Here is a 144179-nt window from a genome sequence, read left to right on the forward strand (position 1 = left end):
AATTCAGCTGGCTTTCCTTGGCAGGGTGCTCGCTGGGGTGTGTGGGGCTCTGCCTGTCCCAAGGCTTCACCCACCAGCTGAGGAGGCTCCTCTCACCCAAATTGTGACAGCTCTGAGATATAGGAGGGGTAGAACTTTTTTTAAATAAAAATGGGGATTTTTTCAGACAAGATAAGGCCAGGCAGGATGGAGCTCTGAGCAATCAGGTCAGGTTAAAGATGTCCCTTTCCGTGGCAGGGTTGTAGGAACAAGATGATTTTTAAGGTCCTGTCCAACCAAAACCACTCCATGATTCTGTGATTCTGCACTTAGCTACCTGAAGAAGAGAAAATTGAAGAAAATGGGGGGAAATGGTGGGGGGGGCAGGAATGATAGTAAAGAAAATACAGACCAGGGACATCCTGGGAGAGTCAAAACAGCAAAACAACACCAGTAATATCTGCAAAGGAGAGGCAATGCATAGGAGCCTCAGAGACAGATGTAGCCTGGAGAAAAAGAGCTCACAGGGAAGCTGCAGATATTGCAATGAACAGGTGGGCAATGATAAAATATTGCAAGGTGTGCAATGATGAGGTTTCTGCAATTGGGGTCTCGGATTAAAGGAATCTCTTCTGTCTGTAATATCAAATAAACCACATGCAGTAACCCCCAAGAGATCTGTACCTATCAGCACCTCATGTCCATTTAAAAGGTGGCAGCCAGCTGATTGTCCACGTTACAAGAAAGAAATATGATTTGAATTTTTGTAGCACTCACATCCAGATGATGAGGCTTGCTAGTACCTCACCTAGTGAATTAAAACTCCATAAAATTGAAGAAGTATCTTCCTTTCCTTTACAGTCCAATCATCTCATAATATTTCCCTGGTTCATGACCAAAGCAGAGTGGGAGATTTAGGGTCTCATTATACTTCTGTGACAAAAATGGGGGAATTCAAAGGAAGAGCCTCAGGATTTACATACCCTTTTTGGCCACCAAAGTTACAATATAAGGCAGAGCAGGGCCATTTTACATGATGAAATGTGCAGCCACAGCTACACACACATGGATTTGGGTGTAAAGAAGGTCTCACTTGTCTGGCTGGGAAGGTTTCAGCCACAGCAAAATGTAATTTAACTTTAAAAATCACAATTGGCACTGAAGGCCAGAGCTGCCAGTGATGTGGTAAGTCCTGTAGCACTGGTCAGACCCTTTCTGGGAAATATCCAAACAAACTCTTCTTCCCCAGCCTTGGCCCACCAAAAGCTTTACCCTCACAGAGGTGATTTAGTGCTTCAAATAGATTTCTAGTCTCACTCTTCCTCTCTCCCTCTCCCTCTGGAGGCAGAGCTACATTCCTAATTCAGTGGGTAAGCTAGGTGTCCACTGAGTTACTGCTGCCTATTGTGTAAGACAATGGGTTCGTAAAGCAAAGTAGATTTTATTGATAGAAACAGCCTTGGCAATCAGTCTTCTGAGGATAAAAATCACGGATTCATCTCACAATGAGTATGTCTTCACTCATGAGATGCCAGCATCCAAAATTATTAACTGGTGCAAATACTCTATCTTAATTACTTGCACATTTTGTTCATTGCTTTGGCTGCATTGGTTCTCTTAAGTCCCAAATCCATGCTACAAAGAGCCTAGCTAATTCACTTTAAAGGAGTTCAGAAGCAAACGCTTCTTTTTTAAAGTTCAGCTGTAGAATTCCCCCACAAACGGATGGTGTTCCGCCTGCCATTAAAAAAAAAAAAAAAAAAAAAAAAAAAAGAAAAAGAAATTGTGAAAAAATCAACGTTGCAAAACCAGGCACACAACATTTGTGTGCTAACAAACTGGATGTGCCAGAACTGCAGTTGCCCATGCCGCCGTCTCTTGGCCCCTCTCCCTCACTGCAGGATCACAAGCTCCTTCACAGAGCAGCTCTGCTCTGTCGCCCATGGATTGCTCAAGGAAGGTGCTGCTGGGTGTCAGACACATTCATCCCTGCACTGAATTCCACCTGGGGCTTCCCATTGCCTCGGCATCCCCCAAGGCCCAGCGCCTGCCAGTAGGAAGCACTTGGCACAAGGACTTAGGTGGAATTCAGACTGGCTGAATCTGGAGCCTAATGAGCAGCTATTCCTTATTTTGTTTCTTCCTCATTGTGCAGAGCGTGGCCCCGGGCCTCAATTACTGCGTGCTATTCAAACCCTGCTCAGAATGCACCACTATTAATTTCCCCATGTCTTCTCATTACTGATTTCCTATGGCACTTCTTGTCCCCTTCCCTGTGAGCACAATCTGCCTGAAGTGAGCAGTGAATCTCACACTCAGCAAGGATGGGCAGCTTAAACTCTTCAGCTGGCGCAGGGCATCTGTGGTGAGGTGTCCCCCAGGGCAGGGACTGTTCTGTGCCACCAACTGCCCGTGGCAAAGCATCTGTGGAAGAAATGGAGCCACCAAAACTCCATTTCTGTGCAGTGCCTATGTCAAAAATCTGAGAGCAGTTGCCATATTGCTCTCATTAAAAGAGCAAAGGACTGTTATCATAGAGTAATGGGCTCCTGCTGGTCCATTAACATTGGAGCAAAGCTGAAGGAATTTATGGAAACAATGTGGAAAGCCTGGTATTTATTCTCAGAGCAAGGCAGCGCTGGTCCTTTCTCTCAGTGTTCTCCTATAATGTCTTTATTCCTGCTCAAATGAGGGGAATATTTATCTAATCGTTTCCTCTGCTGGATGCAGGTGCAGGGAAACAACAGATGTTCATGAATTCAGCACAGCAAATAGTTTAGAAAGACATCTTGGGTGAATCAGCTGTCCAGGTCAATTTATCCACAATGCTGAGTGGGAGGAACCATTGAAAGATGGCAGAGGTGTTGTTTACTGTCCTGTGATTGCCTAGCTCATTAGCACAAATCTAATTGCAAATACTCCTGGTTAAACTCAGGAGTACTTTGCTGCTAAGCTCTCTTACGCACATTCAAATGTATTACACATAAGAAGCAGCTCTCTCCTGTATTTTCTATTTTTCTCCTACCCAGCACCTTAATTCTTTGTAAGGAAGCATGTTACCAATTCAAATTACATACCTTAGAAGCACCACTTTTACTCAAACAAAAAAAAAAACCCTCAGAGCTCAATCAGGGAGAAAGGTTTGAAAAATCCACAAGGAGTGACAGCCAACTTTTCCTTGGTGGGTATTGAAACCTGAATCTCTGCAGTATCAGAACTTCCCTAGCAGCAAAATGCCAGTTTTTCTACGTGGAAAAGAAACACTGAACGCCAGAGCAGGTCTCTCTGCTCCCATCAGCTTCAGCAACCACAAGAAAAGTTAAATTAGTGAGGGCATTGGTCCATTAATGACATTGCTCCATTTCAGAATTACAGGAGAGGGGTGAACTTATTTTAAACTGCCACTGCTTAGGAATGTTCTGGGAAGCCAAATCTGTAGTAAGGTGCTTCATTTTTATTAACAGAGATAGATAATTAGTTAAAGATTACTATTTAAAAGATGAGGAGCACTGAGTGAGAAGGGCCTGGGACAGGGAGGATGGGGAAGATCTCTTCTGCATAGTTTTTCTACAGAAAATCATCAAAGAGTAAATCTCCTTCTTGCAGCAAAAAGAGTATTCTTCCAGAGACACAGATAAATTACAAGTTTCAGAGACAGCAATGCCTTAAAATTTGCCACACAGATAATAATGAGACAATCTGGTCTCAAAAAAGGATGCAGAAAGGTGAATTAATAGTAATACAAGTTCTTGGCCTCTTCAGAGACAGCTCCACAAAGCAACTTGGCCTTCTCACAGATACATTTCCCTGCATCTTCTAGCATATACCAAACCTATCACCCACCAGTGGGGACCATCTGGTTATCCAGCAGCCGGTGATTTCTCAAATCTTCTCTATTTTTCTGTGACTCCTCCATTGGGTCTGGAAAAATACAATGCCATCAGCCTCATGCATGCAGAAAAAGAAAATCACAAACAAATAAATAAGCAAGAATTCATCCTCTTCGCTGTGTATGAGTGTCCCCACATTACATGCAGGACTTTGAAAAGGATGCTCATTGTGGAGTTTTTGTCTGCACCAGTCCCACTGCGGGAGCCAGTCATTTAAGTCATTGTTAGAGTTTGGGGAACATCTAAATTCAAAGATGGGGAAAACTCATTAAAAACAATGACAGATGGGGCTAACCCATCAAAGCAAGGATGCTTATGGTCAATCAAAAAAAAAATTTACAAAAAAGAAAAGCTCTTTGTTTTCCATAAGCAACTCAAGGTAATTTTAGAGGAATTCAACAACCCTTGGATTGTTTGAAAGCAGAAGGTTGCTGCATGCAAGTGATCCTGGGTGGTGCTAAATTGTGTGAGGGCAGTGTTTGCCTCTGCCAGGGCAGAGGTGAGGTGGAGTGGATGGTACTGGATGGGGGAATCAGCACCTCTGGAATCTCAAACAGGAGTTGTCACCCTGAGGGAAATTCGGTGGGAATCACAACCTGACCTCTCAGCTCATCACTGCCAAGCCCACCACTAAACCACGTCCCACACCCATGTGTCTTTTAAACACCTCCTAGAAAAGTAACACAGCCATCAACAAGATATGTCCAGGCTTTCAAAAGGCAGGTGAGAACAAGTCTGACCACGGGCACTGCTGACATTCTCAGCAGGAACATTTATAACCCCCGGTGTGCATGTGCCATCTGTGTATGGACGCACTTGGTACTGCTTGAAACCTGCCTGGAACTGCTCACAATCTTCAGAGGTGTGCCCTTTGCTCTATACTGATAATCCACTAGTATAACTGCCAGATGAGCAGGGGTTTATTTCTGTTTAACAAAAACAAAGCAACCCGCGCAGGAACGGATAAATAAAGCTTGAGCTCGGTGGTGCTTGGTGAGGAATATACAATACACGGCAAAAGAAAACGGATTCCCAAGGACAGCTGTCCCTGAAGGAGAGCCCAGGAGGGCAGTTTGGTGGCCATGGATGGCTCTGGGCTGTCTCATCCTCCCCGGTGAGCAGAGATGCTGTGGGAGGACGGTGAATCCTCAGCACTGCCCCTCTCCAGAGCACGCCTTGCACAGCAGGTGTTTGTGTGAGCTCTCACACCTTCCCTCTCTTCTCTTGGCTGCAGTGCAGCTGATTTGGGTGGCATGAGACACAAGAAACCCTCCAGATGCTGCATCTCCTCGAATTTCACCTGCTCTCCAGAAGCCTTGTCAAGGTAAAACACGGCACAGCACCAAGGATTATGGAATCACTGCTTTTGATGAATCCGCAACAGGGATTTTATTGGATGCAACCCAGCACCATGGGTTTGTTCCCAGTTCTGCTTTCATTATGTTGGGCCAAGAATGGAGCAGGGGCCCTGGCAGCTCCTGGCCTTGAAGCTGCAGGGACAACACACTGCAATCCCAAAAAATGTCAGGAAAGCCATCTTTTTATCTGACCCCCACCAGAGCAACACTGTGACACAACCTTTCCCAAAACCTGCAGTCCCTGATGCCATCAGCTGCTCCCACAGACAACCAAATCAAAGGGGGTAAGCTGCACACCGAGAGGCAGTTTGTTGAAAATCGAGTTCCAAACTTAAGCTTTAAAATAAACATATCAAGATAAACAGATTGGTCTTTGTTTCAGGCACAATCGGCTTGACTGTTTTTTTCTTCTTGTTGATGTTCTTAATGTTTTTCAATGTGTGATGCCATTTCCTGAGGACTGTCTCTGCTCCAGAAACCTGTGTTCTTCCTTGGCTCCTCTCTCTGCCTTTTGTGGTTTATACACACAGGTGACCAGTTTTTTAGAGGAATTCTGACTCAGGCTGCACACTAAGGCCTTTCACTCGGTCATTTCTACCCTGCTCTACGCTTGGGCCACCAATGCGAGTTGTTTGCACCAGGCAATAATTCCTCTGCCAAAATGGGTGAGCAGCAGCAGTGGCAAGTCTAGGGGAACCCCACTCGCACAGTGAGATGTGGTAAATGTGGAAGAAACCTCCTCCTTCCACCTGGGGAGGGAGAGAAACACACAGAGGCCACAGCAGTCTGGCACAGCGAGGGCTGCAGCAGATTCCCTTCTGTCCCAGCACAGCATCATCTGGAAAAATGTCATTGCACATCCCAAGGCAAGAGGGGACACAAATTCTGTGCAATTCTCTGTCTGAGTTAGGCAATCCCCAAAGCCAGCTTTGAACAGCAGAGAAACATGCTGTGTTCTGAGTTAGTAGAAGGAAAGTTTTAGAGAAAATTGGGAAATTTGGAGCAAACTGAGACTTGGGAGAAACAGTCAGCTGGTGACAGAAGGCATGTTAAAATAAATCTGTCCTAAGAAAACAGCATTTAAGTCACTGTGTAGGCTGGGAAAGCATTAGTTGGGAGCAGTTGCAAACTTCATGCATTTAATTTCCACTCTTGGGACCATTAAATCTCAGTCCTTATCATTTAAGGGAGGAAATCACTATTGTGATTCATTAGTGAGAAAAACAATGTGTTGATCTTTATGTGGGATGTTCAAGTGCAGGTGTCACTGGACTTAACAATTCCGGCAAACATCCATTTTTTTAAGCACCCTGCCAACATTTACACAATTAAAAACCAAGACTCAGATGAAAGTGGGCCACATCTTTTTAACATGAAATTTACACATACCTCACACGTGTCTGCCTGAATTATCCAGAAACATGGCAATCAAATCTATTTTAATGAAAGATTGTGAAAGCAAACCTGTTTTATTTCAGTCCACAGTATTCAAAACTTCTCTTCCTGGAACCCATGAAGTTCTGGCATTTATTTCAAAGATATCAGATCACTTATCTGCTTCTGAAGCATTCTTGTTCTCCTATTTCTAATAAGGGATGTGATTTTAATTTTGATGTTGGCCTCAAGTGATCCCGAGTTTGAAATCTGGACCAGGAAAATGCTGCATTGCTTGGGAGATCTGTAAATTAACAAACTTACAGTGAGAGGAAACAAACGAAAAATAACTGATGGGGAAAAAATGTTCAGAGAGCTGAGAACCTCCACATCAGGGGCTTTCTTCTGAGACTAAGCTAGAAGGGAGGTTTGGAGGTTTGCATTCAGTTTGGATACTTCGAATGGTTCTCAGAGAGTCTCAAGAGCACAAGCCCTGCCTGGGAGTCACAGCTGGGACCTGCTCCGAGGGGCTGAGCAGACCCCCAGCCTCGCACCTCTGGACAGGGACTGTGCCTCCCTTCCCGTCCTGTATTTGACCAGCCTTCATCTCCCCACACTAATCCTTTTTGTACCTGTGGTTCCTGGCACATCCTTTGCCAGGACACGGACTTTGAGCAGAAGAGAAAAAAAAAAAAAAAAAAAAAACCAAACCCAACAAAAATCCAACAAAAAACCCAAAAATACAACGCTCTGCTTTTTAGTGCCAGAGTTATTAATAATTAACATTCACAACACAAAACCGGTAAAACCGGTCCGGCAAAATAAAGCCCGGCATTTTATTATTATTTTAGGGTTTAATTTAGTCATCGTAAGTTACTCGGGCTCATGTTTGCAAATCACGCAGAGCTGGGACTTCACCCCTCCGGCCTGACCAGTTCTGGAGAGAGGCCGGGGGGCAGCGGGGGGACCGGGACAGCGCCGGGGGAGCCGGGACACGGCCCGTCCCCGCCGCTCGGAGCCCATCGGGCAGCACCGGGACACGGCCCGTCCCCGCCGCCCAGAGCCCATCGGGCAGCACCGGGACACGGCCCGTCCCCGCCGCTCGGAGCCCATCGGGCAGCACCGGGACACGGCCCGTCCCCGCCGCTCGGAGCCCATCGGGCAGCACCGGGACACGGCCCGTCGGGGATGCGCGGCGCCGGGGCGCGGCGCCGGCTCGCCATTGCCCTCTGGAGGAGCCCGGGCCGTTCTCTGCGGTTCCCCTCGGGGCTGTGCTAAATTTGGAGATTGTTTTGTAGTTTTAATTTCTATCTCTGTTTCTTTTTTATTTTTTTTTTATTTTACTTTTACTTTATTTTACGGGCTATTCCCAGCCTCGCATCCACTGCCGGGAGTGGGGGCTGCCCGACCGCGGCTCCCCGGTCCCGGTGATGGAGGAGTCGAGAATAGCCCAGGGCTGGCACGGGCCGTGTTAAGGACCGCGCCGTCGGGGCGGTTCGGAAAATGAACAAAAAGGGGAAAGAAAAAAGAATAAAGAAACAAAACAAAACAAAAAACTTAAAAAAAAAGAGAACAGAAAGAAGAAATAAAAAAGAAAAAAGGGGAAAAAAAAGTAGAGAAGAAATAAAAAAAATAAAAAATAAAGTTAAAGAAAAACTAAAGAAAACGAAAAACAGTAATAAGATGCAAGGCTGGGCGGAAGGCGGACAGGCAGAGCGCCCCGGCGGCCGCTCGGGATGCTCCGTCCCACCTCCCTCCCTCCCTTCCTCCCTCCCTTCCTCCCTCCCTTCCCGACGATTCCCGACGGGAGTTCCCTCCCCGCCGCCGGTGCGGGAGCCCCCGCGGCGCGCGGGCATCCCCGGCGCGTGTGTCCCCGCGTCCCGCCCCGCCGCTCCCGCGTCACCGCCGCGCCCGCGTCACGGGGCGCTCGGGGCGGAGCCGCCGCTCGATCCGTGCGCTCCCCGGAGCCGTCCCGTCCCGCCCCGTCCCCCCCTTTCTCCTCACATGTCCGTTTGTTGTCGCCGTCGCCATGGCGGCGGGGGCGGCGCGCCCGCGAAGTGAGGTGATAAGAGGGAGCGGCGGCGACAGGACCGCGCAGTGCCGAGCGGGGCGCGGCGGCGGCGGAGCGCGCCCGGCGTATCCCTCCTTCCATCCAGCCCTCCTTTCCCCACTGGCACCACCGCGCCCCGTCCGTCCTGCCCGGCTCCCCACATGGCCGCGGCTCCTCGGGAAACGCCTCGCGCCGCCGCCCTGCCGGTGCCGGAGCCGCGTTGCCGGGCGGCGGCCGCCGCCTCCTCCTCCTCCTCCTCCTCCTCTTCCTCGTCCCCGCGGCGCCGCTAGCGCCCCGCGCCCCGCTCCGCGCAGCGCCGAGCTAGAAGAAGAAGAAGAAGAAGAAGCAGCGGCAGGAGCAGCAGCCGGGCGCTCCCGCGGCACCGCCCCGGCGGCGGCGCTGCGCCGGCTCCGCGCGGCTGGACGGCGCGTCCGTGCCGCCTCCCCTCCCTCTGCTCCGCGCCGGCGCTCGGGACCACGGCGGCGGCGGCGGCTCGGCGGGACGCCCCGGCACGGATGCGGTGCGTGCCGGCTGCGGCTGCCGCCTTCCCTCCCTCCTTCCCTCCGTGCCCGGCCGCTGGCTGACTCCGCTGTGTCTCCCCACCGCAGGCAGCCCCCCGGCGAGTGCGAGATGGCGCTCAGCGGCACGCTCCTTCCCTCCATCGCCACCTTCGCGGCGGGCGCCGCGGGCCGCGAGAAGGCGGCGCGGCCCGCGGGCCCCGGCAACGTGAGTATCGGCGCCGCGGCGCCGCGACACGGACGGGGCCGGGCGGGACGGGACGGGGCCGGGCGGGGCGGGGGCCGTCGGGGCGGGCGCGGCGCCGTGCGGCCGGCGCTGAGCCGTGCGAATGTCCCCGCAGCGCTGGCGGGAGGAGCTGTCGCAGCTGAAGCGGCCGCCGCCGGCGCTGTCGGCGCGGCCGGTGGAGACGCCGCCGTCGGAGCTGGAAGGCGCCGCCGCTCTCGGGCCCCGCCGTGACGCCGAGGAGTTCAATGAGCTGCTGGACTTCGACTTCATCCTCTCTAACTCGCTCATGCACCAGGAGCCCGCCGCCGCCGCCATAGTGGTGGCCCCCGCCGCCACCCCGGCCCCCACCGCCAGCCCCTGCCCCGCCGGGCCCTTCGCCTACCCGCTGCCCCGGCCCGAGCCCGCCGGTCTCCTCTACGGCGGCGGCGGCGGCTGCGACGGGGCTCCCGCCGCCGGCTCCGCCGCGCCCTTCAACCTGGCCGACATCACCGACGTGTCCCCCTCGGGAGGCTTCGTGGCCGAGCTGATGCGGCCAGACCTGGACGCGGTGTACCTGCCAGCGCCGGCCGCGCTGCCGCCCCTGGGCAGCTTGCAGGGCAAGTTCGTGGTGAAGGCGGTGGGCGACTACAGCCACCCGGGGCTCAGCCCCAAGAGCGGCCCCGCCGCCCCGCCGCCCGGCGCCGACGGCCCTGGCGCGCCCTACACCTCCCTGCCGCGGATGTGCCCCAAAATCAAGCAGGAGGCCGCGCCGCCGTGCACGCTGGCCCCGCCGCCGCCGCACGGGAGCAGCCCCCGAGGAGCGCCCCAGCACGACTTCGCCCTGGGCAGCCGCCCGCTGCCCGCCCGGAGTACGCCGTCGCTGGGGCCCGAGGAGATGCTGGGCGGCAGAGACTGTCTCCCCGCCACGCCGGGGCTGGGCCACCCGCCGCTGCCGCCAGGGTACCCCCCGGCTCCGGGTTACCCCACCTTCCTGCCCGAGCAGCTCTCTCCCGGAGCGCTGCAGTACCAAGGTGAGTCCCCGCGGTGCTGCTGGGGCGGCGGATTGTCCCGGCTTGGGCGCTGGCCGTGCTCATTCCTCCCTGTCCGCCCCTAGAGCTGATGCCGCCGGGGAGCTGCCTGCCTGAGGAGACCAAGCCCAAGAGGGGACGGCGGTCATGGCCTAGGAAAAGGACGGCCACACACACCTGTGACTATGCGGGCTGCGGCAAAACCTATACCAAGAGCTCTCATCTCAAGGCGCATCTGAGAACTCACACAGGTTAGTCCCAGCGCCGGGGTCAGGGGGATGTCCTGGCCTGAGGGGCACGGGATGTGGTCCCCTCACATAGTGGAAGGGTTAAAAGCAACAAGGCTTTTCCTTGCTGGGTTTCCGGGCTTTTTTTTCCTCTCCCCTTGGCTACGTGAAGTCCTGAGCAGTCTTCACTTACTGGCTTGACATTTTGCTTAATGGTTCAGTGACTCAGATGTGGGAGCGGGTGGGTTTCTTGCCAAGTCAGAGTTTGTTCTTTCTCTCTTGCTATGTGGCTAGCTAATTAGCAGGTAGCTGGAAGCCAGCAGGGATTTGTTGCTCCGGATTGTGTTGGCCCACTTCTGAGAAGGCAGCAGCCCTCTCTCGAAGATAACTGCTTTCTTTGCTGGTGGTGAAGTGCTTCACACACACACCCCTCTCTTGGCTGGCTGTAGGGCAAGAGGTTGTGCACCTCTGCAAGCTGTTTGCTCCCTTTTTGGGAAAACAGATAGATTCCCCGAAGAGCAGAGGCTTTCAGCTGAGCTGGCAGCACTGATGGGGTGCCTCGCCCACCTGTAGGACATCTCCCCCTGCACCAGCAGACTTTAACTGTCGATTGTCCACTGCTAGAATTGGGATAAAATCTGCCCAAAGTGTGTGTGTGTGAGCCCGGTCTCTAACTTTGCAGCTGAGTGCAGAGTTGCAGTAACTGAGCTTGTGAAAGCAGGTACAGCGCATGGGTTTCGCCAGCGTGGGCATTCCGTAACAGTGACTAAATAACCTGGGAATTTGCATAATTTGAATCCCTGGGTTGTGAACCTGATTCAAAACTTTCTCCTGAAGGGGAGACGGGATAGGGAAAATACACTGGCATGGCAGTAGTTAGGCTATGTCTTCAGGTAGTGGCAGAAAGGGGGAAAAAATTGGCAAGTGATCAGTGAACATCTGCCCCAAGCCAGTCAGCACCATCCCCAGGATGTGTAGGACAGGGAGTTTGTAATTGTTGGGGAAGCTCATTTTGCTATCGACAGTAGTTTTTGTATAATGAAGACACTAGTAAGACTGAGTCCTTAATCAGGCCGAGCTAATGAAAACAGTTTCCGGCTGTTTTTTCATTCTTGAGACCTACAATTATCTAAATACGTTGTCTGCTGAGCTATTTCTGGTTGCTATTTGATTGTGTAACACCACCAGCAAAAATACACGCTCAGGTGCTCTGAAGCCTGGTGTGCAAGGCAGTGAAAAGGAGCATTTTAGGGAAGATTTAAGTGACACTAGCATTTCATAGCACCTGTACATCTTGAAAAGACAGCCTTGCTCTTTTAGTCTTTGTAGTTTGTTTGCAACTGCTTCATGAAGTTCATTGCATTTGACCACCCTTTGTTTTATCTAGGACAACTGCTTGAAAGAAGGTGCTACAAGTGGTAGCTGCAAAAAAAAAAAAAAAACCAAAAATCCTAACTCGTGTGTTTCACCGCTTGTTTTTTTGGTTTTTTTTGGTTTGTTTTTTTTTTTTTGTTTTTTTTTTTTACAGGTGAGAAGCCTTATCACTGTGACTGGGAAGGCTGCGGGTGGAAGTTTGCCCGATCCGATGAACTCACTCGTCACTACAGAAAACACACGGGCCACCGCCCTTTCCAGTGCCAGCGCTGTGACAGAGCCTTCTCCAGGTCGGACCACCTCGCCTTACACATGAAGAGGCACTTCTGATTTGGGAAAGCAGTGGATCTTTCCCCCGACTGCCGCAGAGATTCAGTATTTACAGCACAAGGACTGTCTTCCACAAGACGGGGAGAACTCATTTTAAGCACTACAGATAATCAAGGTGAAGTCTTCCAAAGAGTGGAAAAGAGGGATAACTGCATATGGACATTGCAACTTTCTTTTTTTTTTATAGTTATACACTTAAGAGAACCAAAGACGTTGGGGGTCAATGACTGGATCTTCTATCATTCCATTTGTAAATCCAACTTGAATTATTTCTGGACTACAGAATGCCAAGGAGTGACTGGAAGTCACGGATATCAGGGTTAAACAGACTGTATGTAGTTCGGAGGGTGGGGATATTACACAGGGAAATTACATTCCCTTAATTTCCTTTCAATGCAATATTAGATGTACATGTCATCTTGTACTTTCTTTTTTTTTTTTCTTTTTCCTTCTAAAAGCCATTACAACGTTAAAAGAGGAGGAAAAATTCAGGTAGAGAATTATATTTTAAAAGCCTATTTCATGGTGCTTAGTGACTGTTGGTTCTAGAGGTACCAAAAACAGGAAGCCAAAGTTCTCAAACTGCTGCATATCTGACAAGGAACTATTTTTTATCTTCCGATTGCCAATTATGACCTAAATCAGGTGAATAACCCTGGTTTATCTTTTTTGTTAAGAAAATAACTTTATGCAGACAGTCTGTAATGCACTGTGGTTTCGATGTGCAATAGTTTGTACAATGGTTTATTCCCAAATATGCCTTAAGCAGAACAAATGTTTTCTATATAGTTCTTTACATAATAAATATGTAATATAAATTTAAGCAAACTTCTATTTTGTATATTTGTAAACTACGAAGTAATAATGAGCATTTTGTTGAAATTTGTATTTTGCATATTCAAGGTGAAAATAAGTTTTAAATAAACCTATAATATTTTATCTGAACGGTTGCTCTAGTTTTTTTCTGTGTATGGACATGGCCACAGGAAGTTTGTTAGGTATTTGTTGGTGGTTGAGTTTACCAAGGCAAGGAGGGGGTGGTGGCAAAATGCTTGTAGTCTCAAGACTCTGAAAGACAGGATTGTGTAAGTGCAGTGCTGATGTAACATCTCTTTTTAGGGAAAAAGGTGTATGGAAAGTTTTTGGTCTGGATGTTGAGTTGCTGCTTATCTCACCTGCGTGGGTAAAGCTGTAATTTACCATTTTTAAAGTAACTCAGTTTAAATGATTTTTTTGGAGGATGTAGTTCTGTTGAGGACATACGACTTTGTGCATCTGATGATAACAAATCCTAGAATTATTTTCATTTTTTTAGCAGTCTTTTCAACATTTAGGATTCCCATCTTCATTGCCTTGGATTTCATAGGCAAGCTGGTGTAGCCACCTCAGTGTGAGCAAAGGAAAACCCACTCAGTAATGTCGAGCAAAGAATTAAACCTAGCTCGGAGAATAAAGGACGTGTGCACAAAACTCCACTTTAACCATCGCCCGCGCGGAGTTCTCTCTTGAAACCTGCTCTGTCCTGGGAGCCCAGTCACTCCACGAAGACCCAGGATTCCTGCAGGAATGCACACGTAGCCGGGGAAGGCTGACCATGCAGGGACCGAGGACGTGTTGCTGCGAGGTCAGCGGCGCGTGCCGTGCCGCAGCTCTGGGGGCGGTGAGCCTGCCCCGGGTCATCCCCAGCCCCGTGGTGCTTCTCCTTTGGGACCTCATTGTTCCAGCTGCCTTGCAGAAACGTGCAGCGAGCAGATGATTTCCACATTAGTGCCTGGGTGAATGGGATCTGGTTTTCCCACTGCTCTTCGGTTAAAAGGGAAGAAGCGATTCCTCTTCAGCTGATTCGTAATGTTTGTCAGATAGGAATTTGGGTGTATGAGGTGCACAATAAAGCTGAGGAAAAAAAAACCCAAAAAACCAGCAGGCAAGAGGCATTTGTATCTTTGTAGTAGTTAAAGCAAAAGTGGCAATATCAATTTTTTATGTCCGAATGTGCCTTTGGAATGCTACTAAAGTTCGCATTTCAATGTGGTGTTTGTGTGGGGACCGTTGCCATTTCTCCCTCAGTTCGTGTAAGTAGTATAATGATGCAGAAAATATTTCTCACCCCTTATCGCCTAGGCATGCTTTGTTCAACTGAAAGCTATCTTTGTTGATTTGGTTTATAGGTAACACAGGGAGTAGGGAATGTCTTGTTTGGTTTGCAAATAGCAAGCGTTTAAAGCTAAATTAAAGTCATGAGTCATCCTTTATCTGAAGCTTTTTCCATGTGAAAACTTTTTTACAATTAAACCAGGCATTTTTTTACCTCCTCTGTTGCTCTGCCTGTGAATTCTGGATGAGAGATCCAAGGTCAGCATTGAAGCTGGTGTGCGCTGAGGGCCTGAAATGTCATTGTCCCATCCAATAATGCTGGAGCATACTTGGTAGGTGTAGGATCTCCTTTGTATGGCTGCCACTCAAAACCTCTTACATAGGTGCAAGATCTACATTCTAGCACATCTGTAAGTACTGAAATCTGAATATTTCATCTGGGAAACTGGTTTCTTTTGCTTTTCAAGCATTCTGTCATTATGCACCCTTAAGAATTTTGTAAGGCACTGTAGCACTTAGTAAGGCATTATCTGCTTCAGCCAGCTTCAGTTTTTGCTTGATGTTTTTATGGACCCTAGGTTTCTAGTTGCATGAACAATGGCATTCTTGAAACAGAGCATTGTTCCCTATTCCACTTGATTTTTTTTTTAAATTCCCTTCTTTTTTTCCCTGATTCTAGCCAAGCTGTCTTCATGTATGAATTTCCAGACTGAAAGAGGCAGGACTGTAACTTTGTATTTAAAAGGAAATGCTGCTGTGTCTTTAAGCATTTCCAAATTGCTACTCCTATACTTTTTTGGGAGGACAGGAGCCAACTGCTCACTTTTTGCCATACATCATTCAACCTATGAGAGGCAGTCCTTACTCTTAAGGAGGTCTCTGGGGGAAATGCTGAAATGAGCAGTGCTCTGGTAAGTAGAGCTGGAAACAGCACGTTGTGTTTGCCACCTGTTTCGTCGTGTCTGCAATCCTGCAGTTGCACTTAGGTGCAGGATTGCACATGGATGCAGTGAAACAACACATGTATCAAAAAGCGTATCTCATAAAAACATATGTAAAACACCGAGAAGTCTTGTAAGTATGTCTTGAAAAACAAGATTTGTTTAGCGTTGCTAAAGCTGTACGTGTGCCACTTTGCTGGGGCATTTAGAAGTCAGGGTTTGAGGTTATTACGGGTGGCCTCTGTGACATGGGGTGAGCACCTCCAGAGCTGCCCCAGAGCACTATTTCAGCTACTGAAGGCAAAATCTCTTGCAGCAGAGAGTTATCTCTGCAGTCAAACTACAGCCGTCCTTAATCCTGCTCACCCCTAGCCCAAATCTCTCTCTGGAGCGCGCTTAGCATGTAGAGATGGAGCTGCTTAAAACAAGATGGCACATGCCTGCCTGCCGAGTGCCAAGTATTCAAAAGTGGCACCAGAGTAAAAATCTTCTCAGAGCCGCAGCTGCCATGCACTTGTCTGCTGCACACCCATGGCCTGGGAGCCTGGGTTTGACTGTGACCCAGCACCCTGTCACCCAGGGCTTCAGCCACCCCTGTCACACGGAGGGCTACTTGCAAAGGAGTTTTCTCAACCCTCGTGGTGGCTACCAGATCCTGCTGCAGCTGAACTCAACGGTGAATCTCAGAAGGATTTATATTAAGCTGATATGAATCAGTGAATTTCATTCTCCTTCTCTTTAATAAGGGAAGATCAGAGAGTGCTGCGGTTAATCACCCCGAGTGCTAACGGTTCGACAGAATTAGTTTACACAGGTTTCCTATGGGAGTGTGCTGGATCTTGGAGCTAGCCTGCTTTCACTGGAGTCCCTGGCAGGCACTTTTAACAGCATTTTGAGTGCAAGAATTTCCAAATTAACCTGTGTCTGTCCCTGGGCTTTCCTCCCCTCAGTGCAATTGGGTCGTGTGCTCAAGGGCAGCAGGAGAATAGGAATGGTTTGCAAGCTGGGGACAGACAGAGCAGTGGTTACACCACTTGAGTAGGACTCGGGCAGGGATCTGGATGTTGTAGAAGAGCTGGTAGGAGGAAGTAAACTCAAGGTATGGTGAGCTAAACTGATAATGGAGAGGAAGAGGAACACCACCAGAACCACCAGCAGCACCACCACGTGTTGACTCAGGCTTGCCAGGAGAGCACCCCAGATTAAATAGCTGCATTTAGGCTCAGTGGATGTATCTCTGGACACGGAGTTGAGTGTGTACTTAAAAGAGGGGGAAGGCCCATCATTCACCGAAATTTAATTGAGGTCACATTGGCTTGGAGCCACAGGGGAACACACCCACATTCCCCTGTCTGCCGTACACCTGGATGACTCACGTTTTGTCTGCCCTTCGCTCTTGCCGTGACTTTACCAGGGGAACATTTTCATTACTGCTGAAGGCATTGCCACTGAGCGCAGAAATTGTCTCTGCGGCGTGGAAGTGGGCGGTGGTGGTGGATCTGCAGCCTTGTTCTCCACCCTGGATGCATATAGGTATCTGCTAGTCTCTTTTTCACCTTTGGATGCATTGCCTGTGAGCCCTCGAGGCTTGAACCTTAATGGTGTGAAAGACAGGAGGGGAAAAAGTGGCTTGTGCTTTATTAATGTTTATTCTATATTTAGAGTGTGCGTTCCCAGAGATTTACAGGAGACAGGCGGCCCTAATAGCTGCTCACAAGAGGCATTAGACAGCTGCACCTTTTCCCTTCAGTAATGTTTTCCGTACTCTTGGAGCTGTGACTTCTTTTGTAACCAAGATGGTGATTTTCACACAGACCTGGCTAGCTTGGGGTCAGCCTCATGACTTGCTAATTAAGAAGAAGTTTTAGGGAACACGGAACACGCTAAGCTGCTTTCACTGTGAAACCTAGGTGAGCAGAAGGGTAATCATGTGCTGCTATCACCGCAGCCATCTTGCTGCAACCCTGGAAAGTTTTGCATGGTTTTGCTTTGGGTACAGCATGCTTGTTTATCAAGCACAAGCTAAGGCTTGCTTAAATCTTGCCATTCAAGTTCTCCACTGTTAAACTTTCAGGCTTTATTCAACAAAATAATCCAGCTTCCCTGTGTTATTTGGTTTAAGGCCTTTAATTTTAAGAAGAGATATCCCACAGTTATCCAGAATGATTTACCCCACTACCGCCACAGCAGTTAGGAAAGATCTGACAGGAAATCCATGCCACCAGCACAAAGGGGTTCCTTTACTGGGAGCCTCCTCGATGGTGCTCAGAGTCTGTTTGTGCACGTCCCAGTGTCACTGAATCACAGAGTTGCAGAATCACAGAATAAGTTGAGTTGAAAGAGACCCTCAAGGACCATCAAGTCCAACTGCTGACCCCGCACAGAACCATCCCTGAGTCTCACCATGTGCCCAAAAGCATTGTCCAAATGCTCCTTGAACTCTGTCAGGCTTGGTGCCATGCCCATTCCCTGGGGAGCCTGTTCCAGTGGCCAAACACCCTCTGGGGGAAGAACCTTCTCCTAATATCCAACCTAAACCTTTCCTGACACACCTTCAGGCCATTCCCTGGTCACCACAGAGCACAGATCAGTGCCTGCCCCTCCTGTTCCCCTCATGAGGAAGCTGCAGAGCTGCAGTGAGGCCTCCCCTCGCTCTCCTCCATCTCAACAGACCCAGCGCCCTCAGCTGCTCCTCACGGAGCTTCCCCTCAAGGCCCTGCACCATCCCCATGGCCTCCTCTGCACACTCCCTGACAGTTCAATGCCTTTTTTGTGTTGTGATGCCAGAACTGCACCCAATATTCCAGGTGAGGCCTCCCCGGCCCAGCGCAGAGCTGGACAATCCCTGCCTGGCCTGGCCGGCCATGCTGGGCCTGGTGTCCCCAGGACAGGGATGTCCCTGCTGGCTCGTGTCCAGCTGACCATTGACCAGGAACCCCAGGACCATGCCAGGTGCAGAATCTGTCACTTTCACCCATTAAACTCCATATAGCTGTTGATTGCCAAGGCCTCTCATTTGTCGAGGTCTCTCTGCAGGGCCTCCCTACCCTCAAAGGACTCAGCTGCTCCTCTCAGTTTCGTATCATCTGTGAACTTGCTCATTGTCCCTTCCAGTCCTGTGCCCAGGTCATTTACAAAGATGTTGAAGAGCACAGGGCTGAGGATGGAGCCCTGTGGAACCCTGGCAGAAGTAGAATCTTTGCTGTGCTTTGCCCTTCCAGCTCTGGAAAGACATGGGAGGCTCTCTGAATCAGCTGGCCTGAGGAACCAGACCTGCATTTTCCCCGTGGAAAAACCCAACTCCATGGGCTTTTGCCCCTGAGTCCACCCTGTGCTTCCTGCCTGTGTAGAAATTCTGCAGAGAGGGCTTTTCTCACATGAGGAAAACAGCTCCTTGAGGTTCCTGCATGAGTTTGATTTCACACACCAGGCCTCTGGGAGGGTGCCATGGTGTCAGCACTCTTCAGTGTCCAAATCTCATCCAGGGTCTTCTTTCTTGGGGGATCTCCTGGGGGCTTAGCACCTGTTGTTGTATTCCTCTTTTCTGATAAAAATTAATATTGTGAATTAGTATGTTGATAAAGTACTAGAGGCAACACTGATGGCAATTACTGAACCATGTTGGAATTTACTTTTTGAGCTCTGGAGGAGATTTTGTCCTGTGTTTAGACTCAAAACTGATTCAATACTGATTCAATAATGCTGTTGGCAACGTAAGGGGGCTGCCCAAAGGGATGCATTTGTCTTTGCACTGGGATGTACAAGGCTTGGCTGTCCATTCTTAGTTCCCACATCACACTGTTTCAGCAACAGACTCCCCTGGCTGACGAGGGGTGGCTGAATTTGTTGGCTGTGCAGCAGGTTATTATCCCACATTTCAAAATATCAAAATGCTTTCCAGTGGAAAGCAAAACAACTTCGCTACTTTCAGCCTTCCTGCCTCCCCAGTAACTGTCTGTGCTCTCTGCAGCTTTAGAGGATATTACAAAGCTGCTGTCACGTGTACAAGATGTTTAATTCCCTTCCTTCTGCAAACACCTTCTGACCAGCATTTGTTTTGTTCACAGTGTAAAACTCACTCCTATGCAAAGATACCCACTTGTAACTGTGGTGCAGAGGAGGAGCAGAGGAGCAGGGCACTTCTGTCTGGCCGTGGGTGTTCTGTCCCAGCTGCTGGCCAGAAATGGGGCTGAAAGGCACAAGTGGCCCTGTGATGGTCATCTCTAAGGTGATCCCACGTTGCTTTCCCTGGAAAACTCCCTTCCAGGGAGCCCTGATGATTACAGGTTTGTTCAAGCTCAGGAGCCTGAGAAGCACGGATGCCTTTCCAACCTGTGTTTATTTTGTGCCGGAGCTCTGCAGATTCCACTTACTTAATAAATATTTGATCCTCTTTGGTGCCTTCCTGAGCTTCTGGCTTCTGAGGGACCTTGTGGCAAGGAGTTCCGTGATTAATTAGGAACTGGCCTAAAAATATAGGTGGTAGGGAAGGGAGAAGAAAAATATATTTATTTTCTGTAGTCTCTGAGGCTGCTGCCTTTCAGATTCCCACTGTTTCCCCTTTTCTACACACTGCAGAGAAGCAAAGGATCTAACCTCTAGCTCTAACTCAGCCTTGAATTTGTTGTGTACTACCAAAGGCTAGAAGGATTTGACTTTGGTTGTGTTTTTTAATGAATTTGTGAAGAGAAAGTAAATATGAGATTTTTACATATGGATGAGTTAATCTACTCTACTGTAGACTGGAAGAATGCCAGCATATTTAGCATAATATGATATTTCAGTCAGTATTTACATGATGTTTTGGTTTACTGGTTTGGTTTTTTTTTTATTTCCAGGACATCTGAGAAGCCCCTACCCATCAATCTCCCCCCCCCCCCCTTTTTTTTTTTTAAGGACAGGTGTTTCTCCAAATTTTATTCAAAACAGAAAAAAAAATACTTTTCAGGATTTTCTTTGTTACACTTTGCAAAGTGTCACCTGTACAAGACAAAGTTTCATGAGTACACTGTTTGTCAAAGTGTTTTCCTGCTCTTGTACCTAAACATCCACACAGGTTGGAATAACTCATCCTTTATTTGTACAGCTTTATTACTGAGGCATTATTAATAATTGCAGGGTTTGTGTATTTGCTGCTGTTATGTTTACTGTTACATGGAGAGGGAAACTGACCACAGCAATGTTTAGTGGCTCAAATCTAACTTCAGGTTTTTTCTCTTTGATTACACTTTCAAAACACTGTTTCTTTATGCCTTTCCCTGTTGTTGTTCTCCTAAGTCTTGAGCAGCAAGTGTCAAAAATGCAGTGTCCTTTTGTACTGGGTACTGAAATTCATTCCAGGCGAGAGAAATCTCTTTCTAAGAAGTGATCAAGGTCTATCAGGGCTGTCTGGGAATCTGACTACTTCATTAACAAACCAAATTCGTTTGGTTGCAGGTAAATCCCCTTGGTGAGATGAGGTTATGCTTTATGCTGATTTGGGGCTATGCAAATGAACTGCATAAACAAATCCAAAGCATTATATATAAATAGGTAGCACTTTGAAAAAGTTTAAGATCCGAATCTGCAGGGTCCAGCACTGGAAGCTGTGTGTGAACAAGGCAAAGGAGGGGGGAAGGGAGGCAGGGGGAAGGGAGGTATGGGAGAATATAGAGGAAAGGAATGATTTAAACATTGGCCAAACCACTGTGTTAAGTCAGAGGTTTTCTCTGACTGGCTTCTCCCAGCATTTTGTTTTGTGCTAAACATAAGGTGCCACAGTTTACATTTAATAACTCTGTCCAAGTCAGTAATTGACATAAATACTGACTGTCCATGAACAACATCCCACTAGGCAGCACAGAAGCACTAGACAGAAATCTCTTCCTCTGCAGATGTATATCATATATAAACCTTGGTGCATGAATTTCCTCAGGGAAGGAAGCACAGGGAAGTCACTCAGCAGATATTTTTCAGTCTTTCCTTGCCTGTAGCTTTGCGCTGCCTGGCTACTGGGAGCAAGGTGACAGCAGACAGACAAGCTCCCAGGATAAATGCTGTGACTCTCTTTTCCCAGGCAGGACTAACAGCCAGCACCTGGAAGCACACAGAGTCCACTCTGCCACTGCCTGTATGGCTCCCGAGACAGGGATGGGAAAAAAGGAGAGAAATTGGTAGGAAGAAAATTTACAGGCACCCAAAACGGCTCAGCAGCGCCCGATGGAGTAACAGCTGCTCTGATTCCCTCCCTTCATATACAAATGTCTCAAACATAGAGCTGTTTCGGGCAACAGCAGATGATACTTCTTTGAAGTATGGTAGGTCTGCTGTTATTTTCTTTCTTTCTTTCTTTTCTTTCTTTCTTTCTTTCTTTCTTTCTTTCTTTCTTTCTTTCTTTCTTTCTTTCTTTCTTTCTCTTTTCTTTTCTTTTCTTTTCTTTTCTTTTCTTTTCTTTTCTTTTCTTTTCTTTTCTTTTCTTTTCTTTTCTTTTCTTTTCTTTTCTTTTCTTTTCTTTTCTTTTCTTTTCTTTTCTTTTCTTTTCTTTTCTTTTCTTTTCTTTTCTTTTCTTTTTTTCTTTTCTTTTCTTTTCTTTTCTTTTTTATTTTCCTCTCCTCTCCTCTCCTCTCCTCTCCTCTCCTCTCCTCTCCTCTCCTCTCCTCTCCTCTCCTCTCCTCTCCTCTCCTCTCCTCTCCTCTCCTCTCCTCTCCTCTCCTCTCCTCTCCTCTCCTCTCCTCTCCTCTCCTCTCCTCTCCTCTCCTCTCCTCTCCTCTCCTCTTTTTCCTTTTTCCTTTTTCTCTTTTTCTTTTTCTTTTTCTTTTTCTTTTTCTTTTTCTTTTTCTTTTTCTTTTTCTTTTTCTTTTTCTTTTTCTTTTTCTTTTTCTTTTTCTTTTTCTTTTTCTTTTCCTTTTTCTTTTTCTTTCCCTTTTCCTTTTTCTTTTCTTCTTCTTTCCCTTTTTCACAGAATCACAGAATCATTATTGTAGAAGAGCAGAAGACCTCTGAGTTCTCTGAGTCCAACCCTGCCCCCTCTTTTTCTCTTCCTCTGTCTCCCACACTGAGATTGCAGTGACACAATTTAAGATTACCAGTTCATTGCAAGGGAATTTGCAATTTTGCTGTGGAGGCAGGCTGATAATTTTGTTTGGGAGATGGGGCTCTCACTTTACACCTGGGTGCTCTTCATAAAGATCCAGTCCTTGGAGCCCCATGGTGGGAACGAAATGACAAAACACTTTGTGAATGAACAGAGAAATTGAGATGAAAGACTGAAAAACACAAAAGGAATCAGAAACCAAGAGACAAGGGGGCCTCGATCAGCAGCTTGGCAAGTGCTTTTCATGTCTGTGGGGTGCAATGAAAAAGCAAGCCACACATCACCATTCAGGCTCCCGTAGGGCCTCATCTTGTTTCCTTTATTACAATGAAGAAAATGTATAACGTGGTCAGGGTTTTCAACCTGGGAGGTGTGTGAAAGCTCAATTTTTTTAATTTCTTTTTTTCTCTGAATTCAAATGACACAGAAGTTCACGAGGTTCCCAGCAATGCTCATTATTTAGTATGCACAAATATGTTCTCAGGTGATGAACAGGTGATGAGAAGCAGCAGGAAGGAGACAGTGGGAATGCAAATAAAGATGTGCCCACCTTGTGACTTTTGACTTGAGTGAGCCCAAAGGAGCACTGGGTCCTGTGTCAAAAAGAGGTGGTGGTGTTCTCTTCTTTCTTTAAAATGAGAGAATATGTAGTGAGTGCCAAGCAGAGCTTTTTTTATTCTTTGGATGTGTTTGGCTTTTTTTGGGGGGGGAAGGTTCCCCCTCAAACTCTGTTGAAGATGTCTGGGTTCACTCTGTGTTTTTATTTATTTATAGGCATTTCTGTGGCACTCATCACCATAGTTATCTGTGCAAATCTTTCCTTTCCTATATCATATAATTAAATCTATACTAAATACATGTGTTCTTGGCGGGGAAGTTAAACTCTGCTTTTGGAAGGGATTTGTGCCTTGCAATTAAACACTGCTTTTGCAATGCTGTTACAAATTTCCATGTACGTGTGAGTGAGAAAAGAGAGTCCTGGTAAGGCTGCACCCTCACACACCTGCTGCCCTGGGGTGTGGGGTCATTGCAGTCCAGTGCCTCTTTTGGGATCTTATTTGCCACCTTTCTGGGGTGTTCGAAGCATTCCTCACTATTCCAGGCACCACCTGGGCTGAAAGGGCACTAACACACACACACACACACACTGACCCTAAATGGGGAAATACAAAGTCCTCTTAGAAATATTTTTGCTATTTTTATTACATCTGTGTGGAAGGGGCTCCTGGGAAGGTCAGCTCCCCCCTTTCAGCCTAAGGTTTGCAGGATGAGAAGCAGCAAGTGCTGGGAGAGGCTGGATCTTTCTGAGGAGCCAGCAGCAGCATGAGCTGGAACTGGTCACCTCCCCTCTGTGTCTGGCTTGTGCCCCTTCCTCTGAAGTCTAGAATTTGACTTTAACCTTCACTTGTTTGGAGTATTTCACAGTGAAATGTCCTTCTGGTGTCTGGTGCAGCAGTCATGGGTGTCCTGCAGGGCTGTCTGTGAGGACAAGCTGACAATGTCTCAAGGACAGTTTTGCACGGGAAGCTGGATCAAAAGTTGGCCTGAGAAGGGTCAGTTCTGTGTGGATTCAACAAGTGGCAGGCCAGCATAGGTGGCCTTCCACAGCACAGGGTGGGGGGAAACTCTGCTTTCTTATAAAAACACAAACCCTGCACCAGCCCTGGTGATGGTCCTGCATGTGTTCCCTGGCTCAGGTGGGTGACCAGCCAGTGGTGCCTGGCATGGCAGCACTTGGTGGGCCATATTCACACTCAGATGAACAGGGGATAATGCTTAAAAATAAGAGTTGACTCTCAAAGATTGCCTGCCTCCAGGGCTGACTGACTGCCACTGATTCACCTCTTAGGTCGGAATTTGTAAGATGCCTGGTGGTCTGGGCCCCATGGTGGTGACAACATGAACATCTTGGAGGAAATTCATCTGTCCCTTCCCCTCTTTGACAGCAGTTTGTTTCACCCATTTCAGAACAAAAAAAAAAAAAAAAAAAAAAAAAAAACAAAAAAAAAACCAAACCAAAAAAAACCCCAAAACACTACCAAAAAGGGATAGCTGGATAGCTGCACTGATTTATTGCTTGAGGATCACCTTCTAGAGAGCCTTAGTTCTCAGAGGCAGAGTAACCATCTGTCCCCATAGCTGCACATACCTTGTTGCATCCTCAGCCACTCGTGAAAACCTCTGGCTCTCATTCTGATTTTGGCAGGCACACACCTAGCAGAGGTTTGCTCATCCCCTCTCAGGCACTACTCATGTGTTTTATGGCCTGGCTGAATCAGACCTTACAGAGACACAGTTGTCCCTGGTTTGTCAAGGCCTCTTGATCAGAGTTTTGCTTATCTGAGTCTCCAGCAAAATAAGGAAGGGTTATTGCCTTTTTTCTAGATGGGAAAACCCATATGCTGATCTTCAGGAACAAAGAACCCCAATACTAACTGAATGCAGAGAATAATCATGTTTCAAGATTTTTGTGTCATTAGGCTGCACCTTGTTGAGTTTTTTTTTTCCTTACCTTTTATTTCTACTATTTTTTAGGAGGCAAACAAAGCGAGGTATTGCTGCTGGAACATGAAAGGAGGAACCTGCTGCTGGTGCTTGGAGGCTGGATGAAAAATCTTTTGCCAAGCATTTACAGACCAGTCAACACTCACATCTGTCTAGATGACAAATGCTGAGGGTACTCCAGAGGAGTTAACTGCGCTTTGGAGTAGATTCAGGCTTCACCCTTAAAGTCTCCTGCCGCGGACCAAGGAAGCGGAGCGCACACCAGGAGCTCTCTGGGCTGCACCAGCGGCAGCAGATGGTCCTGTGGAGCCGCGATTAATTGTTTTCTAGTGCCACCGTGAGGACTGCACATCCCGGGCTCTTTCCCGGTGAGACGAGAGCTCCGGTCCAGCCCGAGCGCCCGGAGGGAGCTGCGCTGCCCGTGCCAAAATGCTCAGCGAGCATCGTCTCAGCCCTGCTGAGCCCTGCCTGCTTGTGCAGGGGCAGATTTGCCGGGAGTTTAGGCTGGCAGCCTGGGTAAAGGAATCGATGCACGGAGCTGGCTGCATGGAGCCGCTGGTGCTGCAGGAAATTTCGGAGCCATCCCGGCTGGATGCATTGCAGCTTTGGAAACCTAGGAAAGCAACTCGGTGCAGCATCAGACTTCCTAAATAAACCAGGATCTTGTCTTTTAGCTGCTTGGCTCACTGATACAGCAGCACAGTGGCTCTGCAGGGGTGTACATCACACACAGCAGTTCCCCATGAGCGTGCACCCAGCTCGGTTGGTTTGTTTGTTTGTTTGTTTGTGTCATATTCAAACATCGCTCAGAAGATGAAATGAAAGCTGCGTATTTCATCTCACCCTCCAAAGCTGGCCAAAACGAGCGGCAGGCTTACAGTCGTGCCAGGATATCTGGTGTATCTAAGAATGCCCAATGATGTTTTGGGAGGAAGCGTGCAGTAAGTTAAAAACAGGTTAAGGCACTCGTTTGGGACTCCAGAGAGCTGGCGTCAATTCCCAGGTCTGCCACAGACTCCCGGTGTGACCTGAGGCAAGCTATTTCCCTCCTGAAACACTTTCATAGTCAGAGAAGGCAAAATCCCACTTCATGTGAGTTTTGCCTTTGACTTGGTGGAGCCAGCTCCCACCCACGCATTTCAGAGCTTAAAAATTAAATGCAGGCTTAAGCACCTTGCTGAAATAGTGCCAGAACTTACCTGCATTTCAGCTTCCTACACCTTGAAGAGGAACAAAGATCACTTCCCTATTCCCACTCACTTTGCATGCCACGGCTGAAAGTCTGTTTGTCGTAGCACTGAGTGTAATTACGGGGCCATGCTGACCTGTTCCCCTGATAAACTGCAGCTCAAGCAAGAACCAGACTTGCTGGAGGCCTTGTGTTTGTCTGCTTTTGCTTGCTCTCCAATATTTTCATACCTTACCAGCCCCTCTGCACTTTAACTGGGAATAAACCATTCAGAGCCCATGCTGTTGGAGAAAAAAATCAGTGTTTCTGCCTAGGTTCCCAGTGAGGGTCTCCTGCCTCTCCATTTTTTTTCCAGGGAATGGCCTGCTGTGGCAGCATACAGCTAAGTTTATATAACTGGCTCCTCGGAGTGCTGCCCTGAACAGGATATTCCTGTTGGCTGTGCATTTGCTTAAACCAACAATTGTAGGTCCCAGCAGCCCTTGACAGGTACAAACAAGGAACCACAGCGAGGGCTGAGGGCAGGAGGGGATTACAGTGCTTAGCAAGAAATGGGCTCTGGAGTTTACATATATATCGCGGATGCGCTCCACAGGGTAAACAAATAGGGCATAAAAGCATATTTGGCTATTCAAATGGCCCCGATTGTTCCCATTATGATGATGTCTCCCAGCATGTATTTAGTAACCCGCTAATTGACTTTGCATGCATCAGGAAGAAAACTTTTCACTATCTGTTTCAGGATGGTTTTTCTGATGGTGTTTTCTTTTTAAGTTTTATTTATTTATCTCCGGGCACTGTTTGAAATTAAAATAGATCCTGGCTCCTGCTGGCATGCCTGTGCCAGGGCTGATGCTGGCCTGCTGTGAGCAGGGATGGATGGAAAAGTGTCTGCAGGTGCCTCCTCCAGCTCCAGGTCCTCCTCTTGCCCGCACAGTGGATCAGTGGATGTGCCAGTGGTGGTTTGGCTCGACCAGGCTCCTGAGCTGCCTCCACTTAGAGCCTGAATATGCAAAGCAGTAGCCAAAGACAGCCTCGGTGAGATCTGGGTTATTTAAACCTCAGGTACATTTGCACGGCTCCAGCCTGACGGTCACAGACAGCGAGCACAACCGAGGCCCTCCAGGACATTTATCAAACTAGTCACCCTCCACACTGGGTTTTTGATTTCAGCCTTAAATGCTTCAAGTAGTTTGTTTAGCTCTTCTGAAGGGGAAGCTGAAAAGCCCATGGGGGAAGCAGAAAGCTAACAGAGCAATAAGTTGAGCAGCCCTCCATACTGGAGATGTGCATTAGAACAGCAAACATGATTTTTAGACACCTGACTGATAAAATGGTGCTTAATGCTTCTCTAGTTGTGAGGGTAAATTTGTTCTGGTCATACAGCAACAGTTGGCGAGCTGAATCATAACCAGCAAGATAAACACTTGTGGCAAAGTAACCTTTGCCCCCACATTCGAGTGGATAAAGAGAATATAATCAGTCATTTTATTTTAGCCTTGTTTCATCTACAAAACTCTTGGGATCTGACACAAAATTTCACTTTCCCTGTGCTAGTTTAATGTGGTTTGAGCATTAACTTCATGGGGTGTCAGGCAGGTGGGTGGTGTGTGAGGGCTCAGAAAGCTCTGAGTTCTTTGGCTGTGGGGTGACAGAGATGCCAGGGCCAGGCTCCTGCTCCTGCACTGCCATACCCTGCCAGCTGTGAAGGGGAGGGGGAGCAGCAAACAGCCTTCCCTGCTGCACAGAGCTGCCTGACAGAGGGGCACAGCCTGGAATTCCATCAGCTGCTGCTCCTTCCCCCACAGACAACAGCGTTTTGTTGGTGATCGTGCCAGCAAAGCCTGGCAGTTCACAGGCACCCCACAACAAGCAGATGTCAGAGCCACATGAACTGAAAACTGGACAGTAGTTAGTGATAAACTCATATTTCAGCCCCACACTCTGAGGAGCACAGAAAAAATTCAGGCCTGGTTTGCAGGAGTTGGGGATGTGGCGATACCCTGCGTTTTGTGAACAGACCAGAGGTCTTGCAGCCTCTGGAGAAATTTCCCATCTTTATCCATGACCAGGGCTGCCCCTGAGAACCCACACTGTCCATTTGGGTTACAACAGTGCCACAACTACAGCAGAACAAAAATTTAGGACCTGACACTGCTCCTCTCCTCCTGCTCCATCACAGGCCTGGGAGTGTGATCATGGAAAATACGCTTAAAAAGAAATTGTTGGGGGGTAGGAAAAGGAAGAAAGGTATGGAGAAGGAGTCTGTCGGTGCACCAGAAGCCCTCTCATGTCACTGCAGCCCAGTTTTAAAACATGGACCAAGCTGGGATTTTTGGAAGCACAACCCTGACTGTTTCAGTGGCAAAAGCTCTGCATGGTCAGTGGGTCCTCGATTTTTGTCTAGGCTTGAAGGCATGGCCACCATATAAATAACCACCAAACATTTCAAAGCCTTTGAAAACATTTCATTTAATTTAACATTTTAATGCTAGGAATGGGCCAGGGTTTAGGTGTGGTGGTTTCACATATTTTTGGAACCTGTTTATCCGTCTTTTATTAAGACTTTAAGAAGGCAGCTCAAAATACCTCAGTGACTCCAGTGATGCTGTAATTTCTGCTTCTTTGTTTTCTGCATGTGATTAAGGTAAATTTGTGTCTCCATCTCAAGCTGCTTCCTGGAGAGACACTCAGAGGCCAGCATCACAAGGTTTTGTTTCGTTTCGATTGCTTTCAGATCAATGGATGAGCTGGTGAGCAAAGGCATGAAAACTTGTTTTGCACCTGGCATTGTCTTAAACCTACCTTAACTTACTTCCAGCTAAATTTCTTGCTTTGTCCTGTTTTAATAAAGACAACAAGTGAGTAATTGCTAATAAAGTGTATCCTGTCCTCGCAATGTTTGCTGTCCTTTCACAGACTGATATCTTTCAGCAGTGGAAAATTAGGAGTGGAAGCATCACCCCAGACAGAAAACTCTCAGCTCACATCTCATTGCAAGGACAGGGCTTTCCCAAGTGTCTCTGGTGAAGCACTTTAGCATTGAGATACTTGGGGGTTTTACCCCAAGTTTTTACCCCTGCCCTGCTGCTTCTTCCAAATCAAAAGGTTAAGTGACCTCAGCCCAGCCTTATTTGCCATCTCAGCATCCACAGAACTGTGTGATTGAAGGGATAGTGCTGCCACACCACATCTCTGACCAGCTGCTGTATGCTCAGGCTTGCTCCTGAAGCATCAGGGGTGACTTCATGTGCTGCACAACACAGGGAAGGGTTTAAAAAAAATCTGTGCACATGAAGAATTCCAGTCTGGAGAAGTCTATCTCTGCTAAGCAAGGGGTTTTTTTTCTGCAAATATTAGCATAAAACACGAGTATCCAGACATCCCCCAACCACAGAGGCTCCTGCCCACATCAGAGGCCTGGTCCTGTTTGTCCTGGTCCCAGACACCAACCACCACATGGGAATTCAGGAGTTTCAGCTGTCCTGTGCCTCACTGTTTTACAGGAAGTTACCTCAGATCTTGGATGTGGTCCTTCCTGCCATGCACACCACAGACTGGTTTCCATAACATTGGAAATGTCCTTCAAAGTGTTTTTTAATAAAATACTGAACATGGGTTATCACCAAATCACAGAAACTTTTCCTACTGTCTGAGGATGGATATGCACAAAACTGAGATGCTCAGAAGCCAAGTTTATGTACTGTCCTGCTATGCTCTGAATTTGGACCTTTGATTCCCTCATTCCTTTGATTCCTTGCCTCTCTAAAGGTTTGTCAGTAGAGTCTTCTTCTTTTTCTTTTTTTCCCCCTTTTTAAGCAATTTGCATCCATTATGCTAAATGGAGAAGGCAGCTTGCAGAACCCCTATCAGCAGCTTTGTGCCTCTGAGCTGGAGGGATACTACAGGATCCAGCAGAGATTATTCTGAACAACACCTGTCATTTACAACTGCTGAATGAAGCAGAATGCGTTTCCAATTCCCTCCACAAAACACAGTGTTTTCCTCCCTACAACATGCATCACCATAATGAAAATTAGTGCAGATGGTCTAAACAGGTTTGTACTGCATCTTTATTTTTCATTTTGCCCTGCCTGGGACATGGCAGACAAGCAGAAGGATTTTCTCTTCTGAACCACTCCTTGGACCAACAGCAAATTCAGTTCTGTGTGTCTTTGTGTCTCTCCCTCACTTTGCTCCAAAAAGTGACAATTGAGTGAATACCCTGGGAGATCCTCTCCTCTGGCACGAACAGGACATTTTTCAGCTCACCAGCACAGCACAGAGTGTGTTCTGCAAGGGCTGTTGATTTTCTGTTGATTATTTCCTGCCCTCTGTTGGTTTTCTTTCCTCCCACCTGCTCGTCTCTTCCTGGTCCCTGCAGCAAGAAGGAATTTAAACTTTCTCACGTGGAGCTGCAAGCTTGGAGAAGGGAACACTACCACCTTCAGAGGGCTGGTGGAAGAGCAGCTGGAAGTGCACAAGGGCTGTCTCCAAGCCTGGCTGCGAGAAACATTTACATTTACATTTTCTCCTCATTATTCTGCTCCTGGGGGACTTTATCTGCTCCCCACACCAGCTGCACCACATCTCTCCTGATCTCTATGTTCAAATGCACTACCAGATACAATCTAGGGATTTTTTTAAAATATCCTCTTGGCTCGTTGGTTTTTTTGGGTTTTTTTTTAGTTTTCTGACCTCCAAATGCACACAATCAATTTGAGGAGCCTGGGCTTTCCAACGAATATTGGAACCAGCCATGAAAAAAAATGTAAGATAAAGTAGTGCAGCAGCAGTCTTATGAAAATCGGATTCCTCTTTCCAGAAATTGGTTTTCAAGGTGAAATTTCATGTTTCAGTCCAGCCACTTGTTTGCTCCTGCCTGCACAGCAGTGCCTTTGCACCAGGAGGTGCTGGTCCATCACATTTCTTCTGAGCAGGGCGCTGACTTGGTCGAGTGCTGTTTTACATGGTTTTTATTAGAGGTAAAGCTGTAAAGAGAGAGGACTGCAGACCGTGTTGCATCCCTTCAGATGCTGACAGCCCTGGCCTGTGCGGCACCCCCTGTTCCAGCATCTGGGGTTATCCCACTCTGGATCACAGAAGCTTCTCACAGGCTTTCAACCTGTGGGAACCCAGGAAATTCCTCTGGGTGCCCTGGAGGACTCCAGACCCTGGCAGGGGGCTCAGAGACCTTGGCACGGAGTCAAAGACACCTGGGCCTTCCATTTCAGCCCATGGAAACAATTACCAACTTTGTGTGAGGAGTTACAAGCCACAAGAGTTTGGATAGAATGATGGTGAATTTATCACAGGGTGAAAAAGTAGAATTTTGGGGTTTTTAGAATGGGGGTTCAAGAGGCAAGATGGAGCAATCTGGGCATATTCTGTCTTTCTCCTTCTTCTTCTTCTTAGCCTCCATCTTCTGCTGTGATGGTGGCACTTCTGGATTGGTTTAGGGTAGAGACAGACTCTCTAACATAGGTGATGGGTATTGGAAAATTATTGTAAATTAAGTACACAGAGTTTTTAGTACAAAAAGATAACACTGTCCTGAGGGTGGTCTGTGTGCCTCAACCCGACCTGCTGGACAGACCTCAGCAGGTCTGAAAAAGAATGTAATAGATAAGAGTAAATAAACAACCTTGAGAATGGGAGCTGAGGAATCCTGACTTCTTCTTCAGTCTTGTGGCTGGGAAAAAGACTCTTTAATACCTTAGAAGCCATTTCAGCAACAACAATCTTGAGATCATCCCTCCTCATCATTCCTCTGTCAAACAAAGATGATGTTCTGAGACCTTCTTGCAGCACTTTTAGCCAAAGGCAAGACCATGGTGGGGCTGTGGTTCTGGCAGAGAATGGGAGCTCCTTGCCCCCGCACAGGGGTTGCCCCAGGATGCTCAGGGATGCCTGCACAGCCTGATGGAGAGGTAGCACCAAAATCTCCTTGTGCACTGAGGTTTCTGAGAAGCCTCAGCTACTGCCTGTCGCAATTACACACAGGAGGATTAATGAGGAGAAAGAGTCCAAATTTGGTTTTCTCTTGCTGGCTCAGCTAAAACACAGACTCAGTGGCAAGAAGGCTGCTAAGTCTGCTCTGGAGAAAACAAGGGTCATGGGTGGGTCACCTCACACCCTGCTTTGGGAACTCCTCCATGTCTTAGAGGCAAAATCACCAGTGTGATAACCTGTGGAAGAGGTTCCAAGGGCTGCAAAAAGGCAAGAATGGCATGGTCAGCCCACAGCTGGCCCCAGAGCACAATGCAGCTGGAAATGTGGCTGTCCCAGGCCACCCCATGCTATTTCAACAACACAGACCTGCCAGCCAAGAAGGGATGAGCTTTTTTATGTAGGAACTGTCCAGAGATCCAATATCACCTCCAGAAAAGAGCTGTTAGGCTAATGCACAATATGCCCTGGAGCAAACTGCCTCACTTCTGCTGCAGCAGGGATTTCTGTAGGAAAACCTCATCAGGGCTGTAAATCGGGGAAAATCAGTGCCAGCCTGGCTACAGTGGAGCAGTCCCAGTGTGATGTCAGTGCCCCAGAGACCCATCCCAGGAGGGGTGGCCTGTTTTGGGTGCTGCTGTGTGCGATTTGGACATGCCCGATCCGGGCAGGCTGGCCAGAACTCTGGTGAGACCTGCAAATGCCTTTGGCAAAAAGTGTGCCAGGAGGAGCTGCTGAGCCTAAACACCCTGGAAGTTTCACCTCTTCTTGGAAATCCTTCTCTGGGGTGTGAAGCAGCCTCCTGAGTCAGAGGGCAGTGGGTGGCAAAGGTCAGCAAACCTTACATTTGCTTCTTAAGAGGTGCTTCTGGAGGATCAAGCAAACAAAATTCCTGAATCCAGAGCCATTTGAATCAACAGCTTCTTTGTGTCAGTGCAAGGAATAAATCACCATCGACCTAGAGAAAATTTTAGGTGCAGAAAGATGGCTTCAGCCCCTCAGCTCCTGGACAAGAGAGCCTGATATTTCTCATTACAGTCATGACCAAATGATGACTAGACATCCAGGAGAGAGACAACTAAAAATGCATTGCCTCCCAGCTTCTGACCCCTGCTGTTCTTAGAAAGGCAAAAAACAGCTGTGCAGCAGTGACTCAGCCTGGCCATTGCTCCCTTTAAGGGTCAGCTGGTTGTTGTTATCACTTTGCTTCAAATGCTGAGGAGGTTTGCACTTTCTAAGAATGAAGAATGTCATTACAGCTTCCTGTTGCCAACAGGAGTCTCTGCTTTTGTGCAATTCTCCTTGTTGATACCAGCCAGGCACACCCCAAGCACAAACCTCTTTATTTAAACAACCAAAATGCTTTATAGTCCTCCCTTGGAAATGTGCAAGCCACCCCAGAGCTGAAACTTTTCTCTCCAGACCATAGCCAAATCAAAACCAAAAGCTGTCAGTGTGGAAGCCCTGCTTGACATCTGAATGTCCAGGAGGTTTTGTCTCACCTTATGTAGGTTTTTAAAGCCAGCTATAAACCTTTTGGTTCTAGATTTCACCCTTAAGGTTCTGCATCCTGGAATTTGATTCAACCAAGGTCCACCTTCAGCTGTGAAAGTGAATATCTCCTTTTTGCTTGTGCTCAAGCATGTTTCAGCATGTTGTTTAGCATATGGGGAAGGCACAACAAAACAAAGCAGGCCCACTGTTTCATCAGAGGTATCTGAAACCAGAAAAAAGCTGAGTGTTTCACAGCAAAATGTGGCAGCTTGGGCTGCTGGTTCTGCCCTCATGGAAGGGCTGGCAGGTGGGTGTTAGACCAGCACGAGCAGCAGAGCTGATGTGCTCTGAGGCTCAGCAATGCACAATGTGTGACTACAGATAAAAACACAAATAAAAATCTAGCAGTGAGCAAAGAGCCCTGCTGTCCTGCTGTTCTTTGTCACTGTCCTGCTGTTATTTATATGCTGAATTTGTGAATTTATTCTATTATGAAATTCATCAAAATTATGTTCACTGCTTTTAGTCTTCATAGTGGTGGAATGCCATACTCTGCTTCTGATCTGTCTTCTAAAACGGGTGTGGAAGGGGAGAAGGACCCATTTATTGTTTGTTTGTTTGTTTTTAACAACCATTTATATTTATTTAGGAATAACTCTTGAGTTTCCAAGGCTGGGAGAACCCACCCCTCCAGCCTGTGGGCTGTAGTGGGAGCTCAGAGCAAGTTGTGCACCAGGGTCGTCCCCTCCATCCTCCTGGATGTCAGGACCATGCTGCCACCAGCTCTGAGGAAGGATGCTCAGACAGCAGGGCTGATTAAATAATTGAATAATTTCCTATTCCTCCCCTGGCCCAGCAGAGATTCAGCACATTGCCTGTATCTTGTTTTTCTTCAAACTCTCCCAGGGCATTTGGAGAGCACCTGTGGCCTAAAGCAGAGCTCCTGTAAAGGCATCAGCCCTTGCCATGGCCAGAATTAACACAGAGGTGGTGCCTAAATCTTCTCTGGAGTGAGGATGTGCTCATGACACGCCAGTACAGCAGAACAAAATGGCCCAAGCTGGTTTTCCCAAGCCTCAGCCCACTGGGAGATATTTGAGTTCCTTTTTGTATGCAAACCACTGGAAGACACAATTCCACAATTCCAGGAGCTCCCTAGAGAAATTGGACCCATCCAATGATTGGAAAGGGTGGGAAGTCTTCAAGAGGAAACAACCACCAAAATACTCAGTAGGGATGAGGAAAACCACAGGGAAAAAAATAGGAAACCGCAAAGAGACAGCAGGGCATGGTCCAACAGAAATGCAACAGCCAAACATGCCTCAGCTTTCTTAGGAAGAGTTCAGGTTGGGTTTTTTGCAGTGGAAAAATGACACAAAGATGGAGAGACACTGTCATGGACTGCACTTTCCTAGGAGGCCAGACAGAAACCAGGCTCATTCTCCAAGTGTCCAACACAAGCTCCATGGTGCTGATGGAGCCACAGCAGCTCCATCCAACAGGATTCCACATGATGGGGCAGGCAGGGCCACAGAAATATGAGGAAAGCCAAGCCAGGTATTCCACACTGCACAATTACCATTTAAAGGGAAGGCAACAAAGTCTTTCAGGGTTCTTGCTGCTGATATGGCTATCCACAGCATTTTATATTACATTTTTGGGAATATGGAGAAAAAGGGACAAAGGATGTCACTTAATGGTAGGATCCTCACTTGACATTCAAGGATGTCACTGAAAAGTCACAGATTTCCTGTGTATTGAGACAAAACCACTGAGTCCAGTTCTACAGCCAGGATGCCAAGACAGAGAAAAGTACTAATTAATTGCATAGTAAGGCAGTGATTGGGAAAAAAAACCAACCCAGCACACAAAGATAAATCAGCCCAAAAGCACATGTCATTCCCCATGTGCTTTCTTCCTCTGTGACCAGCACCATCTGCTTCAAAACAAAAAGGAATATGCTGCTATATTGAGACTTCTCTGAAGCCCAAATTTGCTCATTTAGAGTCTTTGGGTATCTGCAGTGGAGCACAATGCAGAAAGAATCCATTTTAAAGAGAAGGGCGTGCTGCAGTGTCTCACACCTAGCAGAACAGGACTCAGGAGGAGCTAACAGCAGCTGAGAGCTGGAAGTGGACACTGAAACTGGGATTGAGGGCTGCCTTTTAAAGGGATGGGCAGCGAGCCTGTCACCAACAGCAGAGGGAAGCACAGAGTCACCGTTCCCGGGAAGAGCCAGAGCACATTCTAAAGCTGCTTATTGATCCCAGCACAGCAGTAGCTGCAAAACAGCTGGTTATGAAGGGCAGAGCCAGAAGAAATGCTGGTCCTCGGTGGAAGGGTGATCTGTATTGCGAAATACAAAGCTGTGCTTCATGTCAGGTGCATACAAGCAACATGTGTATTTGTGATTGTAATATGTGTGGAAACTGACCATGGGACAGTTATAAAGATGAATTCTAATAATAACTGAGGAAAGTAAAGCATGGAAGAAAGCCTTTGAACCTATCTTTTGTTCATAATTAACCTTTATAAGTCTTTAGTTGATTTAGGAGCATTTTAATTAAAGCTTTAAGGATGTTGCTTTTTGACAGGAACTTTCTGCTTGTAGCTAAGCCTTAAAGAGTTCTGCAATAATAACCTTTTGAAGTATAATTTTAGAATATTGCTTGTAGTAAGGATCTTTGAAACTGTAGCTGTAGAATATATTAAAAAGGAAACATGCTTATCTCACGCCTTGACAAAACATGAAAAGCAGCTTGAGAAAGGAAGATGAACATCACCTCAAGGATTTATAGTTTTGACCAAGGGAAGCTGGACATCACTGTTATGAGATTTATAGTCCTTGCAATTAAAAGGTGGACCCACATCTGGGGAGCTGGACCTCGGCAGATGGGATTCATCTTCCTTCTTTCAGAAACCAGACCACCACCATCTGGGATCCTCCTTTCTGGGATACATCCTGAGAAAAACTAAATCACAGTAGTGTACAGAATTGTGACATAAAAATTGGGACTAGAAACTGCTGATGAGTAAAAATAGGGAATAGAAACTGCTGAGAAAGCTGATGAGTACTCCTATAAATACCTGTAAGCCTCAACTATCGGTGTGCAGTGGGAGGGAATACTTCCCCCACTGTACCCAGCGCTGTATTGCTCACGCTTTACCATATTAATTAATGAATTGATTGCTGCTTGAATATTGGCCTAGTCAAGCTTCTCATTTTTAACAGTATTCACAGCACATCCTCTCTCTTGCCTTATTTTTTAAGTTTACCTTCCAGATGTGTCAGAACCCAGGAAATTCCTCTGGGTGCCCTGGAGGACTCCAGACCCTGGCAGGGGGCTCAGAGACCTTGGCACGGAGTCAAAGACACCTGGGCCTTCCATTTCAGCCCATGGAAACAATTACCAACTTTGTGTGAGGAGTTACAAGCCACAAGAGTTTGGATAGAATGATGGTGAATTTATCACAGGGTGAAAAAGCAAAATTTGGGGGTTTTTAGAATGGGGCTTCAAGAGGCAAGTGGAGGATTCTGGGTGTGTCCTCTCCTCCTCCTCCTCCTCCTCCTCCTCCTCCTCCTTCTTCTTCTTCTTCTCCTTCTCCTTCTCCTTCTCCTTCTCCTTCTCCTTCTTCTCCTTCTCCTCCATCTTCTGCTGTGACGGTGGCACTTTTGGATTGGTTTAGAGTAGAAACTCACTGTCTAACATAGGTGATGGGTATTGGAAAATTATTGTAAATTAAGTACACATAGTTTTTAGTATAAAAGGATAACACTGTCCTGAGGGTGGTCTGTGTGCCTCAACCTGACCTGCTGGACAGATCTCAGCAGGTCAGAAAGACAATGTATTAGATAAAAGTAAACAACCTTGAGAACCAGAGCCAAGGAATCCTGTCCTCTTCTTTGGTCTCGGGGCTGGGAAAAAAGAGACTTTCCAACACTTCAGGGTCATCTTGACACCAGAGACCTCGTCACAGCTGGACCTCCACCATGTATAATGTGTTTTTTGTTGCAGATGTACTCCAGGAGAGGGAGGCTGGCTTGCCTTTGGACTGTCACACAGCCCTGGCTGGAGCTGGACCCTGTCCCTTCAAGGAAGGCTCAGGAGGAGCTCTGCCCTCAGGATTGCTGCGTTCCCTTCCCACCAGGATCCTCATCACAGGCTTTTTGAGTTTAATTTCCCTTTTGTGCCACGAGTGAAGGGTGCTGAAAGGTACAGGGGGCCTCCATGGCAGCCCGAGGTGATTCCCCAGAGCTTCAGAGCTGCATGTGGCGGCTGAGGCTGGCACACAGGGGAAAGCTGGAAGGTCCCAAGATGCTGATGGTGCTGTCACCTCACTCATGAAGCAGACAGTGAGAATTGTTCTCTAGTTTTGTGCCTCATCACTGCCTCTGATGGCACGGCTGAGCAGAGAGTGGAAAAGGCCTCTGAGATCATCGGGCCCACGAGCTGTGACTGTCACCACCTTGTCCCCAGAGCACTGAGTGCCACGTCCAGGCATCCCTTGGACACCTCCAGGGGTGGGGACTCCCTGGGCAGCCCCTTCCAAGGTTTCACAACCCTTTCCATGGAGAAATTCCTGCTGATGTCCACCCTGAGGCCCCCCTGGCCCAGCCTGAGGCCGTTCCCTCTGCTCCTGTCCCTGTTCCCCCCGGCTGTCCCCTCCTGGCAGGAGCTGTGCAGAGCCACAAGGGCCCCCTGAGCCTCCTTTTCTGCAGGTTCTCCCCAGTGCTCACACCCTTTACAATCAGATTGTACAGATTGTACAATCAGATTACAATCAGAGTGCTCCTCCTGAGCACCCTGGCCTGGGGCATGCCTTCTTTAAATGACCCAAGTGCATGAAGCTCATCTGAAGCTGAATTTTTTTTTGGTTGGCATTGTAAAAAAACAGGATTAATTCACCATTCTTCTGTGGGAGGGCTTTTGCCTGTCACACATGCAGGAAGGAAAGGGATTCAGGTCCCTCACCAGCACCAAGCTCCTGGGTTATGCTCCAGCTGTTACAACCATGCAAGCACACAGCTGCCATTTCATTTTCATTTATTCATGTCTCACACAGGATATCAGCCCTTTGGTTATGAGAAGACCTCTTGCAATGTTTGGGATTTCATCAAGGACACCAATAAAGGCAACCTTACCATTCTGTTACCATTTATCACACATTCCAGGGAAAAACATAACTTACAAGCTGGGTGCAGAGGGAGAGGATTTGTGAGAAATAGAATTTCAATCCAAATCCAAACAGGATTTGGTAGAAATATAAGGCTGAGATATGTTCTTTTATGGCAAAATATGTAGAACAATGCTATTTTTATTGCATTTATTACAGCAAGACCTTCCTGGGGGATTACCACACACTTTACCATCAAACACATCAAAAGCCACATGAATACCAGAACCCTGAACTCTTCTTCAGATTCATCTTTTGGATAGTCCAAGGTGGGGGGGAAAAAAGTTTAATTTGTATTTTTGCAGCTTTGGCCAAATTCTTGCTTTCTGTAAGAAAGGTATGGGACCAAGTGTATTCAGCTTAAAATATATCCTTTAATCACACATTTGCCCAGTGAAACTTGAGGACAGGAATTCATGGAAGGGAGCAGGACCTGGGAGAAGTGTGACCCATGCCATGCAGTCCCTCATGCTCCTCCCAGTGCAGATTATGCTCCAGTGTCACAGCACAAGTGTCCACATTTAAAATAAAATAAAAATTAAAAAATACCAAAAAAACACCCTAATTTTGATCACAGTTTTTTTAAAAGGGGTCACTGATGTACAACCAAAACTTAAACTCACAGGAAATACAAATACTCCTCTATGAGTTCCTCAGTGGCCCCTCAAAAAAACCAAAAATAACAAAAACAACCACCTACAACAAACACAAAAATTAATCAAAAAACTATTAAATCTAAAAAATATAATTCCTTCTACTAACCTAGAAAACACCCCAGTAGTTATGATTTTAAAAAAAACTAACAGATAAAAACTTTTACAAAATCTAAAAACTATCAATACAATAATGACCTTCATGAATGCACAACAACCCAAAATTCGTAATCCCACAATGATCCCTAAAAATTGAAAATTGTTAATTATTAACTTAAAAGATTGGGTTTTTACAATTACATTACACCCTGATGACGCACCTCATTTTAATTTTTTTATGAGTGTCCGCATCTTATTTTATGGAAGATGTAAAGGTCTCACAGACTCCCTTTATCCTTTTGGGCTGTTTTATTTAGAATCTCCTCACCTCTGAGGGTGGTAAAGGAGGTGGTAAAGCCTTGGACCACAGATCAGGGGTGTGGGCTGAGCTGACCTGAATGATTCCTTCCCTGCCTCCTGTGATGATGCCTTAGGATTTTAGCTTTTCTATTTTTCATGTATTTGTTATCCTGCAATTCTTTAGTGTATAACTCTAAGTTCCATGTAGAGTGTTGGATGCTGATTTCACATTTCGGGCAGACACAAAAATTCCTCTCCAGGCCGGGGAATTAAGGACACCTTGCTGCCTCAGGCCTGAGAGATGGAAACAAAAATGATTTATTTGGGGAGGGGCAAACTTTTGGGGGTAAATGACTACATTACCTTAATGTCTTGTGAAGGCTGAGCTAGAACACAGACTAGATGGAGTTAAAGAATAAAGCAGGGATTTAATAAAAGTATCTCTTCCATGGATCCACCTGATCCATGGAAGCACAAAAGCCCAGCCAGGGCTGCACCCAAGATGAACCAAAATGGTCACAAAATGCACAACTGGTCACAGGGTTTCTCACTTTTATAAGTTCTGCTCCACTTGCACATTGCAGTTCATTGTCCCATTCCAGCTTTAGCCCATGCAGTCCCACCCTGCTTGTTTTTCTCTCTTCAGTCCATGTTGTTTGTGCTCTTGGGCCTGAGATTTGGATCATTTGTCCTTGGTCCCCAGCTGGAGCAGGAATTGTTTTGTCTCCCTGCTCTGTGCACAGAGCTCACCATCCCCTCATATGAAGCCCAGACCCACACACTAAAGCAGCACTGAATCTGAAAAATAGAAAAGCCAAAACCTGGGGCATTGACCTGAAGCTGTAATTGGAAGATTAACTCCCAAAATGCAAATGGACCAAACTTATAAAAGTATAAAAACCCATTGTCCATTTTGGGTGCAGCCCTTGGAGGGGCTGTGTCTGCCCAAAGTGTACCTGAAGGCCCTTTAATTAATATAACCAGGTTTTATTATCTTAACTTTGTCTGGCCTCTGTTTTTAGGTAGCACAGAAAGGCATCAGTGACAGCAACCCCTTCTTCACACTCCCTGACCCCTGGCGTTGAACAAACAGAAGCTGATTCACACCAGGAGTGCTGATTCCCTCCAGTGGTTAAGGGACAGTTTTACCAGCCCTTCCACCTCGCTGTGTGAAAATCCATTTACCCTGCAGAGCTCTCACACTGCATGGCTCTTTGCTGCTGGGTCACCCCTGGGTAGCAAAATGGACTCAGGAGTTTTCCAGGGGTGAGCCCTGAGGGATAGAGACAGCCAGAGAACGACTGCCTGGTCCCTGATTTCCTCTGGGAACCAGTTTCAAAGCAACTCAGCACCTAAATCAGTGCTTTGGTTTCCCAAAGATGTCCTGGGAGAATCTGGCCCCAGGTGCTGCCAGATGCTGATCACAAAGAATGCTTTGTGCTGTGTTGTTTTCCTGCTTCCTCCCAGTGTAATTCTCTCTTTCCAGCTCCACTGTAGGGGAAAAAAAATGCTGAAATGTCATTCATAGCTAAAGCTTAGTGAACTGTCACCGTGATATTGTCTGAAAAGTCCCTTCGCCAGGATTTCTTCTCCTGAGAAGCTGGGAAGCTGCAGCTTCTCCATGTTTTGCTGCTCTGGAATGTGATTTGGAGAATTGTTTACCCAGCATGAGAATTGTTTTTAATTAATGGCCAATCACAGCCAGCTCTGGTGTCAGGGCTCTGGTCTGTCATGAGTTTTTATTATTCATTCTTGTTTTAGCCTTCTGATGTCTCCTTTCTCTTTCATTAGTATAGTAATATAATATAATGTAATGTAATTAACATAATATAATATAATATAATATAATATAATATAATATAATATAATATAATATAATATAATATAATATAATATAATATAATATAATATAATATAATATAATATAATATAATATAATATAATTAATATAATTAATATAATATAATATAATGTGATATAATATAATGTGATATAATATAATGTGATATAATATAATGTGATATAATATAATGTGATATAATATAATGTGATATAATATAATATGATATAATATAATATAATATAATATAATATAATATAATATAATATAATATAATATAATATAATATAATATAATATAATATAATATAATATAATATAATATAATATAATATAATAATTTCCAAATTCCAAAGACTGGAAGTCCTTGGGTATCACCACCTACCTCTCTCTGGCCTTGATTACGTGGTTTACATCACCTGCTCCTTGATGCAGGGTCATTATGAGTTAAAGGAAGGCTGCAAAAAGGGCTCATTTACATTGTACAGACTTCTTTCTCTGCAGTTTGGCTAATTGATGTGTGTCATGAGTAGATATCTCACAGGACTGCAAAAGAGGTTCACTGTTGTGGGTCCCAGGACGAGGTGAGAGATGAGAATCTGACTCAAAGTTCTCAGAAGGCTGATTATATTATATTATATTATATTATATTATATTATATTATATTATATTATATTATATTATATTATATTATATTATATTATATTATATTATATTATATTATATTATATTATATTATATTATATTATATTATATTATATTATATTATATTATATTATATTATATTATATTATATTATACTAAAACTGTACTAAAGAAAGAGAAAGAATACATCAGAAGGCTAAAACAAGAATGCTAATAAAAACCTGTCACAGACCAGAGTCCTGACACAGCTGGCTGTGATTGGCCATTAATTAAAAACAATTCTCATGCTGGGTAAACAATTCTCCAAATCACATTCCAGAGCAGCAAAACAGGGAGAAGCTGAGGCTTCCCGGCTTCCCTGGAGAAGAAATCCTGGGGAAGGGATTTTTCATAAAATATCACGGTGACAGTTCACTAAGCTTTAGCTATGAATGACATTTCAGCTCTTTTTTTTTCCCCCTACAGTGGGGCTGGAAAGAGAGAATTACACTTGGAGGAAGCAGGAAAACAACGCAGCACAAAAAAAGAAGCAGAGGAGCCCAGAGTCTGTTTGCTGGGTGAATTTCAGATGTGGCAGCACTGATGGAATTAAGCAGGGTTTAGCACCTCCTGTGACCCTGCACACACACACACACACAGAGGCAGACACAGCCGAGCCCTGCAGACAGACAGGCTGGGGAATGCCTCCAGGAGCCGGTCCCTGGCAATCCCACACATTCCACAGGGACAGTTTGGGACTGGCAAGGCCCTTTCTGACACTGGGACAGTGCTGGCATCAGTGACTGCCAGCCTAGGAGGGTGGATGAATGTCGGGATCTCTCGCTGCTCAGAGTGACTCTGAGGAAAGTTCCAAAGTCTCTTTTCCCAGCCCGGCGCTTGAAGAAGGAGTCAGGGCTCTTCATTTCTTGGTCTCAAGGTTGTTTATTGTTTCTTATCTATACAATTCTTTCTCCTGCCCTGCCGAGGTCCACTCAGCAGGACAGTCCAAGGCACTCTGCCTGCCCCTAGGCCGGTGTTACATCTTTATACTAAAAACTATGTATACAACGTTTACAATTACCAATACCCATCACCTATGTTAGACAGTGAGCTTCTACTCTAAACCAATCTGTAAGTGCCAACATCACAGCAGAAGATGGAGGCCAAGAAGAAGAAGGAGAAAGGCTGGACACACCCAGTTCCCTCCATCTTGCCTCCTGAACTCCCATTCTAGAAACCCCAAAATCTACTTTTTCACCCCGAGATAACTTCACTATTATTCTACCTAAACTGTTGTGGCTTGCTGATCTTCATATAAGGTTGGTAATTTGCTCCACGGGTCATAATCAAACCCACAGGTGTTTTGGGCTCTGTGCCAGGGTCTCTGAGCCCCCTGACAGGGCTCTTGGCTGCTCCGGACAGACAGAGGGATATCCTGGGTCTTGACAGAGGAACACCAGGATGTCATCTGTAGCTGATCCAGGGGCATTTGCAGCAGAAGGGAAGTGCCTGGTGTGGGGATATTTGTGCCTAAAGGAGCTACAAACCTGGCCTAACTCTGTAAGAATCTGCAGAATTCCTCCCTGGAATGCTTCAGAGTGGTGCCTCCCTCAGGCAGCGGAGCCACAGTGGTGTCTGAGACACACTGGCAAGGGCCTAAACTGATGAAATTAAAACCAGCCAGCACACCTGATGAAACCAACACTTCATTTCAATAAGGGTGCTGCTCTGCCTTGGTGCACTCGGATTTTCCAGGGTGGTTTTCACCCCACGGCCTGTTGTAAGGCCTCGCATGACGTAACTTTCAGAGGGGGAAGACGTGGAGTGAATAAACACAATAAACACTCTCCGCTGGAGGTGGCAGGTCCTCCAGGTTCTGCAGCTGCTGATGAGATCATGAGAAACGTGTGGGTCTGTGCTACCAACACCCCCAGATGAAATCCTTGTTGCAATCTTGTTTTGTTTGACTGCTCTGTTTGACTGCCCCGCTATCTAGACAAGGACATCAGAGCTCCACAGGGCATGACTCACAGGCTGTCAGGGCAGGAAAACCTGAGGAAGATGGGTCATCTTTAGGGGGATGAGCTGAAGAAACCAGTTAAACAAAAATGCATCTTTGTAGAGCTGGAAAATGGGAACCGTCCCTGGGCAGAGAGTCCAAGTCAGCGGGAGATGCTGCCTGATGCCTCCTCACAGCTCACTCACACCCCAAGGAGCTCAGGAGACAAATGAGCAAGGAGGGCTTGGGAATTACAGGAAAGCTGTGGGAAAAGGGGCAGAGGGAGAACAGGAGCCAGTGTGGCTGAGGCACAGCTCAGGACAGACACTGGCACACGAAGGAGGCATCAGATGCCATAAAACACCAATTTTTTGCTGTGCCTGCCAACAGGAACAGCTGCTAGCAAAGCAAAACTGGCTAATTCATATGATTTGCCTGTTGTCATCTAAAGACAGTGGCTTATTTTACCCCAGAATTCTGAATAAACAACACAGATTTATTTTCTTCCCATTTATGCCTTCCAATTCTTTAACGAGCATTCAGTGCTTGAGTTCAGATAAACACAGGTGAAATTAACACCAGCCAGGACTTGGTGCTTGAGAAGAAATATGCTGTCATATACAGCATACAGCTGAAATATACTGTGAGAAGTCAAAAAAGCTCCACAGACTACTTATACATATGAAGAGGAAGAAATTACCTGCCTACAGCAGGTCAGGTTGGCATGGACACAGTAAATGGGATGTTTGACTCCTGCAATAAATTGCATGGATTGCCTGCAAGGATCCCACGTCTAAATCTCAGAAATCAAGTACCTTCATATGTGGTACCTGCCATAATTTATCTTCTTGAGAAGGGTGATACCTTTACTCAGCCTAAAATTCTTGTCAGGAGAGCAGAAAGTCTGTTGTTGCAATGCTGATCAGTTCCTCTGATTCCCAGTTCTGTGTGGGCCTGGGGATTCTGAACAACCAAGAAGCCCTAATCCTGCATTTTCAAAAGTGATACATGACTTTCAGGAAGTTACATACTTGTGGCTTAAGATTTTTCCAGAAGCGTGTGTCTGGTACCTTCTGGTAAAGTCCATCCAAACAATTTTTTGAATTTCTGCTCCATAGTGAAAATAGTAAATTTCTAAATTTAATGGATTTAAATTCTTACTTACAGACTTCACCCTGTCATGCAAAATGCTGTACAGTTTTCTTTCTTGTGTCCTAAACTGTAACCCCAGCTACAAACTGCAAATTAATGCCCTTAGGATGTCTCTTTTCTGGGAAAAAAAAATCCAAAAACTCAGATTTTCATAGGAAGCTCAATTTTCCCAAAAACCTCTCCCCAGCAAACAGGCCACAGAAATTTGGGTGTCTGCGGTCAGAGAAACTTCATGGAGCCATGAAGTCCAACCCCCTGTGCTGCACAGGGAATGCACAGGGGAAAATAAAATTAATGTTTCACTGGCTCAGCTCTGGTAACACCTCACAGATTTCATTTTTTATTCAGCACCACCTGGCTTTGCAATTAATTGGAGACCTTAATGGCCATTGGGCAGTAAGCACAGGACTGCTCATTCTTCTGAGGATTATATCTCACCCGCACAACAAAATTAAAGCAGGGCAGCTTTCCACTTAAAAGGAATTTCACCCCAGGCTCAGAAACACAACAACATCAATCCTTGTTCTGGAAAGGCAAAAGGCTTACCCCAAAATACACAGGAAACAAGTGGTGGAGGTAAGCACTGATATCACCCAGCTTCTGTGCCTGAAGCATGAGTGACTCGTGGAATGGTTTGGGTTGGAAGAGACCTTAAACATTATTCCATTCCATCCCTACCATGGCAGGGACACTTTCCACTATTCCAGGCTGCTCCAAGCTCCATCCAACCTGTCCTTGGACACTTCCAGGGATCCAGGGGCAGCCTCAGCCTCTCTGGGCACCGTCACAGAGAAGAATTTTTTCCTAATATCTGATCTAACCCTTTCCCTCTCCCAGTTTAAAGCCATTCCCCCCTTGTCCTGTCCCTCCAGGCCCTTGTAAAACAATTCCTTTCCTGCTCTCCTGGAGCCTGTTTGAGCACTGGAAGGGCCTCTGAGGTCCCCCCGGTACATTTTTTTTCCCAGGTGAAATTTCCCACCTCTCTCAGCCTGTGTCCACAGCAGAGCTGCTCCAGCCTGGGGCATCTGCGTGGTTTTGCACACAGGAGAGAGCAGCCAGACCACGTTCGTGCTTTGTTCCATCTGCTTCTGAGCTCTCACAGGGGAAAATTCAACAAGAACCTTTCTGGATCAAAGCCCTTTTCTGCTCCTGACTCTTGTCCTGAAAAGAGTGGATTATCTAGCATTAAGACCCGACTCCCCTGCTCCCCTGTCCATCAAAGTCAACAAACAGGGAGCACATGGAAAGGAGATCACACCACAGCTGCTTGCCACAGGTCATTAAGCATCATTTTGGTCTCAGCTCTGTATAAAAACCTCGTTTTCCCCATCTTGGAGTGCTGTAAAAGCAGTAAATTTGCCAGCTATCAGAACTTGTGGGTGTCTGACTGGCAGCCTCCAAGTGTTCCTTTTGGGAAGACTCAAAGCTTCACTTTTCAACAGTATAATTTGGCAAAGGGCATAACACCTTCTGCAGATGGCTTTGTTAAAGGCTCAGCAATAATTAATTGTCTGCTGTCAACTGGAAAAGATCTTCAGGATGGCAGTGTTCCTATTTATATATAAATATATCTATTTATTTATGTATTTATTTTATGTATATCATTTATTTTGTATATTTATATTTATTTTATTTTATATTATATATTATAATACATATATAATATAATATAATATAATGTAATGTAATATAATATAATATAATATAATATAAATGTATCTATTATATATAATAAATATAATATAGTGCTTTATATAATATAATACAAAATAAATATTATATTATATATAATATTTTATATAATATATTAGTATATTATGTATTATATTATGTGATGGTATATCTATATTTATATAAATATTTTTATATATATATCTATTTATATATTGTGTTTGCTCCAAATGTCCTTTGCTTTATGAGCCACGAACTCTCTTTGAACAATGGAAGCTCCTGGGATGTTTGGTTTTTTTTTTAAATTTCAGCCTCTTCCCTAATACAGCAGTTTGTGGAGCCAAGCCTGATCATTGCCATACTGCAGAGATTATTTTAATGATCTCTTCCTCCCTGTCAGCCAAGGTGCAAGGATATAATTTCGTGAGCCTTTCAAGCAATCATTCAGCAACACTTTAGTACAAAAGGTATTATTAAATGACCAGTCACATGCCCAGCCCAGGGAACACCAGTCCTGCTCTGTAATCTGAGTGACTCAATCACTCTCCCAAGTGCCAGAAATGTGCACCAGAGTAACTGGGGGGGGAAATTAAAAAATTCGGTCAAAGAGACGCAATTTCTATGAAAAGAATGATGTTTGTTACAAAGATGTGCAGCCAGAATCTTCAGACTTTTGTCGTGCTACTTCTTGCAGCCTCACCAACATGCTTCATTCTGCCCTTCATGTGGTTGTGACATCCTAGGGAAGCGTTCATGTGTTTACACATTATTACTGCTAGACTTTCAACATTCAGAGACTTCAAAGATTCCAGGTGAACTGCTGGCTTCTGACATCCCGGGCCAGGCCTTAATGAAGGGCTCCATTTTTTGGAGGCACAAATAACTGCTGGCACAGCTAATTGCTGTAGTGTGCATATCTGGGCGCCCCAGAGCAGCCAGAAAAGCAGAAAATATTCTGGGTTGAAATGGGGCTATGTTGTGTCAACAAGGCAGCAGTTTGCAGACGTGTTGTGGTTTGGTTTGTTGTGTTTTGTTTGCCTCTGTCACATCCCTGTGCCAAAGGAACAAGTCCCTGGGTTGCTCTTTGCCTCTGAAACCTTAAGTCAAAGTCACACAGTGGCCATTCTGTAATTTTTTGGGCCTTGCAAACATTACTCTGTTTGGATCTCCTCAGCTCATGGACTCTAAAATCATGAAAAATGGTAACTGAGGAAAAGCAGGGAAGCCTTTGAGGGCTGAAATCAGCCCACACCCAGTGCCAGGTGCTTCAGGAGAGTGGCTTTTCCAGGTGGGATCCTTCTCTGGTGGCATTCACTACAGTGTGGTGGAGCCCAAGGTTTGGAGGTGTCCAGGTTTCAGAAGAGGGAACATTCAGAGGCAGATTTGGAACTGGTGCTTCTCCAGCCCCCTCTGCAGCAGATCTCCCCCGTGACCTCCTTCAACCTATTTAATGCTGGGCCCTCTCAGGACAGTTACAGGGTTTAAAGGAGCAGGAACAAAGTGGTGGTTTCTGAAGCTTCTAAACACCTTGAAAAAACCACAGCAGACTCTCATCCACATCTTGAAAACCTGTCCTTTCATCTCTGCCACTTAGCCTCGGTTAAAGATGGGGACATGCAGAACACTCTGGACATCATTATTGCCCAAAAGAGAATAGGAGCACCAGAACAAGGCAGAGCAATCCACTGCTGACTGAAGTGCTCAGAGACTGAGGGGGACAATGGCCAGCACAACGAGAACAAAAAGAGACCTCGACCAACCAGTTCCTGAGAAGGAAAGATGAAAGACTCTCTCCAGCTGCCACTGAAGTGAAAGATTCTCATTAACCTAAATGGGAGTCAGATGAAGGACTTGTTTGCTGTGTACCTCTGTGAAGCAGGAGGCAGGGATGCAAACCTGCAGGGAGGCCTGGGGAGTGTCAGAGCCAGACAGAAGGGAGCAGCCCACAGCAGATGGAAGGGGCAAGAGCAGGGTTTCTAATCTGGTTTAGGAAGCAAAACGCTGCTCCCCCAGCAAGGCCCACAAAGGCACACAACAAAACTTCAGTGGGAAGCAGGGGAGGCAACTCCCCTCTCACAGCAGCCTTGCTGGAATCTGCTGCTTTTGACATTCAGGGCTAATTGGGCTGGATCAGCCAAGCTGTAATGTGCCTTGGCTGGGTCACACGAAGCTACCCTCAGAGCAGTGCTGGTGCTTCTGAATACAAAGCACAGCAGTGAGTAAAGCTGTGCAAACAGCCCTGGCTCGGACAGGTTTGGTCAGCTGCCAGCCCAGGGCACAATTCCAGGGACCCCTCCTCCCTCCATTCCCCCTGCCCAGCCCCACAGAGCTGGGCTGGAGCACCAGTGAGAGGAAAATAGCAGAGAAAAAGGGAGGTTTCCATCCAGCCCAGCTGTGGGGAGACACACTGCCCTGGTGCCCCAGGTTTTGGATTTTATACTTTTCAGATTCTGTGCTGCTTTAGTGTGTGGGTCTGGGCTTCACATGAGGGGATGGTGAGCTCTGTGCACAGAGCAGGGAGACAAAACAATTCCTTCTCTAGCTGGGGACCAGGGACAAATGATCCAAATCTCAGGCCCAAGAGCACAAACACTGTGAGAGAAAAACAAGAAGGATGGGACTGCATGGGCTAAAGCTGTAATTGGACAATGAACTCCAATTTGCAAATGGAGCAGAACTTATAAAAGTGAGAGACCCTGTGACCAGTTGTGCATTTTGTGACCATTTTGGTTCATCTTGGGTGCAGCCGTGACTGGACTCTTGTGCTGCCCAAGGCGGATCCATGGAGGAGATCCTTTTAATAAACCCCTACTTTATTCTTTAACTCCATCCAGCTTCTGTTCTAGGTCAGCCTTCCCAGGGGATCAGCCCCTTTCAGCCTTTGATATTTCCTGCCCAGCACCAGGAATGTCCCCTGCACCTGCTTGGGAATGACATGGCTTCCCTAATTAATTTTTCTGTCATTAACGGTTTAAATTAATTATTGCACTTAATCATAAGCAGTGTATTTTATCCACAAGTAGTTAAGCAGTGTAATTTTCCACTTTAGGCAGAACATAGCTTTTTTCACAGACTGGTATTTTTAGAGTGAGTTTATGAGATCACCAAAACTCTTTGAGTTTTGTTAAACTCTGATAAGCTTCAGTGAAGAAAGCCTGGGGGAGCAAAACCCTGGACACCTGGAATCCAGAATTTACAGCCCTCCAAAGAGATGGTGGAGTGACCAGAAGATAAAGAAAAGACTATCAAAGGCAATTCAACATATGCTGGCAACTCCCTGCCTGTGAAAGAAAGATAATGAAAAGACACAAGAAAAATGTGGATAAGTTAGCAAGAGAAACGAGAAAACAATAACCAGCAGAAGAGAAAACACTAATTAACAAAGAGAATATGTAATTCAGAGCCCATGAATGGTGATTTGTTTGCCTGAAGTGCATGAATAAGTTCTGAAAGCCGTGTGCACCTAGGTGGAGCTATTCCCTCACGCTCCCCAGCCAGGGAAAAAGGGAATGCCAGCTCCCGAAAAAACAGCGTTAGGGAGTTTCACTTACCCCCACGTTTTGGGTGACACACCCAGGAGGAGATGAGCAACATTCCTGGCACCTCTGTGACCTGGTGCCCGACCAGGCTGCTTGTCACCTGGGCAGAAGGTAACTTCAGCCTTTCACAAACACTCAGGGGGGAAAGAAAAGAAAGGAAAAGGAAAAGAGAAAGGAAAAGAAAAAGGAAAACAGAAAGGAAAAGAAAAAGAAAAAGGACAAGGAAAAAGAAAAAGAAAAAGAAAAAGAAAAAGAAAAAGAAAAAGAAAAAGAAAAAGAAAAAGAAAAAGAAAAAGAAAAAGAAAAAGAAAAAGAAAAAGAAAAAGAGAAAAGGAAAACAGAAAGGAAAAGAAAAAGAAAAAGGACAAGAAAAAAGAAAAGAAAAAGAAAAAGAAAAAGAAAAAGAAAAAGAAAAAGAAAAAGAAAAAGAAAAAGAAAAAGAAAAAGAAAAAGAAAAAGAAAAAGAAAAAGAAAAAAGAAAAAGAAAAAAAGAAAAAGAAAAAGAGAAAAGGAAAACAGAAAGGAAAAGATAAAGAAAAAGGACAAGAAAAAGGAAAAGAAAAAGAAAAAAACAAGGAAAAGAAAAAGAAAAAGAAAAAGAAAGAAAAAGAAAAAGAAAAAGAAAAAGAAAAAGAAAAAGAAAAAGAAAAAGAAAAAGAAAAAGAAAAAGAAAAAGAAAAGGAAAAAGAAAAGGAAAAAGAAAAAGAAAAAGAAAAAGAAAAAGAAAAAGAAAAAGAAAAAGAAAAAGAAAAAGAAAAAGAAAAAAAAAGGAAAAAGAAAAAGAAAAAGAGAAAAGAAAAAGGAAAAGAAAAAAAGAAAAACAAAAACAAAAACAAAAAGAGAAAAGAAAAAGAAAAAGAGAAAAGAAAAAGAAGAAAAAAGGAAAACGAAAAAGAAGAAAAAAAGAAAAAGAAAAAGAAAAAGAAAAAGAAAAAGAAAAAGAAAAAGAAAAAGAAAAAGAAAAAGAAAAAGAAAAAGAAAGAAAAAGAAAGGAAAAAGAAAAAGAAAAAGAAAAAGAAAAAGAAAAAGAAAAAGAAAAAGAAAAAGAAAAAGAAAAAGAAAAAAGAAAAAGGAAAAGGAAAAGAAAAAAAGAAAAACAAAAACAAAAACAAAAAGAGAAAAGAAAAAGAAGAAAAAAGGAAAACGAAAAAGAAGAAAAAAAGAAAAAGGAGAAGAAAAAGGAAAAGGAGAAGGAAAAGAAAAAGAGAAAAAAGAAAAAAAGAAAAAGCAAAAGGAGAAGGGAAAGGGAAATGGAAAGGAAAATGTTCCAGGAAAGTTAAGGAGAAAGAAAAGGAGAAAGGAAAGGAAAGGAAAGGAAAGGAAAGGAAAGGAAAGGAAAGGAAAGGAAAGGAAAGGAAAGGAAAGGAAAGGAAAGGAAAGGAAAGGAAAGGAAAGGAAAGGAAAGGAAAGGAAAGGAAAGGAAAGGAAAGGAAAGGAAAGGAAAGGAAAGGAAAGGAAAGGAAAGGAAAGGAAAGGAAAGGAAAGGGAAAAATTAAAAAAGCAAAGAAATCTACTGTGTGGAGGGAAGGAGGGAGGGGAATGGGAAGGTGGGGGAGAAAAGAGTAAAAAAAAAGCTGTTTATTAGCAGGTAATTAGATTACCCTAGGAATTTCCAGATGTGCTTGGTCTGGTTTCCAAAACAAAGCACCCCAAGTTCCACCAGGAGAAAACAACTCAGGAAAACAGAGAATTAAAACACATAAATTCTGCATTTCAGATTGCTCATATAAGGACCTTAGACCCCTTTGAACTCTGAGGTCCTGCTTACAAGAACACTTGAGCATTTGCAGGAGCAAGGCTCCAGTCCATCCTATTTTTAACTTTATTTCATCTGTAAAGCCAGTAATTACAAACAAAAAGCCTCAGATTCAAAAAGGCCACCTGACCATAAAGTCACACTACTAGAAACCCATTTCCAAACCAGCAACAAAGTAAAAGCTTCTTCTATTTTTTTTATTTTTTTTTTAATGTAGGCCTTTAATGCCCCACCTATCGACCTAAGCATATTGCTTTTTTAATGTTGCTTTTTCATCTGCCTCCATGTTGATGGTGTAAATCATTAAACTATCTCCCAGGGACACATTCCCAGCTGGGTTAATGGGATATGAACCCCATGGCCAGTAAAACTCTGGTAATTTACGTCAGCAGATGCTCTGGCCCTCGCAATATCCTCTGTTTTTCTACTGCAAAAGGAAAATTAGTGGATTCTTTTGCCACACTGAACAGTGATTTAATCTTATTTACTCTCAGCCATCCTTACAGGGCTCTGGCTTTGGAAAGAGGTGCCCAAGAGAAGTGGAATTTCCAAGGCTCACTGTCTTTGTTCAGCCTCCTGAACCTGCCCTCCTTCTCCATAAAGCCATTCCTCCTTCTCCTGTCCCTCCGTGCCCTTGAGGAAAGTCCCTTTCCAGTCCTTCCTTTAAGGGAAACCTGAATTTTTTTTTTTTTTTAAATTACAAATCTTAAAAATCTGAAATGTAATTATGTAACATTAAAAAAAAATGTAACGTAATTATATAATGTGAAAATGTAATGTAATTCAGTACAAATTATTCCCTGCTTTGGCATGAAGGTCACACTGTCTTTAAAACTTAAAAAAATAATAAAGGCCTGCTTGGAAAGGCACTTGGGAAAACAACAGCAGCTGAGATATCCATCAGCAAATAAAAGAACTGTTCAGTAATGTCTATTAATCTAAATGTTGGATGGGCTCAGGCCCATCAGTGTGGAGGAAGGTGTCCAAAATAACACACAGGGAACAGATCCCACTGAGGATTTAGTGCTTAGTCCCAAGGGTTTGAGGTTTTCCATCAGGTTTTTGAAGAGAACCTTGTTTCCTAGGAAGTTGCACCAATGGAGCTGATAAATTGAGGTTTGTTGTGGTCCCACAGATCTCTTCAGCCACCTCCACTCCCTCCTCAAGGAATAAAACAGGGGTTTATTAAAAGCATCTCCTCCATGGACCCACCTTGGGCAGCACAAGAGCCCAGCCAGGGCTGCACCCAAGATGGACCAAAATGGCCCCAAAATGCAAAACTGCTCCTGGGGGTCTCTGCCTTGGATCAGTTCTGCTCCATTTGCACCTTGCAGTTCATTGTCCCATTCCAGCTTTAGCCCCTGCAGTCCCACCCTGCTTGTTTTTCTCTCTCCAGCCCACAGTGTTTGTGCTCTTGGGGCTGAGATTTGGATCATTTGTCCTTGGTCCCCTGCTACAGAAGGAATTTTTCAACAGATTTGACTGGAACAGAGGTTTGGCACCCCTAGGATGTTAAGCAGCCTAAGACAGATTGGTCATGCTGAGGAGAAGCAAACTATCCTGCAAACTCCTCCAAATACAGGTAGAAATGAAATAAAAAAATTCACATGAGGAGGAATAAAAATGTTTTATAAGCATCTCAACATAGGGAAAAGTTGTGTGCGGGCTCAATGAGAGCCACAAACCCACATGTAAATCGGGTTTTTATTATTTCTGTCACTCAAGGGACTTCCTGGCAGGTACTGTCAGTCAAAACTCCCATAAAGCCAATTCCTACCTGCATTTTTTCCTACATTTTGCCATAAACAACTAAAACCACCAGTGCTGAGCCAGTGACAAATGACCCAGCTGTCAAAAATTCAGTTTGAGCATCCCACTATCAAAAAAGGTTTCCCAGAGAACTGAAAACTTTCTGAAGGCACCAAACCCTCACCAAGATCCCCACGAAGGCTCTGCTATCACTTGGGCATGGAAAACCCTCCAGCTTTGTATGAAACGTGATGCTCAAAACCTCCATTTAAGCTGAGAAGTCTCACAAAAAGCCCTGTGGTGGTGTTCACAGGGGTCCCAGGACAAGGGAAGAGACACGAATCTTGACTCCATGTTTCAGAAGGCTGATTTATTATTTTCTAATATATATTGTATTAAAAGAAAATGATATATTAATATTATATTAAAAGAATAGAAGAAAGGATTTCATCAGAAGGCTTGAAAGGAATAGAAAGGAATGGGATGATAATAAAATCTTGTGACTGAACAGACAGTCCGAGCCAGCTGGACTCTGATTGGACATTAATTAAAAACAACGACATGAGACCAATCAAAGATGCACCTGTTGCACTCCACAGCAGCAGATAATCATTGTTTTTCTTTTCCTCTGAGGCCTCTCGGCTTCTCAGGAGAAAAAGAAATATCCTAGCAAAAGGATTTTTCATAAAATGTGTCCGTGACAAAGCCCCACTTTGGCCAAGGTCGCCCAAGTGATGGTTCCTCTTTCAGGGGCAAGAACATATTGCTCCTCATGTGAGGAAGATTTGCATTATGATCACAGGAGACTTGCAGGGATGAGAGGACAACATAACAATGTCCTTTACACTGCCCTGGACCAGCTGATGTGAATCACACCCCCATTTTTACTCTCTTTTTCTTTTCACAAGGCTAGACCACGGTGAGGTGATCTGGGGGGGGCACCTGGGTTATTTTGAGCTGGGAGTTTGTGAAAAACATCCTTCTTGCCTCATTACATCACTTACACCCGGCAAGTCACCATGGAGACTCCACTTATTATCAGACTGACTGCTTCAAAGGCGATCTTCAGCACTGGGTCCGGGATGGAAGAGAAGAAAGCAGATCCAAGGTTTTTAATTTGCTAACACAAATCAGAGAGCCGTGCAGAAAACAGGCACCATGGAAACGAGCCGCTGCATGACAGTGTACAAAAGTCTAAAAAGCAGCCACGTTAATTTTCAGCCTCTCAGGTTATTTTCAGGCATCAAAAGGATTGTTTTCAGTCTGCTCAGGCTCAGATTTGGACAGAGAGTGGGCAAGCAGGCACTCGAAATGCAGGGCCTCCATTCAGGGGAACAGCAAAGTGCCCTCTTGGCCAGAATATTTCTTTCCACATCCACTGCAGTAAGACCTGTTCAATTTGGGTTTGTTCAGGACCCTTTTAGCACTCTGAAACGAGCTCAGGGCTGTGCCTGAGACAGCCCAGCCTGTGCTATTAGAAGGGGGACAGGATTGAGAAGCACCTGCTGCTTTCTACCCCTCAGTTTTCTCTCAGATAAAAAGGTGCTGATGGTATGTAGATGATCTATTAATTTCTGGGGAACAGAAAGAAGAGGTACAAACAACAACTGTTAATTTACTGAACTTCCCAGGGGAAAAGGGGTTAAAAGAATCTAAAAGGAAGTTACAATTTGTGGAACCAGAAGTAAAGGATCTAGGCCATATAATTGGGAAAGGATGTAAGAGATTAGGTGCTGACCAAATTCAGGGAATACTGTCATTGCCCGCACCAAAAACAAAAACAGATGTGAGAAAATTACTAGGATTAATTGGGTATTGTAAATTGTGGATAGATGGACACACAGAATTAGTTAAGTTTCTATATGATAAATTAGTTGAAAATGAGCCCATAAGTTGGGATGAAAATGGTGAGAAAAAGTTAGAAGACCTAAAAGAAAAGTTGGCAAATGCTCCAGTACTAACTTTACCAGATTTAAATAGACTGTTTGAACTATTTGTCAATGTAGAAGAAGGAATAGCTTATGGAGTTATTGTACAAGAATGGTGGGGGGGGTCCTTTGAAGTGAAACAGAGTTTTGGGTACGTCTCTTGGTGCTGTCCCATTCCAGAATGGAAATTCCTCCTCCCACCCCCAACCTGCTCTTAATAGTTCAGACAAATCCTCAGAGAGGCTTCCAGCTGGAGGTTCCTTGTCACGTTGCCATTTATCAGTGAAAAAGGTGCTTTAGTGGCATGGAGAAGGCAGCTCTGCCTTGAAGGATCAGGGGGATATTTTAGCAAGCACATCCCAAGAAGCTAAATGCATTATTTTCATGGATGAAAGGCAGCTTTGACCTTCTGGCTCCTAAAAGTCTTGATAAACAGGACTGATTTACACCTTGTGTTGTGACAGACTGGCTCAGGATAATGAAAGCCTCATTTTCCTTTTCAGGCAGCTGGAATAAGCAAGTTATAAAACATAGAATCCCAAGAAGATGCAACAGAGTCATGGCACATTTTTTAGTGACAAAAGACTAATTTTGTTGCAAAATTTTCAGTCCCAGCTGTTAAAAGTAGTGGAAGGCGTTTCCACCTCTTTCTAACTTCCAGCCAAAGGTGAAACTTCATAAAAAAGAAAATTAGTTCTCTTTAGAAATGCCAGGGTGCTACTTCCCCCTGAACCACCAGTGTTAAAAGCTGAACTTAGGTACCCCAACAAATTTATCCCAAGAAAGTAAATGAAGCCATCCTATAGATCCATCACAGCTGTCCCAGAGTGGAAGGAAAGAGCAAGAAGCAGGAGACCAACCCCAAGCAGAAGGCAGGAAGAGAAAACACTGGATTTGTGCATCTGCTTTGTTCCACACCCATCAGAATGGCTGGGAAAACCCAACACACTCTGAAAAAGGAGATTTCCCTGCTTCTCCCAGCAGGATGATTTCAGCAGACGATTTTCAGGTGCTCCCTGAGCTCACTGTGAATTTTCTCCAGCAACTCACCCAAGGGACTCCACAGGTTTTCTCTTCAAGGCAAGCCAGGGGTTCAGGTCACTGAAATCTGTTTGGTATTTGAAATATATTGAAATCTGTTTGGTGTATTGATTTATTCTACTCACTTCTTCCCAGCCCTGGAAGGTTGAACAGGATCCCTGAGCTGTATGAAAAATAAGGGCTTTCCAGTCACATTTTCTATTCACTTTAAAAAACTGGGCAATGTTTTTTTTTAAAAAAAGCCATGCGATTAAGGGGTTTTTTGGGGGGGACTTTTGCCTCTTGAAAAAATTTCACAAGCACTAATAGATGCTTTTAGCTGGAGGGGGTGAGGTGGGGAAGCAATGTTTTGGAAATAAACAAATGGGCAGCTGCTTCCACAACAATAAAGGACGTCAGAAAATTTCACAGTAAATAATCCAGGGCATCTATTTTATATGCCAGCTCAGAAAATCCCTCTGTCCAATTCATCATTGGATAAGTCACCTAACTCTTTCTGATTCTGCAAATTCTTTTCTTTGCCTATCAGAACCTAAGGAAGAAATAAATTTAGGCCTAATTTAATTTGTCATGACACCACTGATGGATTTTTAAAGAAGTAACAATGTCAGACAAGCTTGCTTTGTTAATTTCTATAGGTCTGCTTAAAAATGAGGAGAAGGTGGCAGAATTCAGTATTCAAATGGTGTTTAGGCAGCTTCCACACTTCAAAAAAAGAAAAAAAAACCAAAAGAAAGGGCAGGATATGGAAATTGAGGCCAAGCTTAAGAGAGAAGATAAATCCCCACTGGAATGGTAAAGCTGCATGACAAAAATAATTAATTTTGAGGACCTGGATCAGCCAGGGACTTCTGTAGATCTTCATTTATCCTGAGTGAGCCACAGGATTAAATCAGAGCACTCTGGGCTTCAACCAGGCTGGACCTGGAAAGCTCCAAAGGTGGAGACAGCACAACCTGCTCCAATACGTGACTCCAATCTTATTCCATCCTATTAATAACAATGTCCTCCATTACTCAGAAAAGCTGAGACACCACTGAAACCTGGAAAAAAAAAAAAACATTCTGTGTGAACAGTGCATCCCCCGCCCCTGCCAGGCTGACCATCAGAAAAACCTAATCAGATTTAATCAGATTCCACCCTTTTGTGGTTCACAGGTGACGGTCAGAGCCGCACAGCCTTTCCACTGCAGCTTAAAGCAGCAGCTAATGACCCTGACAGGACATTGTCCTTCGAGCAGAAGAGAGACAGGATGACACAGACTCTGTCAGGAGCCTTCACAGGCACCTGCTGTCAGCAGAGGACACGGTGCTCCAGACTCTGAGGATCTGTTTCCAGAGTTCAGTGTGCCACAGCCTGGTGATTCGCACCCTGTGATCTGCACAGGCAGCACCACGAGCTGGGACAAACTGAATTAGGGCATCAATAAAAAAAAAAAAAAAAAAAAAAAAAAAAAAAAAAAAAAAAAAAAAAAAAAAAAAGAAGAAAAAAAATTAGCATCGGCCAAAAGTGAGGAAAAAATGATATTATTAACAATGGCACTGATGGAGAGCTGAAGTTTTACAAACTTGTAAATGGAGCACCACAGAGTGTCAGCTGCCTTTGTTTTGACTCCAAGTGCCTCAAAAACTGCCTTTTTAACCAAAGCCTGGTGCAATATCTGCTCTCTTGCTTTCCAGTGGTCCAACCTCCAAGCCTACAGATTCCACAGGCTCTAAGCTGTCACAGGAGTCAAGAACCACCAGCTCTCCATGCCTACAATAAAGCAGTGCATGAACAGCAAAACCAGGATATCCAGTACAGCTCAGGCAAATTGCGCACACCTGAATGCACAAAAGAAGCATTAACTTGCTACAGGGAAGCTTCCAGATTTGTTGGCTTGGGCACAAGGGATACAGCCAAGACTTTCAGCATCACAGAAACTCTGCCTGGGCACTTAGCGCTGGAAACCAAAGAGAAAAAAAAAAATCAACTCTCATAATTTTTCATCTTCCTGGCCCCATGAACAAATGTGGGGGAGAATAGGACCCATATTCAATAACATTGAGATACCTGGAGCCTCTGCTCAGTGAAAGAAAACTGAAAGTTGAAAAAGTAATGTATTCTCCTTGCCCTCAATTCTATTTCCCCCAAAACAGTAAAATCGGTTATTATCGGAAACATTAAAAACAAAGTATCAACCCCACTCCCCAAAAAAAAAAAAAAAACAACCAAAAAATAAAAAACCAAATCAAACAACACACAACCCCAAAAAAACCCCAAATAACCCCAAACCAAAACAAAATCACAGGCAGACACCAAGCATGGAAAGTTTCCTTCCAGTTCATTTCCAGCTGCAAACTTAGAAAGAACAGATCAGAAAATCTTAGAATAGAGGATGTAAATAAGGTTGTGTTTAGTTCAATAAAATACCAGAATGGGAAATCTTTCCAAAACCTTCATCCTACCACCTTCACAATCTTTGTGACTTTTTCCAAGTGAAATTAGTAGTCCTTAACAGTGTTTAAACTGTTCATATCTGATGAGCAGACCTGTGATCAAGCACGGGTGTGTCACTGTGATATTTTATGAACGATCCCTTTGCCAGGATCTTTTCTCCTGGGAAGATGGGAAGCTTCAGCTTCTCCCTGTTTTGCTGCTCTGGAATGTGATTTGGAGAATTGTTTACCCAGCAGGTGAATTGTTTTTAATTAATGGCCAATCACAGTTCAGCTGTGTCGGTCTCTCTGGTCAGTCACAAGATTTTATTACTCATTCATTTCTTTGCTAGCCCTCTGATGTCTCCTTTCTCATTCTTTAGTATAGTTCTAATATCATCATCATCATTATCATCATCATTATCATCATCATCATCATCATCATCATCATCATCATCATCATCATCATCAATAATCATATATAATACATTATAATAATATATAATATACTATATTAATATACAGTACATAATTATATATCTAATATAATATATTAATATATTATATTAGACATATAATATGTTATGTGTATTATATAGTAATATATAATATAATATAATATAATATTTAATATAAAATTAATATATAATGTATAATATAATTATATCTAGTCTATAATAATATCTAATATATCATCATTATTATAATAAAATATATAGTATATTTTATTTTAATTTAATATATACCATTATTATATATATATTTTTTAATAAATATATTTATTATAATATATACAATTTTCTTTTTTTTCTTTTCATATAATATATACCATTATATATATGGTGTATATATATATAATATGTACCATAAAATAATAAATCAGCCTTCTGAAACATGGAATCAAGATTCTGATCTCTTCCCTCATCCTGGGGACTCTCAAACACCACCACACCCAGGACCAAACTCAGAGGCCTGCCTTTCCCAGCCCTGCACCAGCTCTCTGAGGTGTTTCTTGCCCCCAGGTTTACAAAGTCAGATTTGGGGTAGCAGTCTCCACCAAGATTCTGGCACACTCAAAGTCTGCCTGGCAGAAGTGACACAGATTTGAGTTGAAATTGCTTAAGCCCAACCCTAATATTGCCAGCTACACATATTTTTTGTATATTTATAAACCCCTCAGGGTTTCTTTGGGCATCTCCCTTCTCCAGACACCTCACTGGTGTGGTGCTAAGACTCTCAATCCTGGGATTTCAGCACTACAGCCCCCACAGAACTCCCTGGACTGGCGAGTATTTCCCCTTCTCTTTCCCCAAATGCAGAATTAATCACTTTTCTCCCTTTTTCCCCTCCTTTTTTTCCCCCAGTTTCCTTGACAGCCAACCATGCAAGGTGCCTGGTCAGCTCCGTGTGACCTCTGCCCACACTTCTCTAAATGCTAATTTAATTTGACAACTGAGCTGCTCATTCTCCATCTCCCCTGAGTGTGGCTCAATTCCTGATTACAAAACCTGAGTGTTAAACAGGAAGACAACCAACACTGTGGCTGGGGTCAGAGGTGAAGGGAGAGCAGGGTTAAAACTAAAAAAAACCCTGTATTTCCACCTGAGTAAGGCCAGTGTAAAATGATGACCCTGCTTCTGTTCCCAGAAAAGAAAGAAATAAATTGCGGAGCATAGGGGTGTCCACAAACACACAGAGCTGGGAATTAGCAGAATCCAGGGAAAGGTGAGTGTACACAAAACTTAAATTAAGTGTACAAAAACCTTAAATTTGTCTCAGTGTTCTAATTGGCTTTTCTTCTCCTCACTTCCAGAGCTCAGCTCCAGTCAGCAACTTGCTCACTCCCCTGAGCGGGAGAACAGGGGACAGAATCAGAAGGGTAAGAAGCTGCAAAATTCCTGGGTTGGGATAAAAACAGCCTCAGAGGGACAGCAAAATCCACACACACAAACAAAGCAAACCAAGGAATTCCTTCACCACCTCCCATGGGCAGGCAGGCGTTCAGGCATCCCCAGGAAAGCTGGGCTCCATCACTTGGGAAGACAAAACCCTTGAATGTGAGTGTCCCTTGCCCTTCCTTCGTGTCCTTACTGCTTCCTAAGCTGGCCATGATGTCACACAGTCTGGAATGCCCCCTTGGATCCATTGGGATCAGCTGTCCTGGCTGTGTCCCCTCCCAAATCCTTGAGCACCCTCAGCCCCTCACTGCCAGGGTGGTGAGAGGAGCAGAGAAAGGCCTCATTGTGCAAACACTGCTCAGCAATAAAATAAATAAAAATAAAAATAATAAAAATAATTTAAAAAAAATCCCTGTACTATCAACACTGTTTACAGCACAAATCCAAGCTACATCCTCCCACTGTCATCTCTGTCCCAGACAAAACCAGCACACTCATCATAAAGCAAAACAGGGAGAAGAAAAGGGACAGAATTCCAGTGCCTTGCAAAATAACACTAATTGCTCCATGCAAGCTATGATGATGATGATGATGATGTGACAGCCACACAGAGCGAGTTGTTGTTTTTTTTTTTCAGCTGGAACAAGTAATTTGATGACAGGCTTGCAGCTTCTCCACCTACAGACCACAATCATGCAAATAACATCTTACCACTGAGGCACTTATTTGTGTAAGCACAGGCCTAATCACTCACATCCAAGGCATTCAGAAGGTATTATTTGGGCATGATAAGGCTTATTAGGGAATAACACAGCGTTCTAAAGGCACCACAACCTTCAGCTGTGCAGCAAGGAAACAAAACTGCAGCATCGGAGGCTTCACTTTCAAAATCCAAATATAAAAATGGCAGAATTCTGCACTAGAAGCAGCCACATCAGGCAAACCTATTTTTCTTGCCACCCTACCTTCCAACAGGGTGTTTGTCTCCTCTAAAAACACCAGTTTGTATCTGACACCTGACAACATGAACACCACCATGGCTTCAACTCCCAGCCTCATTTGGCATCAGAATGGTTAAATAACAGGTGTGCTGATTTTGCTGTTAAATTCATTATCCAGCACCCCATGTTCTATCTGGTGTTGGGTGACTTTTGTGATAAGGGTGCTTAGATAAAGTGCAGTCCAATATTTAAACATTTACCAATCAGATTAATAGATTAGCAAGCAGTTTTAACCAGTTTTTTTAGTATGGGAAGATTATCAACCCTATTTTTAATTTATGCTACGGAATTTTATATCAGTGTTGTTAGTAAAGACACTTTACATATTCCTGTCCTCTTGGGAGGAAAGATTCATGCTTAGAAGGAAAGCAATATGTAGTCCATGAATTTTTGGTTTATGTGGACACCATTTTCTTAGTTCCACTTCTTGGATGGAAATAAATGTCCTAACCACAAACTTCTTTCCAATTATTTTTTTTTATTGCACCCAGTGCAATGTGACTTTTGATATAATAAAGACATTTGGTAAATATCTAAATCATGCCAGGGGATTAAAAAAAATACTTGGCCTAACAAAAGGAAGAATCAAGACACAATGGTGTCCTGAGAGAATGATTGCCAGAGCTTATTTTTAGTTTTTGTGACTCTTCCCAAGAACTGCTTTACCCCTTCATCAGGGATCCTGCGCTCTTAGCTCCCAGCTACCCTCCCCTTCAAGCAGGGACTCTCAAGTGACAAAGGCCACACTTTGATAAATCTGGAAAGCAACAGGTCATTTCCCAACAACACTGGAGCAAAGGGAATTCTGAACTGGGATCACAAAGCTCCCTCTTGCCAAGAGCCAGTGGATGAATTTGCAAGCCTCTCCCACAGCAAAGAGTTAATTTCAGCAGTAACAGCTCTCCACCCTGCTGCCCCTGCCTGGGAGCAAAATCACCCTTGTTCATGGCAAAATGAGTCCTTCGGGAATGACCCTTTGCCACAGGTTTTGAGGGAAACATAGGCACCCTTCCACTAGATTTGGAAAATGGCTTTTTCTGTATTCTGCCTCCTTTGTTTGTGTACCAGAGAGCCACTTACTGCAAATCCTGTGAAATGTGAAAAATACAGCTATGTACACATTTAGCAACAATTTCTTACTGCAGCTGAAAAAGAAATTGCAGCTTCCTTGACTTACAGTCATGTTTAATATATTCCAGTATCTTCTCATCTTAACCCTGCTGCTCTTCCAATAATGAATGTTCCCAGGTTTTTTTCAGCTTTCCACGGGTCACATCTCAGATTTTAGGACACTCATGGATCACAAATTACATCCATGCTCAAAAGGCTCAATCCCATCAGGAGCAGTTGTCCAAATGGACTCTGCAGCTTTGCTCCAACAGTGTCCTGCACAGTCCTGCCCTTTGCCAAAGGGAAATTTGGTATTTTAACATGGAGACAGGGGAAGCAAGCAGCATGTTTGTTAATATGAAATGCATGCTTTTAGGCAGATCATTTCTCTCACCTCAAGCAACACAGAGACTCATAGAAACAAAATTTAGATTACTTTTTTTTCCTCTCCACATTTAAGCAGGAGGACCTCAGTGCAGACTATCCAAGAGTACTGTATCATGTCTGTGAGGTAAATTGCCAAGGTACACACTGGTTTGTTTCTTTTTACTGCTCTCATTGTTTTGTAAACTCCTCATCATCTCCCTCAGAACTGGTTTTAGAACCAAAGCACTACACAAAAAGCTACTGGGTAAGCTACAAGTAATTTCTTTGCCTTTGAAGTGTCCCTATAGATAAGCATTACTTCCATTCCCAAATGCTCCATCCATCTCTTATTTATACGTCCAGAGTCCCAGCAAAGGTTCGCTCCTTCTGACTCCCCATTTGGCCCTGTCACACCACTCCATTCTTTTATCACACTTGTAACTCTCCCAGGCATTTCCTTTCACACACACTGCCAATTCCAGGTCCAGAGTCCTCACCTCAACCTCCCTATGGAGATCTCTATCCCAGATGTTCAGCACTTTTATTGTCCTGGTTCATATCCCACCCTGAAGGCTATTTCCTGCCCCTTTTCCTATTCTGAAATACTGTTCTTCCATCCTCCAACAGAAGCTGGTAGTGCTCCCTTTGCAGCTGGCATGATTTCTTCAATAATGAAAAGAAAGTGAAAAAGGAAAAAAAAAAAAAAAGATTTAGAGTAAAGACAAGGGAGTGGGGGTGGGAACAAGCTTAATTCAAATATATAATTAAAAATACGTGTCTGACTTTGACAAGACTTTGAGCAATTCTACAGATACAGCCACACAGACATGTGGGAGACATTGCCCTTTTTTTTTTTTTTTTTTAAATCTTTGGCTGCTGCACATTTAAAGTCAAATGCTTCACATTACAAGGACAGCAACCAACCCTTCCCCTGGGGATGGCAAAGAGCTGCCTGCTGGTGTATCTGGTTACTCCTCGTCTATCACATCTAAAATCTCTTATCTCAGGCAACAAGAATTCCAAGGATGTTGCTCCTAGCCCTCAGCCCCACAGAGTCCTCACATTTATGTGTGGAGCCATATAAAAATAGAGAGACATCTATTTTGAAGGACACTTTGCACTCCAGGTCTCTGAGGCATAACTGCGTGGAGCACACACACAACACAAAACCTTAAGGACTGTTTTTAGTGCCAGACCTTCAGCAGGTGGAGGCACACAGCAGATAATGCTTTGTAACAGCTCACCAATTTTCCATTTGGAAAATTGCAAAGCAAAGGGGTGACGTGGAGGGAAGATCTTCAGACTCTACAACTATTAAGTTATTCCAGACTACTACCATTATTGAAGAGCAGGTATTTATCTTTATTTTAGTTTCACTGCAGTTTGGACAGGAAATGCCAGATATGCTGGTGTCTTCATGAAAATGTGCTGTGATTAGAAATGGAGTTAAATTGTGCGTGTTTAACATTTATTTCTCTTGCACAGAAGGAAAGAAATTGTGTCCTGATAAAAACCCAAGAAGTTCCATGACCTTTTTTTTTTCCTCCCCCTCCTTCCTATATTCTATGAAGAATTATATAATACAAAACTGGCACTTGACAATTACAAGTCAGCAACATCAGCTGCAGTCATGCCTTCAGTAGTAACTGAATACTTAAGTTTTCCCCATACATCACTTAATCACAGGTGGAATAAGCCTGCTTTTCTGGATGGTTTAGTGAAGACACAAAATTTTGTAAATTGTGGCTTCATAACTACATAGCGGTGGTTGTAGCTGTGTCAAAATAATGTTTTCAAAGGATGGTGTGTTGAACACTATTGGCATCCCAAACCAGGCAGGGGAAAACTAAAAAGGTTACTGACAAAGCTGTTCTCCCCACTCCCACCTTATTGTTTCCATTGAATTAGAGAGTATTTTCAAATTCTAGGTTAGCTTTGTGCACAGAGCTGGATTTAAGAGAAATCTGAAAAAAAAAAAGAAAGATGTGGCTGCCTCCAAAACTCTATAAAACCAAATGAAATTTCCAATGAAACCACGGGTGACAAATCTGCATGCATTATTTGAGGACTTGGCTTTGTGTCTCTGCTTGATTCATTCATGCATGTTCTTGAAGTGAAGCTCAACCCAGCACTCCAAAATCAGTCACAATCTGGCTTCAGGAGTGATTATCTCACATTCCTAAAAAGTTCTGTTAGTGTGGGGTAAGAACAGGGCATTTAATCAGTAAAATTGCTTGGGTTTTAGCTGGATTCATCAGGCAGCTCTGGACGAGGTAAATGAACCACAGCATCAAAATGCAGCTGTAGAGAGGACTTAAGAACAGACAACTACAGAATTAATATGACTTCAGAGTAACTTTTTAATCCCAATTAAAAGTGCATCATAAATAGCTTTTGTCTAAGCAGATATTCAGAAGTTTTACAACAAAGGTAAGGACTACAGTACCAAAACTTAGGAAGAAATACTTTTATTTTCTCAGCTACTGTTCAGAAAGCCCTGAGGAAACTGATCCCCAAATCCCTAAGAGATCTGCAGCAGAGAAGCTGAGAAGCACTCTGTGCAGACAACTCCCGGTAGTACTTGGTAGAAAACGAGGCACAACATACCTAGGCAGCTTGCTCAGGTCACACCTCCTCAACACCACATGAATTCCATGTATTCTTCCCTTTTGGCAGCTACTACAAAGAGAGACATGATTCTCCCTGGCAAGTATCCCGCTATTGGACAGGTAACAGTTTTTGCTAGCATGTAAGGTCAGACACCTGTTGTTCATCAGAAGTCACAAAAACACTGTTTCACTGCTGGAGAAAAACGGGAACAGCATGACTAGTAAGGCTTCAAACACAGCAGCCATAAATCCCTCAGTCACTCAGCATACAAAGTTACAAATGAACAAAGCTACTAGCTTTTTTTTTTTTTTGCCTTTTTTTTTTTTACAAAGAACAAGCTCAACAGACTTTAATTCAAATACATTTATAATAAGTAAACATTTCAAAATCAAAATTGGAGGGAGTGGACTGAAACACCCAGACATTCTTGCTTTACTCTCTACCCTCCTAGAGAAGGAATGGTTATTTCTCAGAGCAGTTTGATCAGTACAGAAGACTCCCACAAACTAAAAGCTTTTGTCTTAGTTAGGTATCAGCTATGTAGTAAAAGTACATTCAAGAAGTCCTTGTATCAATTTGGTGTTTTTCAAGTACCTGACAGCTGGTCCTTTTACAGATAACAAACAGCCCCTTTTGGCATGCAGTGTTAAACCAAAATCCATCTCTCCCAGTTCACAGACAAACTGAGAATCCTATTTAGATGATGTTTACTAGCTGACTCAGGCGTTTATGTTAACTTCTTTAAAATGAAAACATTATGAAAGACTTATTTCCTATTTAGCAGTATCACATCTCCTATTGATAGATTTGGGTTGTGCTACTGATCATTTAGACGACATTCACCTAAGAAATTTTAAAAGAATAAAATCTGAATAATTAAAATACACACTATCTGGAAAAATATCACAGATGTATAAGAATAGAAAAAAAAAAGTAAAAGGCTTTAATACATTTCATTGTTTTGTGCAGATATTTTTACAGACTATGGCCAATCAATGAAGAAATGAAATACAAATTTTTCAGTCTTTTTAGCTCGTTTTTCAAGACACTTGACTTGTACTTTGAGCTTAAGTAGTAGCTAAGTAGTTAATCCACTGATAAACAAACTCAGCAGAAAATAATTTTTTAGTTGTACCACTAAATCATTAAAATCATTAATATCATTAGTAGTACAGGAATTCAGTGCTGTACCACTAATAATATTTTTTCCTGGTTACTGTAGAGGTAAATTTGTAATCCAGGTAATTGGACTACAACAGTAGAAAAATCAAACTATCCCCATGTTGTGTTCAGGTAACGTTGCACAGAACAGCTTTAGATTAAATTTACATTTGTTTTTATTTGTAGTATTGCAATGATGGGCAAAATTACCTCTAAAAGTAAACATGTATAAAAAAAAAAGTTGTTAACATTTTATGATGACTAAACAAAATAAATGATAAGTAGGTATGGAGAAGTAAGATTCAAAACTCTGTAACCAGAGTTTTATTTTCAATATAAAGTTTCGAGTGTCAATTTTTTTTACATTGGAATAAATTCATAGTTTGCTTGATATATCAAGTTTTGAACTTCTCATCCTTATAAAGTGAATAAATCCCCAAAAGTCCTTACTTAACAGAAATAGCTTGAACACTACAATCTACTCAAGAGCAACAGAACACTTATAGCTGTACTATAAAAGCTGGTTCAACAGAGTTGGGAAGGTGAAATTTGATTTGATAAATTCTCATTGCAGCAGACAAAAATGAAGCTTGCATTTTGTTTGCTGGCAGAAAAAGAATATTCAACTCACTAGAGTGCATATAACAAAACCAAACATGCAATCTATTGCTTTTAAAACTTTTACTGCAAGATAACATTAAAAGAACAGTAATTAGGTATCTATATTTTTTTTTCCCAAAGAGAAAATATGTAAACAGGATAATAATTTTTTTCTGTATGTATATAGTTTCTCAGATCATTTCAGGGGGACAAAGGAGGGGGTGGTGTTTCTCAATAATCAGGACACTTTTAACTGTAATGGGTTTTCATTGCAAAAAAAAAAGAAAAAAGCCAACACTGTTCTAATTCAGCATTAGACAAAAATACTGTGTTTCTTGCACTACTTTAACACAGCTGAAGAAAAAAATCCCAAATACCCCTATTTTGGCATTCAGGATTACATTTGCTCAGATCTTTTAGATTTCACAAAGCTGCTATCCAGTGTTGCCATGAAATACAGACTGTAAAATCTACGTAGCACAGGCTACTTCCAATGTCAATACTAAGTGGAAAGGAACATGAAGCAGTGCATTACACTACATTTCTGGAACTAGTACAGTAAGAGTGAAAACCTAGAAAAAGTTAACCTACAGTTTACAGAAGGAACTAATTATCTGCAGAAGCTGATTTTTTGGTTGTATATATATATTTTTTTTACACTGTGCGATTTTCTGCTAATTTAAAACAGACATTGAAAACTTGTTGCTTTCTTTGCTTTGTTTCCTATGTTCTCCCTTCCACCCACCCCCTATATTCCATACACCAAGCATTATGAATGTAAGCCCAAATATCCTAGACAATCCAGTGAACAGAGTTAGTGTAATGCACTGGTGTGAGGTGTGAAATAGAAAAAAAAAAAAATTTTCTCTCAGTCTTCGTCGAAGTTCTGCTGTAGAAGAAAGTTGGCAGCCAGGTTTTCATTCTTCTCACAAGCGAAATATGCCTGTATCACGAGTCCTTCAGGAAATCCCAATGCCTTTAACTGAAGAAAAGAAACATATTTAGGAAGTGCATTTTGCATGTTAGGCTTCTTTGTATGTCTTTGTGTCTTGAGATGTCACTTAAGCAATTACTGCCTTCTTGAAAATAACACTGCTGCCTAGCTCAATGCAGATTTTAGCAAGTAAAAAATAAGGTGCTGCCTCTGCCTTTAGGATCCTCACTTGAAAAAGTGATTGGATTAAGTCTAATGAACCACCATAAAAACTTGTCACTTCTTTAGAGACACAGTAAGCCTAAAGCAGACCTGGGTCACAGTATTGCCATGAAGTAAAGGCAAGTTGCACTGCTGCAGGGGAAAAAAAAAACCAACTTCAAACAATGCTCACTTTAAGCAATTATACAAAGCTCCAAAGGACTTTTAACAAAAAATTGCCTGGAACAAAAGCTCCCAGCCTGTGATCTTTAGTAGGCTGTCCAGCACATCACATTAGGCCATATTTTGAATTGTTTATCTTAAAAAATTAACTACACACTGCAGCCAAGACAAGTAAGCTAAGAGCAATCTGGTTTTCAGAAGTCAAGGAATTAATTAACGTCTGGAACACTGCAACAAGAGGGCATGAGAACATCAGAGAAGAACTTATTACTGTGCCAAGGGTTTAGCCAGCACTTGGAGGCACTCAGCAAATGAATTCTTGTTTTAGCCAAAGGCAAATACAGTCCACTATTTGGAGATTTTCTTAAAATCCTCACAGCACCTGCAAGGCATTTCATGTATGGGGCAGATCAAATAACTATGAGAAAAACTGTGTCCTATTATCCCTCACAAGCCATGCTTAGATTTTACTTCCAGCCCACAGACAACATGAAGGCATCAGCTGCAATACCAAGACACTTAAATTTTGAGGTTTGTCTTTCATGAGAAAGACAAAGAGAAAGAAGCGTACGGATCTCTGCTGGGCTTCAGAAGAGAGAGTAGAGGTAATAATAAAGTTCTACTGCATAAAATGACTTTAAAAGGAAATGCAACAGACTAAAGATGATGACCTGTGAATAAGTACATGGACAAATAGTTTTATTAGACTAATTTTATTATTTGCCAATTTCCTCAAGATCTAGAGAACTGACACCTATATTCAAATAGGCATCTTCTAATGATCCTTACTTAAACTTTGGTTTTGCTAGATGAAAAAACATTGTCTTTGGAGTACCAAACCACTACCACAGTATGATAAAACTCTTGCAATCTGTCCTGAAAAAAATCTCAGAGGCATTGCCATCTATGCAAAACCATATTTGGTCAGTTACACAGTATTTATTAATGCAATATACTACCTCAGAGTATATTTTCATGCTTACCAGTACTTTTAGAAAATGGTAATTAACTAATTGTCATGGACAGACAACTGAGCAAAAAGTCTTGACTTCAACTAATCTACTTAACTATGAGTGTTCTTACTTTCCAACTACTTTGCAAACAGTGCTCAAGCAGCCAGGTCTTTGTACCTGGAGACCTGTCATGGCCTGATCTAGAACAGCACTGGCTGAGGCTTCTGCAAGAGGGATTACTTCCTGAATAATTCCTGAGGGAAACCCATTTCCATCATCAATTATCACAGGATGGTCTCAGATCACTTAAAATGCTCTGGCTCTTCTCGGTAAGACAGATTTAAGATATTTTAGACTCAACTGCTATAAAGCAAGAAAAGATATGATTTGAAACAAGGCTACAACAGCTGTGAAACGCCAAGTATGAAAAAACCAAACATGATGCAAGAACTACTGAGCTCAACAAAGTTTAAGTTAGGTAGGTCTTAAGCATGCACTGGCGTCAACACCCAACAGCAACAAGAATTTCAAAGAAGAAAGGCTCACCCTTTCTATAGCTTCCTTTTCCTGAGGTGTTACTTGAATGTAGTTCATATGAGCATTCCCAACATCTCCTATTCCTCCAGTGCTGGCACCATCATCACTGCCACTTAAACCTTGGCGAGACTCTAGAACTGGCTCATTCAACATGTGAATAAAATGTTCCTGGTGCTGGCTTATTTGCTGTGATGCACAGAACAGTAAAAGAAACACGTATGTTTAAGTAACTGAAGTTTAAGCGTGCCAAGAGACAAGTAAAAATATTTATTTTCAGAGAATTAAGAAGTCAAAGGGACGTGCAAGAAGTGCAGAGAAAAAAATTGTTATATCTGGCTATAAAAAGTGCAATTTTAATGTTTCAATTCAACTGCAGTGATCCTTCCCGCTTCCTCACCCCCCTCTGCACCTCTTATGAAGTCTCAAATTTGTATCCAATGTCACAGAAAATACATTCTGTACAGCAACAACCGCTGAAAAGCCAGCAATAGAATGTTGTAACTGCTAGTAACATATTATCCCAGACAACATCAACATATGACACTCTTGCAAAAGCTAAATCAGAATTAGTGAGCATTATTTTCTTGTTTTAAGGTCCACCTGCAGTAGTTGGGGGTTTTCCCTTCCAATTTGCTGTAGCAATGCTGGCAACAGAGAAGGATTTTGCTGGATAATTTGTCTCATCTGCTGGAACTGAGGCTGATTTCGTAAAAACTCAAGTGGGTGTCCTGAAAAAAAGATCAGTGAAATAACATGTTTTTTTTTAAAAGTTATGAGAATCTTAATAAAATGCATACCTACACTGCAATTTTAGATAGAAACAGGACATGAAAGTGGATAACACACCACTCATTGAAGCATAAAAGAATTTGCTTCCTCAGTCTAGCTTTAAGGAAAACTTTATTCTAAGATTAAACAATGCCTTTCCTTTTCACGCAGTCTTCTTTTAAGATCCAATAGCCTGGTCCTTATCTCCAACACTTTCCTCTGGATATCTCATCTCTGGTTCATCTCAATCAGACATCTACCCAATCCACTGCCTTGTCTCCTGTATCTTCAGCACCATTTCCAGACAGACCTTTCCTACCCCTTCATTAGGCTCCTTTCATGTATTTATCCATCTCCCTTTAAGAGGGAGATAAATACATGATAAATACCCTTCTCTTCAGCAGGCACCAGCCACTGTCAAAGTGCTGCACTGCTGAGTGAGGAGTCCTAGGTCATATATAGGTCTCTCCAGTGCTACACTTCATGGCTTAATTTCAGGTTTCTCCCTTGAAATCCCAGCTTCTGTGTGGGAAATATATTAATGCAGTCACAGTGGACAGTCCCCAGTCACTCAACGAGTAGAAAATCAGAGTTTAAGTGAGAGAAAACACAATCTGTGTTTTCTCATCTGTGGTCTTGCACTTCAGAATCCTGAATACTGAATTAAAGAAATTGTGCAAGTTCACGGCATTTTTAGAAAACTCTGCACATGACATACAACAAGCCACCTCTCCCAAGAAAGTACCCACACCTGGAATTACCGCGTTAACAGCTCTTACCCAATTCCCTTCTGAAGAGCTCACAAGCACCTGGAACTTAAAAACTTACTGAAAAATAGATTGGTTAAGGGCACATTGTTTATCACATCTTCTCCAATACAGCCTCTCTTACCTCCTAGTGAACTAGTAGTCGTGGGTATGGTTGCTACTGCTGCTGCCACTGCTGAAGACTGAGATGCACCAGTGCTTGGTGGTTGAGGGGGGTCAGCCACAGCCTGATTATCTCCAGGTATCCCCTAAAGCCACAGTTCACATCAGAATTACCCACAGAATGCTGACAGACACGTTTCAACTGCATGCAGTATTTGGGTTTCAGAATGAAGGGAAAAAAATAAAGAACTTAATGCTTTCACTACAAATACAAGGCAAGATTCCTGTGAGTTATGCATTTGTAACTGATAGAAAACACAGTGAAAAGATTAATTTTATTTTTTTGCAGGAAAAATGTGTGGTTTGTATAAAAAGGCAGAAAAGCATGCCCTACATCATTTTAAAACACACTTTGCCTGATTAAAAATACTTGCTTTGAATCCTGTTTAAAGATATTTGATGTGAATGAAAAAGTCAAACTAAATACACTGTTATACTATGTTATATTGTTGTGCAAAAGTGACATTACAGCAGCAAACTGCAGTATAAAATGCTAACTAAGATTAACAATTCCATACAACTGGCAAGGAACTGAGAAGACATAGAACACAGCTCTTGGGACCTTTTTCCTCAATGAAAACCTGTAATTCATTATATCTTAAAGGTGAAAAGGTCTGTATATCACCCAACTTTAGGAAGTTTTAAAAAAATGGTTAACTTTTGCTTTTTGTTTATTTTTTATGTGCAAGCAACTTTATATAGGAACTGACTGCTCAGAGGCCTGAAATGGACAAAGCTAAAACACAATATTACAATAAACTAGAATGCTGGCTATACAACAATGATACCTCACTCTGCTACTTTTCTCCTGCATGGAAATCCTTCCTACCCTAATCCTGCCTTCCTCACTGGCACTGAACTCCTGTACCAAGTTTGTCCTTTTAATCTACCTTTCTGAAGCCTGGAAATTTACTCATGGGACAGACACAAAGAATATTATAACAAACCCTGTTGGAACAGCCCAGAGAAGTTACCCAAATGAGGGTCACCCAGTTGTGTTGGGGAACCACAAAATGTAAGGAACTGGGTGGGTGAAAATATTACAGAGCTACAGGGTAACCAGACAATGAAGAGGTTTGTCAAGCCTACCATAAAAATCACTGGTAGGTAATGTAGATTAAAAGTTCTGCTGTAACATGATCTTCACATGGTATGTTCATCATTACACCTGAACAGAAAGGATAAATATACAGGTAATATAGAGGGCACATCTGGAAAGGGAGAGTTGGACAGTGCTCCAAGCAATGCTCTTTGCCTTACCTGTTAATTAAGAAGCACATCAAGGTATAAATCACCTGATCATCAAGTGCACATTTAAGCCACTCAGGGGCATAAAAGCAAGATTTCCCTGTCATACACTTCATTACCTTCACATGGCTCAGTAAGCTCAGCACACATCCCTCCCTCTTCTGAGGGGGAGGAGGATTCCATTCATGGTATAATTCTGATGTAACCCTCCCTTATCAGTGGCTTACAGAGCACTGATTAAATACTTTTCCCATCAAAACAGTCATTTCTGGCAATCCAAGTATAATGTAACAATTTGGGTTAATCTTATGAAATTACTAGTTGATTTCACCTATTCACAGGCACACGTCATCACTGCAATCTCTGTCCAGATCAAACAACATGTGCTTGTTTAAACTCCTAAGTTTGCTCTTGAATGGAAGGACTGTGTAAACTAGTTCAAACAAATTTACTTAGAAATTATTTGTCATCTTGAACATCATCTTAACTCTTGAACACAAGCTTGAAGTACCCCTCTCCAAATAACAGAGACTGTGTACGGTTGCAATCAGACAATGCCAGTGAAGCATATGGACCTTGCTCACACGGCCACACAACAGAATAAAGCATGGCATTAAACCACACACAAGCCACTCTGAATGCAAACTCTGCTTGGACAGCAAAAAAGGCCACTGTTGCCTTATGGTGGATGAGACAATTGTTTACTGTTTAATGGAGCAGTACAGCGGTTTTTAGCTGACATTGCTCTCTGCAGGGCAATAATCACATCAGGTCCAGCTTCTGCACAGAAAAGAGAACAAAATAGTTCCAGTTGGGAGGTACTTAAAATGATCATCTAGTCTCACTGACTGACCAATTCGTGGCTGACCAAAAGTTAAAACCTTAAAGGGCATTGTCTAAGTGCCGCTGAAACACTGACAGGTACAGGATGTTGACCACGTCTCTAGGAATTATGTTAAATATTTGACTATACTCACACTAAAGAAATGTTCCCTAAAAATATCCAAATAAGGTTACTGAAGAGATGACAAAACTCCTTCTTAACCAGAGGTTAGTAAATCCTTGGCCAAAAGAGAGATCTGAATGGAAATATCCCCAAAGATGAATCTGGTGCATAGAAAAAAAAAAAGATAATCTTTTGCAAGTCCTTCCACAAATGTAAGGATTACACCTATAATCCTCAGTGATCACGCCATGAAAACTGAAGAACTTGCCATCTGAACCATGGACAACAAGTGGACTCTTCAGGGCTCACTTGAGGAACAGCTCTGCTTTAATTAAGGTTTAAGCCCTTTCCAACACCTTACCCTCGCTGTACCCAGGTTCTTTAAACCTGGACAGTGTTGCTACACTTACAGATCTCAATGTCTTAATCCTAATCTGCAGATTATATAAAAGATAGTGCTCATGGTAGTTTGGATGCAAGTAATGTAGAGAGAGGGTCAGAGAACAGTGTCCTCAACAGATCAGATCAATAGTAGCTAAAAAGAAACGTTTTGTGAAGCAGCAGGAGAGTAAGGAACATCTTCAGACCCCAGCAGATCCAGGGCAGTTATAAAGATCATTTACAGCAAAAGGATTCTTCTAGAAGGACAGCAAAAAGTCTGCCATCTAATACAGTCTCCAAGAGCAAGACCATTCCTCCCTACTCCCTTTTCCAGCAGAAGGAAGAAAAAAAGAAAAGGTGTTTTCCAGGGAAGGATAACATGACACATAAAGGGACATCTTATATAACACAAGGACCCACTTTAGATACAGGACCTACTGAAGGACTAAAACTTAAGGAGTTAATTATAAGGGTATTATAATAAGGATAAAAATGCAAGGACTGCTCATAGCAGTCAATGCATTTGGCAGATGTGCCATGTAGCTCCATCATGGGGATACTCTATCTCTATTCTGGAGCTCCTGAACAGAAATAAACAGAAATAAACTAGAGGAGGGGAATGCCAGAAACTGAGTGCACAAGAACTGCACACTGTGTAGGACTGCCACACACACAGCAGGCCAAACACTTAGGGGAGGCACTGAATTCATGGTGTATTTACAGACCAGATGAACAGTAAACCCAACATTTCTACAACATGAAAAACAAATGTTTGAACTTGAGGACTTATGACAGAGAGTTGGGAGCTATTGCATTCACCCTTGTTTGGCCTAATGCTAGTTGGGAATTAAACTTTTCCTATCTTGAACTGAAAACATTTGTTGTCAATTTAAAATCTGAAGATTACAGTCTTGGGAACATTAACATAAGTAGGAAGCATGCCAGGGACTTGAAATTGTAACTACTGAAGGAAAACTTCATTAACAAAATTGAAGTTTTATAATTGGAGGGTAAAGATGCCAAATTTCTCATCGATCAATCAGAAATTCAATCCACATGTATTTTGCAAGGATTAGGTCAAGATACCTGGTTGCCAGATTTTAATAAAGTTCAGATCTGCTAAAAGGAAAAATCTCATCAGGGGAAAAATGGTGTGCCAGAGCAAAAATTAAATGTACCGGAAATACTGATTAAGCAACAAAATTAGACAGATTCTACGTGGTTACAATTCACCTGTCAGATTAAGGTATACAATAAGAAAAAATCCAAAAAGTCCAGGGTTTTCATTGAAGTGAAACTACACTTTTATTTCCTCTCTTGCCCATGAAGTTTGTTTAACCCTTCAAGCTTTATTTATCAAATGAAAATTCTTTATTTTCTAAAACACTGCTGAAATGAAAATGCCAGTTAAATTAAGCACAGTTCAAAAAAAAACCCTCTCAAACCTTTCTGTTTGTGAAATATATTAAGAACACTGCATCATTAACAAAAACAGTGAACTGGAACCTAAGAATGGTGATGATATAGATACAAAAGTACAACTAATCAACTAATGCTGTCACTAAGAGGTGACACAAAACCATTGGCAGTTAAATCTATGTAACTGGACATACTTTACAGACATATCCATATCGATCAACAAAAAATGAAAGCAAAGTGGTAGAGGTGGTTAGGGATTACTTCAGTGTTTTCTATGACACACCACGTCTGTCAAAATGTCAATGTCATCTTTCCAGATGGCAAATGTCACAGTCAGTGACTGAGCAACGTTCAAAATAACACCAAAATCAAAGTGAAAGGTATTAAGTGGAAAAACAAAGGCGCAGGTAAGGTAAGTGCTCACCATCAGAAGGTATTCCACTGCTCTGTCAGGGTTGTTGAAGCTGGCCCGCAGTGCTGCAATCACCTGCTCCCGCTCGTAGCCCATGGACATGATCTCAGTCACCATGTTCTCGTAGGACTGACCAGTCACTAGAAGTCACAGGACCACCATTTTAAGGGAATAAGATGAAAATAATCACACACACACACACAAAAAAAAAGTTTCAATGAGTAAGTGTAATTTCCACCTGAATTTCAGTTGTTCATTGAAAAGAGTACTTCATATTAAACAAGCCGTGGTTCTGTGGCTTTAATTCCAAATATATTCAGTGGTTTCATTATGAATTTGATTGGAAATAGTGAAGGGTAATGAAGATAATGTAAACTTCTACTGACAAAAGCAGTACTTGTGATACTTCTGTACTTGTAATTGAAATAATGTTCTCTCTTCAAGTTTTCATTTAAGGTCAAGGGCATCCTCACAGCTAATATTCAATTCCTGATGTAATCAAGATAAGTCTCCTGCAGCTCACATTTGGAAATGTATTAATTTGAAATCTGCCTGTCAAATTATTAGCCATTGAGGATTTTCCAAATAAAGACTTTCTGCTATGCTGTTGTTAGATAGATGACAATTAGTGGTTAGATATTGCTATATATTGCTACATGCTGGTGATGATGATCACAGTAATTTAATCAACTTAATATGGACCAACTCAAATCATGCAGAAGACTTAAAAGCTGTATCTAGGAAACTCACTCAGGACTTCAATGGGGGTTCAGGAAATCAAGTTATCTCATTTAATTTTTCTCACTCAATTTAACATTTGACTAGACATCCATCACATCAAATCCCCCACCTCTTACAGCAAAAATAGATGAAAACTGTCCCACACCTGCAGCAATCAAGACAAAAGGCACACACACAATATATGGAACTATTTAAGGGCAAATGTTCACTACACTAATGTCACTGTAAGGACAATCAATATCTCTTTTCATAATCCCTTTAATATTCCTGCCACAAATGCAGACAGCAAGTAGTACAATTACACAAAAAAAAAGTAGCTATTCTACCATACATTGTAATTGGGCAAATCTTCAAGGTTATCTTCCTGGCAGGAAAAAAGCCACAAACAAACCTAGGCATTAAAATACCATCTCCTTCCTTGGATAAAGGTATTCCTGATCTCAGTGAAATCCTACTACTGACTGACTCTGCAACTAGCAAGTTAGTGACAGGAAAGCTAAACAATTAACAGCCATCATAAAAAACAACTAATTAATAATAATATTAAAAAAAAACCCAGAGGAAATAAATACAAGAGCTACTCTGTTAAAGCAAGTAAGTTGTAATTAAAAGAACCAAAGAAAACATGATATTTTATTCCCTTAGGGAGAAGGTGTTTAACTCAAGCCAACATTAAAACAGACCCACTGTCTATTTCTTAACATGTGCTTCTAAACACTCAGTGGGTGTATGACTTAGGGCAGTATGCTCAAGAACAAGCAATAAAAACAGCCCTAGCCCAAGGGTACTTGTGCATTATCCATAAATAAAGGCTTTAAAAGCCTTGACTAATTTGACTATTTATTATTTGGGCTTCCAAGTAATAGTGCCAACCTGAGTTTAAGGAATGGTAAGTTCTTCATGTCTTCATAGAGAACTACAAGATCATTCATTTCACATCTACCTGCACTTTTTCAAATGTGAAATAAAAAAATCACCTAAACTTTTCTCTTAAGATACATACTTCTATACTTCTATCTTCAGGGAAGCAAAAAAGCCAAGCCAATAATTGTCCCAACACAATGATTTTGCTACTTTTGCTCACATTCTTCCTTACACAGCACTAGTTTACCCTTACTACTCCTAAAAAACTAACCAAGCAGACAGAACACCTGTTGATCTAATTAGTTACTACTTGAACACTTCTGTATTGCTTTTTCAATATAAGCATGGTAGAGGCTAGAAGATTTGACACAGGAGAAAGATGCAAAAAGGCTGGCTAGCTCCTGTAGCACAGGCTGCTACATAAGGCATAATTAAAAGCCAAAGGAGGAAAACAGAATTACTGAAAATGTAGGTGCATGTACTCCATACAGTCTACTTCATAAGCTGTGCAAGAGCGAGACCAAGAATAATAATTCAGAAGTTGCACACCAGCAATGTCATGATACAGAGTCAGGCCTATCTGTCCCTAGTGCTAGTGGAAATGTTTGAGGTCAATGCTGAATTGATTCTGCTCTTTCCTTTTATCTTTCAAGCAACGTTTTAAAGCTGGATTAACTCTCAAATCCAGTTCATCACACTCCCCACAATAATTCTCGTCCTATGCCCTAAAGAAATCTTAGGCTGCTCCTGTGAAAGATGTGGTTGCACAAGGACTGCAAGACATGCAGATCTTCATGGAGCACACAAAGCCACATCACTTTTCAGCATTTAACTGAAAACAACAGCAAATCATAGAAAACAATCCCTGTTTTTAAAGCAGAGTCAATTAATTTCAGACAATGTAATTGAGAAGCCACAGTTAGAATATGTGTCGGATCCAACTTAGGATGTGAAAACATACTCCATCAATTTGTGCAAGCAAATTCCCTTCAGGACAATTTTTAAAGAAAAAGAACGGAGTTCATGCCTATTGTCCTTGAAAATTTATTGGTTCACAACACTCACAGTATGCTTACCCAGAAAATCACACTCAATACCTCTTATTCCCAAACATGTTAGGTACACATGGGTTTACTCCATCAGACACCAACCAAAGAACTCCAATACAAAATGGATCATGAGGTGATGCTCTTGAAATATTTTGGGTTTCTTTTCCCCAACTTTGAAGAGATTTTAATCAAGACCACCAGCTTCATTTAATTTGCTGATCAACACTGTTAACATGAGTGTTGGTGATGACATCATCTTGGCCACTAAGATAATATGAATGGTTAAGGAACCACCTTTGGGAACACCAATCACTTCAGCCAGTTTCGTTTTAGTGCTACATTTTTGTCTCCTGTCTCCTCCATCAGCTATTTTGGATCATGCAATTTAAAACAGTATGTCACACCTAAGATCTAAGCTGCAGCTGGACAGACTAAATCTAGTAGCTACCACTAAGTCATGTAAAATATTACTGCTGCTTCTAAATCACCCTGCGCTGCTTAATTTACAGCACCTGCCTCCAATATATCCACATGAAAATGTAAGTGAAACTCTTTACTTGGTTTCACTCTTTGTACCAAATTGGAGCTTCATATTTAAAGACAAAAGACAGAATAAAAACCCCACCTCCTCCTTATTTCTGTACCTGAATTTGTTACACTCCAAAACAACCCAAAAATTTCAGTAGGAGTAAGGAGTTGTGGGTTTGCCTAATAATTTCCTAGCTACCCAAATCAGCATAAATGATGGGCAGAGCTTCCTGTTGTCTTTATTCTGTCTATTTCACTGAGAAACAAAGATTATTTAAACTGTCAAAATAAGAGTAAGTTGACTGTAAATACATGGAGGCATGTATTTTATTCTCAGCAGCAGATCTGGTGAATTTATCTAATCTTAATGTGTCAAAAAGCAAAGTACTTTCAAAGCTGAAACAAGTGAATAATAAAGGCAGCCATTCTACCAGCCCTGCACTCTGGTGTGCCAAAATGAAAAGCACACACATATTTACATCTAGTCTCCTATTCAAGCTGCTTCTAAGTGAATAGTTAGAAGAGAAATTAAAGCAAAGGGGGGAAAAAAGCAGGAGTGCAAGGATCTTCCTTTTACACAATAAAAATATATAAAGGGAAATATTCTTCAGTAAAGAAGAATATTGAAGCTGGTTCCAAGATATCAACCTCAGGTCTTGAAGCTGGTTCCAAGATATCAACTTCAGGTCTTAGAGAAGAGTACTTTGATTACAACTTTAACAATGACAGATACAGAAGAAAATGTCAACATCTGCTAATCCGTCATGTTTCTGCTGCACCAAAATAATGTCTACATTAAAAAAAAAAAACTCTCCACTTACCAAGTGCACTTATAGCATCCTCAAAAAGATTTGATCGAGATGTATCACCTGTTGTACTGTAAGATGAAGACAAGTGCAATGGTAATTACAAAACTTTGGAAAACTTCCTGTTTTTCAAAAAAAAACAAGAAAAAAAAAAAAAAGCAGCAGCAGCTGTAACTCTAATAGCCCCTTTTGTTTCTAAAAAACCAACAAAGCTTTCCAAAGAGCTCGCTTTTGGTCCTATAGTGAGAATAGATTTTTACAAACTTACAATGCTAGCATTTTTAAAACAAGGCCAACCTTCCCCCGCTACCCCCCAGAAGTTTGGCTCTTGCCCATCTGCTCAGGGATTAGCCATCTGCTTGCTTGAATGCTTTAAAGGGTGGGAGAACAAGGTGGATTTTCAAAAGCACACAGCAGTCTCACTAACTGCTTCCCCACAGCCACCAGCTTGACCTCAATGAGGACCCAAGGAGGCTGGTGGCAAGCACTTATTAAAACCTCAGTATACTGCTTTCTCAGGAATATAAACTGCTAACATTTGCAATTACTCCATCTCAAGTTATCAAAGTTGTAAAATTACGGGATTAAAGGCTCACCTCCATGAACAGCAAGGAACACAGAGGCACAACACTAGGCAGAGGAATACTAGTTTTAATCAGCTACAGCCAAAGCTGCCCAGTTCCCAGGGCAGCAAAATTAAAGCATCAGCCCCCTGATCTCAGGGTGACACCCAGGGTGGGTCAGCAGGACTCCTTCAAGGGCACTACAGCCCATAGGGTGGTGCAACTCACTGTGGGGTGCCAGGAAAAAGTGCTGGGGGAAGAAATCCAGAGGAGGAACCAAAGGCAGGGAAAGGAAAGCTTAAGGCACCATGCAGAAGAAAAGGATGGGTCAAGAGAGCAAAAAGAGGAGAAAAAGGGCCAGTCATACATAAGAAACACTTGCCTGGCCGTGCTCTGCACCTCACCACCCACCCATCCTGTCTTTTTATTAAGTTCTGCTTCTAAAAATTTTTCTTAGTGTGGGGTGTGTGTGTCTCCATTCTATATGCACGTATGTGGCATTCCAAGTGTTCACAGGGACAGGGAATTGTGAGATAGAGGGATCCAGACACCTGTGGAGCCAGCAACTGCTGAGACCAGTGTGGAAGTCTGAAGGCCAAGGACTGCAGCCAGTTCCTGGGTGAGCTCTCTGAGTGTGTGGGTGTGTGTGTGTGTGCGCATGTGCAGTGGGAATCTGATTATCAGGGCCTGGAATGGGGTGGCAGGGCTCAGGCAGTCCCCATGCCCTGGTACCAAAAACTTGGCAACCTCTAAGGGGCCAGCTATCAAAAGAGAAATTCATATTTTTCATTTGAGTTTTGTACATTTTCATTTTGCAGTAGTGGGCTTGGCTCTAAACAGCCAGAGGGGGAGAGGATGTGGCTGATGTATCTTGCATGAGTGCTGGGATTTTTCCTGCCTGAGCTGACCTAAGCAGGCAGACATATATTTATAGGTATATCCATATTGTGTGTATATTTTGGGAATACACAGTCTTGATAACATGATAGACTTGAGGACTTGGAGCTGCAGAAGCCTCACATTTATCAGGCTACCAGAGCTGGCAACTCCTACCAGCAAGTGAAAGATCATCAGATTGATCTGAATGTTTTCAGAAGATGCCACTAAAAATCCAGCAAGGAACTTAGCAAGATCTCTGTAAGATCTGTGCAAGAAATAATTTGTTCCAACAAGAATGCTTCATTAGAATCTGTCAGTAGTTAAGATTTACAATCAAAAAAAGATCAAAGACAAAGCAGGACGCCAGCTGGCCTGGCCTTGGGTCAATAAATCTTGCCTTAGTAATTCAGCTTCTAAAGCAAATCAGAAGAAAACAGTATTCACTGTTTCAAGGCAGGTAATAACTTTGATGTCTATGTTAAATTATTTTGTTTCTCCCTGTCAAGTGTGTACACTGAGGGTCCCTTACTGCAGTTTTACAAAACTGCAATCTCTACATGAAAAACACTATTTCAGTATGACAGATTGATCTTTGAACCCACTGGACAAACTGAGCAGGGAAAAAAAAAAAAAGAAAATAACCCCACTCATTAGTATTTTTTAACAACTAAGTTAATTTGACTGATAAATGAAACTTCATTTGCATTCCATTTCTAAGAGATACTCGTTTCTCAGAACTGCAAAATTAAAACATCAATGTCTGTATTTAGTGCAAGAAATTTGTGATCAGTTTTTCAAGACATTAGGCAATTGCAAGTTTTGCTTTGTTATCATCAAATCAGTATTCATTGGTGGTTAAATACAATCACTTTAAAAATACTGTATTGTGCACCAGTATTCCCAGAAAAAACACATAAATAATTAAAACCCAGAGCACGAAAAATGAAGATTTGATACTATGCAGCACTTCAGGGGCCATTAAATTCCAGTTAACAACATTTTAATCCCACGCAGTACTTCGGCAACTTAAGCAAAAAAAGGCAACAGCATACAACAGGGATGAAACCTCTAAATTCCACTTGATTTTCTCAACTGTAGAAAATTGAGGTGATAAGTTTTCCCAGGTTTCACAATTAATTACCTGCAGATGGGTCAAAGAACATTCAGGGGAAAAAAAAAGCCCAACCTTGTAGCTTTAAAGCATTACATGATTAAGAGCAATACCACATCCTACATTTTGGAAGAAAAAGCTCTTTGCAAAAATTAAGAGACTCATACAGCAATAAGGAATTTATGGTTTGAATCTGACCAACATCATCAAAAGCACAATCAGGTTATGAGCACGACAGGACACATTTCTCTTCAGACTTCAAGAGCTTTGTGAGCAGTAGACGCCCGCTGCAGGTGAATATCCTCAGCTTGAAAAGAAACTTGCACGATAGCAACTCTGAAATGCCTAACAAGAGCTCAAATCTTGTGTCATTTAACTCTCCCCTCCACAGGTTTGTTCCCAAGACCACACTTCCCACAGAAGGCACAAGCAAGAAGAGGTGCTTCTCACAATCAGTAATATCATACTTGAGTCAGAGACTGAAATTACAGTCAAGAAAGAAGAAAAATTATATAGAATGGAGAGAGTGACTGGCCTAACACCGTAATAAAAACTTAAAATCAAAACTAGAAGCAACAGAAAGAGGAACCCATTTTTGGAGGCTTATCCATACCTGTCAATTGATGATGGACTGAGAGCAGCTGGTGCCTCAGGTGGTTTTTCTTCTGGCTTCTCCTCTTTCGGAGCACTCACAGGTGCTGGTTCACAAGCCACTGCATCTGGTACTGGTGGTGGAGGGACAGGAGCTGGCACAGGGGCAGGAACAGGGATTGGTGCAGCAACTGCTGTGGGAGCTGCAGTTGTTGAGCCAACAGTGGAAGTGGCATTTGACGGCTGAGTCACTCCAGCTGCTGCTTTGGGCTACAGGAGGACAAAAGAGTTCAGGCACAGAACAAAGATCATAAATCCACGGCTCTCTGAGTTCTGCTAAGACCATTTGTGTTTGCTGTCGCTGCCTCAACATCAAGCACAACATTAAAATGTTGCAAGACATTAATTCTCTCTCGCCCTTCACTGTGTTTAAACAAGCAACTGAGAGCGTCACTGAGGTACTCACACACCTGAGCACTCACACTCTGAGGATAAAGTGAAATGTAAAGATCTAAATATTTACAGGCAACAATATTTTAAATACAAAAACAATCCTGTGTTTTACAAAAGCACATTTTCCAGAAGAAACCAAGAGAGTTGCCAAAAAACATCTGCAGAACAAGCATAAGCTTTTCTCACCACTCAGATGTGGAAAAAAGTGATTAGGACAGAAATCACATTTCATTATGTTTGCTGGAACACAAGATGAGAAAAAAAAATTAAACTTCACCTGCAACATGTTTTGGTTATGCAATCTTTGCATTCAGAGCACTAAAATAACATCTCAAATACTTCAGTTCATGAAGTAAGCATCAAGGATACAGCAGAATGAAGGACTACCAAATTTACAGCAGAATATTTGGAGTGAATAATACTTGTATGCAATTGTGAAATAATCTTCACATCTCTAATGGCAACCTGAATTTTTCTTGGATGCAGTATTAATCCCATTATACAGAAATAGCCCCAAGGGCTTACAAAGCTGACCCCAATCTTTGCCTTTCCAAGAGAAATAGCTGAACTTTAACAAAACTACTTATTCAAGGTGCACCACCACTTTCAGACATTGCCTGCTTGAAGAAGAAAACATTTACTTCCTCCTTTTGTCTGCAAGGAGAGGTAAAGCTCAAGAATTAATAGCTTCCAACATGATGGGCAGAGCAAATAACATTTTAATAGGCACTCAGAGAAAAACACTGACACAGTAGGAATGCAACGGGGGTTATTTTCTGCTGGATTCCTAAACCCTTAATGCAACAACGCCTGAGCATCAGACAAAGTTAGCAATCTCTGCCTACATGACTGGGCATGTCTTACCCACAACAGAATCAGGAAAGGGCAATTGAGCTCCAAGACTAGCAAAAAGATTGTAAGACTGAAGAAATGCCCAAAGTACAGGTCCTTTATTATCAGAATATACTGAATTTAGCAGTTCTTCACAGAGATCTGCCTTTAGAATCATAGAATTGTTGAGGAGACCTCTAAAATGATTGAAACTAACCCAGTACTGCCACACACACCACTAAACAGTGTCCCTAAGTATCACAGCCACACATTTTGTGAACACTTCCAGGAGTGGCAGTTGCACAACTTCTCTTCTGGAGCCTTCTGCTATCAAGAAAATGAAAAACTGGACTCTGACAACTCATCTGCACCTGTTTTCTTGTACTGATAAATGTCCCTGCAGCAAACCACAAATTAGGAAGCTGTTCATTCAGGAAGACAGCAACAACAGTTATTTTTAACAAGCCCACTGGTTTAATTATGTTTACTATTACTAGATAGAAATAAGGGCCATCAGAAAACATGTTTTCGTTGTTAGGAGGAGGAACTCGAGCTTCAAAATTAATTTAATATTCCAAAACACAAATGAAGCCAGTTTGATTCAGATCGCAATGGTCTGGAATGCCTGGAAAAGCAGTGGCTTGATTCCTGGAAGCAGCCTGACAAGTGGTTCAGAGAAGAAATACTTCAAACACGTGTCACAGTCATTCCCTATAAATTGCACTTGCAGGCTTTCAAAACCCACAGGTTTGTTTACTGCCAGATGTATCCTGTCTCTACTGGTTTATGCTGTTGAGTTTGACAGGAGAAAAAGCCATGAACTAAGAAAAGCAACATGGCAAGGCTGGAAGAGCTCCATACAGAAGATTCAACCACAAACTACCTAGGTTGCCTTCGTCCTTTTAATAATAAAAGGGAAAAAAATAACAGAGAGACATGAAAGAATAAACAGTAAAATGAACCATTGGCAATTTTTTTCTTTAATACAAACATTCAGCTCAGAGCAAAAGTAAAAATCAGCCTAGGCAAACCAAGACTATGAAGCAATATTTTTTATCTATTCACACAAGCTTTTTACTGTTGATCTGAATTTGCTTATGATGAAATTCCACTGGTTTTTAGAATGGATATATACAACTACTCATCACAAGAAAAAATTAGAATTAAATTAATGAAGATTCCTACTCAAAAGAAGTGATTACTCACTTTTGTCACCATAACCACCACAAAGTTCTTCTCATCTATCTTGTATTCTTTAAGAGCAGTTTCATCATTAAGGATTTTACCTGGGAAATTAAACAGGCAGAAATTAAGAAGCTGTTTAACAAATCAATAAATGATCTTGGGATTCCCTCAAGAAAACATGTTTTATGCAGACTACAAATAACTGTTAATTCAACAAAAAGCAGTGTGGCCATTAAGCTTTGGCAGCAGAGCTACAGTTTTCCTCATGTGATGTACAGAGTAGTGGATAGCTTGAGGGCTGCTGCCCTAAGTGTTGCAGATGCTTTAAAGCCATTTAAAATAAAAGAATGAAGTCTGGAAAGATTCACTGGAATCTGGAAAGATCCATAACAAAGATACACGTAATACAGAGGAAAAGCATTAACAGACAAAAAGCTTAACCAAGTAACTTATGTCTGCTTACACAGTAAGGGAAATTCCTTTCTACTTATCTTCCATTTGCTCTTCAGATAAGAGCATTACCGGCAATAACAAGTGTGTGACCTTGCAACTTTAACAATTTGCAAGGCTAAAACATTAGAAAAAGCTAGAACCATTCCATAACTTGCCACCTGGACAGAAGGATGAAAAAGTTATCAGACAAACCCAGAAACTTCTGTTATACTACGACTTTTGATGTTTCCTACGCAGAGGTGGTACTGTGACAAAACAGATTTGCATCACTTCTACAAGAACTTAGGAACACAGTCAACCACACACTCTTTGCCTTTTCTTAGAATAAGCTGACTTAGAGATAGCACCACAAATCAGAAAAACAAGTCTGTATTTCAGTGAGTTTTATAGCACTGATTTCTACTACAGAATTTTCAGGGAATATTTTACAATTTAAACTGATTAATTTTCTGAAGATGTGCCACAGACTACTTCCATTTCATAACCTCTCTGGTGGACTGCAACCAGAAGGACACATCCTGATGACTGCAGGGAAATCAAGCAACACATACACTTTATGGCACTCAGAACACAAACGACTGGTTCCACCAGTCTTGCAGGTCAAATATTCAAGGAAGTATTACACATAGTGCAGTAATAGCAATACCTGTAGCATCTGACTCAGAACCTACAAGGGTTTACTCACAATTTTTATAGGCACTTCAGGGAAGGCTTTAATGAATGTGTTTGCAATATAATATATATATACTTTATGAAAATATATATACAGACATCCTGTCTTCTCAGAACCCACCACTCTCAGGGTTTCTAGAGCTCACCCTAATTCAGATGTCAACACAATGGACAATCAGAGCCCTTCTAATCAAAGTCAGCTGGGGGTATCACTTTGCTTTACCAAACTATGAAAATTCTACAGTTCATTTTAATAAAAGTAAAAATGTCATCAATATACCCTCATATCTCTTGTCCAAGAAAAAGAAAAAAAAGAGAATCTGTCTCTGTATAATGTTATATTCTCAATCTTATTTCCTATATTTCCTACTGCTTGTGAGGGTTATTCAATACTGCAGGTACATTCTGACTTCACAAAACACTCGAGTCATGTCACAGAATCTTATGCAATCTCTGATTTTTGCAATCACAGTAACACAATATTAAGACTGCCACGCAGTCACACACATTGCACAAAGCCTTCTGCCTGGTTCCCATTTCTTGGTTGTGCATGAGACTTCCACGTTCATGCTCCTGGCATGCACTGCCCCCACTGAAGTACCAGGGACATAAAACTTGCTGTGAGATGTGGTCCAGAGGAGCTATACAAACACAGAGACTCACAACTTCTCTCCCATCAGCATCTCTCCACTGTTAACAGTGGCTTTGGCTTATCACAAGTGAAAGAGACAACACTTGTTACACAGCAGTACATGACAAAAGTGAAAAGTCCACCAAAGCTTCTTTCAAACCCGGTTTTAGAGAAAAAAAAAAACACCAGAGGGAGTACTGGAATAGCACCAAAGTTCTGACATGAAGTAAGAACAAAAAAAATGGATTTCTGTATTAGCACCAGAATGAACAAGGCAAGTAAAATAAAGCTCAAATAAAGTTAATTTCATGTTTTTAACTGACATTAGCCTGCTTTTTGCTAGTACATAATGCACATTTCTAGTGACAGAGCTTAAAACTATTGAAAGTACCTCTGTACAGCAAGGATTTGGTGGTGGGTTTGTTTTGTCAATCCAAAAGAAATAATCTAGTTTTTGATTCTCTGTGGTATATACAGAAATGCTTCAGCTATACACAGTATAAATTGAAAAATAAAAGAATTAAACCAGAACAGCAGCTTTTACCTGCTTAAATCCTGAATTTTTGTAAAAAAAAAGCTATTTCTTCTTCACCCAGCATATCCCTAAGACATCATGTTACAAGAGAAAAGATGACACACATGCATTAAAACCTAAAAAATTCTAATTCAAAATCAAGAGTTCCCTTTGAGTTAATTTTTGTGTTAGTGAGGTTTTTTATCCTGTCTGTACTTCAGTTCTTAGAATTCTTAGAAGACTTAACATTCACATCCAAGTCAAACAACAACATAAAATAAAGCATGTTCAGATAAGTTATCTTCAGAATATTCATTACCTGCATAAATTAGTTTTTGGCCAGCTACTGGAAAGGCATCTTTCCCCCTTTCTGATTCAATCTTCTCTTTCAGTGCCTTCACCTAAAGCACAAAAACAGTCTTAATGAAAACAAAGTTCACAGTACAAACCTAATTAAGTATACTTCAAGTTTTAAATACTGAAGAGTAGTTTCAATCATGCCTTGATTATGTCAAGTTTATCAGCCTTCAGAATGTCACTGTAACCACTTTGCAGAGCAACATGCCCCTTTCCCAAATAGTCTCCTGTGCAGAATCAAATCAGCTAATTAATTCTTCCATGTGAAGTTATTTGTATGAGTGTACAACACAGTGAAAAAGTAAATTAAGAAATTTGGGGAGCAAAAATGTTTTCATCTCTTGACCCATTTGCCCTGTTCTTTCCCTGAATGCAGAGGATACAGCTGCTACAAACAGAGAGGAAGGTTTTCATCATCATAACCACTTTTCAGGGAATGCCTGGGTTGGTTTTTTTTTTTTTTTTTGGTAAGATCACCATGACATCCAACCTTGAACTCCCCATATGCAAAGACTTGTGCAAAATGTTCAGAAGCTTATCTTACATAAATTGTTTTCAACTCCTCCCTCTCCACCACAATTTCTGGAGCTTCACACAGCAATTCTAAGCCTATACATTTACTTGCTTGCACTAATGCATCACCCACACTTTCACAGCACCAATAGCTCAAGTGGCCCTGCTAGTTGCTGTCATACATGAGAATGGTCTCAGTTCTCCAGGAAGGCTCTGTAATGCTACCCTGAGGAGGTAAAGCAAGCTCCTGTAAGAGCATTCCTGCACTGACACATCTGCAGTCATGTTTTAAGACAAACTACATGCACACACAGTCAATTCTTCTTGCTTTTTTTGCAGACACTCCCAGCACAGAGAAAACAAAGACAACCAATCTGCTATGAGCTTATTACTACAAGCTAACACCACCTTCCAAAGGTTGGGTTTGTTTTTTTTTCCTGAACGTTCAAAAAATCTATTTCATAAAGCTCTTCAAGGATACAGAACGCAACATATTGCTTCCCTCTATGGTACTAAACAAAAATAGGGAGCCAGCTCTTTTTCCCCAGCAGATGAAGAAAGGATGCTTTTGGTATTTTGTACCATGCATGCCATCCCAGCACCTGCCAAATGCTTTGGAATTAGTCTCCAACCAGGCAGTTGCTCTCCCACAGCAAAACTGAGAGCAGCTCACTGCCACCCATAAGTCCTGAGGATAATCAAACTTGACAGTAGTTTGCTGAAATAATCAGCATTCTCACGCACTTACTTTACAACAATCTGTCCCATCCTTGGATTTACATTTATTTTTAAAGCATCTTTTCTTGAAAATTAAAAATATGAGCTTGTTAATTCCTCCCCAGTTTTAAGGATGGAAGTGACTCACGCTGCTACTGAACAATCTCCTTCACCACAGATAAGCCATCAAGGATTTTTTCCCTAAACTTTAATAATGTCTAATACTTCACACAACTTCAGTTAAAGTCCTGCATGCACTAGGGCAAATCCCTTGAATCATGTTAAAAGCCTGTTATGTGTGCAAATGTCTACTTTTTAACACTCTCCTTGTGTATTCTTATGCTCTTATACCAATCACTTAAAGATAATGACTCCAGACTACTTCTTTTATACCCAGGTACCAGGTTTGCCATAGATTTGTAAGAAATATTGCAATGTGACTAACGTGCATAATCTATTTTCAGTGAGAAAATTAAAGTTTGTTTCATGTCCACTGCATAAATCAAGGTACTGGCTTCAAATGTCTAGTTAGTCTCCTTTGTTTTCTACTGTTTTATTCCAGACAACAGTCTTTTTCCCACAGAGAACAAAACCAAGATGTGTTCTTTCAAACATAAATGTTTGAACAGCAAATAGTCCAGGTCAGGATACACTGAATACACACGTTGATTTACTACACAATAATTGGATCCATGAAAAGGAGTTAAGATATTTACTGTAGGAGGATCCAACAATTCATTTGCCTTTGCTGACCACCTGCATGTAGCATTTCCCCTTGTTATTACTGTGCTGTGATTGATGTACTGCAAGCGACCTGAGGCACTGCCCTCTTCCAAAACCTCCCAAAACATCCCCCCTTCCTTAAAGTCTGCAACAAACAGGACTATGCTTTCATCCCTCTGGCAGGTGGCATTCATCTCCAGACGTAGGCAAACTTCCATTTACACCATAGAGCCAAGGGAAATGAGAAAAAAAAAATTTCTGGGAATCTGTTCCAGTGTTTCACCATCCTCACTGTACAAAATTCCTTCCTTACATCTACTCTTAACAGGCCTGCTAAGAAGTCTGTTCCCATCTTTCTTATAAAGAACCTTCTGTTTGGCACTGGCAGGGTCTCCAAGATCTCCCCAGAGCCTTCCCTTCTCCAGCCCGGACAAGCACAGCTCTCTCAGCCTGTCTCCATAGGAGAGGTGTTCCACCCTCTGAAGACCTTCATGGCCTCCTCTGGACCAGCTCCTAAAGGTCCACATCCTTCCTGTGCTGAGCACCACCAAGAGCACACAGTCCCATAATATCCCACAGGATTACACCTAGGAAAACTAACTCAGCACCCACGGGCAGTTTTAGCCTTGTTGGATATTCAGGTGGCTGTGCTTCAGCTGTACAGGCCCCTTCCACAACCCAAAAACCCTCTCTGCATACTAATACTGACATAATTTTTATTATTGTGGTGGTCTAGGTCAGGACAGACTGAAGACACGTGCTAATTACTATGCAGTAACTGAATCCACGTGAAGCAGTTTGGTATTTATTGCCTCAGAGAAATGGTTATCAATGCAAATAACACCATGAGGTTACAGAACCATAGTGGTTCTGAACATAAAAACAGACTAGAGATTTTCTCCTAGAGAACAGATATAATCTTTGGCTAAAGCTTGCCAATACAGAGGCCACCATTAACTTCTTAATTCTTGAAAAGACTGGAAATCCTGAGGAGAAAAGCCTGTTACAGTTTTCAGTGCTGGTCTTTATTCTCTGCCTGTATTCTTGCCACATGCATCAATCAGTTTAAGAACAGATTATATCCTAAATTACTTCTGTTCTCTGGCTGACAGCTTACAGAAATCTAAAAGAAATTTAAGCTTAACATAACTGAGCCAATTTACAGTATTTTGCCATCTATGCCCAGGGACACTGCCATTTGCAAAGGGGAAGATCATTTACATGGGTCTCTCATTTAAATGGACATTCACTCTACTGTGAACTTTTGCCATCCAAAGGTACTCAATATCTTATGGTGACTGACAGTACTCTACCATGGGCTCCTAATCACAAATTTAAAATTCTGTCATGTCATTCAAGTTGCTCCTTTAAAACTGAAAATACCATCAAATAGTCAAGTAATTTCAAGATTACATTCAAAAACATTTCAGAGCATTGCTTAACTGCTTTATAAAGAACAGTGATTTAGATAAGGGAATCTGTCCTGTCTCAAATGAATACAATTAACTGATTGGATCACAACTATTCAAAGGAACAAACAAAAGGACTTAAACCAACTCTTAACTACTAGAGCCTGAACCTGCAAGAAAATACAGTCAGCTGCAGACTTCATCATTCTCCTATTAGAGACAGGTTCAAGAAAACACTCGGGCTAAAATAATGCTTTCCTATCTTCTGGCTTTCATCACTGCCTAGCCTAGGAGGCCAGAAACACATCATTTGCAGAGGATACAATACTAATTCTCAGGGAAAAAAGAAAGGAATAGATAAGATCAGATACATCAATTTTAGCAGTAACATTCCAGTGGCAGAGAATTTCCCCTTGTAGTTCCAACTGGAGTGATTAAAGGCATAGTGAGAAATAACTGTGCCATTAATTCTGCTAAGAGAGGAAAATGCATAACGGTGCAGCAACCTGTATGTCAGACAGTAGTATGATCCACTTTAATTTAGATTTAAACTATAGATGCCCCATTTTCAAGGAGGAATTAAAAAACAGAGAGAAAGAGAGAGAGAGGCCCTCTCAATGCTTTTCAGAAAATACAACTGCATCTTCCAGCTGCTGGTGCAGTGAAAGGCTGAAAAAAGTAACATCCTAAACTTTGCCTCTAGCAAATTAGGTTGCTGAGAACCTAACTCCAGCACCACCATTGGTTATTAAGTGAAAATTAATTTTGGGGAAGCACACCCAGCACATTGATCCATCAAACTGAGAAATAATTCATAGATTATGATTTATTTTACTCATAAATACAGATCCATAAACCAAACCTTCAGGCTTTGTAGCTTTAGTCAACCTGATTAGGGTTCAAAATGTATTTCAGACCTCACCAAATCCCATTTTTCCTCTACGCTTATAAAATTTCACAGCACAATAAACAGAGCCTCTACTTCATGGCAATAACTTTAAGAATGAGCATCAATTCATCTACAAACACTTTACCCAAAAGATTCAGAAACAGCACACTTACAAGCCAAGATGACTTTCTTCTGTCCCCCTACGAACTCAGAGGTGAAACTCTCCCTACTACTCAGAAACTGAACGCAACGTCCCCGAGAATCCATTATGCCCTGCAATCTGTTTAATAAAGAGCTAGAGCTGACTGACTCCTAACTGAAAAACTGAGGTCTTCCAAAGAAATACCAGTCATCAACTGCATCTAAAAATGGGTTTCTTCATGAAATCACCAGTGCTGAGTTTCCCAGTTGCTCCTTGCAGTCACTTTTTGCCAGCTAAGCAAGCAGGGCATGCTGGGTTCCACCCAGGCAAGCAGCTCCCATTGATCACACACCCTCCTCCCTTCCCTCTCACACACCGATTTTCATTTCTCCCACCTCATATAAATGCTAACACAGAAGAGGCAAGAATCATCAGTTTATTCAGAGACTCATTTCATAAATCCTAATGAAAAGGTGAACAGTGTACTTTCATCAGTTTTAATGTATAATTACACGGGCAAGACAAATTGCTGAATTTCTTGAGATGTTGGGAGAAACTGAATATAAAGCTGGAATGGATCTCTTTTGACATCAAGCCACAAACCCATCTTCCACACCATGATCTCCATCAGGAATCTGATGCACCCACAGACAAGGTTGCTTGCTACCTCTACCACGAGGCTGCTACAAAGTTTACTCTGATATTGGAAGTCTTTTGCTAGATTCCACCCCAAGTTAACTCATAGACTATTAATACTGATTTGTTCTTGTCGTGATGATATCATTCAAGCATGAGTAGCCTTCCCACATCCACTGATGCTTGCCAGTGTAAAACATTTACATAATTTCACCAAAACTTTGAGCTAAACCAAGCAGGTCTCTTTAGTTTCATGTCAGAGTCACAGTTTTCCACAGGCTCCAGGCACCTCTTTCCAAAGGTAGAAATTCACTGTCCTTGGGAACAGGTGGCCAGCACACTTGAAGAAGAGCATCACTACTCTCCCTGGATGTTTCGGGATCTATGATCTTCAGGGCTTCACCTTTTAATGAACCAAATTACAATTAATCCATGCTGCTCATTTGAGAGCTGTTTACCAAAGTCTGACCCTCAATTAGGCAGACAGGTACCAATATTCAACCTTGTGTTTTTCAGTGATATCATGCTTCTGTTAATTTGTAATCAAATTCTCATCAAATGAATTGAAGGACTGTGAAGAGACCAACTCTGAAAGAACCTCACTGCCAACCTAGCTCTGCTGAACTGCTTCTTTTGGAGAACAAAAGCTGCACAGAGGGTTTGTTTTCAAATCTGCATTATAATTCTGTACCACTCTTCATCTTTTCTGTAGCAAGCTAACGTGTTTCTCCCAGGCTTTGAGAAAAGTCATAGTTAGACAAGGACAAAAGATTTTGCTCCAAAGGGCTTGCTCTTTTCCTCCTCCCTGAGGGAGGGCATCATAGTCGGAAAAATTGTTTAGAATTTAAGCTTAATATTCCTGAATTTTCTCCTCCTACTGCCCTTGCAAATATATTTACCACATGCTATACTGCTACATAGATACTGCTCAAAGTCAGGCGAGGACAATGCAGCTGTATCAGACAATAAACCTGCTAATGAAGCAACAAAATGACCAGTGCAACAGGTTTTACTACCCTTAATCAAACTCCATGATCAGCAACTGATTAATGACAAATACTGTGCCTACTACTGAAAACACAAAGAGGATAAGAAATTACCAAGCTCGTAAGTCAATGCTTTACAGTTCTTTTTCTGGTAAGAATCTATTTGGTTCCAGCTACTTCTTTCTACAAATCATAAAAGCAGGCTTTTCGGGCACAAAACTCCATTTACAGTGTTCTCTTATATTTTCTTTCTAAACAGGACAGTCATATTTAGTCAGAAGGCAATAATAATGGTGGTTACATGAAAAGATCACTGCCCTACTTCAGGCCTCAAAGGCATAACAGATACAGTAATTGGGAAGAACCACAGGAGAGGAAGAGCCTTGTGAATCCAGTCAGGCTTATGAGCTTAGTAAGTGCCTGGGAAAAAAAAAAAAAACAGTTGTACTCAAATAAACAAGGCATCTAGAATTACTCCAGCATTTAAAAACAGACAGGATAAAGCATTCATATGCTCCTTTATTTACTGCTGCTGAAGTTTGCATACAAAGAAAGAAGCAGCATCCTCTGAAGAAAAATAATCTGGAATTGTCAAGGTAAAAATCCAAATTTTGCCCTGAAATTTACTTTCTCTGCAATTACCTCTACCTTTCTATTTTCCTCTACAAAATTGAGCTCATCTACACACAAGTGAAATTTTTAAGTCTAGTAATCATTATGCACTGACCAGAGATCAAGAGTAATCATTTCTGATTTCAAAGCTGGCCTCCAGGCCTCCACACACTTCTGCCCTGCATTTCAAAATTGATGTATGCCCTGTCTGAAAGAGGAGACACCGGGGCCAGTTCTCTGATGCAAAAAGGTGACTAAAAGCAGCTTTGTACTAACAGAGGAACACAAATGTCAACCTAAAGCAGAGCTTCCAGCTATCTGCAGCTTGAAGAAAAATAGCAAGATGGACAGTCCTGCCTCTGAAGCCACAAAGGCTTGTTTTAGGAAGAAAGCTTACATTCTGAGTGGTGACTCTTGCACGGTCTTGTTGATTAGCACAAAAAAAAAATCCTCCTGAAGATTTGGGCACACAGTTTTTACAATAGGCATATTCCCCACAAGCCAATTTACAAGTATAAAAGTGACCACAGTTGTTTGAGTATGAAGAAAACTGACAACCCACTTCGATCAATGTTAAAAAGACACCTAAAAAAACCCCCCCTTTTCCAACACTGCATGCCTCTGACACAAAAACACAGGGAAAGACAAGGAGGGGGAGAACCAGAGCCGGTGTGCAGACAACGCTCTGTGTGCTCACAGCCGCGGCAAGCCCTTCCCTCTCCTTTTCCCGTTCCTTTGGTGCTCCCTGCAGGGCAGCACGCAGAGGGACAGCCACCCTCACAGGCTCTAGGTAAGACATGCTGCACATCACCACGTCCTGAGAAACACAGGGAGATTTGTTCCACTGAGCCCACTCCACCCACGGGAACCTTGACCAAAGACACAAACCTTGGTAGGAGAAAACATTGCCAGCCGTACCCCTCGGCGCTTGAAGTTTACACCCCCCTACCTCACACCTACAGATAACCTTTTCTGTGTTTCAGGAATTCAAAGAAAATGTTTTCGAAAGGTTTGTCAGTAAATACAGATATTCACACACAAGGGCAGCAATGGGACTCCAGCCAGCAGCAGGATCATCTGCTCATATTTATTATTCTTAATTAAAACATACTCTCCTTATTCACCAGCTTTCAAAGGGAACACCTTCCAGCCTGTTGTTATCCATGTCAAGGACAGATACCCTATGCTTTCCAGTCATAACTGCAAAACAGACCTTAAATATATGTATAGAACCATCTTTAAGTGTGTACAATCTCTATATTTAACTTCTCAGTGTACTGGCCACCTTGGGAAGTTTAGATTTTGAGAAATACAGCACATAAAACTGCCAAATTATTAAAAGTACAAAGCTAACTTTTCTTTGCTGACAGCTAACCTAGATAAGAACATCCTCAATAAAGTAGTTGAAAAAATATGGGCAGAGCCATAGCATTTGAAAAATGGGCAACATGCAAAAACATATTCCAATATGAATAAAATAATTTTAGTTGTATTAAGTAATTTATGCTATCTTATCCTTTCCCTTATTAAATTTTAAAAAAATGTGTCATCCTGCCCAAAGTTCTTTGGAAATTTTATTTAAAACACTCACTAGAATTTCAGGAAAATATTCCTGTACTTGTGAAAGCTTAGCCTTCTTCAGCCAAGAATCAGAACAACCTCCTTTCTTGAAAATCCTAAGTCTAATCAGGAAAAAGAAAAGGACTATCCACCAAAGAAAAGCAGTAGCAAAAAGCCCCTAGGGAGTTAATTAAACAATCATAAATTGTAACAGACCAAAACTCCAAAATGCTATAGTCTGTGAAGAAGATATGAAAACAATGGGGGAGAAATGGAGCTATACTCTAGTGATCTCTGAAGTTACAATTTTGCAGAGTCATGTATCAAACCACAAGCAGCAAGTACAAGCCCTTCAAACTCACACTTCCTCTGCCTGTGCAAGCACACACATACACACACAATAATAAAATGCTAAAGAGAGGCAAGAACAACGAAACAATCCTCCAGAAGAGGAGAAAGATACCTACTGTACAACCCAAAGAGTAATTTAAAAAAAGAATACCAAGACCTGAAAAACATCTTTAACCTGGAAGGGTACCTCTGGATTTTGAACTGAGCACTTTCCTCTAACCATAAAATGATGAAACTCCCAGGGAAATAGAAAAACAACCCTCTTACCCACAACTGCTGTAGGATTAACTGAAACACATGTAGGAAGGAGGTTTTTAAGGGCTTGTTCACGCTCATTCACAAGTTACAAGCCCAGGAACCAGCTTTCACCATTTCACTCAGCAGCAGCCCGATTTTTTTTCCAGAACTGCTACAAAGTTAATTCTTCTGACACAGTAACGTTAGCGTCCCGAAACCTCCACATAAAGCGCACACATGCTAAGGACACACCAGAACACGGCAGAAGCCCGGACTTCCACAGCTGAGTGTTCTGCTGACACGGTGTTAAACAAGCTGGCTTTGCCTGGGTGTTCAAGGGCTGTGGGGGAACAGCGAAATGTGAAAGCCCATATTGTGTGACACACAGGCTGCAGCCAAAAGACTGCTGACATCCTGAATATTCCTTGCACTTCTCTGCATTTTGACAATCAGGTTTTTAGGTTAACAGCGCAGGGGGAGCTGAAAACAAAACGGGACAGACTTAAACTTTTGCCTGGTGTTTCACTCTCCAAGTTAAGAACGTCTGTTGGAGATTTTTAAAACCCTGCTTCGTGTCTACACAGTGGTAACTACAAGAGAAGTGCCACATTTAAAACCCTACAGTGTCACCTCAGACAAGAGATGTGGCCACACAGGGCTGCACCAGTGTCAGACAGCGCTTATTATTTGCTCCTAACACAATGTTTAACATGTTTACTTTCTCACAGAGAGCCAACAAAAAGAAGTAGCAGCTTGTGCAGATGGATACATGCTTTCGTTTACCCTGGTTAAATCGAAATGCTCAAGCCCTGAGTGGCCCCACTTGGAACACCACAAGGGGGTAAATCCACCCTGTGCGGAGCTTGATGGACCCATAACAAAACTTAAGGGAAAAACAACCAGGTTTGCAAAAATTCAATTTGATAACAGGCCTTCCCCAATAATAGGGCCTGAGGCTAAATATTTTCATCCTCTTTAGTCAGTCAGGGTACCTGAGAGTATCTTTGCCAAGCAAGGTAATAGCTTCAAGCAGAGTTTTCACTCACTCAAAATATTCACTTGGCCAATGTTTTAAAACACAACCAAACCAAAACTAGTCACACTACTGAAGGCAAGTTTAAAATTCGACTGTGTATTTAATAGGGGACAAAAAAAAAAGACCAGTTGCTTGTGCACAGAGCTACTTAGCAAGGCTAATGAGTTATTGGGAAGTATGTTGCTTCAAATTATTACTGGAGGTTGGTTTAAATATTCCTATCAACGACAGCTCTCAGTTACAAGCATTAAACCTTGCTGCCTTGCACAGTAACATCAAGTCTCTCCTGATTAAACTGGGTACTGAGAGTAAGGGGAGAAATTGCTAGGAGCACAAAAGCAATTTTACAGAACCAGAACCCGGCTTTGGAGCAACAGGTTTCCTGTGCCTATCGCAACTACATGAATTTTGGCCTTGTCACAGCACAGGGCAGAAATCCAAGTAAACAAGCCTACCTCTGAGAAACACACACATGGTCCAAAGACTAAAAGTAATGTTTCCCAAACTCCATGAAACACGTTTCAAGGTCCCAGGAAATTAATCTAAGAAACCAGTGTGCTTTCAGCTAAAATCCGTGTATTCCAAAAAAAATCTGACTGAGAACTTCAAAGCACACACTTGTGAGGCGCTTCCTCAACATAGCCTATTTCAAAGTGTTTTCTGATTTTAAGACTCAGTTTGTAAGTGAAGGCTCAAAGCTGAACTTCTCTTTACTAAGTTCTATGATTTTTAGTATTTCCAACAGTTATTTTCTTAGTAATTTTCTAAGAAGTGTGCCACAGAAATTTAAACACATTTTTCACCTCTACAGCTAATACAATAAAATCAAGTCTCTATCCTGTCCTTTTTAAAACAAAGTTCCCCTCAAATTTTACCAGATTTCTTCTGTCTTATCACTCATTCCTGGCCAAAAGCTGAAATTACGCTCATGAGGAATATTTTTATTTTGAGCTACTGTAGCAGCTACATTTATAAACAGAGGGTGCAGTCGCATTTTCCCACAATCCAACTTCCAGTCATTGCATTCTGCTGTCTCATAAACTGGTGAGGGCTTTGACTGGCAACATTCCTTCAGTCCTCTCCTTGAATTTACTTCCCAGGACCTTACTGAATGCAGAGAGCAAGAGGGGGAAAAAAAGAAAGGAAAAAAAAAAGAAAAGAGAGTTTTCTCAGTAACAGCAAAGACTTATGTTTTAAACATTTGAAGGTTTCTGAGCCCTGCTTCTCCTAGGGCATTTGCCATGTTCCTCAGTCACAATGGTAACCCAAACGAGCTCTTAGTCCAACTTTGAACTGTCATCCTTTATTTTCTTATGAGGGAAGAGGGTGAACCAAGAGCCTTTATAAAAGCAGATACAATGCCCCATAGTATCTAGAGCTTCACTGCCCACCTGTCACAGGAAAGGTGGCTGGAAAGGAAAGCTGCCAGCCTCCCCAGATCTTTCAAACCAAGGCCACAAGTGTGTCTGGACTTGGCTATCAAAACAACCACCTCTGCTCAGGCAAGTGACAAGGCAACTTCCAACCCTGCCAACTCGCTTAGGGCCCTTCCTACTGCCTTTCCCCGAGGATTTTCCAGCGGGCTCCTGTGTGCACCTGGAAGCAAAACACGCCTCCTCCTCGCTCACAGCATCCAAAGGCGCTGGGCAGGGGGAAGGAGGCTGCCGTGAACCCCATCACACCCCCCAGCACCGAGGTCAGCAGAGTCTCTGCTGCGCTCCCTCCCCTCCTAAGTGCACACTGATTAATCACTGCAGCTCGCCCCGTGTGGCCACACAATAAAACCTCCACACACCTGCCCGGGAACACTGTGATGCACCTGGCAGCAAACCCCAGAATCATGCTCCTGCCCCGGCAGAAAAGCCCCACAACCCTCCCAGCCTTTCCCTTGTAGGAATCCATGGAAGGATGGGAAAGACCACCACGTTTTCCTTCTGCTGGACCCCCAGCCCCACCCCGGCAGAGGGATGCTCCCGCAATATCCCCTCTCCCAGTGCTCCCATTATAAAACTGCGCCCCACTGACTGCTAACCCACGGTACCCCGCTTCCCGAAAGGAGAAACTTTCCTTTCCTACAGAGCTCCTCTCCTTCCCAGGACTACGTGAGATATTTATTCCCCCTCCCACCTCCGGGGCGTTCTCCTCAAAAACAAGGGGGGGGAAAAGTCCTTCCGCCGGAGGTCTGGCCACGGCAGCCCCTTTCCTTCGGCGATGGGAAGTCACTCCTACCCACCAGCATCCCGAGGAAAAGGGGATCCCTCATCACCCCCCTCCCCGCGGCCCTAAATCCCCCAAAATCATCCAGGGCGGACACCGCACCACCCCCGCGGCCCTGACCCCTCACTGAATCTCCTGCCACTTCCACAGGAGGAGTCCGTCCCTCCTTTTTCCTGGGGGGCGAGGGCACAGATCCCCGCATCCCTGTCCACGGCCGCGTCCCGGGAATGGTGGTTCGGGTGGGGGAGGGAAATGGCGGGGGTGGGGAGGGAGCCCGGGAATGGCCGCACCGTCTCCTCGGGGTCGATGTCGATGCGGAAGGTCTGCTGCTGCAGCGTCTTCAGCGTGATCTGCATGGCGGCGGGTACGTGCCGCTCTCCGGCCGCCCTCGTCCCTTCCCCGGGAAGAGGTGGCGGGGAAGAGGCCGGGAAAGGGAGGATGAGGAGGGAGGCGGCGCCGGGCACGGCGGCAGGGCGGGACGCGCATGCGCCGCCTGAGGCGCCCGGCACGGCGCAGGCGCGGGCGCGCTTGAGGGCGGGGAGAGCGGGAGGAGGGGCGCGGGCAGAGTCGCAGAAATACGAAAATATATATTTATATATAGTGAGAGAGAGAAGGAACAGAGCGATTGCAGCGGAAAAGGTCTGCGAGTCCGGCCTGTGAGCGGACAGCAGCGTGTCAGCCCGGCCGTGGCACTGAGTGATGAGTCCAGTCGTTGCTTTGAGCACCTCCGGGGCAGTGACTCTGCAGTCTCCCTGGGCATCCCGTTCCAATGCCTAGTCACGCTTTCTGTGAAGAAATTTTTCCTAATACCCAGCTAAATCTCCCCTAGACCGGCCAGGAGAGATTACTCCATCATCTCCACTGGGCAGCCTGTGATTTTTTGCTTTTCACCATTTCTGTGAAAAATTTCTTCCTAGTACCCAAATTTACCGCCCCCCTGGCCCAGCCTGAGGCCGTTCCCTCCGCTCCCGTCCCTGTTCTCTGGAGCACAGCCCGACCCCCCCGGCTGTGCCCTCCTGGCAGGAGCCGTGCAGAGCCACAAGGGCCCCCTGAGCCTCCTTTGCTCCAGGCTGAGCCCCTGCCCAGCTCCCTCAGCCTCTCCTGGGGCTCCATTCCCTTCCCCAGCTTTCCTTCCCTGGACACACTCCAGCCTCTCTATGTCCTTCTGGAAATGAGTGGCACAGGACACACCACTTGTGAGTTGTTACACAAGTTTATCAATACACTCTTGCGGGTTTGTAGCACCTCAGTTCTGTCAGTGCTGGTTTCGTGTAATATAAAAGACCCTCTAATCCCAACCCCTCTGCCATGGGCAGGGATACCTCCCACTAAACCAGATTGCTCAAGGTTGCTTTATCCAACCTGTCTCTTGAACACCACCAGGTGTTGGGGCATCCACAGCCTCCCCCAGGTAACCTGTTCCAGTGTCTCACCATCCTCACAGTAAAGAATTTCTTCCCTATATCCAACCTAAATTGTGGATAAATAGGGGTGATTCCCCTAAAAAGGGGAGATGCCCTAAATCTCCCCCCTTTCAGTTTGTACCTATCCCTCCTTGTCCTACCACTACCCTTCCCAACAAAGTCTCCCTCTCTGGCTTCCCTGCAGGCTCCTTCAGATACTGGAAACTTCTCCAGGGTGAACAGCCCCAACTTTCTCAACCTGACTTCACAGGCAAGGTTCTCCTGATGAACTTGGTGGCCTCCTCTGGACTTGCTCCAGCATTTCCATGTCCTTCTAACATCGAGGACCAAGACCTGGATGCAGCACTGCAGGTGAGGGTCTCACAGGAGGAGGAGAGAGGCAGAATTGCCTCCTTTGACCTGCTGCCTGCTCTGCTTTGGGTGCAGCCCAGGATTCATTTGGCTTTCTGGGCTGTGAGTGCACGCTGCTGGCTCATGGTGAGTTTAGTAGTTTGCAGTTCAGTGTTTGAGTAGTTGGTGTGTGCCTTTGATGGGTTATTAACCTGTGTTTGCCCTGGTGCTCCTTTGGTAATATAGGGGGAGAGCTGCCACAAATAAACTTTAAAGTTGAGCCAGCTGTGTTGGTTAAAGAGATCCCTTTCCCCTGCACCTTGTAACCTCTTCCATCTGCAGGTGTGGGATCTCCTGGGGCATTTTCTTTGTATAGAGGCTGTCTTTCTGCAGAAGGGGATACTTGTGTCAGGCTGACTTCATGGCAGTTAAACTCCAAATTTCCTAGCATTTTGTAATGGCCAGAGAATTTCTAGCCTGCCACATTGTCAGCTTGATGTTTGTAATAAGAACCATCTTCTAACTCTTTATTTTTTTACAGTAGGCTTGGCTTCCTCACCGTTTCCTCCCAGCAGCGCAGCCAGCAGGCAGCATTGCCAGGCAGAGGGAAAGAGGGAGACCCCTTTGCCTGCAGGAATGAGGGAATGGGGAGGTGCTACACGTACACACAGGGCTGGAGGGGGCTGCTTCTGCCAGCGTCCTGCTCATGCTCTGACACACAGACAGCCAGAGCCTCCTGCAGCTTTCGCAACTAAAAAGAAACCGCTGACTGTTGCTAGTAGGAATCCAGCATTCTTGACAGCACAGAGTAACTTGCTTGCTCTGCGTGGAGAGCCATTAAAAAAAAAAAAAGAGAGAGAGAGAAAAAAAAATATCACTTGCTATTTTTTGCTTAGGTGGTTACCACTTAAAATATGCTGCTTGTTCAGTTTCACTCCTGCCTGATACCTAAGTCTATACTTTGAAGATAGAAGGGATTTTTTTTTTTTTGTTTTTAAACGTTTCATTCAGCAGTCCAGATATATGTAAGTGCTGAGCTTCACATGCAAACTAAAGTACCTCATGCTGAGGGGTTGTGTCAGTTTCACTACTCTTTTCTGCTCAGATTGTGTTAAACTACTCATTCTGACTTCTGTGTTGGCTGGTTAGTGTGTGAAGCGGTTCTGCCCAGGGCCAAGGGTTCATTTGCACAGTGGCTGTTTAGCTCTGCTTGTAAAAGCCCCAGAATAACTGGGAAAAACAACTCCAGAGGCTGTGAACAGCTAAGGATGAAGGGTTTTTTTCCTGACCGTTTTTATTTGAATTTTGAAATAGAATGAGGGGAAATAAAAAAGAAGTCGTGTTTTTTTTTTTTCTTTCTCCTGAGTGGTTCAAGAACTTATGACAACTCACTATATGGGGAATATAATGAATAAACAGATTCTTGGTATTTCCTCTAGCTCAGCCCATTCAGCTCCATAAAATCTGGCTGGGCTTGGCTCTCCAGTTCTTTCTTGCACTTGCAGAATTGAGGGTTGGAATTTCTTCCCCAGAGCACTCTCATCATTTAGTTTCATAGTGCTTCTCCTTGACAGCCAGTGCTTGGTGGTGGTTTTTTTGTTTTTTTTTCATTCTGTGTCTGAAGTATTTTGGGTAATTGCCCTGTGTACAGACTGAAGCATCACAGTTAGCTGACTTCATTTACAAAGAGCAGTTTAGGGAAGCGAGGAGTGAAACGGTGCATGCAAGAAAGCAGCACATTCAGTTTCAGACCTTTTGAGGTGGGTGCAGGCTTTTCCAAAACAAAGGGGCACTGACAGAAATGGCTTGAACAAGGCCCTGAAGGTGTAGAAAGCAACTTTTTTAGTCTGTGTTGAACTGGGAGGAGGCATGCAAAGGGCAGTACTCCAGGCAGATGCTTGTCAGCCTGGATAACAGAGGTGATGGAAGGGAGAGGCAAGCTTTTGAGCTGCTGGTAGGGGTTAGGAAGAGTTGTTACACAGGTAGCAGAGCCCCAGAAGGGCAGCACAGCCTGGAGGGGCTTGGGATCAAATAGAGCACATGCTGGTAATGGAGAGGTGAGGGAGGTTAGCACCATCACTGACAGGCAGTAACATGACCTTACCCTTAATGAAAGGCAGCATTTCACACTTTTTTCACAATAAGTGACCTATCCCTGAAAAATGCTTCAAAAGCAGTCTTTTCCCACTGGTTGTGGACGTGAAATAGAAATTAATTAATGGGAGGTGTCCTAGGCTGTAGTGTTTATTTGCCATTAGGGTGAGATTTTCGATTGAGTTGACTGGTCTCTGCTGTTCCACACTTCTCCATGCAGACCTCTCACTGGCTTTCCCTTTATCACAAATGAGTTGAGAACACCAGTGGACCTTTTGTGGAGGCTGAACCAACTGCAGGCATGTCTCTGGAGCAGGTGAACCTCTACTTAGATTCCAGTTTGCAGTAACTCATTAATTCACCCTCAATCTTATTCCACAGGCACTCTGGAGCTTTATCTTTCTCCGGTTGGCAGCATTGTTTCTTCTGGTACAGGAATAATTTGGGGATTTACTTGTGCTGTGAAACTGCTACCACACTTCCTCAATCATCCTCATTTATTGTGCAGGACTAACACTGAAGCAGGTTCACACTGTTTGTCACAATAGTAAAGAGCAGCTGTGCAGATTAATCAGCTAATTAGACAGTGAGTTGTCAGGCAGTGACCATGGAGGCAGTGGTTACATGCAGCAAGATGGTTGTAACCTCTTCAGCCACTACCAGCTGCAGGAAAAGAGGGTCTGGATCTTGCTTTTCTTTGGATTTATCTGTAATCTCTCGTGTCTGCATGCCTCATGGTCTGAAAAAAAAAAGGTCAGCAAAAGGTCAGCAAAATCCTTCAGATTTGGAGACATCTCACTTTGAAGCAGTGGTACTGCCTTGGATGAGGGAAGCATGGAAATTCCCATTGGAGTTCCTATCAGCCCTTGGACACCATGGATGTTAGCACTGGAGTCTGCAGAGAAGAACCTACAGTTCAATTTTATTGCACACACTGATGGAATGTTATTATGAGATCAGAATGAAACCCAGTGGTTACTGATAAAAGGGACTAAAATTTCTTTAATGCAGGGTTCATACTTGAGAGCAATTTTTATTTTTTATTTTGAGAGCAACTGCTTTTCTGTTGTTAGTTTTTTAGCCTGATTGACACTCAAACAGCTGCCAAGAATACTTGGAATTCACTATTAAATAACAGAGTGGCAAGTACATTAGACTATCATCTTGACAGGTTTATATATTTATTATGCTAATTATGTGGGTGTAGTAATTGTATTAGGAATATCAAGATATTTTCCATCAGTAAAATCAGTACCAAGTATGGGGAAACCCGCAAAAGATTTCTCAGCTGACTCTAATCTGCAAATTTTCCTTAAACATATAATAAAAGTTCTCATTCAGCTGCAAAGCCTTTTACTTTAATTTATTTCCTCTATACAGAGATTTAGGAGCGGTAGCTATAGTAAGTATATGAACTTCTTAATTTGAAACTGCTATTAATTTATTTTATACCACTTATTAAGGAAGTAAGGGACAAGGGGTGGGAAGGGGCATCTCAGTCCAGGGTGTGTCTGCAAGGCATGCTGCCTCCAGGAGCTATTCCTGCAGCATAGTCCAGCTTCACAACAGCAGTGGGCTTGCAGTTGGAATCTAACCACTTTATCTGTTTTATCTGTATCTGTATCTGTTTGTTTGTTTGTTTTTTTATATGCTCCCTTGCCATCAGGTCAGTGTCATTTTGCAGCTGCAGGAAATGAGGTTTGCCAAGAGAGGCCAAATGGGACTTGAAGTTGAGTACCAGGCTGCATAGTACTTCTTGCCCCAAGCATTTCAGAGAAGAGGTCATCTTCCAGACTTATAACAGCCATGGATAGTGACTCTGGAAGCTTACCCCAGCAATGTCAGTGTCCTGACTGGCATTGGAATCAAACTCTTTAAATCTCTGTGTGCAGTAACGGCCTTGGAGAGGGAGGTATTGAATTCTGTATGCTTCAAGAGAGTTCATCTGGGAATGAAAAAATATTTTTACCCATGTAAAGTTTCCTTATTTAATCGCTGGTTTATTTGGAGTGCCAGACAGCTAAAAGGGAAGGGAATAAAAATGACTGGGATTTGACAAATGCCTCTGAAGACAGTTATCTGATGTCTGTGTCTATTAGCAGGAAGGGCTGCTGTGGCTTGAGGAGGGGGGGGGTTTACAGTATTTCAGAGTGCAGACTCTTTGCCAATTCTTCTAATATTTAGGCTTTGTTTGAGCTTCTGTCCTGTCTGTGTCCCTGCCTGTCCTGTAATAACAAGGACAAATGGGAGCCGGAAGCTGCACATTGTCCTCCTGTGGTTCTGCAGAGCTGCTGTGGAAAGGCCAGACATCTGAATATTCCAAAGCAAGGCCAATAATTGCATGAGCCATTAGAGTGGCAAATACTGCAGCCAGCCCCTTTCTATTGACTGTTGTCACAGGGTGAGTCTTCCCAGCTTCAGGATGGGACCGAGCAGTTTCAGAGTGGATTGCTGAGTGCTCTATAAAAAGCTTCTAGGAAAATGACGTCAGGAATCATCAGTAATTAATCTGGAACATCGATTCCAAGAATAATATTTATCTGAAAAATAGTGAATCCTGCAGGTCTAGCTGGGCCTACTATGAGTAAATTAGATCAGTTTATTTTTGTATGAGTCATTAATCATATTGCAGTCATCACTGTGGTTATCTGAAAGTATTTTAATTTAATCAAAATGCAGTTAAAACTCATGTAAACAAACTTGGCCTAAGCTGAACAGCCACACAAACAGACCAGTCTTTTCCAGTGTGGTGTGAGGAATCAAACACCAAAACAGATTTTTCTACAGAGACCCAACTATGGATTTTTACATTACTTGATTTTGAGCATGCACTTTCCAACACGTTGCTTTCTGTACTGACTGCCAGATCAAAGAGAACAATACACTGTGCTCTGAAGCTTTTGTCACAGTGTTTGTAGCTTGTACAGGCCATCTGCTGTGGAGTAATGTGGCTGCTACAGTACATTGCTTTCCTAGCATATGTGTAACCTGACAGCTGGGGAGTGTGAGCCCTCTGGATTCAACAGGAATTCACTTGGATGTGTAGTTATTCTGTCTACATAAAGCCTCGTGTAAAAGAATACCAACTCCTAGGTCACAGACCAAAAAAGCTTAGTAGTTGGCAGAGAAAACTATGGGTAGCTTCTACCACAAACTTTTTCTTGAGGAGAAGAATGGATTCCGGAATGAATTCAGATCCTGAAGCTCAGAGCTTTGTCCAGCCAGACTTTGAAAACTTCCAGAGATCCCACAGCCTCCTCTGGCTCCTGCTATAGTACATAAAAATTCTCATTTTTTCCCCTTCTAACCATATGCTGAACTTCTCTATGTTCTGCTGATGTCACTGTCTTTTGCCCTCCTGCCAGGGAGCGTTCTTCACTGGGAACACCCTGGCCCCATCCACTTGATCTCGTCCCCACGTGCACAAGGGTGTGCTGTGAGCTACCCCAAACCATTCTCTGTTCCACGTTGAACCAGCCCCAACCCCACAGACCCTGCTCTCAGGGTGATTATTTCAGTCCCACAGTTCCAGTGGCCTCCCCTGAGCCCTTCTGGTTGCTCAGTTCTGCCTGGGACCCCAAACAGGACACAGTGCCCCAGTGAAGCCTGGTGGGTGCTGAGCAGAGGGGATCACCCTGGCCCACCTCCCTGCGCCATGGATAGAAGAGAAAATACATGCAAGTCTGTGGGGATAGATCCCAGAATCCTGAGGGAATTGGCTGATGTTGCCAAGCCACTCTCCATCACATTTGAAAAGTCATGGCAGTCAAGGGAATATTCTGGCCTGGATAAAAAGAAGCATCACTCCTATTTTTAAAACCGGGAGAAAGGAAGACACGGGGAGCTACAGACCAGTGAGCCTCACCTCTGTGCCTGGGAAAATCATGGACCAGGTCCTTTTGAAGCAATGTTAGGGCACATGGAAGACAAGGAGGTGTTCTAAGATATCCAGCATGGCTTCACTAAGGGAAAATTGTCCCTGCCCATCTGGTGGCCCTCTGTGACAGAGTGACTGCAATGATCAGCAAGGGAAGACTGACCAACATCATCCACCTGGATTTCTGTGAGGCCTTTGGAGAGACCTGGGTTTGAAGGGTGTAGGATTGAGTGGAGGAGGAGCTGGATGGATGGACACAGCCAGGGAGTTGTGGTCAGTGGTCCAGGATTCCATGTCCAGCTGAGGCCTGGTGATGAGTGGTCTCCCTCAGGGCTTTGTTCTGGGACTGGGAGTCTTCAATACCTTCCTAAGTGAGACAGACAGGGAGAGCAGCTCCTCAGCAGGTGTGCAGCTGGCACCAAGCTGCAGGTACAGTGACACACCTGAAGGATGGGGCCAGCCAGGGGCACCTGGACAAGCTCAAGAAGGGATCCCAAAGAACCCAGTAAGGTTCAGCAAGTCCAAGTGCCAGGTGCTGCACCTGGGGCAATCCCAGACATGAGCACAGACTGGGAGAAGAACTCATTGAGGGAAGGACTTTGGAGTTTTCTGGTGGAATATAAAGGTGGACATGAGCCAGTGGTGTGAGCTGGCAGTCCAGAAGGCCAGCTACACCCTGGGCTGCACCAAAAACAAGGGGGAAGACATGTCAAGGGAAATGATTGTTCCCCTCTACCCTGCCCTCAGGAGACTCCACCTGGAGAGCTGCATCCAGCTCTGGATTCCCCAGAACAAGAAAGATGTGGACCTCTTAGAGCTGGTCCAGAGGAGGCCACAAAGATGCTCAGAAGGCTGGAGCACCTGTGCTAAGGAGAGACAGGCTGAGAGAGTTGAGGTTGTTCAGCCTGGAGAGGTGAAGGCAAACCTTAGAGCACTTTCCAGTACCTAAAGGGCCTGCAAGAGACCTGGAAAGGGATATTTTACAAGGGCATGTGATAAAATGTGATAAAACAAAGGGGAATAGCTTTCAGCTGAAAGAGGGCACATATTTGGAGGAAAATCTTAATTCAGATGATAGTGAGGCCCTGACAGCCTTGACCAGAGAAGCTGTGAGTGCTCAGCTGTGAGTATGGAAGTATTCAAGGCCAGGCTATATGGGTCCCAGAGCTATCTGATTTAGTGGATGGCATCCAGCTGCTCTTGGGGATGAAGGGGAGGGATGGAACTAAGTTATCTTAGGGATCTCTTCCAAACTAAACCATTCCAAGGTTCTATGAAAATCTCCTTGTGGGAGGAATCAGGGGAGCCCTAGAGGGCTGGCCAGAAGTGCTGAGATGTGGGAAAAGCCTGTGGAACTTTGCACTGCAGCCTCCCAGGGAGACACGAGGTACTACCCAATGAACCTTCTTACCTCACGTGCCCAGAGTTCACTGCCCCAGACAGAGTGACCTGGTGGAGCCCTGGGAATCACAGGATCATTAGGCACCTTCTGGGTGCACATAAAATCATCAGGGACCTCTCCCAGGCTCAAAAATGTCCTGAGAGTGGCCTCGCTCTGTCATCAGCCACCTCACTCAATCCCCTTCAGACAAATCCCACCCAGGTCAATGGAATTGTATAAGACAAGATTTTCTAGGAGACCCCTGAGCTGAATGGCCTCTACTCCTAGAATCCCTCCTCTTCTTCATCCCTGCCTTTGGGCTAAAACACCTGGGAACGGTGGCAGTGGAAACTGAGAGGAAGGCACCAAGTACCTCATTTTTGCCTGCATTTGCTGTCAATATACTGCTGAACCCATTTGTCATAATTTCTTTACCTGATTTACTTCTTACATAGCAGCAGAAGCACTTCTGGAACCCTGGCTTAGCTTTGGTTCTTCTGATCACACCTCTGCACACCTCAGCAGAAATAATAATATCTCTGTCATAACCTCTCCTAATTCCTACTGTGCTTATAATTTTTTTTTTTTTGCATTGCTCTCCCATGAATTCTCTTTTCAGCCAAGCCAGCCTCCTAAAATATCTGTTGTGTTTTTTCCTTGACCATCAGCAAGGACTTTATTTTTTTTTTTTGTGCTCCTTTGCCCTTCAAACCCCACAAGAGCTGGCTCCCATAAGAACTGTCTCACACCTACCTCTTCCCTGAGTAAGCCACAGCTTTCTGTAGTGAGGGTCAGGGCTATTGGCCTTCCTACTCCTCACCCTGGCCCAGGATCTTGAACTCCCCTGGGTCTGGATCATTGCAGTTATGCCCTGACCAGTTCTTATTTTTAAGTAGCACTTTAAGTAACACATCCAGATCAGCATAGTCCCAGTTGGTACATCTAACGTCTGTGTTATCCCTGACACCCTCTAGAAATCTCCCTAATGGCCTTTCCCTTGCTGCAGGTGCCAGGGATGATGAATTCCTCCAGGAGAACCAATTCTGGGGACCAGAAACTCGACCATGGCAGGAGCACTGTAGTTCTGTCTCCCACACTGTGCTCCATCTCAAATGCAGAATGCAGGAGTATGAGACAGGGCCAGCATATCAAATATGAGTCCCCATTTCCTAGAAATATCTTAAAACATAATAAAAACAGGGATTTTGTTGTAGGCTTTGTGTTGTTGTTCTGTTCAGGGTGTTTTACTCCATGTGACTCTCTTAATTAATTATGATGAGTCAGAAACTGCTTCTCCTGTAACTGAATGTTTTCCTGTCTGCTGTATAATGTGTTTGTGATCAGTTTAAACCTGTTTAGTCTTGGGCCAGCACGACCACTTAGGTTTTCAGCATTCATTTGTATTCAGGATACAGTAATTGTACTACTCTCGGCTTGCATTTTCTGAGACTAAATATGCCAAACTTCTGTAGTTTTGCCTTCTTTCTCATGAATATTTTAGTTGTTATTCTCTGCAATTGTTCTGAGTTGTTTCAATGTTTCTTGAACTTGAGCTGGAGCCTGTGCAGTATCTCACTGGTGTGGTTTGAGCTTCTGGATCTTGCTTTGCACGTGCCCTGTGGAACCGCTTGAGTTTCTCACAGCTTTGTCTTCTTAGTGACATGTTGATACATTTAGGACACAGTTACACACACTTTCCTGTCTCTTTCAGCAGTTTTCAACCTCTGATCTCACAGAAATTCTTACTATGCTGAACGAGAGTCTGGACTTTATGCTGCTTGCATTTATACACTTTCTCCCAGCTTTCAGAGGAACATCTTTTTCCACACGGACACTGTCTGTAAACTTTGAGCTAATACACCTAAGTTTCAGCAAGGTGTTTCCACATTTTGCAGCACTGTCATTAAAGGAAACTCACAGTGAGTCCCCAGAGAATATCTCAAAGATGTTACTCCTGAAATAAGGTCCTCTCTCTGCACCTGCTTTTCCTACTCTTCCTGGAGTCAGCTCCTTACCTGTTGCACCTTGATCACCATTCATGCCAGCAATGCTAATTATTTCTCAGATGACCTTGAGTTACATGGATAATGTTTTGTCTGTGCAAAGGGCATCAGCAGAATATCCAGTATTTTTTCATGGCTCTTGGTACTCAAGGCTATTTTTATGTTTTGGATTGCTTCAGATGACTTGGGCTGAATGATGCTGTTGTGCCTAGACACTCCTAACACCCAAGCGGATACACACACACACACACATATCCCTGTTCTGTACTTCCCTTTAACGTTGTCAATGTCATTTTTTAGGAAGGCATCCACAGACATTTGCACACGACTGCCAGAGCAAGTGCTTGAATGCAAATGGGGCAGCAGGCTCACAGGGAAGCATTACTGCCTTGCTTCATTAGGTGGCTGAGGAGCGTGCTGGGTGCTATCTTTAAGAGAGATCTGCCCAGATTCTTAGTTGGCTGCAGTACACATTCCAGTCGAGCACTACTTACCAGCCAAATTTCAAGGTTCAGCAAGCAATTGAGCTAGGGCAGACGGAATAATTACAGAGTTGTGAAAAGGCTGAAGTGTAAAACAGATGAACAGATTGTTCCCTCTACCTGTCAACCTTGGTGGGGGGAAAAAAGTTCAGCTTCTAGGTAGTGGCAGTCTCTTAGCTCAGAGGGGCCTTGCCTCTCTCCCACAGCCCAGAATCATGCTTCAGACTGCAGTGCACACAGCAGTCTCACATCTTTGGTTAGTTGTATTTTGTGTTCTGACACCAGCTTTTCACCAGGACTCATGTGCCCAGGCTGCACACACCAGGTCCCTGCAATATACCCTGTCCAAGGGTGCTGTTCCCAAGCAGAGTCTCTCAAGACTGGCCATTTTATATTTAGGGTTGGATATCCTACTGAACCTCTCAAGTAAAGCCTTTTCTAGTGCTAACTGAGCCACCTTTAGCTGATATGCCCTTCTCCATTGCAGCTCTTCTGTCTCTGTCTGCACTGTAGTGAGGGATTGCAGTACACAAGAGGGTACCAGGTTTGGCTCCAGTTTCCCATGGTTACCAGTGAAATCAAATATGAATAAAACAGAGAGTTGATTTCCTTGGGATTTAGTAGCATTTTTTTTTTTTGCCTCCTCTTTACTCCCAGCTGGCTAAAATCTTCCCTTCTTTTCTTTTTCTGCAGTTTCCAATTGCAAGTTTAAGAAGTGGTTCAGGGGAGTGGGGAGGATGCCTGACTGAGGGTAAAGAGGCTTGCCTGCTAATCCTGCCCAAAGTAAATGATCAGCTAATGGTTTTGATTTTAGCTGTATGTGGCTCAATCCTCTCCCATCGGGCAGACTCTGCAAAATGCAGAAAATTAGCTTCACTTTTTTTTTTTTTTAATTAAAATGAAAGAGGAAATTAAATTACTGCCAGTGAGAACAGAAGTAACAGTCATTCACTAATTGTTTGTCAGAAAACAGGTTCAGTGAAGGGGAAAATCAAACTTGATCGGTATTGCTGGGTTTGTCTTCATACTTTCTTGGGTAAATGGTGTTTTCTGAGATCAAGGAGAGAGCCAAACAACAGCAATTCTGTTTCAGGATTTATGCAGAGTTCGCTTGCATGTCAGGTTACAAATATTGGTAGTTACAGTGGCACTTCATTTCTGCTACAATTGTCACATACAAATAAGATATTGGAAGTGCAAGAGGCCTGAAAGGAATAATTTGCTTGAGGTAAGAACTTTTAAAAAAAACTAAGCATAAAGTCATTCAAATTGGGTATAAAGGGCAAACATCAGATCAGGCAAAGCAGGCAGACTTTAACCAAGCTTCAGTGAGACCCAGTGGAGAGGTCATGTTGTCCAAGTTAACTGGCACTGAGGAGAGAAATTAGAGTTATCAGGATTATAAATTTATCGGTTATGAATTTTTCTTTCTCCTGAGCAATGCTGTTGCATGGTTGCTGCAAGAGAAATGACTGAAAGGACCCTGCTTCCATAGGAGTGCACACTTAAAAAAAGCAGCAGAAGAGCAGTAATGGGGAAAACAGAAACAACCTGGCAGTGGAGCAACAATAGTACATGTTCAATAGCACTTCGCATTGAGAGGCAAAAGACCCAAATAACCACAACCCTCAGCAGTGTGCTGCTTCTTATAAGGAAGGGGGCTGTCATGTTTCCAGCTGAAGCACCAGAGACAGGCAGCTCACGTGAATCCATGTACAAATGCCACCCAGTGCATCCAGGATGGATTAAACCTCTTCTACCTGCTGGGAACAGGACAGAGGATGTGTCCTGTGCATGGAAACCCAAGTGATATCAGCCCCAGCTATTCAGCACAGCAGCCATGCACAATTGCTGCAGCTGGTTGCCATGGTTCAGGCCGTTCTGGGATCTCATCAGAGACTTCCAGCTTGGCAGAAGACACTCTCAGTGTCCTGCTGGAGAAAAAAAAAAAAGACAGGGCAAAGGACCCTCCAAAAGAAAAGAAAGCTCCACAGCCAAGACTGCAGTGGAGATTATTTGGCTTAGCATGAAGATTCAGGTCTGTATTCCCCAAGGAAAACAATTATGTTGTTCATGCCTATACTAAAAATTTAATTGTAGTATGATAAGTGCTGTTTCGTCCAATATGCACATATTGACTGTTTTGGGTTGGGAAAAATAGTTAGCTCATGTCTCAAGATGCACTTTTCAAGTGTCTGATTGCTGCTTCAGGTAGGAGATTCCCAAATCTTACTGCTCACTTACTGCACTGCCTCATTTTTGTCTGCCAAGCGACGTTGCCATTTGCTCCCTGAAGTGGGAGTGCCACAGAAACCTTACTGCTTTGTGAACATGACAGAATGTGTCAGTGTAACAGTCCAAACTTGCACAGCAGAAATCCGGTGTCGTGTAAAATAGACTAGAAATCTCACTTTTGTGGGCCTTCAAAGGACGTAAAGTCCTTTGGAATCTTTTATCCCTGGAGTTTCATTTGTCAGTCTTGGTGCCGTTTACAAATAAGATGTAAATCTTAGACCATCTGTACTTGCAGTTTTGTCGTAGCTTCTTCTCACGTCTCTCATCTTTGAAGTGTAAGTCTTGTTTAAAGATAAGACTCCTGTCCTAACTTTGGGACCCAAGCAGAGAGGTTACTGTCTTGAAAGGAATCTTGCTGGAGAGACTTTTTCAAAAGCTGTGAAGCTGGTGCCCACTTCCCTCTTTCTTGAAACAGTTATTCCCTCTTTGCATGGAATTGAGGTGTCAGTTTACTGTTTTGCATCTTTCTTTTATCCCTCTTTTTTTCCCCCGTTCCCTGGAGAGCTGCCCGGTCCCAAGAAGCCTTTGGGGGATGTTTTTTTTTTCCAATTCTGCTGTCACTTTGTTAGGAATCGGCAGTTGTGGGGCCAGCCCGTGGTCAGTTTTCCATGTGGGAATGGAAAAGTGCTGTGTGGATGTCGGGATCGCTGCACTCTTTTTACCCGGACAGCAGATGGCATCGAAGCTCCAGAAACGTCACCGCTTTCTCGGATCATGACCAGGTTCTTTTTGGCTTCGACATCTTGGTGCAAACATTATTATTTCAATAGGCTTCCATTTGGCCTGCTGTTAACTTAGAAGAGTCTTTTGACAGTAGTATATGTACACATTTTTAAAATTTGGTGATCTTTCTCCTGAAGCTTAACTTACTTTTCTCCTTCAAGGTACTTAGAGGAAATTTAAGAATTTCTCTTACAATGCTTTTAAGTGAGGATTTATTTTATATCTCATTTTAAGTCTGATTTGTCAAGTTCATTTTTTAGACTAATATTTGTTCTCCAGAAGTTTGGTTATTATGAATGCTGACTTGGGTAAAAGAGCAGATGTGAATCAAATGTATTAAAGTAATATAATTTCTAAATTGTATTGCTTCCTGATGTTAGACTTCACAGTTTATGTATAGCATTCAATAACTTTTGAATACTCAGTGCAAAACTGCTCCTTACATGTCGTGAAAAAAAAAACTAATACCAAAAGCCCATAGTGACTATGTAAGATCTAATGAATTCAGTTGCAAAGTGGACTCTGATTTCTATACTTTGTTAGAAGAATGGAACTTGTAATTATCACTTCAGTTCTCATGAAGAGTAAAGTAAAACCCATTTGCTTTTTCATTTTCAGGATGGGAAGAGACAGCTGACTGTCTGTGTCTAATCCCACACACACCAGTCTTCATGGAAAGTGTCTTGTGCCAGTTTCTTTCCTAGGAAGCACTTTTTATAGGTGCAAACAGAACAAGAAAAAGTATTCAGCTAGTAGGGTTTTTTTCCTGCTGTTCTTCTTTTTAACAAAACCATTTTAGCACTGCCAACAACAGGAATATTAAATTACCCATGATGGGAGAGTCCAAATAATTCTCTTAGCTCAACAGAACTTATGTATGGTAGAATATTTTTCTTCAGAAATCCAGAAAATAGTCCTTTAGGGGAAAAAAAGTGTTGAGCCATTTATCTGATTAAAATATTTATGGATGAAATAATTGTAGCTCATCCCTCATAATTTGTGGTACTCAAATATCTTTCTGTGTCTCTCTGATATGAACAATAAAATAGATAAGAGAAGTTAAAAAAGTGAAGTCCATTTGGCCTTAAATAAGATAGGAGGCTAACCTTTTCTGGCAATGGGATTTCTTCTGACTTTCAGAATCATGGATTGCTCAAGATGTATGTAGACATTGGGTGAGTAATTTTTGCCTGTTTCCAGTTTATCCATTGTAAATTCAGTTGCTGATGTTGGGAAAACAGCAACATCTGGATCAACAACTTTTTACATCCCTCAGTGGCATAGATTCTGTGATAAAGGTATTTGTTAAGGATTTCTTGAGTATTATTTAGGTTTTGGGTAGTAGATTTTTTAGGTTATACAGGACATACAAGTGTCTTCCTCTGTGATTATTTTCCAAATCATTAAAAATTACAGCTCATATTAATTCTAATTCTACTGTTATTGACTCTACTCTTAAAAACTATGCTAATTCTCTATTCTTAAATTTGTTTCACCAAGGTTACCCATGCTGGTTAACAACAGGTTTTTTTTCAGATATGTAATATGACACAATTTATCACATTCTTAGTAAATAAATAATATGTTGGTTGTTAATAAGATTAATTTAATGCAGATCTGTATGGTTGCATACTTGCATAACATTCCCAACAAGACAAATAATACTCCTTCTTGAATGATGCTTCAAAATAGCTATTTTTATTTATTTAATCACTTAACAGACATAATAACTTAATTGCTACTACACCATTGCAGTAAACAAAAGTAACAACTGTAGAAAACATAATGTGAAATGATGCTTGTTAAATATTGAATAAGTACTGAGGACTGCCAGGTTAAGTGGCTGACTCAGTATTCTGCCACCAGAAGCCAAAGTTTGCTCTCAGAACAAAATGCAGGTGTGAGAGAGAAGGAATGGCAGGCGGGGGGAATCTGTCTTTACCAGGTTTTGATTCAGGCTGCTGGGCAAGGGCTCAGTGCTAGGATTCGCTGCCAGTGATCTGTGTGAGACCTTGGAGCTCCCAGTGCTGTGTGACCCTGGCTGGGCAGCCCCTGAGCTCCCTGCTTGTCCAGGACACAGCTGCTTTTCCAGGTTCCACCAGCTGGCAATGGCCAGACAGGGTGGTGGTGTTCACAGGGGTCCCAGGACGAGGGAAGAGACTGGCTCCATGTTTCGGAAGGCTTGATTTATTATTTTATGATATATATTATATTAAAACTATACTAAAAGGATAGAAGAAAGGATTTCATCAGAAGGCTTGAAATTAAAAGAATGGAATGATAATAAAATCTTGTGACTGACCAGAGAGTCCGAGCCAGCTGACTGTGATTGGCCATTAATTAGAAACAACCACATGAGACCAATCCCAGATGCACCTGTTGCATCCCACAGCAGCAGATAATCAATATTTACATTTTGCTCCTGAGGCCTCTCAGCTTCTCAGGAGGAAAAATCCTAAGGAAAGGAGTTTTCACAAAATGTGTCTGTGACAAGACAGCTCCATCCTGTTGGAACCCAGGGCACAGGGAATGTCCCCCTGCTGTTCCTGAGAAGTCCTGATCCCCAGGAAAACATTGCTTTTAACCTTAGTCCATGGAGAAAACTTCCAAGACTTTGGGATGAATTGGAATCTATCAGTGTGTGAAATAGATAGTGGTGTAGTTTATCACAGGGTGAAAAACTTAGAGTTTTAGGTTTATAGTATGAAGGTAGATAGAGGACAAGATGGAGGATTTTGGGTGTTGTTTGATCTCCTTCTTGTTCTTCATCTACTCCATTTTCTGCTGTGTTGGGAGCATGGGGTGATTGGTTAGAAAGAGCCACAATGCAAATGTTGCATGAACAGACAAATAATTAATTATTGGCAGAAAGGTAGAAATAAAATACGTTCCCTATACCCTAAATTCCAACACCATCTGAACCCCCAGTGGTGCTGCAGTACAACTGACAAAGGGTTATCTATTGTTCCAGCAGAATTCCTGCTCAGATGAATCTCCATAGAGGCTTGATTTTTTTTTTTTTTAGGAAATTGAGGGTGGTAATATCCAGACTGCCTGTTCTGCTGGCAGGAGAAAAAACTGGGTTGGTGAGCACATTTTGTCTGCAGGCTCTTTCTCTGCAATCATCAAAGTCAATGGAACGATAGGGAGGGTCAAACAGAGGTGAGGATCACTTGAACTGGTGTCCTCAGTTTCTTTCTTTGTGGTGGAGGCAGTGAGCAGGACTGTAACTGTGCTTAGGAGGCAAGCTTCAGTCAGCTGTCATTGTCTCTATGCCCACTGCAGACAGTAAATGGCAATTAAAAGGCCCTCTCTGATCCTTCAGCAGGTAGCTCAGGTTCTGTTAATTCTATCAGGTTCTAATAATTCTATTCCTCCCTAATTATCTGTGGAAAGGATCTTTTTCCTCTGCACCTTTTGAAGCCTCAGGTGCTCACCCACAGCCATAAATTCGCCTTATGCCTGTCTTACGTATGACCAGCTCTCAGAAGCACCTCTCTGATTCTTTGTTTCTCAGTCTCAACTTATTACAGAAAGGGGTGTACAGGCTCACAGCAAATCCTGCACAGGCAGGACGGGCTCTCTTCTCATGCCTTTGTGCAAGAAAACCACCCTTTGTCAAAAGCAGCTTCATCTGATTATCAGCAACTCACTCAAATGTATATCCTCCGGTTAATTCAGTATTTGCTGGGAAAACAGCACAGTGCTACACCAGCCACCAGCTTTTCTGTGCCCCTTGGAGGGCAAAGAAGCACAGGAGTACTGGAATACTTTCAGTTTCAAGGCATAAAATTGGCCTACATGCTTCATCAGAAAAAGGAACCATCATAACAGGAAAACATCCTGGAAACAGTGAGTTACTGAAGGAGCTCCAATGCAAAAGAGGGATGTGAGAGAGATGGAAAAGGTGAGAATAACACAAAGAAATAGAGAAATAGTGCTCCTGCATGCGGTGATGTTGTTAGCAAAGGAAAAATTCAGGCAGAGCTCAAATTGGCAGATGATGTCAAACACAGAAAATAAAAGGCTGTTATTGCTCTGTAACAGAGTGGAAGCACGACGAAGCTGCAGGTGCGCTGCTGAATGAGGATGGAAGGTTAATTAAAAATGCCCACAGAAAAGACAGAAGTACTCAGTGCCCTCTTCACATCAGTCATCATGGTGAGATCAGCCCCCAGGTCTCCGTGCTGAGAAGCAATGACAAACAAATGTATCAGAGAGCTCATTTAAGGACCATCTCCACAAACTGGACATCTATAGGTACCTTCCCCAGTTTCAGGGGGGGAAAAAAATCACCATGAGAGTGATTGGCCAAGGGAGCCAGGAAAGTGGTGGATTTTTCTTGATTAAAGTATTCAAGAGGCGGTTTGACAGAGAATGGAGAACTTAATCTAAGGCACTGTTTTCCATGGAAGTTTGAAGTCCTGTTCAAATCTGGACCTTTATGTTGTTTTTATGACCGCCTCTTGTTTCTGCAGAAGAATTACAATGAATGAAAGAAGTAAGTAGTCTGATTACAAACCTATTGTATATTTCTAGTGGTGACTTTAATAAACACTTGTACATAGCTCATCCCTTCAGTTTAAACTTTATTTCTCTTTTTCTTGCATGTCTGACAGTCCTGTCCCCCTGTACTAAAGATCACAGAAGCAGCTGCAGAGAGAGAGTGTCCCCAAAACACTGAATTTTTTATTCCAAATTATTTGCTCATAATGTTTGAACTTCTGTCATTAGCTCTTAACTTCTGTTTAAGGGTCAGTGGAAAAGCACTTTTTCTTAATGACAAAATTTTGTTTCAATTTCTGGTATTTGCAGCTACTCACCAGGTTATGCCTTACAGAGCAAGATGTGATAATTTTTTCACAGCTCCCACTTGAATAATTTCCACTTTGTTGCTCTGTTGCTTTGGTACACCCCGCTCTGCTTTTTGGAAAGCTTTTGTGCTACCACACAGAAAGAAGGAGGCACAATTTTGTACCTCCATTCCAGGAAATTCTGTCCTCAAAACTATCCCTCAAACGTTTAGGCAGGTCTGATTTTTGAGGTCCTAGTGAGGAACATCTGAATTTCCACCCTGCACCGGAACAATATCCAGCTGACTACTGTGTTTTTTCCAGCAGTGAATAATGTTTACTCCCCTAAGGTGTCCTGGAGACTTTTAGGGCCTCACCAGACAGCAGTGGTGTGAAGAGGAAGAGGCTGTGCTGTCACAAACCTGCAAATACTCACCCAAATATTGCCTTTTGACTTCCAGTGGGCTGAGTCAACATTGCTGCGACTTCAGGCTCTGTCTCTTGGACACTCCACAGCCTTGGTGGCTGGGGTTTCACAGGCCAGCCTCCCAGCCCTGGTGCTGACATCCAGAGTGCTCTGGCTAATTCCTTCCCCAGCCTGCAGGTCCAAGAGCTCTCTGAGCTTGCCACATGGTTTCCCCAGGACACATATGATTGCCAGCAAGCCTAATTGCTTTTTGGCTGATGCAAGACATTCGGAGGGGGGGAAAAAACAATCACCAAAAAAAGAAAGGGCACATTGTACACATTAGCCTGCCTCTGTGCCCCTGTGGCCATGCAACCTTAAGGTTTGGATTAAAGGCTTTTAAAGAGCCCACCCTTCTTTGTCTCCCTTTTTCCTTCTGAGAGTGGTCTTTTCCTCTCCTTCCAGCAGATGTTTTTCTGCTCTCAGTCTTTCCTCATTTTTTGGCATGACTGAAGAGAGAACACTTCCTGGGTTGTCATTAGTCTCCTTGTCAAGAGGCTCACAGATCAGGCCTGTCAGATGTGCAAAATCTATCACCACCTCATCCACAGTTTACTTGTTACCCTGCCGAGTCTCAGATTGGAATAATTAGTTTGCCTTGAGCCACTGCCAATTATTTTGCTGCTGTATGATTAAATGGACTGTAACTGAATAGCTGGTCACCAAGATTTAATGACTCTCCACTGTTATATCTAGCCAAGTTGAAGGTTTTTTTTTATTTCCCCCTTTCTGTCACCTCCCGGAGGACTTCAGCTGAATCTGAAGGCAAAAGGTCACAGGCATGCACAACAATGAGAGCGGAATTTGCAATGTAGAATGGAATAACATAGAGGGTCCCTAGTATCAGACAGAGTTTATAAGCAGGGTGGTTAACAGGTTGTTTTGCATACACACAGAGACAGACACAAATAAGAAAAGTGCAAAATGGACTTATAAGAGCTATATCTTTTTTCCTGATTAAGAAAACTCTCTTTTTTAGTATGCAACCCAGCTGGATCAAAGCATACTTTTAAATAGAAAGTTATATGCTCAAGAAAATGGATTCTTCATCTATGACTAAGATTCTTGCAATAAATTAGTGTTTGTTTCCCCAAATTGATCTCCTGGAACTTAGACATTTGTTCTTTAGTTGTAAATTGCCACCTCACTAGAAAAAAAAAAGGCATAGTCTGTTTTTAATGTGTCTATGCCAAGTTTTGATTACTATTATGTAACTCAGCTGTTGAAACTGTAAATCTATTAAAACGAAAGGATTTTGTTTGAGTCTTGGACTGAAATATTGTGGGCAATTAATCTACAGTCTGGACCAGCACATTTGAGCACATCAGCAAAAAGATGTTGATAGTTCTGTGTCTTGCTCAGAAAAGAAATCACAATGTCCCTGTAGAACAATCTGTTAAGCAAGGCTTCCAGCAGATGTGGGTTTGTGGGTGATCAGCAAAAGCACTGATGTGATTTTTGTAGTTGGATATAGATGTGTAGATCTGATCTATTCATTCGATCACGGAGATGCAGGGCAGTGCCTCCTACCATCCCCTGGTGTTGCAAACAGCCAAGCAATGATTTATCAGACCATCATCCTCTTGATGAGAAAACTGAATCATTGAAGTCTTCCTGTACTCACGTCAATGAAGAAAAAGACACTGCCACTCATTCACATTCTTCTGGCAACTGCAAGATGCAAGTACAGCCCCAAACACAACAGGCTTTTCCTTATCCTGGAATGTTCCTGCTGCTCAGCACCACCACCACAGACAGTGAGCTGGCAGCTCTGCCTCCCCAGGAGAGCTTTGGCTGCCTGAACCCCTCTTCTTCAGCTCCCCTTTTCCAGCCAGGACAAAATGCTGAGTGCCTTTCTGACTTGGACAAGGCCAGCTGGCACAGTCTGGTGGCACACATTGGTTCAGTGAGGGAAGAGGCCACTTATTCCTGTCTAGCCAGCCATGGTTCCAGCCATAGGGGAGAAGCTGGCAGTTCTGCCAGGAGCATCTGCCTGGGCTGCACCACATGTCTGCTCTTTGTTGCCCTTATCACCACAGAGAAATAGTCCCTGAGCAGAAGGAGCAGTGGAGGAACCTTTGGGTGCAAGGCATGGGCTGGCAGCGGGGTGCAATGCCTGCAGGATCCCAGAAGCAGGCAGGGATCCTTGGGGATTCCAGGGTTTAGCCACAGAAATGTTGTGTCTTTGAATTCAAAACAATGTTCTAGCTGTCTGGAGGCTTGGGGCAGGTTGGAAGAAGAGGCAGGGACAGGCAGGATATGCAGGAGGAGCAGCCTGTCCCAACAACCATCTGAGTTGATGGTGACAAAATTTGGGGCTGGAGCAGAACCTAGCCCCAGGAACCCAACAGGGACAGATTTCTCAGATGATTACACTGTCAAAGTCCTGGACCAGCAAGGTAAGCCCAAGACATGCATTTTCAGATTAATGCTGATTTTTGTTGGTTCATAAGTAACTTTGATTGCTTCTGGATTTCAGATTTTAATCAAAGCTTCAGGATAAGGGGCTAAGAAGAAAAAGAGTATCTATCAAAAATAACTCCTCACTAATGCATATATACTAAAAAACTCCAAATCTGGTTTAATCACCATTCAATCCTACTGCTGTTAAAGAGAAGAAGGGTATGTAAGGGAGTGTTAAAATAAAATACAGTAAGTGCATTTACAACCAGGTTGTTCAATGGACAAAAAAAACCCCAATTCCAAGTGTGTTTGTCTGCATAGAACCTTCAATATCCAGTGGAATAAGGTTGTGCAGCTGCAGAGATACTATCACTATTTCTGTCTTCACTATCAACCCACAGATTTTCACAGATTTTCACAGATTTTCACAGATTTTCACAGTTCTTACGGGGAAGCTAATTGCCAAGTTTGGATGAAACTTGCAAGCGATTTTGGAGGTCATAGAAACTGTTTTCACAGAAGCTAAATCCTAGCTAGATCTTAACTAACCTTAAGCACATCCAGTACACCAGCAGGTACTGCTGTGTACGAGCACTAATTAATTTTTGCTAATTAAAATAATTCAGAGGCAGGTACAGCTATCTCTGGTTTTAATGTAATCACTAGGTAAGCCTGGGTGGAAATCAGAAACCCTTGTTTTGCATCTTCGGAAGTTGATTGTGGGCACATCCATCTGTGCAAAAGAAATATGATTCTCTCCCGCAGACAGCAGATAAATATCATGTCAGCTCTCCTCTGCTGCTGAATCCCTGGATGATCCTGTTATCTTCCTTTCATTGTTATTCTCCCTGGCAGCAGGAGCCCTTCAGCAGCCCTTCCTCTGTGCCCGGGCTGGGAGGTGGGGTGTGAGGCACTCAGCCACAGCACCCCCAGGCATATCCTCATCTCCGTTTCACCGGGGACCAGCACTGGGAACCTGAGCACAACACTTCATTTGTGGTCTGCTGGCTTCTTCTCCACATTTTTTTTGTTTCTCTTGTCTATTCAGCCCGTAATCTTTTCAAAGGCTGGGACTGTCTCTGACTGTCTAGACACACAGGACCTATTACAATGGGACATTGATTTCTGATGGGGTCTCCATCTGCTTGCTGTATTGCAAATGATTGCTGCTAACTTTGAAAGGGCTACATTTCAGCATCAGGGTTCAGCAGTAATAAGAGCATTTGGACTTTATTACAAAGGTAAATAATGCCTTTGCTAATGTACTAATGAAGGGAGAAATAATCTATTTCAAAATCACAGAAGTTTATAGGTTAAAGGTGGATTATGTGGTTTTCATGCTTGGCCAGTGATGGATGCTCCTTGCTTTCTTTCTCTGCTATCTGCTGAAGGCAACTGAAATGTCTGACAAGTGGCTTAGTTTTTCTGTGCAGTATCTGTAATATATACTGCTATTTCTTAGCACTTTTTTTTGTTGTTCTTATCACTACAGCCTCTGAATGCCTCAAAACAGCTCAAGATTTTATTCGTAATACATAAATGTTATTGTACACATTTTACAGAGTGAAATATAAGGCCATGAAGTGATACATAGACACGTAAAAATTATCTTCCAAGGAAGAAAAATCCAGATACCTTGTCTAATGCTTTAATCATGGGTCTAGCCTTTCTACTGTACAGTATTTTATTGGAAAGCCTCAAGGAAATCTCTCCTTGACACATGAAAAATAATAAGTGTGATTCCTGCCAAGATTTTTTTTTTTCTTTTTTTGAGTTGACAAAACCGTTGCCATGTCAAAACAGTTCTCAGAATTGCATCTTTTGTCTGATTCTCACATCCTTTTCCTCTGCTTATGTAGGCAAGCAAGAAGATTCTGGGAAGCTGCAGCTTCCTTTAGAAACATTCCTTTTTTTCCCCCCAAGATGTGACCACCTAAGGGAGCAGAGGGGAGGTGCAGGGCAGGGAGGATGTTTGGCACAGGGGTGGACGAGCAGCAAGAGACATCCCTCTGTCCCTTTATGGGATAACAGCTGCAGCACTGCCACAGGCCCCCGAGAAGACAGAAATAATGTGTTTGTGGCCAATTGTTCAGCCTTGGCAAGTGACCCTGGAGAGTCAGCGTTAGCAGCTATTGATACCAGGAGCAGCAGCCCTCTTCCTGCTTTTGTAAGAGCACACTTTGGATTACCCAGGGTGCTCTGCAATCCTGCTTTTTGAAACATGCCCAGCTCACCAGGCATCCCAACCTAATGGGGAAAAAAATAATAATTAAAAAAAAAAAAACAAAAAAAACCAAAAAAACCAACAAAAAAAACCCCGAAACAAAACAAAAAACCACACACACAAAACCAAAAAAAAAACCAGCAAAGGCTGCTATGCACAGCAGCATTTGAATAGACAGCAGCCAATTTACCAGTACAACAATTCCGCATTGAGCTGATTCCTAGATATGAATATCCCTTTCAGGGAGAGCTTCCCAAATGAGGGAAATCCAGAAGCTGGCTTTTGAGAGTGAAATTCCCTGGGAATTCAGCATACAGCTTTGCCTGGCAGTGTTCCCACCAAAGAACCAACAAAAAGCAACTGGCTCTAATCCTTCTCCTTATGTATTTTGGCAGCTTTCTTCCATTTAAAAGGAAAATAAAAATAAAAGTCCATCTTGCTCCCACACTGGAAGAAGTCCAAGATACACACATTGGGAGTACAGGAACTGGCATTTAAGGTCCTCCTGACACTTTTTATGCTGGGTCTTTGATCACACAGAAAAAGGCAGTCTATTTTTGCCTTTTATGGTCTTAAAACAAAAAGTTGCTCTTGGAAGCTGTCTGCAATACAATTTGGTGCTCAGCCTTCCTGATAAAATTGTTCCAAATAGTGCCATAAAACAACAAACACCCCAATAATCCTGGTTAGGACTCCCGTGTATCTCTTCTGAACCATGAATTTTGTGAAGGTTAAAATAAATGTGAGACCAAAACTGCACCTCTGTTTTGTTCTGTCATTTGTGTGACCGCTTTTTTTTTAAAAAGCAGCAAATGTTTGGGAGCTCAAGGCTGCACTAAGACACAAACACACATGCTTTTTAGTGTCACAAGCCTTCATGTTTTTTAGATAAGATGAGGTCTGAGATAAAGTTGTGGGGAAGATACAGTGTGAGATGATGGCAAAAAGCCATTTGTGTAGCTTCTGCTGCCCTTCAGGCATGCTGTCCTCAGACAGGCACATCAGAAAGTCTGATCCAGGGTTTTTATAAACTCTGCTGCTCTGTCCAGGTCAGCTCTAAGTGATGTGTTTTCTCTGTCAAGCATTTAGTCATGCAGGGTATTAGCTCCTAGAATTTGTAGAGAACTTCTGTTCACTACGACAGTTTGACCTTTCTGTGGGAACAAAAACAAGACATTGCAGTTGTCCAAGTGATTCATAGTAAAGATGTTATGAATTGGCATTTAAAATAGGTATTGTTCTCGTGTAGCAAGCATCAGGCCTTGTATTTCATCAGATAACACGTCTTAATTTCACTGTTAGGGAAAAGTCATATCTTACCCACAAGAAATACTCTTGTTTATCCCAGGAGTGGTTTCAGAAACAGTTTGGAGAGGGCAGAATTCCCAAACTGGGAAAAAAACATTATCTCCTTTTATTCAGACAGACCTAGAAGGGCAAATATGGTCAGCTTAAAATGTCAGATCCTCAGATGCTGTGATGTCCTAGAATCAGTGGAAAATCTGATTTGCACCTACAGAGTGCCTAGCAAGTGTCTAATTTGAATACTCTGCAATTTAACAAATTCTAACTAAAAACGCTGAAGAGAAAGGTGTGCACTACCACATATACGAGGCAAGAACCAGCAGAAGGAAATTCAGTGCTCCTTTTAAATGGAAACTGACAGCATATGAGGCATGAGATCTTGTCTAGCAGGTTTTGATACTCAGGCAGGAAAGGCTAAAATGGAGACATAAAGCATGGTTGCTTCTAGCAGCATCTCTGACTGAGTGGTGATGGTTTTCCACCATGCTGGTGCATCCTCACCAGTGGAGATGGAATTCATCAGACAGAAGAGGCCCCCATTTTGACATGTCGCTGTGTTGTTTTTAGGGGCATAATTTCTGTTCAGACGAAGGACATTTGGGCAGGTGAAAAAACGAAGCTGCAGCTGGCAGAGGTTGTTGATGGGAATTACAACATGACAACCAAGGCTGTCTGTGGGCTACAGCAGAGGCCTCAGTTCATGCCTCCACATACCTTGGCTGACAGCAGCATTTCAAACCTGTTGTGGAGATCTCACCGGGGGATAATTCTGCTGTTTCATTTTCCTGATCATAGAAGCAAATGTGTGTGTGTGCTGAGAGCTGCAAGCAGTGGGGACTGCTCTGGGGGATGCCTGCGTTGAAGAGTGCAGTGCAAAATGAGTCTGACCTCAGCAGCATCCCACTCTGATTCAACTGAGAAGGAAAACAAAGCCTTAAAGCTGCACAAAGGTAAGGAACAGCACGGGACACGCAACAGCCTGGCAGATAAATCCAGTCCTGGATGACAGAGCTGCTGGGATGAGGGGACACTGCTTTCAGAGAGCACTGTGCTATCAGTATAGTGAAGAACAGCCAAGAAAGCATTGCCCCAGAATTCCCACCTGGAATTCTTGACAGCATCCCTTATTTGCTCTGTATGTGCAGATTTCCTTTGTGGTTTCCTCTTCCTCCTCATCAACCTGTTGGAGCCAGCCCAGGGGTGACCACCAGGATGAGCAGAGGGATGGAGCAGCTCCAGTGTCGGGAAAGACTGAGAGAATTGGGCTTGTTCAGCCTTGGGAAGAGGAGGTTTCAGAGTGACCTAATTGCCCCTTCCAGTGCCTGAAGGAGCCAACAAGAAAGATGGAGAGAAACTATTTATGAGGGGGTGACAGGACAAAGGGGAATGGCTTCAAATTGAAAGAGAGTAGGTTGTTTTGATGGCAATTCTAACCCCAGTCCTGCTGACTTCTCTGACTGCTCTGCAGTTTTTTTCTACAATAAAATATTTTTATTAAAACAGCACAGGGGGAAAGGTGTTTTCTGATATTTGATGCTGTCCTGCCCCATTTGGATCATGCTGGCTTTCATACCCTGCAGCAGCAGGGCATGAAATTTTGGGTTCACCATACAGCAAGTGCAGGTCTAAGTGCACAGCACAGCTCGTTCAGTGACTGACTGAACTCTGGTTTCACTTCTGCAGCTGCAAATCTGGCAGTTGCATCTGTCTGACAAATTGTGGCTGCAGATTTAGCTGGGTAGACTGTGGGGTATTTCTTCCTAACCACACGTCAGTGGTAATGAAATCCTGTTTCACAATGCTTGTCAAAGGAACACGTTCAGCAGAACTTTTCACAGGCATCAGAAATTGCCTATTCAGAGCTAAAGGGTTCTTGAGCAGCAGACAGTGGTGAGGGTTCAGCTGGTTTCTTACAAGTACAAGTACAAAACAACCATGAGGGAAGTCAGGTGGGTCTCCAGGGCATCAGTACACTGCTTAACTGGCAGTATCCAGGTAATCCAACCATTTCTTTTCTGGTCTCCTCCACTGTTCTTGCCTGACACTTATCTCTTATTCAGAAACCGTTTGGATCTGACTGCTTCCCCCTCTTCATCCTTTCTGTGCAGGTGCTGAGGTGCTGCTCACTTTCCTTCTCCTGCTACCAAAGGTTTTCTGCTTCTGTGGAAAGGGGCAGCAGGAAGGGGCACGAGGCTTTGTCTCAGCCAGCACTGTTCACTGCCCAGCACATTTACTGACAGGCAGAACCAAAACCCTGAGCAAGAAGAGAGCAGCAGAGGTACAGAGACATGATCTGGTCACCTCCTCCCATCATGTGGGGGATAGCCTCCTGCAGAGGAATCAGATTTTGGCCCTTTCAGTCATGAAAATTCAAGAAATTCTCAGAGACACAAAAGGCCTAAAAAAGTTAATCAAAACAACAACGCCTTCTTCATCTACCACAACTCCCAAGATAGGGAATCAAGACTTCCATTTACTCAGTGGTGTGGTAGCCCAAAGCTACCACTTCCCAAAGGGTCACGAGTGGTCATGCTCTGTGTTGATGGCCTGTTTGGATGCTTTTATCCAGAGTAAATAAAAAGTAGTACTAAGTACCCTATGCCAGAAAAAAAAAAAAAAAGTGAGAAATTTCACTTAATGCAGAATGCCATGGAAAGAGCACATTTAAGGACAGCTGGAGCAGACAACACCTGTGATATCCAGTGTATGGCAATCACTTTGTGCTGCTTTTGGCTGGGACACAGCTAATTTCCTTCACACAGGAGTGTGGCCATGCTTTGGACCCGTGCTGGGAGCTGTGCCGATGACACAGGGATGTGTTGGTTGTGGAAGCTCAGAGTTTGCCCATCAAGGACCTGGGAGGGCACAGGGCCAGGACAGCTGAGCCCAGCTGGCCCAAGGGATGCTCCAGACCCTGTGGGACTGGGCTCAGCACAAAGAAGGAAGTGGGGACATCTGGAGGGATGGCCTTTGTCTCCCCAAGCCACCTGTGATGGAGCCTGGCTCTGCTGGGCCTGGCTGAGCACTGCCTGCCCATGGGGAGCAGGGAATGAGTTCCTTGTCTTGTTTTGCTTGTGTGTGCAGCTTTTGTTTTTGCTATTAAGCTGTCTTGGTCCCAACCCAGGAGTTTTTTCATTTTTCCTCTTCCACTTTTGCCCCCACTGCACTGCTGGGGGAGTGAGAGGGCGGCTGTGTGGTAATTACTCACTGTCAGTCCATTTTGGCACCCAAAATGGGGCATGAAAGGCTTGAGATAATGACAGATTTGACTGGAATGTGCCTTTTAGACCTGCCACTGGATTTGGTTTTGGTATGCAGTACAGTTGGCTGGCCATAAAGAAAATGTGCCCTATTTTAGACAGCTACAGCTGAAGGTGTGGATAAAGATGGAGTACAAGAGGATTGCTCATTATCCAGGTTGGCCCCAGGCTATCACATGTGTGATTCCTGCATGCTTTCCTTCCTGGAGGACAAGCAGAAAAGACTGGTACAGTCTTTTCTCTAGAAAGAGGATGATAAGGAACGGAAACAAAAATGTTGTGACACACACAGTCCTCTTTCTCTGGTTTAGTAGGAGCTGCACTCTTTCCCCACCTCACATATGAGAAACTGTGCTTTACACCCTGGTGATTGTGATGTCTTGAAGTCAGAACTGAGGCGTCCAGGATTCAGATTTCTGGAGTCTTGACCCCTTAGTCATGAAAGGATAGGTGTTCATGAATCAGCATGTGTTTTAGGTTGGAAATAGGGGTATTCTATTCCTGTCAGAGGAGGTGCAGTTACCTGCTGTTAATTGGGCAGTTTTTTCTTTATCTCTTCCACAACCCACCCTCCCTCCAGGAGATCTCTGCTGTTCATGGACCATTAATTGTTAATTATCTTCTGTTCATGGCCAGTGAGTGTCCCTGCATGGCTGACAAAATTACATTGTCCCACATTGTGAGAAGCTCTGCCCAGAGGGAGGAGCCAAGCATTCCTACCTGGATACAATCTGAAGTTTGGAACACTACATAAGCCTTTTCCCAGTGCATTCCCAGAGGAAGACCAGGCCCATCTACAGCACCCATGGACCTTCAGAGGAAAACTCCACCCTTCTCCAGGATCCCTGCTCCAACAGAACCGCATATGCCACTCCAAGAAGGCCACAGCCACTATTTAATGGGATTGCCACCAACACCCTGACCAACAGAGTGTCAGGTTCTATTCTGACTCTGTCAGTATTTTTTTTTGGTACTATTGCATTTGTGTTTTCAATTTTCCTAATAAAGAACTGTTATTCCTGCTCCCATATCTTTGCCTGAGAGCCTTTCAATTTCAAAATTATAATAATTTGGAGGGAGGGGGTTTACATTTTCCATTTCAGGGGACGCTCCTGCCTTCCTTAGCAGATCATGTCTTGTCAAACCAAGACAACAAGGGATCACTTAACTGTCCCCTCTGCCAGTCCTGCTTGTCTACTTTTTCCACAAAATGCTGTTCAGTTCTTAAGCTGAAGTAAGAACTGATTGTCTGCCGCTTCTGATAGAGCCACACTCGGTGTGGAAATGCCTGGATGTGCCTTACTCACCTGCTGCAGGTTTTGTGGGAGTTCTATTCTCAGTTAACTCTGCTGCAGAGGAGGAGCAGACCACTGGACGATGCTGCTTGATGGGAGATGGCAGCTTCCAGCTCAGGAAGTTTCCGTCTGTTGTTACAAGCATTGGAGCTTGGCTGCTCAAAACCTTCTGATAAAATCCACACCCTGGAAGTAATGTTAGAAAACAACCACTACACTTGTTTTGTCTCACCTCCCATTAAATCAGGCTTCCATTTGCCTTTGCTGCTAACAATTGGTTGGACTTTCCCACTGGAGAGGCAAAGCAGAAGCCCTCTCTGAGCCATTTGCATCTTTGTAGGCGCTGGTGGCTGGAAAAAATGTCCTGGGATACATTTACACCCCTGTGTCCAAGATGTTCTCATGTGCTGGATGCCCTGGGTGCATCCTTGGTAGGAGAATTATTAATAAGATGTCCTGTGCTCCAAGAGAATTCATTCTCACCCCTCACCCTGCACCTCCTCCTGAGGTCTATTTTTGCTGTAAAAAGGAAGCAGCTGAGTGGAGCAGTTTTGGCCAAAGGACCCTTTGTGGGGTTCCATGAAACTTTTTAAAGTGAGGCCATCATGATGGTATCTCAATGATATCTTCAGCTTTTTGTGCTTGTAGATCTGCCTTTTTTGGGGGACTGCAGCCTGGGTGGACAGCAGTAAACTGCTCAATAACTCTCCTTGCAGCCCAGCTGAGGTGTTTAGAAGCCCAAGGAGTCTTTCCTTTCCATGAATCCAATGTGATTAACTGGGAAGGAGCCTTTCTGTATGTGTCAGAGTGGCCACAGAGCCACCAGCAGAGACCAGGGGCCACACCAGTATCTGCTAAGAGGCAGCTCTGGTACTCAAACCTGTAGAGGAGCAGCACTTTGCCCAAAGCCATGCAGGCAAAGCCACCTCACCCCTGCCCCTCCCTGAATTCCAGATTTGACTCCTCCAAACTCCCCCCTGTCATTTTTTTTTGCTGCAGAGCAGCTCCAGGGCCTGGCCTCCTGCTTGTTTCCTGTGGAAATTCCTGAAAGTCTTCCCAGAGGTTAGCAAAATGTTGTCTTGCAGAGCTGCCAGCATACCAGGTAGGGAAAAAAATCTTAGGAGATCAAAGAGCCTTCCTGCTGGCAGCTGCTTCTGAGAGCAGCCTGTAAAACCCAGTGCCAGTGACTCTGAGCACAGCCCTTGGTCCTGCTTTAGTCTCAGTCTAATGCCAGAATCACCACCTACTCCTAACCAAGACCCAGAATGAGTTGTGCAGAGCACCCCTCACACGTTCAGGGTGCACAGAAATCGTCAGCATTTTAGAAGGGACACCTTCTCCCCCCTGCTTTTTGTTTCCCCCTTGAAATTAGATTAGCAATTCCCCTCAGGATTTCAGAATGCAAAGGTTTGGATCAGTTCTAACACTCACACATCGTAATGTGTTTTATGCCCTTATTTAGGGCCAAGCACTGATCTCTGTGTGCTCAGTTTTCAGGAGTACTGCCTATTCCTTGGCACAGCCTCTCTGTTTCACAAGTACTCGGGCAGAGCAGCCTGTCAGCCAGAGCCTGGCACTCCTGCAGGCAGCAGGATGAAGAGGGGACACAAATGTGGTTTTGGGATTCACCAGTGCTGCAGGCTGCTCAGCAGAAGGAGGAAATGAGCAAGAGCCAGAATAGAGGCAAGAGCTGCTCAATTTTTGGTTTTATTTTATCCTGGGGAGAAGGTGGGGAAGAGCAAAGTCACAGCTCTAACAATCTGCTCTAGGCAGGGTAACTCAGAGTTGCTTCAGGCCATTATCAACACCTTCCTACACATGCACGTAATTAACACTGATTGGTCCAAAAGAATCATTAATTTTGGTGTCCTCCTGCCCCATCCACAAGCAAGCCAAATCCTTACTTTTGGCAGAAATTTTGAGTTCCTCTCGACCCTCCTGCCTGATCACTGGAATTGCTGATGCAGATAAGGAAAAGAAGTGCTCATACCACTTCTCCCACTGGGACATTCACTGAAAAGCTTCCCTCCATATTTGAGGCTGTTCCCATAATAGATTCCCTTTGTTGTATTTAGGTGCTTCCACATTTTGGTTTTATTCCCTGTGGTGTCGGGAGCCCAGAATCACTTTTTTTTTAAATAAAAGGGAAGCTTTACAGTGATGCTGTGCCCTCTTTAGTACAACCCCACTGGTTCCCAGGCTTTTTCTCTTTTGCCTGTTAATCTTGCAGCCCTCACAGAGCAGCCAGAATGATGCCCAGAGTTGCACCAGAGGAATGAGTCCTCTCCGATATTTTTTCCCTGCTGCTAAAGGGACTATCTGCTGCTTGCCTTCAACACGAGGAAATCTTATTTCTTCCAGCCTGAGGAGCAAATGCTAGAGTCAGAGCACTGGCCTCTTCCTCTCTGCTTCCTACAACAACATTGCCTTCCTTCTGAGGCCCACAGGTCCCCCCTTGCTCCCGAGAATGAGCCTTTGTCACACGTTAAACCCTGCAAATGTCAAGTCTGAGCATTGTTCCAATGATGTCTCTGTGTCCCTTTGCCCTGCTCCCACCCACTTTTTTTGCCTCTGTCCTCCTCCACGTTTGCCTCATTTCCTTTTCCTGCACCAGGCACCTGTTAAGCTGGAGCAGAAAAGGAAAAGAAATGTCTTGTGAAATAGGAAGGGAGGTGGGTCATAACAATTGCAAAAGCAGTTAAGCAGCACAGCAGCACTCTTATGGGGCTTTTCTCTTCCAAGCACTGTGATTTTTCAGCTGGAGCGCAGTCAGCTTATAAATTTCCTATTTAATCTGCCGTGTTCATGGCAGTGCAAGCAATCAACAAATTAGCACCATTTAATTTCTTTTCATTGTATCTGTTGGGCACCATCCCATTCTCAGAAGAGAGAGAGCTGCTTTTTCTTTTTTCTTTTTTTCTTTTTTTTGTCCCCTTTATTTTCTTTTTTTTTTTTTTTTTCCTTTTAATAACCTTGAACTGCTCTGAGGACTTCAGCAGTGCTGCATCTGGCAGTGCGTCACACAGACCACACAGAGAGAGGAGGTCAGCCTGGGGCAAGCACCAAAATTCTTGCACAGCATCAGCTCAGGCTGATTGGGAAAGGCATTGGCAGGGGCTCAATCCCCCCCTGTCTCATTCCGAGCCTCCAGAAGGAGGCACCTGTGGAGCTCAGGTGAGTCTCCCCATCCCCTCTGGCCAGGAAAGGGCTCCTTGCCCTGGCAAGCAGGGATGGGTGGGAGGGTTGTCCTTCCTTGAGCTCTGTGCTGGAAGCAGCTGTGAGGGTCTGAGCCAGCAGATTGCCCCTGCAAGGGCAGACGTGGCAGCTCAAAAGTTCATGGGAGGCCTGTGAAGCACCTCCAGACGGGGGGACATCAGTCAGCAAGGCCGATGCAGCAAAATCATGAGCAGCGGATGCTGCAGGACCGTGACAGCGTCCACAGGGGTCCCAGGGCGAGGGAAGAGATGAGGATCTGACTCCATGTTTCAGGAGGATTGATTTATTATTTTATGATATATATTATATTAAAACTATACTAAAAGAATAGAAGAAAGGATTTCATCAGAAGGCTAGCTCAGAATAGAAAAAGAAGGAATGATAACAAAGGTTTGTGGCTGGGACAGAGACGCCGAGCCAGCTGACTGTGATTGGCCATTAATTAGAAACAACCACACAAGACCAATCCCAGATGCACCTGTTGCATTCCACAGCAGCAGAAAATCATTGCTCACATTTTGTTCCTGAGGCCTCTCAGCTTCTCAGGAGGAAAAATCCTAAGGAAAGGATTTTTCATAAAAGATGTCTGCAACAACAGGACCAGTGGGTCCTGAATAGAATTATGCCAGCTTACCCTTTGGTCCTCTGTCTATGGTGCCTCGCTGTGGAAATGGTCTGAACTTTATCAGTTTTAGTGGATCAAAGTAATTTCTTTCTGTTTGCAGCAGAATAGTTCTCGTTTTCAAGTCTGTATCAAAGTTCCTCCAAGGATTTTGGCTTATCTTCTACATTTTGTTGATTTTAGCCATACCCAAGGGTTTCTTTGTCAATTGCTGATTGACACTGGCCAAACCACGACAAAAAACACAAGCTTTTTCTTTGAATTGTACAGTGGACTGATCAGGAGAGTGGTAAAAATTTACTTCACTGTAAAGTAAATTTTTTTATTTGTAATTAAGATGATCTTTCCCTGGTGGGTGACATTTGGCAAGCTACTTTACTTGCCTTGTCTCCCTTTAAACTGTATTAACTCATCCTCTCTCTTTTTTTTTGCTTTGAGGTCAGCAAAACAGGTGATGGGCTTTGGTCTGTGGTTGCCAATACCTGATCTCCACCTTGCCTTCAAATAGTGAGAATCTAGAAATGAAAATATTCAGGGCCAGGACATTTCCACAAAGTAGAAATCTGTTGCTTTGCCTGTGTAGTTTGTATTTTCACCACCCTGCTCTGTCCATCAGATCTCCCTTACTAAACAATAACTTTTTTACCAAACAATAAGTGAAGTGGGTGCTTTCTTGGGTCAGATGGGAATTTGTTAAAGCAAAAAAATTCATTTAGAAATTAATTATTAAAAGTGCAGCACTCCAGAGAAAGGGTTTTCATTGCTTTAAAGTGGGTTGTATTCTTGGCTTACTGCAAAGAGCAGTGGAGATTTATTTGTTTTGGGATCCTGGTGTAGATATTTACCAAAGGCACTCAGCTGTCATAGCAATCCTGCAACGTGTGCCCAGGAGCAAAGGGCTCTGGTGTCAGGGTGACCTGGTGGGTGCATGGCAAAGGGAGCAAAGGGGTTCAACTGACAGAACAGCTAAACTTTCATAACGCAGAAGTTACGAGAGAAGTCATTCTGCTCTGGAGGGAGAAAAAAAATCTTCTTCAAAGCACACAGCATCATTAAAATGTGTACGATTTAATTGCTGTGTGGGTGGGATGGTCTACCAACAATCTGCTGGAACGGTATCTTGCACTTATCTGAACTAGATAAGCTCTTGCCTCTGCCTTTTTTAATTTATTTTATTTTTTTCCACTGTAAAACAAGACTGAGTTACTTATCTAGAGAGTCTTTTAACTACTCAGTGCTGAGGCTTGATCAGTGTGCTGCTGACAACCTTTCTCTCTCTAAAAACCCTCTCTAAAACCCAGGGACTTTTATTTCATTTTTCACCCCACAACTGCGGAGCCCTGAGCCAACTTGTGGTTTTCAAGATGTTACTGTGACAGAAGTGCTGCCACTGGGTTTTGTTTGTTTTTATCTTTGTGCCCCAATCTCCTGGCCCAGCACAGGCAGAGGATACTCGCATCCTGCCCCCTTGCACCAGGGTAATTCTGTATTAGGGAAAGGTGGGTCACTTCAGCAAAGTGAGAGCTTTGAAGTGGGTTTGAGAGAGGAGTCTCAGCCCAGCATGAAACAGGGCAGAAAGAGCTTAAAGGGTAATTTTTTTTTTTCCAATTATTAAAATGTGGGGTTTATGCTGTTTGGTTTTTTTTTTTCCACTGGCAGAAGGTCTGTGCTGTAAGCTATCACATTTTCCATGGTGTCTGACTCGTGGGATAGGAACATACCTCTCCCTCCACTTAAATCCAAAAAAAAAGGGGTTGGCAAATTATGAGTGCAACAAAAACACAGAAGCAACTGCATGTAGATGAAGAAAACACTACACTGCAGTAGACTGCAGAAGCAAAACAGCCCCTTTTGTACCCCAGGAGGAGTAAAGAATGAGATTTCTTCTCCTTTCTCTCCCTTCTGTGCTCTTTTCTTTGTGATGCATATTCTTATGCCTGTGGTTAAGAAAAACCCAACAAAACGAAGTCACTGGACAGGCATGCACCAGCAACCCTCAATTTCTAAATCTCACATTCTCTCTTTAGCAGCTGTTTCTGCTGCAGATATTAAAGTTCTGCTGGGTGAACCATGAAGGGGAAGCACTCTCTTTCATGGGCAGTGTGTGTTTTGCAAGTTGGTGAGGAGCTTTCTGAGGCTTTTCTTCTCTTCAGAATGTGGAATTTCTGTGGTGATTGGTGGGAATGCTAAAGGCTGGTTTAGACTGAGAAACAAGGTGTATAATGTTAGTATATTCTCCAAATTGCATCTTTCAGTGCACACAGCAGCTGGGAGAAATCTCTGCCTGGCTAACTTCTTTATATTTAATTGCAATTCCTGGGCTATCAAGGACTCTGTGACTAAAAGTCACTAGGTTCAGGACTTACGTGAATTCATGAGAAATTTCAGGGAATCATAGAATCATTTAAGTTGGAAAAGACCTTTGAGATCAGTGAGTCCAACCATTAAGTCAGTGGTGCAGTAGTGAGAGCACTGGGCATAGAAAGGAGATGTCACCATAGTAAATGATCTCCGGGCAGTGCCACGTGTGACACAGAAACACAAGAAGTCTCAACTGTGGTTCCAGGGGAAGCCTATGGTACAAGAAAGACTCCTCTCTCCTTGATCAACTGAAAACTGATTATCTAAAGAGTAGTGATGGACTGAGAGTTAGTGATCTGAGAGCTAGATGTATTAGAAATTTAGTAGGGGAGGAGGAATGTTTTTAGAAAGTTTTCATTCTGAGTTCTCTGTGTGTTTCTTTCTATATATAGTTGTAAGTTAATAAAGTTTTTCTTCTTCATTCCTAAGTTAGAGCCTGCTTTGCTCTATTCCTAGTCACATCTCACAGCAGACACCGGACAAAATATATTTTCATAGATGCACTGACATTGTGCCAGCATCAAACCGTGACACCCAGCACTAAACCATGTCCCCAGCAGGAGCCACATCTACACATCTTTTAAATCCCTCCAGGGATGCTGACTCCACCACCTCCCTGGACAGCCTGTTCCAATGCTTTTCACCATTCCTGTGGAAAAAATTCTTCCTAATATCCAAACTAACCCCCCGGCCCAGCCTGAGGCCGTTCCCTCTGCTCCTGTCCCTGTTCTCTGGGAGCACAGCCCGACCTCCCCGGCTGTGCCCTCCTGGCAGGAGCCGTGCAGAGCCACAAGGGCCCCCTGAGCCTCCTTTGCTCCAGGCTGAGCCCCTGCCCAGCTCCCTCAGCCTCTCCTGGGGCTCCGTTCCCTTCCCAGCTCCGTTCCCTTCCCTGGCCACGCTGCAGCCCCTCCATTGCCTGCGTGAGGGCCCAGAGGTGCCCCAGCCCTCGAGGTGTGGCCTCAGCAGGGCCGGCACAGGGACGGGCCCTGCCCCGCTCCTGCCGCCACCCCAGGGCTGGCACAGCCCAGGGGCCATCGGCCTCTCGGCCCCCTGGGCACCCCTGGGCACCTCTGGGCACCCCTGGGCTGTGTCCGGCTGCTGTTGACAAAAGACCCCATAAGAAAGCGAATATGCGGGCAGAAAGGATTCAGGCACACCAGGGTCGTTTTGTTTTTCCTCTGAGCTCCTTGGAGACCGTGAGCTGCTCTCTGGTCACAGCTGCTGGATAAATTGGAGTTGTTAGTGCAGAGTGGAAGTCACACTGGAGATCAAGGAGCTCCTAGCAGGCCTGAGCACAGGCCAGCTCCCAGCTTCCTCACTGGCCATTTTTAATCTTGTTTTTAAAAGGTAAAATAAAAGAGTTTCAGGCCTTTCCCTGCTTTGCACGGCATGCTGTGTAGCCATGATATTTTCTGAAAAATCCCCTGGCCAGGATTTTTCTCCCGAGAAGCTGAGATCCCTCAGAGGAAAAGAAAAACAATAATTATCTGCTGCTGTGGGATGCAACAGGTGCATCTTTGATTGGTCTCGTGTGGTTGTTTCTAATTAATGGCCAATCAGAGTCCAGCTGTCTCAGACTCTCTCGTCAGTCACAAGATTTTATTATGATTCCATTCCTTTTATTACGATTCCATTCCTTCCATTCCTATTATGATTCCTAGCTATTCTTGCTAGCCTTCTGATAAAATCCTTTCTTCTATTCTTGTAGTCTAGTTTTAATATATCAATTTCTTTTAATATAATATATATATCATATATACATATGATATGATATATTTATATATAATATTTATATATAAATATAAATATCTATTATAGAATATATATATGTGTATATATATATATATATATATATGTAAAAAATCATCCTGGGACCCCTTTGAACACCACCAGAGTGCTGAAGCAGAGATGGACCTGCTTATTTGGTCAGGCTGTGTTTAGCCCAACACCAGGCAGGCATCTGCAACCTGGAGCTTGCCCCTGCCCTGCAGCACCTCACAACCTTCAGCTCCCTGCAGAGTGATGAAATTCAGGCAGAATGCTGGAAACTGTGGAGATGGCTTTCCACCACCTTCTCTGAAAGGCCCAGGGAACAGGGAGCCACAACTGATCAGGGTCAAGCAGAGCCAGGGGGGAGGTGGCAGTGGTTTGCTGCTGTGGGAAAAGCAAGGAAATGAAGGTTGTAAGGTGTGCAAACTGGGTTTTTCTGTACAACACACCCAGAGCAATTCCCTTCTCTGCATGGCAGCTGGGTCCCATTTTGGAAATCATTTCCAATCTGTTGTGGGAATGGTGAGAAGTCTGGAAAGGGCCAGACTGGGAGAAAGATTGTGAAGTGATTCAAGACAACTATGACAGAGAATTTCAAATACTTAAAGAGGAGAGGTGGAAAAAGAATGGAAATCTCCACAGCTGGAGGGGTGATGAGCTCAAGCTCTGGTGTTGGAGCTTGGGCAGCCCTGCAGCAATGGGGCACTGGGAGAGAAGGGGGCCCTCTGTCAGGGGATGTATTTAAGAGCAGGTTATGAGAAAATATTCACTGGGAATAATAACCTGGGCACAGCTGAGCCTGCCTTGGACTCAGAAAATGGACTTGATGGTCTCCTGAGGTCTGTCCTGATAGACTTGCCTGCCTTTAGTAATGGTGATGGCAAGAAGTGTGAAAATTGGGATAGGACCAGTTGCTAGGCTGAGTTTGGAGGTCCGTGTGAAATATCCCCCTCCCTCCCACACCTACCCCTTGTGCTGGAAAACCAGCACACTGCTGGTTTTGCACCCACAGAGACTGCTTTCTTTTGTTTCCAGGAGATGGATGCTCCATCCCTGAATTCATCCATGGATGCACAGTTCACACCTCCACAGCTTTGTGCTCTGCCAGAGGGGCCAAGGATGTGCCCACCCTCCTGCTCTGAGTGGATGACAAAATCAGAGCAGGACTTAAATGCATGGTGGTCTCCTGGACATAGATAAACACACTTTTTCCAAAAACACAGTGAATTTACCCTTTCTTATAAGTGCAAAGAGCACTGGGCAAGGAGAGCTAAAAAACCATTTTGTGCCCACACAATTTGGGATGCAGTGGTCTTGATGCCCTTGAGTGATCAGCTCTCATAAAATTCATTGGTGTCCAGAGCAATGGAAGGACTCAGCAAGCTGGACAAGCTGGAGCTTCTCACCAGTGTGTCATCCCAGTGGCATCCACCAGTGACTCACCAGCAGCACGACAGCGGTGGCAGCTGCATTAATGCCTGTGCCTTCCCTCACACAGCAGCACAAATATCTTTTTTTTTACCATTGTTATCTTGAAAATAAGGTTTGAAGTGTGTGAGCTCTCTTCTTGGAGAAGCTGCTGCCTTGTTGCAGGTCTCTGCTGCCAAAAAAAAAAAGCAAACTGAGCTTTCCTCTTCTGCTGCACTGTGCCCTATCAAATGGGGATAAATACTGGTGACTTCCACAATAACTCCTTAATGCCTGAGAAGCCTCTTCAAGATTCATTTCCACAAGCTCTGGAAGGAGCCAGGCAGCAGCAAGACTTATCCAGGGGAAAAATGGAAAGGCAGACCTGACTGAAAAGCAGGGGTAACACTTCAGTGCCAAAGTGCAGAAAGTCCTCGATGCTGCTGTTCAGCTTTCTGTCTCTCAGTCCTGGCTCATTCCAGCTATCACACCTCATCTAGCCAGTCCTGGAGCATGGAGACTTGTGTCTCTCTGGTTTTTGCCCTGAGAATCCATTTCAGGAACTCCTTGCCCAGGCCAAGGATAGCAAGGAATACCTGTCTCTCCCAGGGGAGGGGAATCACACTGAGCAGCTGAGCAGACTGGAGGTAGCACCTCTCTGAAAAACCCCAGCAGGTTTTTAGAGCTGCTTTTTGGGAATCTCTGGAGCTTTCTGAGGTACCACTTCCACCAGGGGAGTCTGCAGCCACAGCCCCCTTCCTCCAGGGATCCACCTGGGCTGGGAGCTCTCGGGTTTCTGTGGTTGAGATGACCCCTGAGGTGTCAGAAAGTCTTTTTTTTTCCCAGCCCCGTGACCAAAGCAGAAGTTGAGATTCGTTGGTTCTGCTTTTCAAGGTTGTTTATTTTCCCTTATCTATGACATTCTTTCTCTGGCCTGCTGAGATGTGTCCAGCAGATTGGGTTGTGGCACAGTGACTGACAAAAGGTTGGTGTTAGTTTTTTATGCCAAGAACTAGATGTACTTTATTTACAATAAATTCCCAATACCTATCACCCATGTTAGACGGTCTTTCTCTACTCTAAACCAATCCAAATGTGTCACCATCACAGCAGAAGGAGAAGGAGAAGGAGAAGGAGAAGGAGAAGGAGAAGGAGAAGGAGAAGGAGAAGGAGGACAGAACACACCCAGATTCATCCATCTTGCCTCTTGAACCCCCATTCTAAAAATCCAAAAATTCTACTTTTTCACCCTGTGATAAATTCACCATCATTCAATCCAAACTCTTGTGGCTTGTAACTCCTCACACAAAGTTGGTAATTGTTTCCATGGGCTGAAATGGAAGGCCCAGGTGTCTTTGACTCCGTGCCAAGGTCTCTGAGCCCCCTGCCAGGGTCTGGAGTCCTCCAGGGCACCCAGAGGAATTTCCTGGGTTCCCACAGGGAGCTGCCTCTGAGGTCTCACAGCTCACCTGTCAGGGGTCCTGAGCACCTCATGGACACCTTTCCCAAGAGGATGGGATAGTGATGTGAATAGCAACACTTCCACTGATCTTTTCCAAACTAGGACTTCAGTTTCCTAAACCATTAGAGCAGCTTGCCCTTTTTTTTTCAGCCTGGGTGCTGGAATTTGAAATGCAAGGAATTCCAAGAACCCTGGGCCTGTAAGCCAAAGCTTAGAATTAAACAGAGGATTTGATCTGAGACCTCGGAAAAGGCTCCCAAACTGAGGTGCTAGAAGTGAGAATGTGGATTTGTAGTTTAGAGCAGACACCCATTAAGTGGAAGAAAGTTTAGAGTTTTAGAGTTAAAGATATAAAAATTAAAGTAGTTACAAAGGTAAACAGGAAGTTTAGAATGCAGTGCTGTAGGTTTGTGTGTCATTACATGATTGGCTAAGGAAGCTTACACTGTAGCATGGGTCCAGAAGACAAAATATTTAAGGATTGGGTCAAAAACACAAATATCCTTGTTGGCAGTGTTTCATTGGCCAATAACTCCTTAAAAGTTCTTGTAACTAGGGGGTGTTGTGACCTTCTGAACCATGGGGTAAAGATGTGAGCTGAACTCACCCTTCCTGTCTATGTAGAAGATAAGAGCAATAAATCACATCATCAAAAAAAACTCAGAGGTCCTGTCTCTAACTCATTCAAAATCCCTTCAAAAAAGTCCCCATATCTGGGTACTTTGCTGTTATTAATTCATTGTAGATCACAATCCCACAAAAAAATAGCACTAATCTGTTCTTTACCTGTGCCAGTGAAGAGCCTTTATGGAGAGAGAAACAAATACAGGTAAAAAGTTGGAAGGCTGGTTTCTTTCTTTGTTGTTTGTTTTCTGGAAAACAACCTAGGCAAAAGAACATCACTTAAAAAAATACCCACTCTTGCCAGCTCAAATCTGATTTTGATTCTCAAAATGTCAAATTTAAAATTAAAACATCTTATTTTCTGTGTGAAGTCACAGTGTTCAGTTCTCATTCATACCAATGCAGAGTGTGGAGGGTTCAGTTTTGTTTCCTTCAACTATTGCAAAGCAAGTCTAAGTTTTCTTCAACTCTTCAAGGAAAAGAAAAGCCCCTATTTCCATGACATCTATCCAGGCATGCTATAATTACAATATCAGCTGGCTCTTTTCATTTTCATGTTTACTGCATTAAGAACGTAATGAATTGCAGTCTGACTCCCCTGTGGGAACAGCGAAGTATTATTGCAGTATAAAATAATTAATTTCTTGTTAATTAAGGGCAAGCTGGATTCAGGTCCACACAGTGCAGACCCTGGGGAGGAGCCCCCAGGGAGCAGGTGGTGGTGTCACTGTCACCTGCAAGAGGTGGCAGTGCCCCCAAGCCTTCCTTCCCCCACTTCCTCAGGGAATTTTACTCCCATTTTGAGGCTGGCAGTGGGCACCATCCATCCTGGCTGCCTGAGAAGATGGAAAATCCTTCACCTGTAATACAAGGGCTGGAGGAGTTATCCAGCAACATCAGTGCCAGCAAAAAATGAGGGCTGGGGGCAGC

The 144179-nt window shown here is 43.5% G+C and overlaps 2 protein-coding genes across 2 annotated transcripts; one reads left to right on the forward strand and one right to left on the reverse strand.

Annotated features, from left to right (window-relative positions):
• The first annotated feature begins 9263 nt into the window (after positions 1-9263).
• On the forward strand, positions 9264-13278 carry KLF4 (KLF transcription factor 4). Its single transcript, XM_066569304.1, has 4 exons — positions 9264-9377; positions 9511-10405; positions 10489-10653; positions 12158-13278. Exons 1-4 carry the CDS (start codon positions 9282-9284, stop codon positions 12331-12333), a joined length of 1332 nt encoding a protein of 443 aa, XP_066425401.1. The 5' UTR covers positions 9264-9281; the 3' UTR covers positions 12334-13278.
• Positions 13279-66230: 52952 nt separating this feature from the next.
• RAD23B (RAD23 homolog B, nucleotide excision repair protein) lies at positions 66231-101894 on the reverse strand. The gene is made up of 10 exons (XM_066568803.1): positions 101723-101894; positions 89367-89448; positions 86799-86878; positions 84331-84578; positions 81180-81235; positions 77189-77316; positions 72733-72856; positions 71674-71801; positions 71083-71259; positions 66231-69247 (listed from the first exon to the last, which is right to left on the reverse strand). The coding sequence occupies exons 1-10, from the start codon at positions 101786-101788 to the stop codon at positions 69134-69136; spliced, it is 1203 nt and encodes a 400-aa protein (XP_066424900.1). The 5' UTR covers positions 101789-101894; the 3' UTR covers positions 66231-69133.
• Positions 101895-144179: the final 42285 nt, after the last annotated feature.

Source organism: Molothrus aeneus, chromosome Z (assembly GCF_037042795.1).
Source record: "Molothrus aeneus isolate 106 chromosome Z, BPBGC_Maene_1.0, whole genome shotgun sequence".
Taxonomy (NCBI): domain Eukaryota; kingdom Metazoa; phylum Chordata; class Aves; order Passeriformes; family Icteridae; genus Molothrus; species Molothrus aeneus.

What these genes read in the sequence shown, in the direction of transcription:
- KLF4 (XM_066569304.1), top strand. Translation starts at nt 9,282, where the DNA reads ATGGCGCTCAGCGGCACGCTCCTTCCCTCCATCGCCACCTTCGCGGCG. An exon ending in GGCCCGCGGGCCCCGGCAAC is followed by an intron (nt 9,378 to 9,510) that starts GTGAGTATCGGC and finishes ATGTCCCCGCAG; the next exon opens with CGCTGGCGGGAGGAGCTGTC. An exon ending in CGGAGCGCTGCAGTACCAAG is followed by an intron (nt 10,406 to 10,488) that starts GTGAGTCCCCGC and finishes GTCCGCCCCTAG; the next exon opens with AGCTGATGCCGCCGGGGAGC.
- RAD23B (XM_066568803.1), bottom strand. Translation starts at nt 101,788, where the DNA reads ATGCAGATCACGCTGAAGACGCTGCAGCAGCAGACCTTCCGCATCGAC. An exon ending in ACATCGACCCCGAGGAGACG is followed by an intron (nt 89,449 to 101,722) that starts GTGCGGCCATTC and finishes TTTGTGCTTTAG; the next exon opens with GTGAAGGCACTGAAAGAGAA. An exon ending in AAAAGGAAGCTATAGAAAGG is followed by an intron (nt 69,248 to 71,082) that starts GTGAGCCTTTCT and finishes TCTTTTCTTCAG; the next exon opens with TTAAAGGCATTGGGATTTCC.